This window comes from Schistocerca gregaria, chromosome 8 (genome assembly GCF_023897955.1).
Source record: "Schistocerca gregaria isolate iqSchGreg1 chromosome 8, iqSchGreg1.2, whole genome shotgun sequence".
Classification (NCBI taxonomy): domain Eukaryota; kingdom Metazoa; phylum Arthropoda; class Insecta; order Orthoptera; family Acrididae; genus Schistocerca; species Schistocerca gregaria.
In genome coordinates this window covers 203,767,457-203,911,635 of record NC_064927.1, presented here as the reverse complement: position 1 = coordinate 203,911,635, position 144,179 = coordinate 203,767,457, and the positions used below count along the sequence as shown (strand labels likewise).

Genomic DNA, 144,179 nt, shown 5'->3' with positions numbered 1-144,179 from the left:
CGCCATGTTTTTTAATTGTGTGTGTACTATGTTACTTGTCTGATTCCTGTGTCTTTTATTAACATGGCCAACCCCTTTTGTTTTCTGTTTTAACTTTCCGCATTTTTTCGCCATTTTACACTTTAAGTTCCCGTTTTATCGCCTGTTTTTCTCGTTTCGTTTCTTCTTCCGTTTTTAAAAAAGTCTGTAGGCTGTAGAGCAGCGTGCTAGGCTGCTGCCAGCCCGCCCCCTTCGGGGGGAATTGAAAATCAATGAAAGAAAAAAATCTCACTTTTTAGTAAAACTGTAAGGTCATTCGTACTTGATCACTGTACCTATTCAACAGCAGAATATTTAGAACGTCTGAAATACAAACTTAAAGAAGAAAGGGCAAAATATCTTACTGCAAGTAGTGCAAGCTGTCGTGTAGAATAAGCCAGTCGAACAGACTCACTCCTCAAAAGGAGCGCATTTATACAGTCCTGGAAATGGAAAAAAGAACACATTGACACCGGTGTGTCAGACCCACCATACTTGCTCCGGACACTGCGAGAGGGCTGTACAAGCAATGATCACACGCACGGCACAGCGGACACACCAGGAACCGCGGTGTTGGCCGACGAATGGCGCTAGCTGCGCAGCATTTGTGCACCGCCGCCGTCAGTGTCAGCCAGTTTGCCGTGGCATACGGGTCTCCATCGCAGTCTTTAACACTGGTAGCATGCCGCGACAGCGTGGACGTGAACCGTATGTGCAGTTGACGGACTTTGAGCGAGGGCGTATAGTGGGCATGCGGGAGGCCGGGTGGACGTACCACCGAATTGCTCAACACCCACTAAAATTCGTCTCGTAGTTTTAGATATTAGCGTGTTTAAACAAAGAGATGGACATGACGGTTTTGAAAGTTTTATTGTACGTATAGATAGATACAGATATAGATAAACGTGTGTGCTCAAAATATAAGGCTTTTTATTTGTATTCGATATTTTTAGATGCAGAAGGTACGTGTCAAGTCGTCAAACAAATAACTAAACTAAAATAAAATAAAAGGAAAATGGAAATTGGTGGTAAGGTCTTTTGGGACAACACTACTAAGGTCATCGGTCCCTAAGCTTACGCACTACTTAATCTAACTTAGACTAACTTACGCTAAGGACAACACACACACACACCCATGCCCGAGGGAGGATTCGAACCTTCGAAGGGGAGAGCCAAATAAAAGGGAAGAAATAAAAAATAATTCCATCGGTGACACAATGTTGGATTAAAATTACGTAATCTAAAATCATCGTACAGGCACTTACTTTTAGAATGTTGAATAATTTTGCGTTAGAGTTTTTGTGTAAAACAGTATAACTGTATTTTGTATCTGTGTAAAATTTGTACAAGTGGATTTGTTCTCTTTCTGCAGTCAGTATTTCATAAATTCACCCCTTAATGTAACCTTTCTTTTCTAACCATGGATCACGTAGCGGAGACGTTGGTAATAGAAATCTTCATTTTATCTGGTCTGTATGTGTTCCAACTGTTCAATCACGCCGTCATCATTGGGGTAATGGCTGCAGTGCAGCGGCAGCTTCATCCGAGGTAACAGGAGGCAGTCACTGGGACCGCGTCAGGAGAACACATGGGAAGGTGTGCGAAAAAAGCGTCAGGTGTGACTGTACCCCGTGGAGCGGGAACATCTCCTCACACGGCTTCCCACGACGCCTTGTATTGACAGCCTCCCGTATCCTTGTCAGGAGATATCGTGAGTAAACTCCTGCTACAGGTTGCCCGTTATTACCATAAGCTGTTGCCACCTCATGACAGCAGCAGCAAAAAGTGCTCAACATCATCGTGCTCAGCGATGGTTGCGTCTTCGCCATTTCCGGCTCTGGCGAACCCGCCACACGGCACTACTCCTCCGTGATTAGCCGGCTAAGGAAGTCGTTTTGACTGGCCTGACACAACCTGGAACATTCCCGCTGCTGCCTCGACTTGGCTGGCTTCTTAAATTGGTGTGAGCAGTCGCGGAACCCAGAGGACATTAACCTAGGTAGTGTTCAAAATGTCGGGCAAAATGCTGAAAACTGATTGATTTTGACTCTTCCCCTATTGCCTCTGTTGTGATACGAAGGGCTTTGGACGCAGGTCCTCCTATTGTGGTTCTTCAGAGAAAGTGTCTGCCACGATCATAATTCACTTGTTTCACCACAATAGAAACGTCTGCGCCACCTAATCACGGGGCCACATGATGTGCATCGTAGCCGGAAGCTTGCACTAACTCGGCATGGGTAGTTTGCAGTGTTTTCCTCTTCATGTGCAGAAAACGGAATACAACACTGTAGGCTACTCAGTTTATCAATGATCCGCGTCAGTATCTATTGACTCCTCTACCAGCGTGCAGACATGTAGCTACAAATAAACAAAAGATTAATTATGCACCTAACTAAAAGTTCATGACTATTCCAGGTAACTCTTGCATCAATGATTCTCATAGCGATACTTCCGCATCTACATGATTCTACTGCAGTTCACGCTTAAGAGGGTGGTCCTTTCTGCAAATTTCAGAAAACTTTTTTTTTTTTTTTTTTGAGGCGTTAGATGTTCTCTGTGATCTATGGATGTATACTTTAGGGATCGCCTGTTCACTGGTCGCTGGTTGGTGGTTGGAAACCCCTACTGTTTCGTCAGAGGCCGATGGTGGCGGTGGTGGTGGTGGTTAGCGTTTAACGTCCCGTCGACAACGAGGTCATTAGAGACGGAGCGTAAGCTCGCTTTAGGGAAGGATTGGGAAGGAAATCACCGTGCCCTTTCAAAGGAACCATCCCGGCATTTGCCTGAAACGATTTAGGGAAATCACGGAAAACCTAAATCAGGATGGCCGGAGACGGTATTGAACCGTCCAGTGTGCTAACCACTGCGCCACCTCGCTCGGTTTCCAGAGGCCGAGGAGGAACCTGTGTAACGTCGTCAGATGCAATAAAACAATATTATATATTATTTCTTTTACTCCTCCGAATACATCTTTTCGCCGTGTCTTCGCGGCGGCCTGTGGCTTCGTAGACCGGAGTGGAATCTGCTGAATTGAGGCAGAGAGTCTCACGGCAGCCCCGAGAGCAGCCTGGTGACTCGGAGAGTGGCATATTGGCCGTCCGTTAGTTCGGACAGCGCTTCACGACGGCTTAGCTCTTACAGATGAGGCCATGACCACGGTGCGCGTGTGTCTGGCTCACACACAGTCTAAGAATACTCTGTCCCTCTCAGATCACTGTCGGGATTCTCCCATCAGATACAGTGATGTTTTGATTGCTGCTCCTAGCCCGCCTGTTCTGTAGGTCATCTGACTTCAATAATGCTGAAGTTTCTGAGCAGTTGGTGAGCTGATTTGGAAGTAGACTCTTGCAATACCCATCAGTGTTGGCTTCAGTACTGGATGCTGGTTCGCAGTCATGCTCAAATGGTTCAAATGGCTTAAGTACTATGAGACTTAACATCTGAGGTCATCAGTCCCCTAGACCTAGAACTACTTAAACCTAACTAACCTAAGGACATCACACCTGCGACCGTAACAGCCACGTGGTTCCGGAATAAAGCACCTAGAGCTGTTCGGCCACAGCGGCCGGCCGCATTCATGCATAGCTATGGATTGCTGTTCGTGACAACAGGTGGCAAGAGTAGTATGACCAATACTGTGACAACCTCACACAACGTCTTACACTATAATAATCAGAGAATCGAGAGCGAATAACGTGAATGCCATCGATCATACTGATAGAATGCCTCTAGTTAGCGGGGTGTAGTATTTATGGCGTCAAGGAGCGGATTTGCTATAGACATGATTTGTATAATAACCCAAAAGGTTTCGCTAATTACGAGTCGTCAGCAGTCTTCAGTTATGCTCTGTTGGCTAACCAATTTGTTTCAGTAACCTCCCTGCTTCATCAAATCCCTGTCAGGCGTTGTTGCATTGTACCGAGTGCTTCTTATATAATGTTACGATTGTAACGTAGACAGGTTGGTCTGCACTTGTCTGACCCTTTCCTGCTGAGCTCTCCTGAACTCACAAACAAAACTCTTGGTGACTGACTAACCGTATGGAAATGTTTACGCCTAGAGTATGGCTCGTGTTGATAATTCCATGTGCTTGAGGAATGCCAGCATATACTACCTTCATGAATACGGTTACTTCATCATAGCATTCATCCGCAGTTCACCAGGAACTCCGTTATCCGCTTTCAAGGCTATTTGTGAAGAAATACTGGGAAAAAAAATAGTCGACATCGCTGCCAATATGGCAGCATGTGATTTCAACGACGGCCTAGTACGCATTATAGAAATCATGAAGGTTCTTGAACTTGAGGTTGGTTCAGCCAACTTCTGCACAAAAGTGAACGAAAACCGTATCGAAGAAGGAGAGCGTCGGTGATAAAAGTTCCCAAAGAGATCCACAGGACCACCATGGCCACGAAGAAGCAGTACCTTATTTTGGATCTGGCCGGAATCTGGTCTAGGAATCGCAGGCTAGAGGTATGTTTAAGTCATCTACAAAAAAATGTAACCAAAACATTAAAAGCGTTTTTTCTCCAAATCGTATTTTTCAGGTTGTTAGGAAACATAACTTGAAAACGCTACATACGATTTTGATCACAGTTTGATGCCGTCATGCTAAATTGAATACACTATCAGCGTACATAGGCATCTTGCGATGTTCTCAAACCTCAGTGCACGCTTTTGTCACAACGTTTTGGGCGAAAAACGTGACACTTGTTTCAAGACGATACTGGTGTTCCTGTGTTATTCTGACTGCAAAGCGAAGTTCGTCCAAAGGAACAGGCACCACGGCGACCGCAGCCGTTATGCTTGTTTCAACACGTTCTGCTAGATCTGTAATATCGTTCAATTAGCCTATGACTGCCGATAAAAAATCTACTGAAAGTGACATATACATGACTATTTTGTTACAGAAATACTAGAAGGGCGTAGGGAATTCCGGCCGAAGACCGATATTCGGGCTGAAAGAGATCGTTGCACCTGGTGCGGCGGTTGCAGTGAGCGTCCGTTTTCTTAAAGACAAAAGCGTAAGGAATAAAACTATCAGATTTAGAATTAAGTTTTATTTTACTTGAAAAAAAAAATCATCTATTTCTCATGCGTTCAAACAGGGCCATCCCTTTACACGTTTGACAAAGGGTTCATACAACCACTTTCAAACTAGTTCTCTACGTCTCACGGCCGAATAGCATGCAGAGGAAACGAAAAACAAAACTACCTAGCGAGCTCTGATTCTATTTTATCACGAACGTTATTTCTCCCTGTCTAGGTGAGGGACAACCATAGGCGTCCGTTAGCAATGGCAAGAGGGGATATTTGCCCCCTCCGAAATCTGGTGTACAGACTTTCTATACATTACAGAATCCTGTCACATTTCTACATATGATTATATTTGATTATACTACGCCGTAGATCTAGCATTACCTAGTGTAACGGCGTGTATTGTGGCTTTAGCAATGATTAGAAAACTTGGGCTGCTTCTGCTGCCACGTTGGTCAACCGGAATTACGAGTATGCCTTTTCCTTTGTACAAGGCTGCAGCTTTCTTCCAATGTTGCGTTTAGACAACTAGGGCCCGGTGTCTGATAAATTTTGTGCGGTCTGTAGTGCTCCACGCAGTCCACTTAGCCGATACTCACTGTCCCCAATGGACAGCGATATTTGGCTACGCAGCTGAGGCCGTTGGCCCTGCAGCACAACGTGGAGGTGAGACTGCGAGGAAATATTTTGTCCGTTTTTGTATAAGACACGAGTTGGAAAGATTAGTGAAAGATAGAAGAGAGCTGTGAGATGTTAGCAAAGATGTGACTTAGTCCGGCAATAATTGTGAGTGTGAAGATTTGCAGAAGATTCCCAAAATAGTCCCCAGTATACTATCTGCCACTTTCTCGTACGGCCCTTGTAGAGCTGGAAAACAGGACCATACCAACACACTAGCCCGTGGAACCCGGCGCTCCTTTTATGCGGATCAAATTAACATTATTTATGTATGAGTAAAAATGTAGTTTATGCTGCTTTTTATGCGCTGAATTTACTTATATGGCGAGAGGAGGGAAGAGAGGGAGAGGGGTGTATACCCGCCAAACATGCGGCCCAGTTTCCACAAGCACACCCCCTCCTGCTGCTGCAATGGTTCACCGTTTATCTGTGGTCAAAAAGGACCCATCACGGCTTGCCGATACCACACTCTCTTTTACAATCGCAGAACAATCGTATCAGACTCGGAAAAGCCTGGTTTGCAATACTGTAAGTGTGTTCAATCGAAAAGAGGATACACCATTTTTTCCTCTAGAAGCGAGGGAAAAAATAGAGGGAGACACAGCTCATATCGCAGTAATAGAATTACGAATTCATCAGTTCAGTTTTCATGGCTGCACAGTAATAGCTTGGAAGCCGAGGGCCATCGTAGTTCAGACCTAGGTCGTACCAGCCAGTTTGAGGTTGCTAGGTGAAATGTCCCACATGCATCCCTTCGAATGCTGAACAGAGTTACACTTCAACCAAACAACACAAAAAATGTAACTTACTTTGAAAACCGGTTTTATTTAACTTTAATTATGCCAGTCCGCGTTTGAAAAATGGAAGGCATGAAAATAATGCAATCAGTCCATTAATAGAACAAGATGTGATGTTAAGTTGTGTAAGCAAATGAAATGTTACAGCCGTGTCAAGGATGAGTAAACGGTTTTAGAGTGTATATCCTGTTTCTCCACTTTGAAGAGTATCAGTCAGTGACATTTCGGCTGAATGCTTTTATTAATACCCAACACGATTTCCTCGAGTTTCCACTCTTTATTTGTATTTAAGCCTTTTAATTTTAAGAAAAAAATTAACATTATTGGTGTATAAAGAAAAATATCTTTTGTGGTGCGTTCGTCGAGCTGAATTTGCTATTATGGCGGATGTAATTTCATGTTCTTCAGTCGAAAGGTTGAATCTACATTCATTTTGGAAGTACAAGAAGTTTTACTTTATTTACATTAATGAAGTTTGCTTGCCTTGTATGTATCGGAGTAGTCTGCTTACAGAAAAGGTAATTTGAAACTCCCAGTCATTTGATATACAACACATTTAGTACGCTATGTATCAAATTTAATTCATAAATTCACCGAATCTGTTATATCCAAAGCAGCAGTCCTGCCCCTCTCGGATAAATTTCTGCAGACGCCAATGGAGTTAACGAAATATTCAGACATTCCAAGGAGAAAGTTGGTGACTGTAATTTCATAAAATAATCTCGCATGAATGAAAAAACGCCTTTTTTAAAATTATTGTCATCCAAACATGAGTATCATATGTGCGACTCTTTCTCATATTTCTTGTACACGTATCTTACAATAGGCTAAATGCTGGCGCAGTGAACTTACGAAAACAGACCACGACAAAAAATAAGTTGATGAAATACACCAAGGAGGCAATGTTACTTTAGAGGAGGTACAAGAAGCATTAAAGCCGATGAGGAAGAGAAAAGTAACAGGACTCGATAATATTAATGCATCACTTAACAAATGTGAAGGATTAATGCTAGAAGTGAAGCTGTTACATTTATCAAATTAAAAAGGAACTAGAAATTCTTGTGAAAACTGCAGAGAAATAAGTCCGAGGACTGGCTAGAAACTATATCTACAAATAATTAATAACAGACTGAAATGAGTAACTAACGCCCTCTTACTCTTGGAGCAAAATTGTTTTAGAAAAAGACGATCACGCAATCACAATATTACAATAGTCCGGCAGATAATTGAAAAAGAGACGATAACGGAATCTGGAGACTAATATTGCATTTTTGGATTATGAGGCAGCCCTCATAGATCGAATAACCATTCGATGTGGACTATAATCGAAAGACAGAGTTATCCAAAACACTTTTTACCAGTGATAAAATGCTTGTATGCGAATGGAAATTTTGATTAATACAGGTGAAGAGAGAACAGGACCAACAGCAATTAACAGAGGGCGGCGTCTCTCACACACTTTATTAAATTTATATATTGACAACAATGTTAGACAATGGAAGTAATACGTTAAGCCAGAAATAAAATTAATTCCGAGAAACACAAATTCAAATACTGTACTCTTTACCGACACAAAAAATTTTTACCAAAGAATGACTATAATTTGCTCTACATCGCTTGTAGTTAATAGGCAAACTCGTACTAAGATAATGATCAATGGAAAATCAGTTGAACAGGTTACAGCTATTAGAATACCATATAAGCTTTGAATAAGATAATGAATCTCAAGTAAGTTACATAAGTTTCAAATGATGTGTGGTACTAAACATAGAACATTAGCCAATAAAACCGGGAGAGGCACAAAAAAGAATACATAAAGCAATGGCTACATCTAAGCTTATATACGAATTAAGATCTGGACAATGACTAAGAATGACCTAAGAAAGAGAGTTAACTGAAATGATTATTTTTAAGGAAAGTTGAAGGATATCATGTAAGAGATAAAATAAAGAATTCGGAAATAAGGAGATATTTAAATATGATTTCTATGAATGAAAGAACAGAATACGGAATAACAACAATGAAGACACAAGTTGAAAGAATGGGTGCAGAAAGAGTAATCAAACATTTGACAAACTCTAGAACTAAAGAAAAGAGATACAGGAAGACTAAGGAAAAAACAGCTTTTGTTAAGACACTCTGCAGCGTGTAACCTACCGAGGTCTTAGTAGCGGATGCAATGCTGTCACCGCTCCTGAAGCAGTAACAGCGACGTAAACGAAGCGTCTGCCAGCAGACTACTTGTCTTACTCGTCGGCATAGCGGGTTGCGTCATTAGTGAATTAAGGGGTTCATTTGCAGAAGGCACTGTGCTGATCGACAAAAGTCATGGGATGGCTCCTAACATCCTGTCGGGACTCCTTTTAACCGGCATAGTTCAGCAACCCGACGTGGCGTAGACTTAACGAGTCGTTGAAAGTCCGCTGCAGAAATATTGAGCCATGCTACCTCATAACTACGACAGTGTTGCCGATGCAGGATATTATGCACGAAGTGACCTCTTGATTTTTTATTTGTTTATTCGTATGGCTGGGGTCCCCCGTCCGGCAGACCGTTCGCGGGATGCCGGTCTTTCAATTTGACGCCACTTCGGCGACCTGCAGTCGATGAGGATGACAGGATGATGATGAGGACAGCACAACACCCAGTCCCTGGGCGGAGAAAATTCCCCGATCCAGCCGGGAATCAAACCCGGGACCGGAGGATTGACAGTCCGTCACGCTGACCATTCAGCTACCGGTGGCGGACAACCTCTTAATGATATCCCATAAACGTTAGGTGGGATTTATGTCGGGAAATCTGGGTGGCCAAATTATTCGCTAGATTTGTCCAGAATGTTCTTCCAACCTATCGCGAACAACTGTAGCCTAGTGACATGACATCGTCAACATGAAGTTCCTGAATGGTAGCAAATAGTAGCCGAATATAGTCATTATCAGTCAATGATCGATTCAGTTGTACCAGACGACCCAGTCCATTCCATTCAAACACAGCTCACACCATTATGGAGCCACTTACCAGCTTGCCTTGTTGAAAGCTACAGTCCATGGTTTGGTGGAGTCTGCTCTACACTGAAACAAGGACTCATCTCACCAGGCAACGATATTCGAGTCGTCTAGGATCCAACCAATATGGCGACGAGCCTAGGAGAGGCGCTGCAGAAGATGTCGTCCTGTTAACAAAGGCGCGCGCGTCCGTCGTCTGTTGCCACAGTCCATTAACGCCATAATTAGCCGCAGTGCCCCGACGGATACGTTAGTCGTACGTCTCACATTGACTTCTGCGGTTGTTTCACTCAGTGTTGCTTGTCTCTCAGCAGTGACAACACAACGCAAACGCCGCTGCTCTCGGTCGTCAAGAGAAATCCGTCGGCTACTGAGAACTCCGTGGTGAGAGGTAAAGCCTGAAATTTGGTATTCTCGGCACTCTCTTGACATTATGGATCTCGCAATATTGAATTCCGTCACGATTTCCGAAATGGAATGTCACATGCGTCTACCTCCTACTACCACTCCGCTTTCAAAGTGTGTCAATTACGTCCCGCGGCCATAACCTTTTCTCGTGAATCACACCATTACAAATGACAGCTCCGCCAATGCACTGTCTTTCTGCACCACGTGTACGAGATACTACCGCCATCTGTATACAGGACGTTCAAAAATTACAGTTACAAACTTGTAGGTCTTACACAAGGGTGCGAGAACATAATATTTTGAATAGGAACTCATATCCTGAAAAGTACTGTTTCTGCTCCACGATGGTTTCAATTAAGATATATAACGCTTCCATGTCTGTTGAGGGATAGAGAGAAGTCTCAGAGTTGTTGGTCCTGGTATGTAGTAGGGTGGACAGGATGACGTGTACTACGTTAAACCGTCACCTGATTTCCCTTAATGTCTTGCAAAGTTTAATTTACGAGATTCTTCAAGAGGCCTTGCCGTTGGTGGGGAGGCTTGCGTACCACGGCGATACAGATAGCCGTACCGTAGGTGCAACCACAACGGAAGGGTATCTGTTGAGAGGCCAGGCAAACGTGATGTCCCTGAAGAGGGGCAGCAGCCTTTTCAGTAGTTACAAGGGCAACCGTGTGGATGATTGACTGATCTGGCCCTGTAACACTAAACAAAACGGCCTTTCTGTGCTGGTACTGCGAACGGTTGAAAGCAAGGGGAAACTAGAGCCGTAATTTTTCCCAAGGGCATGCAGCTTTACTGAATGATTAAATGACGATGGCGTCCTCCTGAGTTAAAATATTGAGAAGGGAAAATAGCCCCCATTGGGATCTCCGGGCGGGGTCTACTCAAGAGGACTTCGTTATCAGGAGAAAGATAACTGGCGTTCTACGGATCGGAGAGTGGAATATCAGATCCCTTAATCGGGCAGGTAGGTTAGAAAATTTTAAAAAGGGAAATGGGTAGGTTAGAGTTAGATATAGTGGGAATTAAAGAAGTTCGGTGGCAGGAGAAACAAGACTTCTGGTCAGGTGAATACAGGGTTATAAATACAAAATCAAATAGGGGTAATGCAGGAGTAGGTTTAATAATGAATAAAAAAATAGGAGTGCGAGTAAGCTACTACAAACAGCATAGTGAACGCATTATTGTGGCCAAGATAGACACGAAGCCCACGCCTACTATAGCAGTACAAGTTTATATGCCAACTAGCTCTGCAGGTGACCAAGAAATTGAAGAATAATGAGATAAATTATTCAGATAGTGAAGGGAGACGAAAATTTAATAGTCATGGGTTACTGGAATTCGACAGTAGGAGAAGGAAGAGAATGAAACGTATTAGGTAAATATGGATTGGGGGTAAGAAATGAAAGAGGAAGGCGCCTGCTAGAATTTTGCACAGAGCATAACTTAATCATAGCTAACACTTGGTTCAAGAATCATAAAAGAAGGTTTATGCATGGAAGAAGACTGGAGATACTTTCAGGTTTCAAATAGATTATATAATGGTAAGACAGAGATTTAGGAACCAGGTTTTCAATAGGAAGATTTCCAGGGGCAGATGTGGACTCTGACCATAATCTATTGCTTATGAACTGTGGATTAAAACTGAAGAAACTGCAAAAAGGCGGGAATGGGACCTGGATAAACTGCCTAGGATCAAGTAGGTAAATAGACGAGGGATAGTAGAAATCCTTGGGTGACAGAAGTTATATTGAATTTAATTGATGAAAGGAGAAAATATAAAAATGCAGTAAATGAAGCAGGCAAAAAGGAATACAAAAGTCTCGAAAATGAGATCGACAGGAACTGCAAAATGGCTAAGCAGAGATGGCTAGAGGACAAATGTTAGGATGCAGAGGCGTATATCACTAGGGGTAAGATAGATACTGCCTACAGGAAAATTAAAGAGACCTTTAGAGAAAAGACAACCACTTTCATGAATATCAAGAGCTCAGATGGAACCCAGTTCTAAGCAAAGAAGGGAAAGCAGAAAGGTGGAAAGAGTATATAGAGGGCCTATACAAGGGCGATGTCCTTGAGGACAACATTATAGGAATGGAAGAGAATGTAGATGAAGATCAAATAGGAGATATGATACTGCGAAAAGAATTTGACAGAGCACTGAAAGACCTGAGTCGAAACAAGGCCCCGGGAGTAGACAACATTCCATTAGAACTACTGACAGCCTTGGGAGAGCCAGTCCTGACAAAACTCTACCATCTGGCGAGCAAAATGTATGAGACAGTCGAAATACACTCAGACTTCAAGAAGAATATAATAATTCCAATCCCAAAGAAAGCAGGTGTTGACCCATGTAAAAATTACTGAACTATCAGTTTAATAAGTCACGGCTGAAAAATACTAAGGCGAATTCTTTACAGACGAACGGAAAAAACTGGTAGAAACCGACCTCAGGGATACCGTAGAAGTATTGGAACACGTAAGGCAATACTGACCCTACGACTTATCTTAGAAGCTAGAGCAGGCAAACCTACGTTTCTAGAATTTGTAGACTTAGAGGAAGCTTTTGACGATGTTGACTGGAATACACTCTTTCAAATTCTGAAGGTGGCAGGGGTAAAATATAGGGAGTGAATGGCTATTTACAATTTGTACAGAAAGGAGATGGCATTTATAAGAGTCGAGGGACATGAAAGGGAAGGATAATGGAATGTAGTCAAATTAAATCGGATGATGCTGAGGGAATTAGATTAGGGAATGAGACACTTAAAGTAGTAAACGAGTTTTGCTATTTGGGGAACAAAATAACTGATGATGGTCGAAGTAGGGAGGATATAAAATGTAGACTGGCAATGGCAAGGAAAGCGTTTCTGAAGAAGCGAAATTTATTAACATCGAGTATAGATTTAAGTGTCAGGAATTCGTTTCTGAGAGTATTTGTATGGAGTGTAGCTACGTATGGAAGTGAAACATGGACGATAAATAGTTCGGACAAGAAGAGAATAAAAGCTTTCGTAATTTGGTGCTACGGAAGGATGCTGAAGATTAGATGTGTACATCACATAACTAATGTGGAGGTATTGCATGGAATTGGGGAGAAGAGAAGTTTGTGGCACAATTTCACTAGAAGAAGGGATCGGTTAGTAGTACATGTTCTGAGTCATCAAGGGATCACCAATTTAGTATTGGAAGGCAGCGTGGAGGGTAAAAATCGTAGAGAGAGACCAAGAGATGAATACACTAACCAGATTCAGAAAGATGTAGGTTGCAGTAGGTACTGGGAGCTGAAGAAGCTTGCACAGGATAGAGCAGTATGGAGAGCTGCATCAAACCAGTCTCAGGACAGAAGACCACAACAACAACCACGTTCTGAAAAGTACCGTTTCTGCTCCACGATGGTTTCAATTCAGATATGTAACGCGTACATGTCTGCAGAGGGATAGAGAAAAGTTTCAGAGTTGCTGGTCCTGGTATGTAGTAGGGTAGACAGGATGACGTGTACTACGTTAAACCGTCACCTGATTTGTCTTGCAAAGTTTAATTTACTAGACTCTTCAAGAGAGAGAGGAAGTTCTTCTGGCACGAGTTCTGACCGCTGCACTAGAAGAGACATCAGGTGAAATGGAGAGGGTGTACCAGAACATGCTCTATAGGTACAATGTGTGTAACAACGTTGGTGGTCGCCACATCGAGCTGCTGTTGTAATGCATCAATATCGTTCTCCACTTACTGTATGCTGGATTCTTTTTTGTTTTGGAATAATGTAAACATGTAATACTTAAGTGTTAATACAACCAAATATGTTTAAGTGATAAATGGATATTTCGTATGTTTCCTTTCTAATTGTTACAAAACATTTGTATTGCGTCATGCCTATTCCTCAAGCAGAATTGGATGAGTTAATCATCCGAACTGAATTCGTCGTCCAACGGGAATGGTAGTTTTCCGTACATGGATTCTTGCAGTTCCCTCTGCAAGTCATACAAGACTGTATCGGGAACTTCCAAATACCCCACATGTGCATATCCCTGTCCAGTGACTGTTTGTAACCTCAACGCTAAAAAATATATTCAGTAGGCGTGAGGAAGTTGGATCTTGTTTCAATTCAGACTTAGCGTCAAAGATGCAAGCGTGAAGGTTAATAATAACAGTATAAACTAATACGAGGGCTATTCGAAAAGTAAGGAACGATGGACGTGAAATGGAAACCACAGTGAAAATCAAAACTGTTTTATTTCCAACAGTTAGCTACAACTTCCAGCTACTTATCTCCATAGTCGCAGATCCAACTTCCCAATCCCTCGTTATAGAAGGCAGCCGCCAGTGCTTTCCGTCTATTCTCTACACTGGCCTACAGCGCGGTGTCTGTGTCAAAATGTTGTCTTCATAGCCAGTGCTTCATGTGAGCAGAGATGAATCTCAGAGGGAGACAATTACGGGCTGTATTGTGGGTAATCAAACATTTCCAACTGAAAACGATGCAAGAGTATCTTCATTGCCCCTGCAGAATGCGGCTCAGAATTGTCTTGAAGAAGAAAACGCACCACAGTTGTGTAATGTTGGCTGCGTAGCTTCAGGCGAAATTTCTCAACAGGCCGTCGAACTTGGTGGGAGACACTATTGTTCTAGGTATCTTTATGTTCTTCGTGTGTGCTCAGAACTAAAGAGAACGACATAACGCAATCGGCGGGCATACTAGAGACACTGTCCAACACACCTATGCAAAACTTTATCAGATTTTCACTGTGATTTCCACTTCGCGACCGATAGTTCCTTACTTTCATAGTAACCCTCGTAAATACTACACAACGCCTTTTAGGAAGTATCTCGTCTTTCTTAAGTTGTCCGTCCACGTGTACAGCACACTTAGTTGTTAGTCTATAACGACACCTAAGCTCTTGACAGGGGGTGCATGATATCAGTTTCAAATTATGTTCGAGGGTGGTCACAACGCAACTCACGATCCCCTTGTGGCACTTACCTCAACTTCGTAGACTTGTTCAAGCTGCACACGAGCAACCTATATATCATCTTTACAGACTGTACACTTTCAACGCCCACATGATATGCAGGTAGTTCCAAAAGCTGTCAACATCGTTCGCTCAGATGCGATACATTGCGACAGCTAGATCTCTCCTAGAAGAATTATACAGTGACGAGCTTCCTGGTGTCTGATATATGTTGGCACGGTTAAGTGAGAAGTCTATCAGTAGGGAATGAATGTTCTAGATATTTTTGCTGTCTATCAGAAGTAACCAGACAATTTCTGCAAGAAAAAGGAAACTTTTCCCCCCGACTTGTTACACACGGCTTTTATTATAGATATTATTCGAACCTGCTCGTTTAGCTTGACACATAACATGGTAGCTTGAGAGACTGGTAGGTGAGCCAGACCTGGATCGAATCCACTCGGCGGGTTAACGGCCGTGACTGGTACACCAGCCAACCTGAGAGCGGTTTTTAGGCCGACACCCACGCTCGTTTCGGCAAAATCTCGGTTGGTACATAAATAATGCCTCAAAGAATACGACACACACATAGCTTACAAACGATCACGCACAAAAAGACATTTACGCGATCCACAGCTAAGGGGCGCATTTGACTTGTCCCCCTTAGGTTGTCTCGAAGGCTGCGGCGTCAGATAGAGCATCGTGCCATAAAATTAAATAAAATAAAAACTTATCAAATCCTGAAAAGGCAGGCATCATACTACACTGACGGGCAAAAAATCGCAGCACCAAGGAGGAGTTCGCGACGTAAACGAAAGTTGGTACGTGTGTTTCTACTTCCGAGGGATGATTTCCATTCAAATATCGCGCCAGTCGCATAAGAGAGGCACTAGAAGCGCCACTATGAATATACAAATAAGTTTTACTTTAAATGTGCTCTGTAACGATCGTGCGCGTTACATTAAGATTGGACTTGATGAGTTGGTGTTAGTCAAGAATGCATTCAAGGCGACAAAGACGCTATAATCAGCACATCGCTGACTCTGAAAAAGGGTCGTGTAGTAGGACCACAAGAAGCTGGATGTCACTTCCAGGATATTGCTGGAAGACTTGGCAAGAATGTTGCCACTGTATATGATAGTGTGGCAGCGGTAGTCACGAGAATGCACAGTCACAACAAGACTGGGCTCCAGACGGACACGTGGTACTACTGAGAGGGAAGACCATCGTGTTCGGTGTATATCTCTGGCGCGTCGCACTGCATCTGCGGAAGCAATCCGAGCAACAGCTGGCACCACGGTGACTCAGCGAACAGTTACAAATCGGTTACTTCAAGGACAGCTCCGAGCCAGGCGACATTCCACCCAGCTACACCTCCTGCGACTTCAACGGTATGAAGCTATTGTAAATTGGACGGCAAATTGAAGACCATCGTATATTCTGGTGAAACCTGGTTCTAGCTCGGAGCCAGTAACGGACTTGAGTTCTTTAGGACGCCAGTTGAGGATCCACAACGAACTTTATCTGCATGCTAGACACTCTTGACCCACACCTGGCGTTATGGTCTGGATCCGATTTCGTATGACCATAGTAGTATTCTCGTGGTTATCCCACGCACCCTGCCTGCAAAGTTGTACTTCAGTATGTTGAAATGTATGATGAGATAAAAGAAATTATTCAGATAGTGAAGGGAGACGAAAATGTAATAGTCATAGGTGACTGGCATTCGATGGTAGGAAGAGAAGGAAACGTAGTAGGTGATTATGGAATGGGGGTAAGAAACGATAGAGAAAGCCGCCTGGAAGAATTTTGCACAGAGCATAAATTAATAATAGGTAACACTTGGTTCAAGAATCATGGAAGAAGGTTGTATGCATGGAAGAGGTCTGGAGACACTGGCAGGTTTCAGATAGAATATATAATAGTAAGACAGATATTTAGGAACCAGGTTTTAAATTGTAAGACATTTCCAGGGGCAGATGTGATCTCTGACCACAACCTATTGGCTATTAACTGTAGATTAAAATTTAAGAAACTGCAAAAAGGTGGGAATTTAAGGAGATGGGGCCTGGATAACCTGAAAGAGCCAGAGGTTGTCAAGAATTTCAGGGAGAGCATAAGGGAACGATTGACAGGAATGGGGGACACAAATACAGTAGAAGAAGAATGGGTAGCTTTGAGAGATGAAATAGTGAAGACAGCATAGGAGCAAGTTGGTAAAAAGACGAGGGTTAGTAGAAGGTCTTGGGTAACAGAAGAGATACTGAATTTAATTGATGAAAGGAGAAAATATAAAAATGCAGTAAATGAAGCAGGCTAAAGGAATACAAACGTCTCAAAAATGAGATCGACAGGAAGTGCAAAATGGCGAAACAGGGACGGTTAGAGGACAAATGTAAGGATGTAGAGGCGTATATCATTAGGGGTATGATAGATACTGCCTACAGGAAAATTAAAGAGACCTTTGGAGAAAAGAGAACCACTTGCATGAATATCAAGAGCTTTGGTGGAAACCCAGTTCTAAGCAAAGAAGGGAAAGCAGAAAGGTGGAAGGAGTATATAGAGGGTCTACACAAGGACGATGTGCTTGAGGACAATATTATAGAAATGGAAGAGGATGTAGATGAAGATGAAATGGGAGATATGATATTGTGTGAAGAGTTTGACAGAGCACTGAAAGACCTGAGTCGAAACAAGCCCCCGGGAGTAGCCAGCCCTCAGAAAACTCTTCCATCTGGCGAGCAAGATTTATGAGGCAGGCGAAATACCCTCAGACTTTAAGAAGAATATAATAATACAATCCCAAAGAAAGCAGATGTTGACATATGTGAAAATTACCGAACTATCAGTTTAATAAGTCACGGCTGAAAAATACTGACGAGGATTCTTTACAGACGAATGGAAAACCTGTTAGAATCCGACCTCGGGGAAGATCAGTTTGGATTCCATAGAAATGTTGGAACACGTGTGGCAATACTGACCCTACGACTTATCTTAGAAGGTAGATTAAGGAAACGTAAACGTACATTTCTAACATTTGTAGACTTACAGAAAGCTTTTGATAATGTTCACTGAAATACCCTCTTTCAAATTCAAATATGTATCGAGTGTAGCCATGTATGGAAGTGAAACATGGACGATAAATAGATTGGACAAGAAGACAATAGAAGCTTTCGAAATGTGGTGCTACAGAAGAATGCTGAAGATTAGATGGGTAGATCACATAACTAATGAGGAGATATTGAATAGAATTGGGGAGGAGAGGAGTTTATGGCACAACTTGACTAGAAGAAGGGATCGGTTGGTAGTACATGTTCTGAGGCATCAAGGGATCACCAATTTAGTATTGGAGGGCAGCGTGGAGGGTAAAAATCGTAGAGGGAGACCAAGAGATGAATACACTAAGCAGATTCAGAAGGATGTAGGTTGCAGTAGGTACTGGGAGCTGAAGAAGCTTGCACAAGATAGAGCAGTATGGAGAGCTGCATCAAAGCAGTCTCTGGACTGGAGACCACAACAACAACAACAACATGGTGATTTGACCTGTTGAGCTGCAGTTCATGAAGAGCATCCAGGGGGTGTTTCCGAACAAGGTAACGCTCGCTCACATATTGCTGTTGTAACCCACCGTGCACTACAGTGTGTCGACACGTTGTTTTGGCCTGCTCTATCCAATCGAGCACACATGGGATATCATCGAACAACAAACAGTATTAACTGTCCCGGTTTTTACCAGCCAAATGCAACTGACACTGAAGTCCATCCCACCAACTGACATACGGTATTAGTACAACGCAATGCATGCACGTTTGCACGCTTGCATTAAACGTTTTGGCAGCTACACCGGTTACTAATGTACCACCATTTCACATTTGAAATGGCTTATCTCGCCTTACATTAACCTGTGATCTTGCAATGTTAATCACTTAAGTACGCTAATGAGCCAAAGAATTATGATCAAATGGCTACCAAGGGCTGTTGCATAACGATTTGAGTCACGGATCCAGTTATATGGCTCCTTCCGTGTTTAGCGATTTTACGACTATGACTTGTGGAGCCTAAAGATGGCATCAATGTAATGCCGAAACTGGTAGCACATAAGAAGTTTACAAAATAAACGTCTACAATACATACGGGAGTTGGTAAATTATTGCATCAAGAAATACATGCCAGCCGTTGTCCTATGGTCCATAATGGATGAACGAAGATACTTAAAATCATGTAGTACCATGATTCTGCGTGCCATTGATTCGACAAGTGCATGAAAGGCCTCCAGAGGTTTGCGGCACCAGATACCTGCGCACAAGTCATGCACTTCCAATAATTTACGGGCGGTTGGTTTTTGGACGCCGAGCTGACCCTCGATACCGTCCTAGTTTGGTCTCATTCAGATAAGCCGAATCTGATGGCCAAGACATCATCGTGAGTTCACTATCATGCTCCTCAACCATTCCAGCAAGATCCTGGTCTTACTTGTGACCCGAACAGTTGTCCTGCTGGAAGATGTCATCGCCGTTGAGGAAGGCACCAAACAAAAGGGGTTACAGGTGGCCCCTAATAATGTTCACGTAATCCACAGCTGTCATGATGCCTTTGATTGATACCGCAGTTCCCATGGAAACCCATGTGAATGTTCCCCATAACATAATGTAATTCCTACCCGACTGCGCCCGTGGTGCGGTGCATGTTTCAAGCAGCCGTTCTCCTGGATGACGGCTTATCTGGACACGACTATCGACCTAGTTTAACAATATACGGGATTCATCCGACCAGACGACACGATCCGCAGTCCAATCTCGATTATCTTGTGCCCACACCACATTTAACGATGTTATTGGGTCAGCATGAAAACCCGCACGGGTCTCTCCTGCAGAACAACATGTTCAACACTGTGAGGTGTACGGTGTGCTCCAAAACACTGGCGCCCGCGCCAGCACTGTACCCTGTCGAGAGATCTACCATAGATCGCCGGCTATCCTGCTTTAGAGGGCGGGCAAGTAACCGATCCCTATGTTACGCGGTGAGGTATGGACGGCCAACTTCTTGTCGCCTCCTATTGGTTTCAGCATCTTTCAACCACTTTCCATAGTTGCTCACGACGATAGCGCGCGAACAACCGACCAGCTTCTCCGTTTCCGAGATACTCGCTCCCAGACGATAGGCCTCAACAATGTGGCTTTTGTCAAAGTTGTTGAAGTCGGCGAATTTCAGCTTTCGCGCCACTTATCGTCTCTAGAATGATTCCCCATTCGTCTCCTCTCCGCCCACATACTTCTCTTACCGCTTCACGTGCACTCAGCGCCAACACGCAGCGTACAACATCGTGGTGGGCAGTGGTCATAATATTTCAGCTCATCAATGTATGTTACCTAGACAACTGTATTCCCAAATTTTTGTTACTCTACATTAATTGGAAGCGGTTATTATGAAAAGGTCTTAAGCCCATGAAACATGACTTTGAGATATTCAAAGAAATCTGTTTTATGTTTCAATGGTAGAAGATACGAAGTACTTCGATTTTTATACTCTGGTATATCTGTAAACTATTAAATCACATTTTCAGATCATCAATTTTTATTTTCACATTCTTCAAATCAATTTTTTTAATCTTGGACTCATGACCTTTTTGAACCAAATTAAAATAATTAGTAGTAAAACTATAGAATTTTGAGAATTTATTAATAAACACAAATTACAAGTATTATTTTAACATAATCATCATTACATATAATCATTGTTGAAACATTTTCTGTAGGTTTCATACGTTTTCATCTTCTTCAGCTGTTATAGGTCGAGTGAATAAATCAACATAAAGGTTGTTGTGCTCTTCTGGGATGTACTGTTCCAGATTTTGTATATCGTTTATCTTAACTTTGTTTATTGGACATTTCACTCCGTGTGCTAAGGTTGTTGGGAGTCTGATATTTGTTAGCGGTTTTAAAAGTCTGAAGTGAATGATCGGGCTACTAATACCCTGTGTTATAACTGTCATATCAGACATATTGTACTGTGAAACACTGACGTTGACTTTCATTGAACTGTTTTTTTTTCATTGTTTCTAAACTCTGGGAATTGCATTTAAAAAGATCTGGCCACCAGTCCATATAGTTCTTAAGAATGTTGTTATCGTCAAGGTTGTTGACAATGGATGAGTTCCTTTTATTGGCAGAATGAAGAATAAGTTCAATACGTTCCTTCACAGTGTAAAGCCTATCAGTTTGTCATAGCTTTCTTCTTATACCCCCAAACACACTATCACAAGGTAGGAAAGAGTGCCGCCGGATAGGAAAGCTTTGAAAAACTTTTTCAAACATACCAGTTGCAGTAATATTTTATCCTTTGTAGTTAAAGTACGCTTCCCCTCGTCATCTAGCCTTCTTCATTGCGATGTGTTTGTATTTATCATAATGCATTATGCCTTTCGTCTTGTTATGGGTATTACCTTCTTCATTTGAGTACATGCTCTCTTTTTTGATTAAATTTCCACTACTAATGAAAGATTAGACAACAACCACACAAGATTTGTCTTAGAATGTGGTGCCAACAATAGATCATGAAATCGGTACTGGTAAAATTTCATTGTTGTTAATGTAAGGACATAAACCTGGACTCATGACATTTTCATGCCAACTAAAAATTTTGGCTTTAAAGGCAGAAACTCATGACGCTCTCAACACAGATACATGCATCTACAGATAGAGAATGCAAATGTACTGAAATCTGAATTTGTGGAAAATTGGACTAATGACCTTTTCATAATAACTAATTCTTATTACTTTTTGATGTTTCAGTTTTTTTCCGTCAGGTTATATATAAAAAGGGCGAGACGAACCAGTGACCCTTTCGGTGTAGGTGCACAAAGAAATCCGAACTCCTTTGGGAATCAGCGATCCCTGCAGATGGTGCGGGTAACGGGCAGGGGAACTACGTCAATAGCGCGTGGATAAGATGCACTTTTAGGTCGGTCAAGGGCTGTGTCCGGATGGCCAAGGCGGTCAAGGCGATTGTCCGCGATGAATGAAAAAAATCCTGGTTCGAGTCCCGGTCCGGCACAAATTCTCAACTTTCACCACTGATTTATACCAGTGCCCAAATAATGTCCTTATTCCTTTGACTGACAAAATTTTTCTTTTGTTCTGGAATGAATTTAGTTTTATAACCACTGTGAATTTAAATATTTTGTAGAATACTGGCATGTATTTCTCCAGTTTCACAAGTTTCTGTTGCGAGTTCACATTACTTCCTTGTACTTTTCAGACCTGGATGACAGCGAATGTACGATGGTCAACAGTTTTATTACACACCTACCTGGTAACATACAGTACTTTCTCTCGTCCTGTGGCGATGTTGCGCTGTTTCATGGGATCCTCTGCTGGCGTAAGGCCATTCCACCACCGGCCACAACCCACGCAGCTGCAACCATCGCTCATTAAACTCGCTCCATTGCGTCACAGATATGCAAAGAGGGTCTGATAACTAATAAAGAGGGAAGGAGGAGGGATGAGAGGGAAATCGACAGATAAACACCTTTCTGTCCGTGGGGTGTTTCCCAAATCACTCCGACACAACTCTGGACCTATTGGTTGACTTTTCGTCTCTTTAAAAAAGAACAATGTTTTGCTATGTAAAATGGTGGGAATGTACGAAATTTTCAAGAAAATAGATGGAAATTATAGGGGTAGAAGTGTGATATACAATATGCACAAGAACCAAGATGGAAAAATAAGACAGGAAGACCAAGAACCAACTGCACTGATTAGAAAGGTTGTAAGATAAGGATGCAGTCTTTTTCCACTAAGTACAGATTGGGCGCTATTTATACTTCGAAGAGCCGACCACTGTGGTCGACCGGTCCTAGGCGCTTCAGTCCGGAACCACGCTGCTGCTACGGTCACAGGTTCGAATCCTGCCTCGGGCATGGGTGTGATGTCCTTAGGTTAGTTAGGTTTAAGTAGTTCTAAGTCTAGGGGACTGATGACCTCAGATGTTAAGTCCCATAGTGCTTAGAGCCATTTGAATTTGTACTTCGAAAAATCAATGACGGAAATGAAGCGAAGGTTCAGGAGTGGGATTAAAATTTAAGGTGGAAGGATATAAATGATAAGATTCGCTCATGACATTGCTGCTCGAAAAATCTACAATTGACCTGACCATAGAGTTTAAATATGACAGCTGCAACCATCACACAAATTCCCCTAATACAGGGAACCCACTGTAGTCGGTATAGACATACAAACTAACACGCCAGTTTCTAAAACATGTTACGAGACGTTGAATAAAACTCCAGTCAATAAGGGCTACTACAATAAAGAGTTGCAGACAATCAAACAAATTACTGTTGAAAATGTGTCTGAAACAAATATGATAAACAAAGTGAAACACAAAATTAAAACAAAACAGAAAGACACCCTCGCACAACAACAAACGACAAATAGATCAACACCGACATAAAACATGCACATGAAACATAAACACAGAGAACACAAACACACAAAACGTGCCTGATAAAAATACACAGCAGCAAACAAATGGCACATGCTCACCTGCAGCTCTCAGGATAGACAACATATTCAAAAAACAAGGACTGAAAGTAGCCTACCCTACAGAACAGACAACTCTATACAAAAGAAACTGATGACAACCAGCACAGAAACAAACAAACACAACATATTATTTTGCAATCTATCAACTAAATTTATATGGGACAGACTGTAGAAATTTCAGCACGGGATATATTGAACACAGAAGGGCATGTGAGAGTAAAAGCGGTCATTCTATATTTATAGAGCTCCTTATGTATATGAATCACAGACTAACAGACACAAACACCGACGTGAAAATTCTTAAATGCAGCAACAGCCATTCACCAAAAGTTATAATAAAAGAAAATTACCATAGGCCCATAGAAGAACCACAGTAAAAGGAAAAGAAATAATGAAAGAATACACAGAACTGTGCAATGAAACTCTCGTCTACGCTCTACCAGAACTACGAGAAAATCCAAGCAAGTTCCACACACACACATACACACACACACACACACACACACACACACACACACACACACACACACACACATACAAACATACAGAGTACTAGCCAAATTACAAAACCCATTCACAAATAGCAGTTCTACACAATAGTACTTTCGGAAAATGTTTCTTTAACCTAACAAATGGTAGTTCATGAATATAACAACAAATCAAAATTTATAGCAGAATGTATGATAATTACATAATCTAAATTAGTCAAATGATAGTTTCATTTAGATCTAAAAATTTAATAAATACATATAATAACTTTAAAATATCCTGATTAATTGCAGATGACAGACTCGGGCACAATGCCACGAGCTAATGTCAGACAGTCAAACAGACAGCAATTTGTTATATTAAGGTATATGTTCTCTCAATGATGTTATAAATGTAAATACCCTAATATCACAGTTGTAAACATTATTATGCAAAGTTTCTTTACATGTGTCTGACAGAAAATAAATTAACACGCTGACATAGGTGAAACTTCACCGAAACACATTTCACGATCATATACAAGAAACATCAATATAAGCAGTAGTAATATTCACGTATGAAAGCAGAGATAAAGAAGTAATTATCTAACCTTCGTCCTGCATCCTACATTCTCAAAGAGTTTTGAGAAGATAGCGTATAATAGAATACTTAACTGTCTTTCTTGTAATAACCTTTTTCACAACATCTAATTTTGGCTTCTGTAAATGATTCTTTGTGCAGATAGCAATATACGATTTTGCAAAATCACTTTCTGTGACCATGCCAAAATTCTACTAGGGTGACTAAAACACTTAACTAAATTCATCCATCTTGAACGAATGAAGTCCTGTCTCAACGGCAGAAAACAGAAAGCCACTTTAACAAATGATGCCACAGTAACAAAAGATTAATACTGTTTTTCCGCAATGTTTAATACTTGAACATCTGTTGTTCTTCATTTATATCTGTGACTTGCCAAAGAGACTGAATCGGTCTTCTGAAATAGTGATATTTCCGGGTGCTCCCAGTTATTGTTCAAATGGTTCAGATGGCTCTGTGCACTATGGGACTTAACATCTTAGGTCATCAGTCCCCTAGAACTTAGAACTACTTAAACCTAACTAACCTAAGGACAGCACACAACACCCAGCCATCACGAGGCAGAGAAAATCCCTGACCCCGCCGGGAATCGAACCCGGGAACCCGGGCGTGGGAAGCGAGAATGCTACTGCACGACCACGAGATGCGGGCATCCCAGTTATTGATTAAAAACTAATATTTTAATATTCTAAGCCAATAAAAATGACTTACAGGTACCAGAAATAGAGATCAGTGGACACATTATAAATGAAGCTGCGTGAGTAAAATTATTGTGCATCCAGAAGGACAATAAGCTAAAGATGCATGAGCACAAGGTTAAGTTAGTTAAAACACTTTGTAGTGCCCCTTTCCCGTTTAGATATCTCACTCCTTGTGTTGCTCTGAAGAGTGAATTGCTTGTATAGAACCTGTTTTAGATATTTTCACCCCATACTGTTGTATGGTATAATCTTCTGACAGCTAAGTCAAAAGAGAGGCGTGAAACAAAAATATTGTGTAAAATTTACAACCGAAAGTCTTTTCAAAGACCTCGGTGTTTTTAACTCACATTTGATTACACTTACTCCCGAATGATGTGTGTGGTTTATAATAAGTGAATTTAGGATGAACTACAAAATTCACAGCCTTACTTTGGGTGCAAGTTCCAGTAATGACGTAAACTCCAGTTAAAATCTACTTCAAAGTTCTAGTGTTATTCTCATGGTTACATATTGAACTTTGTGTATCTGAATTTATAAGGACTGTTGCTTAAGCGTTACAAAACAAAGCGTCAAATAGAAAAATTCCGACATTTGTCACATTTTGTTCACTTTGTATTTACTACAGAGGTGGAAGTAGCAGATGCAGCTCAAAAACATTTATACCATGTATGAAGAAACCGCTATCGACAAAATCAAGGAGGTACTCGATAACAGGCAAACGTGATGCACTGCGACCATTTAATCTTCGTGCGATATTTGCATTCAATGGGCTAGTTTCAAGAGTTAAGTATGCATGTTCTAATTTAAACTAACAAAATATCAAAGAAGTGGCAACATCCGCATTTTACTTTCAATGTCATCAATTCACTCATCAATAATTCATATAAAGTATCGTTACTTGTGACGAATAATTGTACCTTTAAGTCAACTCCATAACAATAAATTAATGGCTGAGAACAAACAAAAACATGAAGCAAAAAAAAAGCGTGTGTTCACAGTAGATATTATTTTGCGTCTGTGATACAAAGAAGATATTGTGTACTACGAACTATTCCCCAGCCCTCTGTCCATCCCATCTGTCATATGTTGCCAACAACTGAGACACTTTGCGGTCGTAGTATAAGAAAACCGACCTAGAAGGCTGCATCCTACTTACTACTGCACGATGACGACCACCAGCACATTGATTGTATCAGAAACGAACCTACCTAACAGCACGGTTTAGAGCTCATCCCTAACAACAATTCTCCTAATCTTACGCTATAAAATATTCACCTTTTTCGCTCGTTATCGAACGACCATCAAGAATTTCCCTTATGGAAGAAAATGCATACCATGCTTGGGTTGACAACGACTTTAACTCCAGACCAGTAGATTTCTATGAGTGTGAAATCAAGAAACTACCTAGTCAATGTCGGGCAATTATTAGATAATATTATTTTGGTAGTGATTAATTTGCCTCTTGTTTTTATCTGATGTTCAATAAACGAACAAAAATCGCTGTTAAACATGCATCGTTCTAAAATACACTCCTGGAAATGGAAAAAAGAACACATTGACACCGGTGTGTCAGACCCACCATACTTGCTCCGGACACTGCGAGAGGGCTGTACAAGCAATGATCACACGCACGGCACAGCGGACACACTAGGAACCGCGGTGTTGGCCGTCGAATGGCGCAAGCTGCGCAGCATTTGTGCACCGCCACCGTCAGTGTCAGCCAGTTTGCCGTGGCATACGGAGCTCCATCGCAGTCTTTAAGACTGGTAGCATTCCGCGACAGCGTGGACGTGAACCGTATGTGCAGTTGACGGACTTTGAGCGAGGGCGTATAGTGGGCATGCGGGAGGCCGGGTGGATGTACCACCGAATTGCTCAACACGTGGGGCGTGAGGTCTCCACAGTACATCGATGTTGTCGCCAGTGGTCGGCGGAAGGTGCACGTGCCCGTCGACCTGGGACCGGACCGCAGCGACGCACGGATGCACGCCAAGACCGTAGGATCCTACGCAGTGCCGTAGGGGACCGCACCGCCACTTCCCAGCAAATTAGGGACACTGTTGCTCCTGGGGTATCGGCGAGGACCATTCGCAACCGTCTCCATGAAGCTGGGCTACGGTCCCGCACGCCGTTAGGCCGTCTTCCGCTCACACCCCAACATCGTGCAGCCCGCCTCCAGTGGTGTCGCGACAGGCGTGAATGGAGGGACGAATGGAGCGATCTCCTACACTGGCCGTACACCTCTAGTGATCGTCGAGGGGACACTGAATAGTGCACGGAACATCCAAACCGTCATCGAACCCATCGTTCTACCATTCCTAGACCGGCAAGGGAACTTGCTGTTCCAACAGTACAATGCAGGTCCGCATATATCCCGTGCCACCCAACGTGCTCTAGAAGGTTAAGTCAACTACCCTGGCCAGGAAGATCTCCAGATCTGTCCCCCATTGAGCATGTTTGGAACTGGATGAAGTGTCGTCTCACGCGGTCTGCACGTCCAGCATGAACGCTGGTCCAACTGAGGCGCCAGGTGGAAATGGCATGGCAAGCCGTTCCACAGGACTACATCCAGCATCTCTACGATCGTCTCCATGGGAGAATAGCAGCCTGCATTGCTGCGAAAGGTGGATATACACTGCACTAGTGCCGACATTGTGCATGCTCTGTTGCCTGTGTCTATGTGCCTGTGGTTCTGTCAGTGTGATCATGTGATGTATCTGACCCCAGGAATGTGTCAATAAAGTTTCCCCTTCCTGGGACAATGAATTCAAGGTGTTCTTATTTCAATTTCCAGGAGTGTAGATTAAATACAATTTTTCATTATAAACTTATTAAAAATTCTCGTAATAGTAGCCTGATGAAGAAAATTCATTACATTAAAATATTACACAATTCTGAAACCATTATGGTCTGTCTCCAACTAACGTTCTGTATCGTATATAGAATTGCACTACTACGACACCGGCGGAGAAAGTAGACGCGTAAAGAATCTTAACTGACAAATTATTCAATGGCACACGTTAATCACTCAAATCTTGTATTTGCATAAAACTAAAGTGTATCGGCACTAGGAGAAAAGTGCCAGCATTAACAACGCTGCAATTCTGTAACTTCATTTTTTTTTTTTTACAGCTTCAGATCGATGGGATTGTGAATGGAGGTTATGATAAAAGCTACGAGGGAGAAGATTTCTTAGTTTTCTTGCTGATTTTCTGACTGATAACTTGTAGCTCAGACAGAGACTGGATAAAAAGTTGCCAGTATCTGTAGATATTGAGATTGGAACTGGCAGCTAAAGCAGCTTCCACTTGACAAAAAGAGCTCATCACCAGAGCCAGAGCGCCAGGGCTGCTTGTATTACTCGTAGTGACTGATAACACAGATAATTAACTTTGTAAGTGTGAGATTAGTGAAATGGCCTTCCGGACTCAAAATTAGAAATTTATTAATCCGATATTGCAGCTTAAGTGAAAATCACTCAGAATATTTTAGGGAAAGGACAAGAAAATTTAGCAGGATAATTCTGTGCCACTCCACAAAGTAACTCGTCTACAACAGAATTGCCAAACATTTTGCAATGTTGGCAAGTTTCAGTTACAGTAGTGGCTTGAAGAACGTGTGTCTCCAGCTGGCATCTTTTTTAAGTGTGCTGACACATTACGAGCATTTTAAAGATCTGGTGCAGACAATTGCGGAGTTGAGCAAAGGTGAAGATCTGACAGGCATAAGTTCAATTCCCATTTCTGTAACAAGAATTAGGAGATCGTTGTTATTAATAACACTCGGAGGCACTGACTGCTACCAATATTCTTATGCATAATACCGAGTAAACGCCCCTGAACAACTGACAAAATTCTGTCGGGTGATATTGGATTCTCTCTGTTGAACAGAACTCTGCAAACCCTGGCAGTTAGTAGTTTCACTCCTGGAAGATGATGGCAGAGACAGCCATTAGCTTAAGAAATTTGATTAACATGGTACGGCTTAAAAATCGAGAATATTTTATTCATGTTTACGTATGATGAACATCGGGATAAGCACGTAAACGACATTATCTTCTTCGAACAGTGAAACGTGAAGGAAGTTTTTTGATGTTTTATTTGATAATATCGAGATTCTTCGTGGGTAGTGGGGTACACTTAGTGAAAAAATAACTGTTAAAATTTATAGAACTATTTTACGTGACCAATACATGTTGCAGGTACGTTTATCATCCTGGATTAGTAAACGTCAAGGCAATAACAACCCCAGTTATACAGCAGGAAATGTTCTTGATTGTTTTCTGAGCATCGGAAAGTCATAACGTGTCTTCTCTGTCCTATACATAATCGAAAGATGTGAATATTGGAAAAAAACAAGTAATACCCCCTCACCTTCTTCCAGTGTTCCCCAGTGAAATCGAAATGTTATTTTTCATGAGATGCCATATAATCTGTTCAGAGTTCATGTTTTTATGTTTATGTATCATTGAAGATTATGTCTGTTTCAGATGCCGGGCATGAGTAACGTCAGCTGAGTGTTCATATTATTTTGCCCAATTCATACAGATACACAAAGGAAGACTGCAGTGAGTGTTAATTTAATACTTTATTGTCCACTTGGTACATAATAACTGCCAAATACATATTTTGTAGCAAAACAGTGTGGATAAGAAGCAGAGTGAGTGGGACACGTTAGCGGCGGCGTCTGTGATGCAGAGTGCGAGGCGGGCGCGCCGCTCAGTTGGCGGGGCAGCTGAGGGAGGCACAGCAGCGCGGGTACTTGGCGTTGCGGTTGCCCTCCTCGATGCGGCAGCCCTTCTTCGGGGTCACAGGGTCGCACCTGCAACACGCGCGCAGCGCACTCAGTGCTGGCTGCTAAACAGCAACAAGTGCCGGCTAGTACTAACGTGTCAGTTACCACCTTGATTAGATTAAGGCCAGCAAAGGCAATCAAAAATAGGCTGTGATATGCTGCAACTTTACAATCTTATATTTCACGTAATGTTGTGTTTTATATATTTTTGCCACAGTTATCACTATATTGCACTGCTTAGCAAAAAAGAGAAGAAACGGTCAGATGCCAGTCTTACTTCGTACACATACAAACAATCTGTAGGCATATAAATCATAAGATGGTGGTGGTGGTAGTAAGTTCCTATGGGACCAAACTGATGGAGTCGTCGGTGCCTAGGCTTGCACACTACTTACTCTAACTTAAAGTAACTTACGATAAGGACAACACACACACCCACGCCCAAGGGAGGACTCGAACCTCCGAAGGGGGAAGCTGCGCGCGCCGTGGCAAGACGCCTCAGACTGCGCGGCTACCCCACACGGCTAAATCATTATTTAATTTTCATTATAATTCAGATATAGATATTTTTTCACAGAAATATCACGTCCGACCTTTCTCTTTGAATGTGTGGAGCGGGTATAGGTGGTGGAAAAGAAGAATTCGATTGTACTGGTGGGTATGAATGGGATAACAAGATTCCTCTGTGAAGAAAGAGCACAATTTTCAACGCAAATGGTGTGCTATTTCTTCACATCGGCATTCTTCAGAAACAGTTGCCGAAAATTGTGAACAAAACTGTGATGACAAGACTGCTCTTTGCGGTCGGCAGAGACGTGTGAGGGGAAATGCTGACGCAAACGGCGCTCGACTTCACAGACAGAAACTGCAACGTTTACCTTAAGCACGCAGTTTTGACACTACAACTGCTAGGTATTGGAGGTCTGCAGGAGTGAAAAAACAGAGAAGTTGACATGAAGTGTTCGAGACAAGTCCGATATGTGACGAAACCTAACAAAGGATCCATCGGACACCTTTTATTGTGCCAGTTATATGCAGTTACCATTGTTAGCAAAGTGGTTATCCGCAGGCGTGAACGTGCATAGTTTTCCTTTCAATTCTTACTCTGAGGGGAATAAGCAGGTTGCTAGCATGTTGATGTACAGAATATCTAATAATAAATCAATACTTAAATATCCAGTTCTAAAACTGGCAGTATATTTACAATGCGCGGACGACATTTCTATAGACCAGTGCGTCGATATTTCATACGTCGACATACATACATATCGATACACACTTCAATATACCAGCAGTCGGTAATGTCATATTTCAAATATCGATATGTCGGATTCCCAATGTTTTTAAAAATATCAACAGTCTTAGTGTCTAGTGTCGTTACGAGGTCTGGAAAGGTACGTAAGGGGGCGTGCATACTGGCGGATGTTTAGTGAACACTCTCAAGGACACTCAGATCCGACGTACTCGTGTAAGACGGCATTATCAGCACCTAACTGAGTTTAATAGGGGTCTCATTGTGGGTCTCCATCTGGACAGGTCGTCGAATCATGCAGTGTCCAGATTTTGAGGCATTCGGATCTGACAGCGGCCTGATGTTGGACTGCATGGGAACTTGAGAGCAGGCATAATCGTCCTCAAGTTTCCAGTCGACAATGTCTGGACACCACAGGGTAAGAGCGCCGTATGGAGCACCAAGCACGTACTAACCACTTCACATCTGGGCCTGCCATCCGAAAACAAATAACGGACTCCCTATAACACCGTGTGTCACTAAACACTATGTGTCATGAAGCACATGGGTCGAAGTATTTTAGAACATGTTTTTCGCTCGCGTATCATGTCATTTCTGGAAACCCAGAATCTACTCTGTAGGAATCAACATGGATTCCGGAAGCAGCGATCGTGTGAGACCCAAATCGCTTTATTTGTTAATGAGACCCATAAAATATTAGATACAGGCTCCCAGGTAGATGCCATTTTCCTTGACTTCCGGAAGGCGTTCGATACAGTTCCGCACTGTCGCCTGATAATGTAAGAGCCTACGGAATATCAGACCAGTTGTGTGGCTGGATTGAAGAGTTTTTAGCAAACAGAACACAGCATGTTGTTATCAATGGAGAGACGTCTACAGACGTTAAAGTAACCTCTGGCGTGCCACAGGGGTGTTATGGGACCATTGCTTTTCACAATATATACAAATGACCTAGTAGATAGTGTCAGAAGTTCCAAGCGGCTTTTCGCGGATGATGCTGTACTGTACAGAGAAGTTGCAACATTAGACAATTGCAGCGAAATGCAGGAAGATCTGCAGCGGATAGGCACTTGTTACAGGGAGTGGCAACTGACCCTTAACATAGACAAATGTAATGTATTGCGAATACATAGAAGGTTCCTTTATTGTATGATCATATGATAGCGAAACAACCGCTGGTAGCAGTTACTTCTGTAAAATATCTGGGAGTATGCGTACGGGACGATTTAAAGTGGAATGATCATATAAAATTAATTGTTGGTAAGGAGGGTACCAGGTTGAGATTCACTGGGGGAGTCCTTAGTAAATGTAGTTCACCAACACAGGAGGTGGCTTACAAAACACTTGTTCGACCTATACTCGAGTATTGCTCATCAGTGTGGGATACGTACCAGGTCGGGTTGACGGAGGAGATAGAGAAGATCCAAAGAAGAGCGGCTCGTTTCGTCACAGGGTTATTTAGCAACCGATATAGCATCACGGAGATGTTTAGCAAACTCAATGGCAGACTCTTCAAGAGAGGCACTCTGCATCGCGGTGTAGTTTGCTGTCCCGGTTTCGAGAGGGTGCGTTTCTGGGTGAGGTATCGAATATATTGCTTCCCCCTACTTATACCTCCCGATCAGATCACGAATGTAAAATTAGAGAGATTCGAGCGCGCACGGAGGCTTTCCGGCAATCGTTCTTCCCGCGAACCATACGCGACTCGAACGCGAAATGGAGGTAATGACAGTGGCACGTAAAGTGCTCTCCGCCACACACCGTTGGATGGCTTGCGGAGTATAAATGTAGATGTAGATGTAGATGTAGAATTACCATCACATACATAGACTGGCGTAAAACCACAACACACACGGCTGTTTTTGGAGTGGCGTCGTGACTGATGGATAAGGAGATGAACAGCGGCGCATTGTGTTCAGTGATGAATCGTGGATCTGCACTACCCGGGATAACCATCGTCAGCGAGTTGCAACAGTTGGAAGCCTACTGGGGCGATCTCGAGAGAGGCAACATTCTTCCAATGTTTTTGAGAGACAATGCGATGTTACTCCAGATGTCATGGTGTGGAGAGCCATCGGGTATGACCTCAGGTGACGGCTGGTAATGAGTGAAGGAACTCTGCTCTACAACACTACCCTCGGTATGTTGGCAATGCGAATGTAGACGAGATGTGGCTCAAATTCAAAGATATAGTAGCAACAGCAATTGAGATATTCATACCTCATAAATTGGTAAGAGATGGAACGGATCTCCCGTGGTACACAAAAAAGGTCCGAACGCTGTTGCAGAGGCAACGGAAAAAGCATGCGAAGTTCAGAAGAACGCGAAATCCCGAAGATGGGCTAAAATTTACAGACGCGCGAAATTTGGCACGTACTTCGATGCGAGATGCCTTTAATAGGTTCCACAACGAAACATTGTCTCGAAATTTGGTAGAAAATCCGAAGAAATTCTGGTCGTATGTAAAGTACACAAGCGGCAAGACGCAGTCAATACCTTCGCTGCGCAGTGCCGATGGTACTGTTATCGACGACTGTGCCGCTAAAGCGGAGTTATTGAACGCAGTTTTCCGAAATTCCTTCACCAGGGAAGACGAATGGAATATTCCAGAATTTGAAACACGAACATCTGCAAGCATGAGTTTCTTAGAAGTAGATACCTTAGGGGTTGCGAAGCAACTCAAATCGCTTGATACGGGCAAGTCTTCAGGACCAGATTGTATACCGATTAGGTTCCTTTCAGATTACGCTGATACTATAGCTCCCTACTTAGCACTCATATACAACCGCTCGCTCACCGATAGATCTGTACCTACAGATTGGAAAATTGCGCAGGTCGCACCAGTGTTCAAGAAGGGTAGTAGGAGTAATCCATTTAACTACAGACCTATATCATTGACGTCGGTTTGCAGTAGGGTTTTGGAGCATATACTGTATTCAAACATTATGAATCACCTCGAAGGGAACGATCTATTGACACGTAATCAGCATGGCTTCAGAAAACATCGCTCTTGTGCAACGCAGCTAGCTCTTTATTCGCACGAAGTAATGGCCGCTATCGACAGGGGATCTCAAGTTGATTCCGTATTTCTAGATTTCCGGAAAGCTTTTGACACCGTTCCTCACAAGCGACTTCTAATCAAACTGCGGAGCTATGGGGTATCGTCTCAGTTGTGCGACTGGATTCGTGATTTCCTGTCAGGAATGTCGCAGTTCGTAGTAATAGACGGCAAATCATCCAGTAAAACTGAAGTGATATCAGGTGTTCCCGAGGGAAGCGTCCTGGGACCTCTGCTGTTCCTGATCTATATAAATGACCTGGGTGACAATCTGAGCAGTTCTCTTAGATTGTTCGCAGATGATGCTGTAATTTACCGTCTAGTAAGGTCATCCGAAGACCAGTATCAGTTGCAAAGCGATTTAGAAAAGATTGCTGTATGGTGTGTCAGGTGGCAGTTGACGCTAAATAACGAAAAGTGTGAGGTGATCCACATGAGTTCCAAAAGGAATCCGTTGAAATTCGATTACTCGATAAATAGTACAATTCTCAAGGCTGTCAATTCAACTAAGTACCTGGGTGTTAAAATTACGAACAACTTCAGTTGGAAGGACCACATAGATAATATTGTCGGGAAGGTGAGCCAAAGGTTGCGTTTCATTGGCAGGACACTTAGAAGATGCAACAAGTCCACTAAAGAGACAGCTTACACTACACTCGTTCGTCCTCTGTTAGAATATTGCTGCGCGGTGTGGGATCCTTACCAGGTGGGATTCACGGAGAACATCGAAAGGGTGCAAAAAAGGGCAGCTCGTTTTGTATTATCACGTTATAGGGGAGAGAGTGTGGCAGATATGATACACGAGTTGGGATGGAAGTCATTACAGCATAGACGTTTTTCGTGGCGGCGAGACCTTTTTACGAAATTTCAGTCACCAACTTTCTCTTCCGAATGCGAAAATATTTTGTTGAGCCCAACCTACATAGGTAGGAATGATCATGAAAATAAAATAAGAGAAATCAGAGTTCGAACAGAAAGGTTTAGGTGTTCGTTTTTCCCGCTCGCTGTTCGGGAGTGGAATAGTAGAGAGATGGTATGATTGTGGTTCGATGAACCCTCTGCCAAGCACTTAAATGTGAATTGCAGAGTAGTCATGTAGATGTAGATGTAGACCACAGGCATCTTACCTCCTCATATCCTCTCGTGTTACCATCATGCGACAGTATCGTGGATACACTTTTTAAGAGAACAATACTCGTGCAAATACAGCACATGTCTCTGGGAACTGTCTGCGTGATGTATGTTCCAAGTGAGGTTTTAAGGGATGTGAAAGATCCACCATGGTTTAATAGCCATATTAGAAAAGCGCTACGTAAACAAAGACCACTTCATCTCAGATTCAAGAGAAGTAAAAACCTAGCTGACAGACAAAAGGTGACCAAAGTGAAAAAGAGCGTAAGGAGAGCAGTGAGAGAAGTATTCAATGATTTTGAAAGCAAGACGTTGTCAACCCACCTGAATAAGAAGATAACAGCGGAGGCCGAAATACTGAATTCAGTCTTTCGAAGGCGTTACACCGCGGAAGATCCTAACAGTGCCCTTCCTTTCCATCGTCGTACGAACGTCGAAATGGCAGACATTGAGATAACCGTTCGCGGAATTGAGAAGCAGCTACAATAGCTTAGTAGTGGAAAGGCGTCAGGACTAGATGAGATACTTACAAGATTCTATAAAGATTATGCGAAGAACTTGCTCTCCTTCTAGCAAAAGTTTATCATAGATCGCCTGAGCAACGAAAGGTACCTAACGACTGGAAAAAAGGGCAGGTTATTCCCGTTTCTAAGGAAGACCGTAAGACAGATCCATACAATTATAGACCTATATCGTTGACGTTAATCTGCTGTAGAATTATGGAACTTGTTTTATGCTCAAGAATTATGACGTTCTTGGAAAATAAACAGCTCCTCTATAAAAATCAACATGGATTCCGCAAACAGAGATCCTGCGAAACTCAGCTCACTCTGTTCCTCCGCGAGATCCACAGCACAGTGGACAACGGCGCTCAGGTTGATGCCGTGTTGCTTGATTTCAGTAAGGCATCAGACACCGTTCCGCATTGCCGTTTAATAAAAAAACCGAGCTTAAGGAGTATCGGAGCAGACCTGCTATTGGATTCAAGACTTTCTTGGAGATAGGACTCGACGTCGACAGATGTAAAGGTAATACACGGAGTACCACAGGGAAGTGTGATAGGACCGTTGCTGTTTACAGTATAAATAAATGATCTAGTAGAAAGCGACGGATTCTCTTTAAGGCTATTAGAATGATACAGTTGTCTGTACCAAAGCAGCAACACCAGAAGATAGTAAGAATTAGCAGAACGACCTGCATGTAGGCTCTGCCAGTTGACCCTGAACCTAAATAAATGTAGCATATTGCGCATACATAGGAAAAGAAATCCACTACTGTGATGCTACACTATTGATGACAAACAGCTGGAGACAGTGTCTGCCGTAAAATATCTAGGCATAACTATCCAGAGCGACCTTAAGTCGAATGAGCACGTAAAGCAGATAGTGGGAAATGCAGACATCAGACTCAGATTCATCGGAAGAATCTTAAGGAAATGTAACTTATCCACGAAAGAGATGGCTTATAAGGCGCTTGTTCGGCCAATTCTTCAGTATTGTTCATATGTCTGGGATCCCTATCAGGTACGACTGATAGAGGAGATAGAGAGGATCCAACGAATGACGGCGTGTTTCGTTACGGGATCGTTTAGGTGACTCGAGAACGTTACGGAGATGATCTCACATACATCTCGCGTACTGACCACGAGAAGATAATTCGAGAAATTAGAGCCAGTACAGAAGCTTATCGACAATCATTCTTCCCACGCACTACTCGTGAGTGGAACAGGGTTGGAGGGATCAGATAGTGGTACCGAAAGTACCCTCTGCCATACACCATTAGGTGGCTTACGGAGTATGATCTAGACATAGATGTATATCAGAATGAGATTTTTCACTCTGCAGCGGAGTGTGCTCTGATATGAAACTTCCTGGCAGATTAAAACTGTATGCTGGACCGAGACTCGAACTCGGGACCTTTGTCTTTCGTGGGCAAGTGCTCTAATAACTGAGCTCTCCAAGCACGACTCACTCCCTATTCTCACAGCTTTACTTCTGCCAATACCTCGTCTCCTACCTTTCAAACTTGGCAGAAGCTCTCCTGCGAACCTTTCAGAACTAGCAGTCCTGAAAGAAACGATATTGCACTTGCCCGCGAAAGGCAAAGGCCCCGAGTTTGAGGCTCGGTGCGGCACACAGTTTTATTCTGCCAGGAAGTTTTATAGATGTAGATGTTTATATACGCCCATGGCCAGCAAGATCTGCAGATCTGTCCCCAAAAGAACATGTGTGGGTTCCTTCTCAAAAGTCGACTCAGTCCCAGTGTCATTACCTGGGATATGAAGGAACACTTTATAACACTACTTGCCTCAGACAGAATACAACCCTTCCCAGTCGAATCAGTAGGTGCATCCAGGTCAGAGGGGTTTAACGTCATACTGAAAACTGAGCTCGTATTGCCAAGTTATTTGCTTCTGGGTGCTTCACTTTTGTTTAAAAAGCAGTTTATATCTAAAAAGCCCAACAAGTTTTCGCAGTTATTATGCCTTGTATATTTCTTGTGTTTTTAATTACTAACCTCTTTTTGTACTTTTTTGACTGCTGGAAATTGCTACACACTATTACGGTTTGCACCTGAGTGCAGTCCAGTAAGGCGTGATCTGTGTCTAAATGGTTCAAATGGCTCTGAGCACTATGGGACTTAACATCTTAGGTCATCAGTTCCTTAGAGCTTAGAACTACTTAAACCTAACTAACCTAAGGACATCACATACAGCCATGCCCGAGGCAGGATTCGAACCTGCAACCGTAGCAGTCCCGCGGTTCCGGATTGCAGCGCCTAGAACCGCACGGCCACCGCAGCCGGCGATCTGTGTCTAATAGTGAAGGGGACAATGATGTCTGTATACACTGCTGAGTCCTTCAGCGTTCTTTCAGGGGTCATTTCAAGCTTCAGGAGCACATTGTAACCTTACGGCACTATGCGCCGTAACCGCCGAAAGTTGTCCACCGCATTGGAGTACACTACAGCGGCGTTATTCTAGCTTTAAGCCACTGTCGTGAGGCACAAAACATTAAAAGTTCTTTCTCGCCTGCGGTCAATAACACTAGCTGACAATCGCTGCCTACAAATTATGGCTATTGGACAACCTGAGGAGAATGCAGCTGATCTGATTGCCTTTTTAGAGGCAACTGGCTGAGCTATGTCTACACTGATAGTATGTAAGCGCCTCTACACTATCAATTGTGCCTTAAAGGTGTCCATTACAAACAAAAGTACGAAACCTCTAGAACTGTAGTGAGCGAAGAAGGTGAGCGAGGGAAACGTGCAGTGGAAAGTGAACTAATGGTGTCGGGTTATCTCCATTGACGAGTGCAGAGTTTGTGTGGCACCTGATGAGTGCCGTGGAAGAGCGTGAAGGTGGCCAGGTATCAATGCATGTATTTCGCATACAGTCTCAAAGATTCAGCTATGAGGTGCATCAGTTTTGGGACGGTATCGTGTACGGATGTCGGAATCGGTATCACGTTGTGATGTATTCATCTTTCAAGACGATAATCCATGAAGGCATTGCACCCAATTCGTAATCATCTTCCTTCGGGAGGTAAGAATCAACTGAATGGAGTAATCTGGTGCATCTGTTGACGATAGCCTGGTTAAGCACGCTTGGGACCAAGTTGAAAATTGCAGTGCATCGTCGCAGCAACCCTCTTCATGCACAGCATGAACTCAGAAGAGCCGTCCTCTGAGACTGGGACAGGCTTGAACATCAACGTCCCTCCCACCCTGTGGATAGCATGTCAAGGAGAATCCAAGCTTATTACTATGCATGGGGTTGAGCAACAAGGTATTGTATGCTACCCAGCAGCAAGCGAGGGCTGTGCAGAAAGTAAGTTGCGACTGATCGCGAAATGGAAACCGCAGTGAAAATCAGAAATGTTTTACTTGTAACAGTTAGTTACACCTTCCAACTACTTCTCTTCGTAGCCACCGTTCTGACTTAGACATTTTTCGTAGCGTTGTACCAACTTTCCAATACTCTCATCATAGAAGGAAGCCGCCGTTGCTTTCCACCAATTCTCTACGCTGGCCTACAGCTCGTTGTCTATGCCAAAATGTTGTCTTCACAGCCAGCGGCTCAGGTGAGCAGAGATGAATCTCTGAGGGAGACAATTACGGGCTGTATTGTGGGTAACCAAACACTTCCAATTGAAACGATACAGGAACATCTTCATTGCCCCTGCAGAATGAGGCTGAGAACTGTCTTGAAGAAGGAACAGCACGACAGTTATGTAATGTTGGCTGCATAGCTTCAGGCGAAATTTCTCACCAGGTACTCGTACTTGTTGGGAGACACTATTTTCTATACAGCTTTACGCACTCACTGTGAGCTCAGAAATGAGAAGAGCGACGTGATGCTATCTAGGGTAATATTAGAGACACTGTCCAACACATCTGTGCAAAGCTTTATCTGATTTTCGTAGTCGTTTTCATTTCGCGACAGACCGGTACTTACTTTCTGAACACCCCTCGTATTTTGATTCCACAGCTGAACACTTTTCAACAGATTATCTTTCTTTTCCTCTTCGTCTTCTTCTTCTTCTTCTTCTTCTTCTATATAAGACATCTGAGGACCACCACATTCAATTATTGTGTTTGGGGTGGGTTTAGATGTTCGTCCAGTAGCTTCACGTTCTTTGGTAGTGTTTGTCTTGCCTCTCCTAGGTCCATAAGGCACCTGTCTTTTTTCTTAGTGGTTTTCTTTGGGACCTCACTTGCTTCATTCTCCTGCAATGCGCCTCGTCTTTTAAGTCTCTTTATGTAGCTCGCAATTCCTGCAGATCTATCATTTACGCCAGTCATGGTGACTTAATCATCTTCTTTCATCAGTAATCGAGAAGCTGACTGGTCAGCCTGTTGCGATGCATCATGTAGACATGTTCCTAAACACGTCCGTGATATTTTCAGAGTACTTCTAGAGTTTCTGTTTGGTATTTTTATACCCGTTAGTTTCTTCGACTGGTTTCCGAATCTTCCTCATTATCTTACTCTGCTGCATTTTCTCCTGAAGTTTCTTTGTGAGAACCTACCTTTTGAGTACTAGGCACTCTGCAGCATATACGGCTCCTGAGGGACGTTGATGTTCAAGCCTGTCCAAGTCTCCGAGGACGGCCCTTCTGAGTTCATGCTGTGCATGAAGAGGGTTGCTGCGACGATGCACTGCAATTTTCAACTTGGTCCCAAGCGTGCTTAACCAGGCTATCGTCAACAGATACACCAGATTACTACATTCGGTTGATTCTTACCTCCCGAAGGAAGATGATCAGAACTGAGAGCAATGTCTTCATACATTATCGTCTTGACAGGTGAATACATCACAGCTTGATGGCGATTCCAATATCCGGCCCAAAACTAGCTCACCTCATAGCTGAATCTTTGAGACTGTGTGCGAAAGACATGCATTGGAACCTGGCCTCCAACACGCTCTCCCATGGCACTCACCAGGTGCCACACAAACGCTGCACTCGTCAATGAAGATAACCCATTCGTGCTATCATTACACCATCAATGGAAAATAATACACGTTGTTCGAGATCATTCTAGCAGTGGGTTCATGTCTCCATCTGGTAACTGCTGTAGTCTACCAGTCGACAGGTCCTTCCACTGAAGCCTCTCTAGTGGCTGATGGTGGCAAGTAACCACTATAAAATTAACTGTCGTTTCCTGTACATTAATTAATTTCATTGTCCTCTAAAGCCATTGTGAGCTTTCTTAGTGTCTACTGTGTCATGAAGTTCAGTAAATTTATCTTTGTGTGTTTCAGATATAACTAAATCTTCCTTGAGACATTTGAATCTCATCTTAATCTACGATAATGATGGACGCTGAAGAACTGAATTGAAAGCTGTGCCACGGCCAGAATTTGAACCCACGTCTCCTTGTTTAATAGGCAGGAATGTTAGCCACTACACCACCACAGCACTGTCGCTACGTTGCTGCATGGATTACTCAAGTCCAATGCCCTCCGCAACACAAACTTCATATATTCTCCTTTTCTTCCCATTGTTAGACCATCACTATTGCCAAGGCTCTCTGCATTGGAATAGCATCCCAGCGTTAGATCTTATAATGAGTTTTTCCTTGAGACATTTGAGTTTCACCTTTATCTATGACAACGATGTAAACCGAAGAAATGAATTTGTGCCACAGCCTGGACTTGAACCCATGTCTCCTTACTTACTAGGCAGGACTGATATTGCTATTCCAATTCCAGGGAGCTTCGGCGCTAGTGCTAATCTAAGATGGGGAAAATAAGCAGCAGATATAAATTAAAGTATGTGCTGGGGAGGGCATTGGACTTGGGTATTCCGTGTAGTAATCTTATCCCTAGTGCTGCTGTGGTGCAATGGCTAGCATTCTTGCCTAGCAAAGATGGAAACGTAGGTTCAAGTCATGGCGATGGCACAAATTTTAATTCATTTCTTCAGTTTCCATCATTACTTCAGTTATGTTACTATCAACGACTGACTTCCGTCAGACCATCTAGCACTCAGGAGCAGGACGTTCACAACTTTGTGTAGGCCTTTTCTGTGTCTTAGACAAATGTGAGCAGTAGGGATCACTAACGATTTGCCGACCGCTGTGGTCGAGCTGTTCTAGGCGCTTCAGTCCGGAACCACGCAGCTGCTACAGTCGCAGATTCGAATCCTGCCTCGGGCATGGATGTGTGTTCTGCCCTTAGGTTAGTTAGGTTTAAGTAGTTCTTAGTTCTAGGGGACTGATGACCTCAGATGTTAAGTCCCATAGTGCTCAGAGCCATTTGAACTATTAAGTGTTGATCAACAAACTTTTAATTTTTAATTACTCTCGAACTTATAGAAAAATTTCCTGAGCTCTGCGACCTGTTCGAGAGTTTACCATTGTTTATGTCATGTGTCTAATTCACTGCTTGTTACAGGCTAACTGACTAGCTTCCTGTCTAGTTTTGTCGAATACACCTTTGACGAATAACTAACGGCTTGTTGCTGAATTACCACTTCCAAGGCACACCCCAACTATAGTTAGTTAAGCGTCTGTTCGAGTAATCCCAAATAGCCCAACACCTCCGAGAATAATATTTCTGTGGAGTCTTGTTGCCGCCACGGCAGATCTCACTAAGTTAAGTCTCTGAGGATGCCGTCGCTGCAGCACGACGCGACACCACCATTACTGCACCACGCACATAGTGGTTACACTCGTCTGGTGTGAGACGTTCAATTGGAGGGGGGGGGGGGTCCACCGGGGGCCGAACCGCACAATAACCCTGGGTTCGGTGTGGGGCGGCGGAGGGGTGAAGTGGACTGCGGTAGTCGTCGTATGGTTGTGAACCACTGTGGCTGCTGTGGGGACGGAGCCTCTCCGTCGTTTCTAGGTCCCCGGTTAACATACAATACAATGCCACCATCTGATGATGTCGAACGGTTATTTCGATGAAATATGGAGATTTGCACAATATCACGCAGCGTGAAAGGTATTTTCATCCTTACTTTTATGGTAACTACATTGACGCAGAAAAAATCGCAACACCAAGAAGACATTGTGTGACATAAAATAAAGATGATAGGCGTGTTTCTACATCTCAAAGATGATGTATAATGAAATTTTGCGCCTGTCGCACAGGAGTGGAGCTATTAGTAGGTTTGCTTTACGGTCGTGTACGTTAGTTACCTTTGAGATTCCGCGTGGTGAGCTGATTTTAGTCAAGAATGCCTTTAAAACTACGAAGACGCTATTATCAATACCTCACTGAGTCTGAACGAGGTCTTGGCTACGAGAATCTGATTGTTCCTTCTGCTATACTGAAGAAAGACTTGGCAGGAATGTAGCCACTGTACTGACTGATGGCAGCACTCATCACCAGAATGTACGGTCGCACGAAGATTGGGCTCCAAACGGCACGTGATGCTGCCGAGTAGGCATACCATCGTGTTCGGTGTATGGTTCTGACGGTTCGTAATGTATCAGCAGCAGCTATTTGAGTAGCATTTGGCACCATAGTGTGATTTTGCAGCGTACATTCCACTGACCCCAAAGCACTTCAGTGGCGCCAAGCAAGAGCTCACTGGAGGGCAGGATGGAGGCCTACAGTATTATCTGATGGAAGCTGGTTCTGCGTCGTGCCAGTGACGGCCGTGTCTTGGTTAGAAGGAGGCCACTGGGGGGTCTGCAAACAACCTGTCTGCTTGCTGGACACACTAGGCTGCATCTGGACATGATTTGGGGTGCTATGTCAGATACAGCAGGAGTTCTCTCATGGTTATCCAGTATAAACTGACTTCAAAATTGTACGTCAATCTGGTGATTCGACCTCATGTGCTGCCATTAATGAACAGCAATCCAGACGGTGTTTTCCAACAGGATAATGCTCGCCCATATGCCGCTTTTGTAACCCAACAAGCTGTACAGAGTGTCGACATGTCTTGGCCTGCTCGATCACCAGCTCTGTCTCCAATGGAGCACATATGGGACAACATCGGACGACAGCTCCAGCGTCATCAACAAACAGCGTCTCTGGTTTGAGCGACCTAAAGGCATGGAACTGCCTCCCACAAACTGACATCCGGCACCTGTAGAACAAAATGCGTGCACGGCTGCATGCTTGCTGTCAACATTTTGACGGTTACACGATTGTTAATGCAGCAGTATTTCATATTTGCTATAGCTTATCTCGAGCTTACATTAACCTATGATCTAGCAAAATTTATCAGATAAATATGGTACCTAGACAAGTGTATTCTAGAAGTTTTATTTCTCTTCATTAATTATTGTTTAGTGTTGCCATTTTTGCGTCAATTTATTTTTTATACATATTCTGACTTGTGTATGTGTAAACGTTTGTGTATGACGAAAAAAATCGAGCTTAAGTATAGATTAAAATGTGTGTGAAATCTTACGGGACTTAACTGTTAAGGTCATCAGTCCCTAAGCTTACACACTACTTAACCTAAATTATCCTAAGGACAAACACACACACCCATGCCCGAGGGAGGACTCGAACCTCCGCCGGGATCAGTCGCACAGTCAATGACTGCAGCGCCTCAGACCGCTTGGCTAATCCCGCGCGGCTAAGTATAGATTTAACATCGTAGTTTGTGAGCATACAGTCATGTCACTGACCGCCACCCATAAAAACCGTTAAAAAATAGCTAGTGTGACGATGTAATCGGTGTGTGTGCGCGTGCGGGCACGCACGTGTGTGTGTGTGTGTGTGTGTGTGTTTTTTGTTTGTTTTGATTTATGGACGCTCAACCCCGGGGTTATCAGCTTCTGTGCTCGCGAGCGGAGGCATTAACGGTCAGTGCTACACGAACAATAAAATCGCTTCGAAACAGTCGCAATCGTGCTGACTGAAGTCATACTGACATATCACATAAGTGATCCGTCTGGAATAGGTACATAAGCACTTACATAAATACTTTTTAATATGTTACAGAGGGATCACGCTACTTAATTTCAGATATAAAATACCCTCTAATATACTATTCGACAGAATACTCCCGACCATACAGAGGGAGACGGGGCCGTACTAATACGGATTCCTTCCTGGGAAGTCAACTATAGGTCAAATATTCACCTTAACACAAATCCTGAAAGAAAAAAAAACGAATACGGAGTTTGCACGCATCACCTCTTTATACATTTCAAAGCATCTTATGATAGACTAAATAGAGAGCAGTTATATCAAGCTCTAGATGAACTGAGAATCTCTAGAAAGTTGGTAAGGCTGGTGAGAATAACAATGAGCGAAACACAAGGTAGCGTGAGAATAGGAGGAATGATGTCCAATACATTGAGTATTAAAAATGGAGTGCGACAAGGGATGCATTGGCATGCCTTCTCTTTAATGCCACCCTGGAGAAGGTGATGAGAAACACAAACCTTCTGAACAGAGCAACGATCTTCTATAAATCAGTGCAGATACTGGCCTACGCAGATGACATAGATACAATAGCAAGAACCCAAAAAGCAATGGAAGAGACATTTACAGGAACAGGGCAGTTGGAACATGGGGTTAATTACTAATGAACAAAAAACAAAATATATGGCAACTGGAAAAGCACATAGAGAAAATATGCCAAATGCAATAACAATGGAAAAATATACATTTGAGAGAGTTGAACATTTCAAGTACTTGGGCTCGACAGTTACACATCTAAATGATACCTCCTATGAAATTAAGCAGAGATTAATACTGGCCAACAGAGCCTATTTTGCCCTAACAAGACTTCTATCCTCAAGGCTCCTGACTCGAACCACGAAATTAACTATGTATAAATCACTTATACGACCAGTGCTTACATATGCCTCTGAAGTTTGGACATTGACAACTAAAGATATTGAAATACTGGATGCATTTGAAAAAAAGGTACTTAGACGAATTATCGGCCCAATCTGTGAAAGAGGAAGATGGAGGAGGAGATACAACCATGAGTTGTATACCATATACAAATACCAACCCATCAGAAGGATAGTTAAATCATCCAGACTGAAGTGGGCGGGACACGTGGCTCGCATGAATGATACAGCAGTACCAAAAAGAATATTACAAGGAAAGCCAGGAGGGCAGAGAGGACTTGGTCGAACAAGAGCTAGATGGGAAGATGGAGTAATCGAAGATCTTAGGAAGACGGGCTATAGAAACTGGAGAGTATTGGCAAAGGACCGAGAGAGATGGAAGGAAATTGTACAAGAGGCCAAGGCTCATCAAGAGCTGTAGAGCCAAGAAAGAGGAAGAAGATGTCTGTCGTGTCTTGGGGATTAATCATCCGCGTCGCGGAGGTTTTCGGTAGACGTTAACACATAGTATGTGCCTTAAGTGTGGAATATCAAGGCAAAGGAAACTGTATGTAAAATGAGAACGTTTCACAAGTGGCTGAATATTCGCTTAACCATCGTGGTCTTCTCGTGGAGACCACATCCACTCGAGCTGCGACCGTTATGCGCTCCCTCGGGAGAAGAACTTGCGTGTTGCATAACTAACGTGAACTGTGTGTATCAGAACAAAAAGTAGTTGCACATGTGATTTCTGCTTTAAGTAGAGCAGTTTTACCACAGTTTTCTGTGTACGATTTCACAGTGTGTCATTTCCCCAGCCCTGTAGACGTTCATTACTTATAGGAACGCACGCTGTTGGTGGAACGGGATGTACCACGGCTTATCAGGTATATGGATAATCACAGGCAACGGTCAACAGCAGTCATCGTCGTAGCGTGAGTTCTCCCGTAATTATGCTAAATGGCTCTGAGCACTAAGAACATGTGAGGTCATCAGTCCCCAAGACCGTAGAACTACTTACACCAAACTAACCTAAGGACATCATGCACATCCCCCGGCAGGATTCGAACCTGCAACCGTAGCGGTCGCGCGGATCCGGACTGAAGCGCCTAGAGCCGCTCGGCCACAACAGCCGGCCGTAATTATGCCCGTTGCTGCACGCCTCTGGTCGTTATTGGACGGGCTTCGGCGCCCACACTTACCCTTTGCCCTTGATGATGTACTTGCCCTTGGTCTTGCCCTGGGCGCAGGTGAACTGCGAGCACGGCTCGCGGATGCGGTGCCACGTCTGGCCCACGGCGTAGCCCTCGTTGCGGCGTGCGTCGTAGCACTTGCCAGGGTGCTCTGTGGGACAGAACATCGTCACAACCACGTCACATTTAATAGATCACAACATCATCCATCCATCCATCCATCCATCCATCGCTAGTAGCTCTACGAGGGCTATTCGGAATGTACGAGGGTCGGTCAAAAAGTAATGCCTCCCATTTTTTTTCTACTTAAAAAAATTAAGTTAAGTGAAAAATTTGAATTTGGCGCCATTCCTCAAACCTTCTTCTGCTATCCACTGCAGTAGTAACTTTCTGTGTCAACAGGTGGCAGCACAGCAGAAGTTTGTAAGATGGCCGACATCGATGTTCGTTTGAGACAGCGTTGTGTGATTGAATTCTTGAATGCAGAAGGTGAAACGCCCATACGCATTCATGAAAGACTGAAGAAGGTGTATGGTGTTGTGACAGTGGATGTCAGCACTGTTAGACGATGGGTTCGTCGTTGTAAGGAAGCTGAAGGGCAAACACCGTTGACTGACGAAAAGCGGAGCGGCAGGCCGGTGAGTGCAGTGACTCCACACAACATTCAGCAAGTTGATGACATCATTCGTGGTGACCGTCGGGTGACTGCAGATGAAGTGTGTCGCATTATTTCTCTTAGTAAAGGCAGTGTGATCACGATTATTAAACAATTGGGGTACTCAAAAGTTTGTGCACGGTGGGTTCCAAGAATGTTAACCGATCAGAATAAAGAGGCAAGGAAAACAATAGCCTCCCAACACTTGCAGCGCTTCCGTTTGGAGGGAGATGAGTTTCTGAAAAAAATTGTGACCGGGGACGAAACATGGGTGCATTTTTTTGAACCCGAATCAAAGAGGCAGTCAATGGAGTGGCGCCACACAACCTCGCCGAGGAAGAAAAAATTCAAAACTGTGCGATCGGCAAGGAAAGTAATGGCAACAGTTTTCTGGGATACAGAGGGTGTGATTCTGGTTGATTTTTTGGAGCAGGGATGCACAATGCAAGACCACACACCAGTCGTCACACCTCTGACGAGATTGTCAAAATTGGATGGGAAGTTTTGCCTTATCCCCCATACAGCCCTGACCTGGCACCATCAGACTTCCATCTGTTCGGGCCACTAAAAGAAGCTCATCGTGGGATTCATTTTGAAGATGAGGAGGCCGTCAAAACATCCGTGCGTCAATGGCTTAGGAAGCAGAGCTGCGATTTGTACCGTGGTGGGATACATGCCCTTGTTCAAAGATGGACCAAAACTGTAGAGATGGGCGGAGATTACATTGAAAAATGACAAAATGGTCCTCAATGTTGTGGTTTTCAACCTATGTAATTGCATTTAAATTTCCTGACAATTAAACGTAGAAAAAAAAATAGGAGGCATTACTTTTTGACTGACCCTCGTATGTTCCGATCGGTCGCGAAATGGAAACCACTAAAAATCCGATGAAGCTTTGCACAGCTGTGCTGGGCAGTGTCTCCAGTATGTCCGTCGATCGCGTCACGATGCTCTTTTAAGTTATGAGAGCACAGTCAGCACGTAAAGATGCCTAAGGAGTTGCGTTTCCCGCCAAGTATGTGGGCATGGTGAGAGACATCGCCTGATGGCATGCAGCCCATACAACACAAATGCCATGAGATTCCTTCTTCGCGACAGTTTTCGGTGGAACTGTGCAGGGCAATGAAGATGCTCCTGTACCGTTTGAATGAGAAGCCACAACATGGCCCGTAACTGGCTGGCCCTGAGCTTCATCTCTGTTGCCATGAACTGCTGGCTTTGAAGCCAACATTTTGGCACACTCAACGCCATGGAGATCAGCGTAGAGTATTGGCGGAAAGTGCAGGTGGCTGCCTTCTATGATGAGAGTATTGGAAAGTTGGCACAACGCTGCGACAGATCTCTAAGTCGCAGGTAGCTGTAATGCGTGGCTAACAGTTGCAAATAAAACAGTTTTTTTTTTCATAGTGGTTCCATTTCGCGACCGATCGTAACTTACTTTCCGAATAGCACTCTTGTCAAAACTGCAACCACACAATGGAAGCATGTACATTATCCCTCTATAGGGTGTAACAAAAAGGTATGACGAAACTTTCAGGAAATAATCATCTTTGGGTTGAAACTCTTTTACCAAAACATATGTTTTTGGATGGGGTCCTCCTTTAGCAAAACACAATTTTGCTTTTCATCCCATACTTGTTTCACTGCAGTTGCAGCATCTTCAGTGGGCTTTTATTTTTATGGCTGTCAAAGACAACTAATGTTCTTCACTGTTTGTATACATGTAAATATTAGTTTTTAAATCGTGATTACAGATGTTTGAAGAAACACATAAAATTATGATTTCCTATCTTTTTACCACATGCTGTGGTTTTTCTGATGCATTATGTTTCTACAATGACTGTTTTGTTTCACATTTTGTCATCTGCAACCACATAAACCTTAAAATAGACGAATTGTTGAAGCCAAAATTACGATTTGAAAATTGTTATGGCTATGCCCGAAATTAATTAATTCTGTGTGGAAAGTTGTATGTATGTGTGTATGTGTCTATTTACATTATGTTTCACTTATGTTTCCTTTTTTCCTCATCTTCTTCATTGTGAAGCACTATATATTGAGCTGTTAACTGTCACTGTTTCACTGTTTACGAGCTGTAAAACCAAACATGGCGGACGGTGGAACATTTGAAGGTATAAAAACAAGATGGTTGATAGTGAAACAGTTGAAGGTGTTTCTGGCGGTTGTTCTGAATCTTTCAGAGGCGTCCTCTGCATCGTCTGTGTGTGTGTATGAGACAGAGAGAGAGGGAGAGAGGGGGGGAGGGAGTGGGTAGGTTTGAGGATTTTTCATTATTATTATTACTTTTCTTTGTGTGTGTGTGTGTGTGTGTGTGTGTGTGTGTGTGTGTGTGTGTGTGTGCGCGCAAAGGGGGAGAGAGAGAGAGAGAGAGAGAGAGAGAGAGAGAGAGAGTGAGAGAGAAAGAGAGAGAATGAGAGGAGTGACAGAGAGAGAGAGAGAGAGTGACAGTATGTTTGAGTATTTTTTCTTTTGTTTGGGTAGGGGGGGGGGGGGAGTGGGGGGTGGAGGGCGTCGTTCCTCAGACATGTGTACCAATAATAAATAGTAATGGTGTCGTGTCTGCCTGTTTGAACTCGCTTCTCCAAAACTACTAGGAGGATTCTTGCAGGTGACTTCAGCATAGTTTAGGACACCATACACGCTCGTCAAAGTCGGATCCCAGAAAAAATATATCGTTTTACAAAAACCGCCTTGTCCGTCTGTCTGTTTGAACACGCTAATCTCCAAAACTAATAGACGAATTTTCATGGTGTTTTCGGACGTAATTTGAGCATAACTTGGGGTACCGTATAGAGTTTATTTCATGAAAATCGGGTAACGAAAGAAAAGATATCGCAATTTAAAGTTTTATCGAAACTAAATCTGTTACGTTTTCACAATTAACCCGCTGAACCGATTTCGACAAGATTTGATGTGGAGATAGCTTGAACCCTGAAGAAGATCACAGGCTGCTTTAGAAAGTGTGTGGTACAAGATGCTTATCGATTTGAAGAATATGACGCGATTTAGTAAAAATACTTAGAGACAATGAGGTGCACCGATCAGCGGATAGCAGCGATTAGTTTGTTAACGTCAATACATTCTGCTCTAGAGAAGTGTGGTGAACGCTACATTCTACCCAGTTGAACACTGAACTAACTACAATCGGCCACTAATCAAGTTTCGCATTGTTGTCGCTGTGAAGTATGAAAGTGCTCTTCAGACAAATTCCCTCTTATTTCTTCAAGTCTTTGAACCTACTTAAGTAACGTTTGCACATGAATTTTTAATGAGTTAGTTGTACAGATGTGTCGGTAATGTTTTCAACATCATTTGAGTTCAAGGTTTACGTTTTTAAATTATCTTATTGTAATGTTAAATTATGAAATTATGTAGTATACATGTTGGATAGCACCGGTCAAGTGAGTGATCGGCACAACCTCTCACAGACTTAAATACTAATGCGTTGATCTTTTATATCTGTGTTACTTTTAGCTATAGTAGATTGCAAGAAAGTGTATTCTCTTTCAGATGCCTAGGACTTGGAAAAGGACTGCTGCCAGGGGAGAACGGACTGAGTAAAAGCTGCAGCAGGTGTTGTTATTTATCAATTAAGGGCTTTCCATAAGAGCCCCAAGTAAATAATTTAACATTCCATTCACAACACTGCGTGAAAGGAAATTTAAATGAATTTCAGGAGGTCCACTTCTTGGTCAAAAAGTAGCTTCTACTCAAGAGCAGGAGACAGCTTTGGAAGAACGAATAAAACTGATGGACAATACTTTCTGTGGACTAACTTCATATGCTGCGGGAAATAATGAGCATAACAATTTTTCCAAAGTTTCCTGCTTGGCTGGTTTTATTCTCAAAAGGAATCCCTTAAGTGTCCGAATACTGTCTTACACTCTTTAACCGGCAGGAAGTAAAATATTTGTTGATAATTTGGGAGCTGTGATGACAAAACTTGCTTTCACACTGGGTCGTATTTTTAACATGGACGAGACAGGAGTGACAACTGTCCTAGAACCTGGAAAAGTGATTAGCACTAGAAGAAAAGAAGAGTTGCCTCAATGGTTAGATGGGAGCGAGGGAAAATGATAACCGTGATTTTTTGCATGAATGCTGGAGGGGACTAAATTCTGCCTATGTTTACATTCCCTAGAAAAAGAACGTCCCCACATTTGCGACAGGATGGCCCAACATCTGTTTTTTTGGTTGTTCCCCTATTGGTTGGTCAAACGAACCTTTAGTCGTTACTCTGCTTATGCACTTCATTCACCACTCAAAGGCTAGCGCGGACAATAAAGTGCTTTTGGTTCTGGACAACCATAGTACCCATGCCACCTCCCAGTCATATGATTTGCCTTGTGAGAACGGTATAATTATGTCCTCATCCCACCACACCCGTCTCTTTTGCTTCATTCGCTGGGCGTACGATTGTATGCACCTTTGAAATCTGCCTTTCGACGTGAATGTGATATCAGATCCTGTATGATACTGCTGGAGCGTTTAACACAGCGTATTCCAGATAAGTCACTATTAGAAATGCTGTTCCTGGGTTCAAACAAACAGGTATTTTTCCTATGAAGCCAGATACAGCCACAGATGAAGATTACTTACCAGCTGAAACCATCCTGTAACATGATGAAATTCCAGAAATAGCCGTAAGTGAGTGACGAGCCAGTGAGCACATCACCTACGAGCAAAACGAAGTCAAGTGACTCGGCGCATTCAGGATCCTGTTTGGCAAGTAAGCCAGCCAAATCACTGCCCAGTGGCCAGTTGGCACTAATGACACAGCCAAAAGAAATTCTTGATATCACTTCTCAATAAAAACGTAGATCTATCTTCAGCAGGTCAAAACAAAGCAAAGAAGCCAGAGGAAAACACAAACAACATTCAGAAATTTTGATTGCAAGCTCTCAAAAGAAAAAAAAACTAGAGTGCAAACTGTTAAACACGAAATCCCCTGAGGAAAGTAGGCCGAAACAGACAAAGAAAGAAACCAAGAAACGCAACCATAATTCAAAGTTTGGTTCCCAAGTAACAAATATTAAGAAATGTGGTTCGTTTGCAGGGAATTTGAGCAAAATGGCAAAGAGTGGTACAGGTGTACAAGCAGTGGGCTTTGGAACCGTGCTCTTTGCAGTAAAGCGGAACTACTTGGGATTGGGATCAGTCGCAATTACTTTCAATAATTCTTTTTGAGGACAAAGACAGCAAGGTTACTGCAGAAGTCTTCTAATGTCTTGAACAAAGTGTGGTCAATGAACTTTAACTTAAGCGGAGACACTTCAATTTATTGTGCCAAAAGACATTTTCCTTAAAACTGTAATAGAGATAGTATACTTTCCCGCTTGTTACCTGAGTGGAGTCACAAATGGACTATATGATTATCAAGTTAAATGTAATAGACGATGGTACCCAAAGAATGAATTGCTATCACTCCAGGGGGTAAAATACCACTTTTCCGATTTGTTCAAAACTTCAATATGATTTCAAATTTAGCTACCCTGTATGTCGGGCATTTTATGTAATTAGGTAAGTGATCAATGATTTTGGTTGTAGCACTGTGCACCAATACCTCAGAAAATGTCTTTTTTGGTACAAAGGAATGAATGGCTTCCTTACACCTGTTTTTTCTGTATTGCGGACCTCGTTGACCACCATTTTTACATTATTGGAGGTCTTCTTTGCCGGCTAGACTCTCATAATAGAGTTCCTTGACTGTCTTCTGATTTATCCAGAACTGTTCTTGCTCCTTTGTGTATATGCCATCTGTAGTACTTGATGTCTTCCCATTTTAATCTGATCTTCCATATGTCTTTCGTAACATTTCAGAATCATCTGTCTGGAACTTTAGATCTCTGACTCAGAATTTGAAAGATTTATTTTGCAAGAACTTATCTCATTCATTGCATAAAAGTCTGGGTGTAATTTAAGTTTCAGTTTTCTAATATATTTCATGAGTCGATCCTTTTCCTGGTAAGGTTATTTTATGTCTCTTAGCCTATACTAACCATCAAGACTTTGGACGCTTTTGTTTGCGAAGAGCGTACTGTTCAAGCCTCTGTGCTTCTCTTAACCTTGCCTTTCATAAAATTGTAAGAATTTCACTTGGCTACAAATACTCTATTACCGTGATAATGTTGTTTTCAGAGTTTAACTTGCTAATAGGGGACTTCCTCGTATAGATATCATTCGCCCTATGAAAATCAGTAGTTATCGTGTCTCGTACCGAGCGAGGTGGCGCAGTGGTAGGACACTGGACTCGCAATCGGGAGGACGACGGTTCAATCCCGCATCCGGCCATCCTGATTTAGTTTTTCCGTGATTTCCCTAGATCACTCCAGGCAAATGCCGGGATGGTTCCTTTGAAAGGGCACGGCCAACTTCCTTCCCCATCCTTCCCTCACCCGGGCTTGCGCTCCGTCTCTAATGACCTCGATGTCGACGGGACGTTAAACACTAATCTCCTCCTCCTCCTCCGTGTCTCGTGTAGTGTTGGCTTTACTTTTAGTAGTTACTAACTGAAAGATCCTCTCCAGATATTTAAAGCTGTAAAGTATTTCAGTGTTATCTCTTTCCAACACTCGTAAATATAAAAGTAGCTGTCCCCTGAGTCTTTTGAACCTTAGACAGCTATCACCACCACCTTACTAATGAGTTAGAAAGTATCTGAACTAAGTTGATTGCGAAGCCACACAAGCTTTTTCTTGCGATTTAATTCTCTTTAATTTGTACGTTCAAAACCCTTGGAGATTTTGCCTAATCGGCCGACATACTGAATTTATCAACGATAGCGTACCTTTTTATGTGTAGACCTTAGCAGGTTGTATGTGTGTTTATAGAGCATTTAAAACCGTGGCTTTACAGTGTGATTACATGAAGATGTCATAAACTTTCAGGGACGATAGAGAAAAATAAATGTATCAGTCTGTGGAAGAGCCCTGGTCCGCAAACGACTGATCTGAAGTTACAAGCGAAAGTCGTTCTTTTGATCTGACAGTGGGCCTCTTCTACTTCAGGTTCTTTGCTTTCTAATTATGGGAGTAAGTAGTATGGACCAAGACAAAAAAGTCTTGTAAACAAGGGACAAAAAACGCATACCTTAAGATAATAAACTGATAGCCAAGATCGCAGGAATTCTTTTTATTCCATGATTACCGGTTTCGGCGAAACTAAAGCCGCCATCATCGGATCTTAGGACACATACAGGTTTGCCTTGATGTTGTAGCTTGTAGTTTATTGTTTTACAAGATTCTAGATCGCCCCCACATGAGCACAATGTGCTTCCTACAGCATCCTTAAGAGCTTAGTCACTATTTCGGAAGAAGAGAAGGCTTCACAACAGCTAACATAAACAAGTACTCATAGTATTGGCGGTATGCCTCCTAGAGTCCGTGTTTACTGGACGGTTTTTCTTGTTTCGGTGCACACTGCCTCCTGCCAAAACTGGAGAGCCTGCAGTAGAAGAAGTCTACTGTCAGAGGTATCAGAATGAGTTTCGCTTATAGTTTTCAACTCTGTCGCTTCCGAACCAGGGCCCCTTACCTCTGATGGATACATTTACCCCTCCCTATCATCCCTAAAAATACGTAACGTCAAGGAATCACCCTGTTTGTAGGAGGCCACTCAGTAATTTTTAAAGACATAATCTCCTACCTCTGTTTGTACTGTAATTGGTTAAGCCTTTTGTTACCTTCAACGAAAGTTAATTCTGTATTAATTCTGAAGGTGGCAGGGGTAAAATACAGGGAGCTAAAGGCTATTTACAATTTGTACAGAAACCAGATGGCTGTTATAAGAGTCGAGGGACATGTAAGGGAAGCAGTGCTTGGGAAGGGTTGTAACCTCTCCCCTCATTTTATTCAATCTGTATATAGAACAAGTAAAGAAAACAAAAGAAAAATTCGGAGTAGGTATTAAAATCCATGAAGAAGAAATAAAACCTTTAGGGTCGCCGATGACACTGTAATTCTGTCAGAGACAGCAAAGAACCTGGAAGAGCAGCTGAACGGAATGAATAGTGTCTTGAAAGGAGGATATAAGATGAACACCAACAAAAGCAAAACGAGAATAATGGAACGTAGTCGAATTAAGTCGGATGATGCTGGGAAATTAGATTAGGAAATGAGACGCTTAAAGTAGTAAAGGAGTTGTGCTATTTGGGAAGCAAAATAACTGATGATGGTCGAAGTAGAGAGGATATAAAATGTAGACTGGCAATGGCAAGGAAAGCGTTTCTGAAATAGAGAAATTTGTTACCAGAATGAGATTTTCACTCTGCAGCGGAGTGTGCGCTGATATGAAACTTCCTGGCAGATTAAAACTGTGTGCCAGAGCGAGACTCGAGCTCGGGACCTTTGCCTTTCGCGGGCAAGTGCTCTACCAACTGAGCTACCCAAGCACGACTCACGCCCCTCACAGCTTTACTTCTGCTAGTATCTCGTCTCCTACTTTCCAGACTTTACAGAAGCTCTCCTGCGAAACTTGCAGAACTAGCACTCCTGAAATAAAGGACATTGCGGAGACATGGCTTAGCCACAGCCTGGGGGATGTTTCCAGAATGAGTTTTTCACTCTGCAGCGGAGAGTGATATGAAATTTGCTGGCAGACTTTTTCAAGAGTGCTACTTCTGCAAGGTTCGCAGGAGAGCTTCTGTAAAGTTTGGAAGGTAGGAGATACTGGCAGAAGTAAAGCTGTTAGGACGGGACGTGAGTCGTGCTTGGGTAGCTCTGATGGTAGAGCACTTGCCCGCGAAAGACAAAGGTCCCGAGTTCGAGTCTCGGTCCGGCACACAGTTTTAATATACCAGGAAGTTTGAGAAATTTGTAATATTGAGTATAGATTTAAGTGTCAGGAAGTCGTTTCTGAAAGTATTTGTATGGAGTCTAGCCATCTATGGAAGTGAAACATGGATGATAAATAGTTTGGAGAAGAAGAGAATAGAAGCTTTCGAAGTGTGGTGCTACAGAAGAATGCTGAAGATTAGATGGGTAGATCACACAACTAATGAGGAGGTATTGAATAGGATTGGGGAGAAGAGAAGTTAGTGGCACAACTGGTCTATAAGAAGGGATCGGTTGGTAGGACATGTGTTGAGGCATCAAGGGATCACCAATTTAGTATTGGAGGGCAGCGTGGAGGGTAAAAATCGTAGAGGGAGACCAAGACATGAATACAGTAAGCAGATTTAGAAGGATGTAGGTTGCAGTAGGTACTGGGAGATGAAGAAGTTTCCACATGATAGAGTAGCATGGAGAGCTGCATAAAACCAGTCTCAGGTCTGAAGACCACAAGAACAAAAACAATGTGTATTAAATGGGACGTCGTTTATAAATATGACAAACAATAATGCACGTTGGATTAAACCTTGTTGTGCGTAGCACAAGGTTCTGATTTATTTTTATTTAAGCTTGGCATGAGACAAATATTAGCTGTCCCATTAATTCCAGAAAATGATTATTTAATAAGAAAATCCAGTGATTTCTTCGATCAAATATCTTGAATTAGTCACCAGCAAAAACCTTTTTCACATGTATTGAAGTTCTTTGGTGAGGAACGAAGGAAGGTTAAGATAAAACAACCCTTCGACGAGGAAATCATTAGAGATGGAATACAATCTCAGACTGGAGAAGGCTGACGAAGGAAAGCAACCCCATTCTTTCCAGGGGAACCATCCCAACATTCGCTTCATGCTTAGGTGAAAACTAAACCTGCAAGCTCCTCTCGTATGCGAGTCCGAGTTTCGCACTATCGCTTGCTACAAAAAGTGCGTGCTTATGGTCTATCAAATGACAAATGCGGTTGGATAGAAAGTTTACTAACAGACAGGGAGCAGTATGTCGTTCTGAACGGGGTAACTTCAACAGAAACAAGAGTAACTTCAGGTGTGCCCCAGGGCAGCGTAATAGGTGCTCTGCTTTTTACGTTTTACATAAAACGATCTGGTTGATCTATTTGCCGATGACGCTGTAGTCTACAGGAAAGTAGTATCACACGAAAGTTGTGAACAAATCAATGAGGATTTCCAGAAAATAAATGGGTGGTGTAATGACTGGCAGTTTTCTCTCAATATTAGTAAGTGGAACCTACTGCGTATAACAAGGCGAAAATCCCCATTAATGTATAAGTACAAAATAAATGATCAGTCTTTGTAAGTGGTAACATCAGTTAATATTCGAAATGATCTCAGATGGAATGATCAGATTACACAAGCACCGGGTAAGGCGAACCTTAGATTGCATTTTATTGGTAGAATCCTTAAGCGATGCAGTCCTTCAACAAAGGAAATAGCTTACAATACGTTAGTTCGTCCAGTTTTAGAGTATTGTTCGTCTGTATGGGACCTTTACCAGTTGGGTCTGATTCAAGAGATTGAGAAGGTCCAAAGAAGAGCGGCAATATTCGTGACTGGTACATTTAGTCATTGCGAGAGCGTTACAAATCTCAAAGAAAGTTTGAAGTGGGACACACTTGAAGATAGATGACGCGCTAAACAGAATGGGCTGCTCATTAAATTCCGAAATCCAATCTTCACCGAGGATGTACAGCATATATTATTACCACCATCACGTAATGATCATCATTCAAAGATAAGGGAAATAAGAGTTCGTACTGAGGCGTTCAGACAGTCGTTTTCCAACGCGCGATCCGCGAGTGGAAGGTGGCAAGGGGGGAAGGGGGGGATATGTGTTTGCCGCGAATTGTGCCCTCCGCCACAAGCCGGATGGTAGCTAGCGGAGTATACAGGGTGAGTCACCTCACATTACCGCTGGATATATTTCGTAAACCACATCAAATACTGACTAATCGATTCCACAGACCGAACGTGAGGAGAGGGGTTAGTGTAATTGGTTAATACAAACCATAAAAAATGCATGGAAGTATGTTTTTAACACAAACCTACGTTTTTTTAAAAAAATGGAACCCCGTTAGTTTTGTTAGCACATCTGAACATATAAACAAATACGTAATCAGTGCCGTTTGTTGCATTGTAAAATGTTAATTACATCCGGAGATATTGTAACCTAGAGTTGACGCTTGAGTACCGCTCCTCCGCTGTTCGATCGTGTGTATCGGAGAGCACCGAATTACATAGGGATGGACCTTAGGTACAGAGGAGACTGGAACAGCACATTACGTCCACATGCTAACACCGTTTCATTGGTCTTTCTCACTGACGCACATGTACATTACCATGAGGGGTGAGGTACACGTTCGACGGGCGTTTCATAGGACGTGGAGGACGCATAAATTGGCCAGCCCGTTCTCCTGTTCTTACACCGCTGGCCTTCTTTCTGTGGCGTACGTTAAAGGAGAATGTGTGCCGTGATGTGCCTACAACCCCAGAGGATATGAAACAAAGTATTGTGGCAGCCTGCGGCAACATTACACCAGATGTACTGCGGCGTGTACGACAATCATTACACCAGAGATTGCAATTGTGTGCATCAAATGATGGCCACCACATTGAACAGCTATTGGCCTGACATGTCGGGACACACTCTACTCCACTCCGTAATTGAAAACGGGAACCACGTGTGTACGTGTACCTCACCCCTCATAGTAATGTACATGTGCGTCTGTGAAAAAGACCAATAAAATGGTGTTAGCATGTGGACGTAATGTGCTGTTCCAGTCTCTTCTGTACCTAAGGTCCATCACCGTTCCCTTTGGATCCATACGTAATTCGGTGCTCTCCGATACACACGATCGAAAAGCGGAGGAATGGTACTCAAGCGTCAACTTTAGGTTACAATATCTCCGGATGTAATTAACATTTACAATGCAACAAACGGCACTGATTACGTATTTGTTTATACGTTCAGATGTGCTAATAAAACTAACGGGGTTCGATTTAAAAAAAAAACGTAGGTTTGTGTTAAAAAACATATTTCCGTGCATTTTTTATTGTTTGTATTAACAAATTACACTAGCCCCTCTCCTCACGTTCGGTCTGTGGAATCGATTCGTCAGTATTTTATGTGGTTTACGAAATATATCCAGCGGCAACGTTAGGCGACTCACCCTGTATATGTAGATGTAGAGTCCAGTGCATTTAGCATTGCGCCACCTCTCTCCATCGACACCTTTTCAGAAGGGACAAGTGTCTGTTTTTGTGAATTTAAAGAACCGCACCGATGCATTTCAACCTGTACGGAACATGATGCCACCACTATTCGTAGGGGGGCCAGTACAGGCATAACGTTAGCGATTGCCTGTGTGCAGCGACAACTACGGGATGCTGGAAGCAGCGGAGTGAGGCGGATGTGACGGTGGTACTCACTGGGGTTCTCGTTGACCTCCTCCTCGCGCTCCCAGGCGCACACGGCAGTCACCAACAGGGCGGCGGCCAGCAGTCCGTACATCGGCTTCATGGCTCTGTAACACACACACAGCTGCTTAGTGTCACATTAGAGAATTCAGGCACTGAGCCACGTGTATGGTAACAGAGGGCTCATTTCAGTTCCAGACCCGCTACGTTACGAAACCGCTTCACTTCTCACACTACAACACAAAAAATGGTTCAAATGGCTCTGAGCACTATGGGACTTAACATCTGTGGTCATCAGTCCCGTAGAACATACAACTACTTAAACCTAACTAACATAAGGACATCACACACATCCATGCCCGAGGCAGGATTCGAACCTGCGACCGTAGCAGTCGCGCGGTTCCGGACTGAGCGCCTAGAACCGCTAGACCACCGCGGCCGGCTGATTTATTTCTTTGTTATGTATTACACTACTGGCCATTAAAATTGCTACACCAAGAAGAAATGCAGATGATAAACGGGTATTCATTGGAGAAATATATTATACTAGAACTGACATGTGATTACATTTTCACGCAGTTTGGGTGCATAGATCCTGAGAAATCAGTACCCAGAACAACCACCTCTGGTCGTAATAACGGCCTCGATACGCCTGGGCATTGAGTCAAACAGAGCTTGGATGGAGTGAACAGGTACAGCAGCACATGCAGCTTCAACACGATACCACAGTTCGTCACAAGTAGTGACTGCCGTATTTTCTCGAGTCAGTTGTTCGGCCACCATTGACCAGACGTTTTCAATTGGTGAGAGATCTGGAGAATGTGCTGGCCAGGGCAGCAGTCTAACGTTTTCTGTACAGGAATTGCGGTCGTGCATTATCCTGCTGAAATGTAGGGTTTCGCAGGGATCGAATGAACGGTAGGGCCACGGCTCGTTACACATCTGAAATGTAACGTCCACTGTTCAAAGTGCTGTCAATGCGAACAAGAGGTGACCGAGACGTGTAACGAATGGCACCCCATACCATCAAGCCGGGTGATACACCAGTATGGCGATGACGAATACAAGCTTCCAATGTGCGTTCACCGCGATGTCGCCAAACACTGATGCGACCATCATGATGCTGTAAACAGAACCTGGACTCATGCGAAAAAATGACGTTTTGCCATTCGTGCACCCAGGTTCGTCGCTGAGTACACCATCGCAGGCGCTCCTGTCTATGATGCAACGTCAAGGGTAACCGCAGCCATGGTCTCCGAGCTGATAGTCCATGCTGCTGCAAACGTCGTCGAAATGTTCGTGCAGATGGTCGTTGTCTTGCAAACGTCCCCATCTGTTGACTCAGGGATCGAGGCGTGGCTGCACGATCCGTTACAGCCATGCGGATAAGATGCCTGTCATCTCGACTGCTAGTGATACGAGGCCGTTGAGATCCAGCAATGCGTTCCGTATTACCCCTTGAACCCACCGATTCCATATTCTGCTAACAGTCATTGGATCTCGACCAACGCGAGCAGCAATATCGCGATACGATAAACTGCAATCGCGATAGGCTACAATCCGACCTTTATCAAAGTCGGAAACGTGTTGGTACGAATTTCTCCTCCTTACACGAGGCATCGCAACAACATTTCACCAGGCAACGCCGGTCAACTGCTGTTTGTGTATGAGAAATCGGTTGGAAACATTCCTCATGTCAGCACGTTGTAGGTGTCGCCACCGGCGCCAACCTTGCGTGAATGCTCTGAAAAGCTAATCATTTGCACATCACAGCATCTTCTTCCTATCGGTTAAATTTCGAGTCTGTAGTACGTCATCTTCGTGGTGTAGCAATTTTAATGGCCAGTAATGTATAACTGTCTGAGGACATCGAAAAATTTCAAAGAAGGGCAGTTCGTTTTCTATTATCGCCAAATAGGGGAGAGTGTGGAAGAAAAGTGGGGTCGCAACCATAAAGCAAACGAGTTTTTTTATATATTTGAGTGGTGTATGTTCTGTCGGAGATGTTCTCACGTTTATTACTATTATTATTTTCAGCCATAATGGTTATGTTTGTGCACCGTGACTGTGTGGGATAATTATTTATTTCAAGTTTCTGCTACCAGTCACTTTTTATTTTATGCTTAATCCAACAAGACGCGGCATCCTCTCATTGGAGTATCAATATTCGTCGCTACCTACACGACAAACATCGGCACCGTTAAATTGAGCGTACTGGTGAAGATGAGGCTCTGTTTCCTTTGTCCCACAGATCGCCTGACCTAAGACCTTATGACTGTTTTGTTTGGGAGAGGAGGGGAAGGGTTGTACGATAAGGACGGTGTTTACGTATCCCCACTGCCAAAATATTGGAACAGGTCAGAGAAGGTAACAGGATGTACAGCATAAGGTATGGAAGCAACAAGACTATTGGTTCGACGTGTGTCGTGTGACTCATAGAACATTCGTAGAGTGGACAATGTAAACATGATGAGTTTACGGTTCTATTCCTTCATCAATCAGATTGTATAATATGCAGCTTCGAAAACGAATGAATCATTTATAGTAGCCCTGTACTACACTAATACGAACGTTAGTGGCTTGTGACTTACAAATTTAATGTACTTGTCCAAATCGAGCACCACCAGCATCGCAGCAGTTGTCAGAGGCTCTACTGCGACTGGTATACGAGTCATTTCACTTCTTCATGTTTCGCCATCATATTGTAGTTACTTTTCGATGGTACACTGCTACTGTTAGGATTCTCTACAGGCTTCACTCCGGCGTCGCTCGATGAAGAGAATATATTGGAATCTCGGTCGCTTCTCTTCGTCCTACACAGCGTTCTGGTGATGGACGCTGTAGTGTCGCTGCTACTTTAGAGATGCACTATCCTTTCGGAAGTAAAGTTCCCCATTCGCAATGAGCGCTCAAATGGGAACCAGTAGGTGACGTAGCGTGTCCATACACCTGGCACACTGCGAGTAGGTGCCCCGAAACCGTTATATAGCAAAATATGCTTGGTGGGACGGGGGTGAGAAAATTGTTAGCGCCACATCCTCATTCGGTCCAATTCGCCGCCCATCGCCAACGGCTGCGGGGTTTGAGGCCGACTCTCGTGACATCATTCCCAGCAGCCAGCCCGCTGGCCCATCGCCGGTGTGTGTCGACACAGAGAGGCAGCCAAGGCCGCTCGCTCGGCGCGGGCAGCTTCGGCAAGTTCCCTTTCGCGTGACGCACACCTTAAAGCCGTCGGAAAAAGACCGTGCAATCAAGCGTTGAGCGAGCCGAGTTGCTGACGTCATAGCGTATAAGAAGCACGATGGCGAATCTTTCGCCGGCCGGAGAGGCCGAGTGGTTCTAGGTGCTACAGTCTGGAACCGTGCGACCGCTACGGTCGCAGGTTCGAATCCTGCCTCGGGCATCGATGCGTGTGATGTCCTTGGGTTAGTTAGGTTTAAGTAGTTCTAAGTTCTAGGGGACTGATGAACTCAGAAGTTAAGTCCCATAGTGCTCAGAGCCAGAGCGGATCTTTCCGAAAGTGAAGAGCAATATCTAGCATGACAGATGTTCTAGATGTGTGCATTGACCAATGAGGTGGAAGAACGCCACCTGTCACATGACGACATCTCTTCAGTGCAGAATCACGAGACGCCGTATTAGCACTCGGTTGAAACCCAGAGGCATATATGCGCGTCAGCAAGTTGAGGATCTCTCGAAATTTTATGAATTGTTGTAATAAAATGAGGGGAAACGTCACATTGGTGACTAAATAATGATTGTACACTGAAGAGCCAAAGAACCTTGTACACCTACCTATTATCGTGTAGGACCCCCGCGGCTTGAACGACATGACAAGGACTCGACTAATGCCTCAAGTAGTGCTGGAGGGAACTGATACCATCAATCCTGCAGAGCTGTCGGTAAATCCGTAAGAGTACGAGGGGGTGGAGATCTCTTCTGAACAGCACATTGCAAGGCATCCCAGATGTGTTCAATAATGTTCATGTCTGGGGAGTTTGGTGGCCAGTGGAAGTTTTTAAACTCAGAAGAGTGTTCCTGGACCCATTCTGTAGCAATTCTGGACGTGTGGGGTGTCGCATTGCCCTGCTGGAATTGCCCAAGTCCGTCGGAATGCACAATGGACATGAATGGATGCTTACGTTCGTGTCACCTATCAGAGTCGTATCTAGGCGCATCAGGGATCTCATGTCACTCCAACTGCACACACCCCACACCATTACATAGCCTCCACCATCTTGAACAATCCCCTGCTAACATGCAGGGTCCATGGATTCATGACGTTGTCTCCGTACACTTACACGTCCATCCGCTCTATACAATTTGAAACGAGACTCGTCCGACTAGGCAACATGTTTCAGTCATCAACAGTCCAATGTCAGTGTTGCCGTGCCCATGACGGGCCCAGGTGAGGCGTAAAGTTTTGTGTCGTGCAGTCATCAAGAGTTCACGAGTGGGCCGTCGGCTCCGAAAGCCCATATCGATGATGTTTCGTTGAATGATTCCCGCACGTTGACACTTGTTGATGGCTCAGCATTGAAATCTGCAGCAATTTGCGGAAGGGCTGCACTTCTGTCACATTGAAGGGTTCTCTTCAGTCATCATTTGTCCTGTTTTTGCAGGATGCTATTTTGGCGGCAGCGATGTAAGGCTCTGGAGATTTGATGTTTTATCGAATTCTTTATATTCACGGTACACTCGTGAAATGGTCGTATGGGAAAGTCCCCACTTCATCGCTACCTCTGAAATGCTGTGTCCCACCGCTCAAAATTCGCTTAAATCTTGATAACCTGCCATTGTAGCACCAGTAAGCGATCCAACAACAGCTCCAGACACTTGTATTATATAGGCGTTGCCGACCTCAGCGCCATATTCTGGCTGTTTACATATCTCTGTATTGGAATACACATGCCATTACCAGTTTCTTTAGCGATTCAGTGTAGCTTGCGTATTATGAAAGTATGCCGTTTCAAGGCAATGGAATTCTGAGGATCCATAAGAAATGCAATGTTCTTAGTACAATTTGTTATAATTAAATGTCAATTAACAACATATTTACGGTTAAAGCTTTCAGGAGACGTTAACATGGGAAGTATGATCGATGACACCCATGGTCGGCTTAGTAGAGAATTGTTGCTGGTCTGCGTCACACTGGACCCAAAGCTTTTTTTAAACTAACTTCGTGTTTTCTAGTCGTTTCTGATAGTTTCTTATTAGTTTAATAAAAGTGTATTCTATAGTATTCGATGATATGTAAGTATGAGTGGGCTCTTTTTGAGGAGTGGATTTATTCGATTTGCCGAACCTACAAGACAGATTGCAGTATTTGCAGCAATGTATTGTTTCTTTCGTGTTTAAACTTTTTCATTTTAAAGATTTTGCTTCTGAATAGGAACAATGATCGAGTAAGAATGACCTTAGGATGTTACTAAAAAGTGAGAATGACGAAATAATTTTTTATCTGGTAGAGAACTAAATTTGTATCGCACTATTTGTAAAGGAACTTTCCGTAAGTCGGTGTCCTTATTGTCTGGATATAATATGTTCCTTTTTGGGTTATAACATGTCCGTGGATATTATAGTTTTCATTTATGTATACTTCAGAAAGAACAACATGACTATCATATGGACAATGGACAAACGTGCGCTTTGACAGAGCTAACATAGGAATTTTACGCCCGTACATTTAGTAGACTCTGTGATGGGTGAGCCAGAAACAGCCGACAACTGCCACTGGAGTACGCTTCCATCGGTTGTACCACGTATCGTACGCACGAGTCGCATCGTTTCTGACGATGGAAACTCCCCGTCACAACCCCCTCAGATTTAGTGGTAAGATGGCCCAATTGGACAGCCCGTCAAAAACTCGACACAGATCAAGCATCAAAATAGGAAGGAGGTGTACTGCACTGAAAAAAGAGCAAAATACACTCCGGGAAATGGAAAAAAGAACACATTGACACCGGTGTGTCAGACCCACCGTACTTGCTCCGGACACTGCGAGAGGGCTGTACAAGCAATGATCACACGCACGGCACAGCGGACACACCAGGAACCGCGGTGTTGGCCTCGAATGGCGCTAGCTGCGCAGCATTTGTGCACCGCCGCCGACAGTGTCAGCCAGTTTGCCGCGGCATACGGAGCTCCATCGCAGTCTTTAACACTGGTAGCATGCCGCGACAGCGTGGACGTGAACCGTATGTGCAGTTGACGGACTTTGAGCGAGGGCGTATAGTGGGCATGCGGGAGGCCGGGTGGACGTATTGCTCAACACGTGGGGCGTGAGGTCTCCACAGTACATCGATGTTGTCGCCAGTGGTCGGCGGAAGGTGCACGTGCCCGTCGACCTGGGACCGGACCGCAGCGACGCACGGATGCACGCCAAGACCGTAGGATCTTACGCAGTGCCGTAGGGGACCGCACCGCCACTTCCCAGCAAATTAGGGACACTATTGCTCCTGGGGTATCGGCGAGGACCATTCGCAACCGTCTCCATGAAGCTGAGCTACGGTCCCGCACACCGTTAGGCCGTCTTCCGCTCACGCCCCAACATCGTGCAGCCCGCCTCCAGTGGTGTGGCGACAGGCGTGAATGGAGGGACGAATGGAGACGTGTCGTCTTCAGCGATGAGAGTCGCTTCTGCCTTGGTGCCAATGATGGTCGTATGCGTGTTTGGCGCCGTGCAGGTGAGCGCCACAATCAGGACTGCATACGACCGAGGCACACAGGGCCAACACCCGGCATCATGGTGTGGGGAGCGATCTCCTACACTGGCCGTACACCTCTGGTGATCGTCGAGGGGACACTAAATAGTGCACGGTACATCCAAACCGTCATCGAACCCATCGTTCTACCATTCCTAGACCGGCAAGGGAACTTGCTATTCCAACAGGACAATGCACGTCCGCATGTATCCCGTGCCACCCAACGTGCTCTAGAAGGTGTAAGTCAACTACCCTGGCCAGCAAGATCTCCGGATCTGTCCCCCATTGAGCATGTTTGGGACTGGAAAAGCGTCGTCTCACGCGGTCTGCACGTCCAGCACGAACGGTGGTCCAACTGAGGCGCCAGGTGGAAATGGCATGGCAAGCCGTTCCACAGGACTACATCCAGCATCTCTACGATCGTCTCCATGGGAGAATAGCAGCCTGCATTGCTGCGAAAGGTGGATATACACTGTACTAGTGCCGACATTGTGCATGCTCTGTTGCCTGTGTCTATGTGCCTGTGGTTCTGTCAGTGTGATCATGTGATGTATCTGACCCCAGGAATGTGTCAATAAAGTTTCCCCTTCCTGGGACAATGAATTCACGGTGTTCTTATTTCAATTTCCAGGAGTGTAGATACAGTGAACCGGTCCAAGAACAAGAAGTGCAATATAGAGGAACCGAGCAGCGAAATGGTGTTGTGGTTAAGTGGTTACCACCTATAATGACAGTTGATTGTGCACAACTACTCTATTAGCAGCCGATAGAAAGTTGCTTTCGAATGGAAACCGCAAACGTTTGATGACAAGGCGACAAATGAACCGAATCCTCCACCGGAATACGCGTCTGGTGTATCATACACAGCATTAGTACGTGTATCACATGATATGAATCTCTTATCGACGCGCCTAATTTGTACGACTGGTAAGTCAGTGAGATATGCCTCCTTGCCCGGTATCGATCGTATGAACGTGAATGTGATCTTTCCCAAGGATACAATGAAAACATACTAGTTTCTCACATAAGCAGCAACCTTCAACGCAACAGTTTCACAATCACACAGTTCTCTCTGTGCCCTGTCAAACCATGTGTTTTTAAGGTTTTTGAAGTTGCGTTCCGTTTTGGAAGTCAGACTTCGATGTTGTATCTCGCTTGCTCTCACTATTCATCACGCTTACATACGACGGTAACGTATTATTACCACATGATTCATATTCTACTAGGTAGTCCATTGATCGTGACCAGGCCAAATATCTCACGAAACAAGCGTCAAACGAAAAAACTACAAAGAACGATACTTGTCGAGCTTGAAGGAGGAAACCAGATGGCGATGTGGTTGGCCCGCTAGATAGCGTTGCCATAGGTCAAACGGATATCAACTGCGTTTTTTAAAATAGTAACCCCCATTTTTACTACATATTCGTGTAATACGTAAAGAAATATGAATGTTTTAGTTGGACCACTTTTTTCGCTTTGTGATGGATGGCGCTGTAATAGTCACAAACATATGGCTCACTTTTTGACAAACAGTTTGTAACAGGTAGGTTTCTTAAATTAAAATGCAGAACGTAGGTATGTTTGAACATTTTATTTCAGTTGTTACAATGTGTTACATGTACCTTTATGAACTTATTATTTCTGAGAACGCATGCTGTTACAGCGTGATTACCTATAAATACAACATTAACGCAATAAATGCTCATAATGGTGTCCGTCAACCTCAATCCATTTGGCATTACGTGTAACGACATTCCTGTCAACAGCGAGTAGTTCGCCTTCTGTAATGTTCGCACATGCATTGACAATGCGCTGACGCTTGATGTCAGACGTTGTCGGTGGATCACGATAGTAAATGTCCTTCACCTTTCCCCCACAGAAAGAAATCCGGGGACGTCAGATCCGCTGAACGTGCAGGCCAGGTATGGTGCTTCGACGATCAATTCACCTGTCATGAAATATGCTATTTAATACCGCTTCAACCGCATGCGAGCTATGTACCGGACATCCATCATGTTGGAAGTACATCGCCATTCTGTCATGCAGTGAAACTTCTTGTGGTAACATCGGTAGAACACTACGTAGGAAATCACCATACATTGCACCATTTAGATTTCCATCGATAAAATGGGGCCATTTATCCTTCCTCCCATAATGCCGCACCATACATTAACCCGCCAAGGTCGCTGATGTTCCACTTGTCGCAGCCATCGTGGATATTATGCCGGTATACGTTACCACTGTTGGTGAATGACGCTTCGTCGCTAAATAGAACGCTTGCAAAAAAATCTGTCACCCTCCCGTAATTTCTCTTGTGCCCAGTGGCAGAATTGTACACGACGTTCAGAGTCGTCGCCATGCAATTCCTCGTGCATAGAAATATGTGTACGGGTGCAATAGATGTTGATGTAGCATTCTCAACACCGACGATTTTCAGATTCCCGATTCTCACGCAATTTGTCTGCTACTGATGTGCTGATTAGCCGCGACAGCGGCTAAAACACCTATTTGGGCGTCATCATTTGTTGTAGGTCGTGGTTGACGTTTCACATGTGGCTGAACACTTCCTATTTCCGTAAATAACGTAACTATCCGGCGAACGGTCCGGACACTTGGGTGATGTCGTCCAGGATACCGAGCAGCATACATAGCACACGCTCGTTGGGCATTTTGATCACAAAAGCTATACATCAACACGATATCGACCTTTTCCGCAATTGGTAAACGGTCCATTTTAACACGGGTAATGTATCCCGAACCAAATACCGTCCGCACTGGTGGCATGTTACGTGATACCATGTTTTTATACGTTTGTGACAATTACAGTGCCATCTATCACAAAGCGAAAAAAGTGGTCCAACTAAGACATTCATATTTCTTTACGTACTACACGAATAATGTAATAAAAAATGGGGGTTCCTATTGAAAAAAACGCAGTTGATATCCGTTTGACATATCGCAGCGCCATCTAGCAGGCCAACCATAGTGCCATCTGGTATCCCCCTTCAAGCTAGACTAGTTTCGTTCTTTGTAGTTTTTTCGTTTGATGCTTATTTCGTGAGATATTTGGCCCGGTCACTTATCAATGGACCACTCTGTATAACCAGCGTGTAGTATGACAACTGCTAAGACTACAGAGAACGAACGAACATTTCAATGACCGGACGGCCAGTTCATAAGGACGCGAAAGAAGAAGGCTCTAGCGTGTTTTGAACATCTCTTGTCCGCTTGGCAAGCCAACATTAGAGCCACTTACACACGACGCCGTTGCTGTTTCAGCTTGCTCGTTATTGCACTTCTTGAACTTGGACCGTTCACTGTTTCTATTTTGCTTTTTTTTCACAGTTCAGCACACATTCTTCCTGTTTTCATGCTTCATATGTGTTCAGTTTTTGACGGGCTATCCTATAGGGCCATCTTACCACTAAATATGAGATGGTTGTGATGGGATGTTTCTCTTGTGAGTGTCTAGCAGCACGTTGAGCCAGGCACGCTCAACGTTGTCGTTCGAAAGCTCGCTCCGTGAGTCGACTCACTAGAATGCGTTTGCGTTCCTTCGGCGAGTCGATAAATTCAACTGGAAGGCTACCAGGTCGTCATATCAACGTTCTGCACTCACAGTGAAAGGAAGACCAGGAATAAACGTCACCTCCACAATGATATCATTATAAATGGAACACGGGCTCAGATAGGGCCAGTATGAGGAAGGAAACAGGTCTTTCCATTTCAGAAAAACCACCCCGGCCTCTATCTTAATCAATTTAGGGAGACGACGGAAAACCTAAATCATGATTTCAACCCTGCTCTTTCTGAATGTGAATCTAGCGTCATAATCACTGCGCCAGCTGCTTACTGGAATGATTCCTGCAGCTTCGACCACAGCACCATAAATTTGGTTATTCACATAAAAACTGCTACTCGAAATCTCGTGTACGTCTGAACAATGCGATAAGCGGAAGAAGATTCATTATCCTAGCCTTTTTCTGTATGTGAAGACTCGTCTTAGCAATTACTGTTGGGATTTTGATACAGCTTTCACTAGTCGAGAGACCGACCCATTATGAAGGTTTCTGTGCTACGATAGCGTGTTGAAAAGTAATGCCTCCAAATTTTTATAAGAAAACTTTTAAAGCTTTCCAAATAAAACAAACGTTATTTACATTCTGGATCTTTATTCCTCACTTCTACATACCTATTTCTCAAAATAGTCAACCTGGCGACGAACACAATATACCCGTCACTGTACAATGTTTGACTCTGTTGACGGAGCCACAATCTAACCTCTGCTTGCAATTCTTCATCACTATCAAAGTGAAGTCCTAGAGCGCGTTCATTAAATTTTTGGGAACATATCCAAATCCGATGTTGCCAAGTCGAGACAGCATGGAGGATGACCAATGATGACAGTGAATTCAAGGCCTCGGATCGCAGCAGATGTCACAGCGATCGTGTGTCGTCTGGCTCTGTCATGCAGAAGGAGAGCGTGCTCAGTGTGTAGACGAACTCTTCGAATTCAAAACTCGATTACAGTGCACTGTTTCTCACTCACCGACGTAGTTGCGTTACCCAGCGCCATGTTACACGCTACAATTCGGAGCTCTCTAGCGGCAGGCGGTTGGAACTTGTGTCAGCGAAGCACGAAAATCGACCGAGTACTATGCGCTCCGGCCGGAGTGGCCGTGCGGTTCTAGGCGCTACAGTCTGGAGCCGAGCGACCGCTACGATCGCAGGTTCGAATCCTGCCTCGGGCACGGATATCTGTGATGTCCTTAGGTTAGTTAGGTTTAATTAGTTCTATGTTGTAGGCGACTGATGACCTCAGAAGTTGAGTCGCATAGTGCTCAGAGCCATTTTACTATGCACGACATTTAATACCGCAACCGATAATGAGAACAAAACAAAAAATCCGCAGACAATACTTTTCAGAACGCCCTCGTAATTTTTTAGTGTATATTACTGTATATTAACACCGATTCTAGAGTGGCGACGAGCATTGGTAGTTTCTGGTGAGTTTAACTTACATCTATGCATAAACTGCTCAAGAGACCGGGCATCCAACGAAGGAGAGCACCTTTTGTTGGCGTACGAAACTCCTATTCGCTTTTGATTAGCGTACGAAGTGATTTCTGGTTATCTGTCCGCCCCGATAGCTGAGTGATGCTGGCACGGTACCTCACCGTGTTCAGTCAGAGAGCTGGTTGGCCTCTGTAATAAAAAAACTGAGTGAAAGGATCAACAACGAACTTGAAAGGATGTCATGTGACGTTCGCAAAGACCAAACAACGATCAACAACGAACAATATGCTAAATGATAAAAAAAAGTGGTCAGCGCGACGGATTGCCGTTCTAAGGGCCCGGGTTCGATTCCTGCCTGGGTCGGAGATTTTCTCCACTCAGGGACTGGGTATTGTGTTGCCTTTATCAACGTTTGATCCCCATCCGGCTCACACGGCGCCCAGTGTGGAGTTGAATGTAATAAGACTTGCACAAAGGCGGCCGGACCTGCCCCGTAAGGGGTCTCCCGGCCAATGACACCATTGCTTATCCAAATTTACTCAAAAAGTTTCTGCAAAAATAATATCATCTGTCCTCCAAAGGTTTTCACTCAGGTTCCATGAGTATCTATGTTACACAGTCTAATAAGCATAAAACAGCAACAGATTTTAGAGGACGATGCAGTCATTTACCGTCTAGTTAAGTTGTTAGAAGATCAAAACGCATTACGAAATTATATAGATGGGTTCCAGCTTGGAGAGAACTGAGACAATCCTTAACAATAAAAAGTGTGCCGTCTTCCATATGGGTACTAAAAAAATTCTGTTAAGTTTCCGTTACGTGATACATCACACAAATTTAAAAGTAATTGATTCAACTAAATATCTGGGGATACGGTTTAAATTGCATTCATCACAAAGAAAACGTTATGAGTAAACCAAAGACTGCTTTTTTCTGGAAAAATACTTAGAAGAAGCAACATTTATCACTCTTCTGAAGTATTTCTGTGCGGTACCTGATCCTTGTCAGACAGGACTGAAGAAGAACGAAATATTCACTCTGCAGCGGAGTGTGAGTTGATATGAAACCTCCTGGCATATTAAAAAACTTTGTGCTGGACCGAGACTCGAACTCGGGACCTTTGCCTTTCAAGGACAAGTGCTCTACCAACATTTTTTATGAATCTTACCTTCCCGGCGCCCAAAGGATGGGGGTGGAGGAAAAGTGGGCAGGAGTCGCAACCGGAAGCCTGCCCACTCGCTCCCTCCGCCCAGGAACCAAGACTGTCTTCGCTTGCGGGAAGGATCCTGCATCCGTAAAGAGCAGTAGGTGAATAGGTATATGATGATGAGTCGTACTAGCAATCAGGGCCAACATCTGTCGCATCATGAATCAGGCATGTCTCGCCGATCTGCATACCCGGTGCTGCTCGTCCGTGTCCAAAACATCACAGGCAACACACAGCGGTGTGCCTGCGAGATGAAACCGTGAAGGCGTGACCTGTACACTCGCTTCCCACTGACAGTGAGGTACCATGCAGATAAGGAGCGCACACCGATCGTCAAACGGCACGCCAGTCTACGTCGGGATGCTTCCCCTCACCCACATTCGGTGACCTGTGCTATTGAAGAAAGCCATAGATCGCCTTCGTGGATGTCACGCGCATTGGCAGTATCGCAGTACGGACTTAACTCAGTTCAAGCAAAAGCAGCGAAAGTACAAGAAGGACCGCGAGACGTTTGAAAGCTGGATAGATGCTGAGAGGTGTGGTGCAAGGGCCTGCAGCAATAGGCTAGTAAGGCACCACAGCGCCATGTGAGAGCTGACAAAAAGGGCTATTGCTCTGTCACGTACAGGCCTAAGCCGCCCTTGCACAGCGGGAGAGTAAGGGTCTCGTGCCTTATCCCGAACAGAAGGACGTGGCCACATATGGACCCAATGCCACTACCATGCGGCGGGCCAATGGACGGCGGGAACTGACTGAGCTACCCGACTCGCAACCCCTGCTCACAGTTTTACTTCCGCCGGTACCTCGTCTCCTACCTTCCCAACTTCACAGAAGAGTCGTCCTTGGGTAGCTTAATCGGCAGAAGACTTGCCCCTAAAAGGCAAAGGTTCCGAGTTCAGAGTTTTAATCAGCCAGGAAGTTTCATATCATCGCACAGTCTGCTGCAGAGTGAATATTTTGTTCTGTAATGACTAACCCCTGTCGCCTCAATATCCTTTCTCCAAGCAGTGCTCGTCCTGCGAGTTTCCCAGGAAACTTCTTTGAAGCTTGGAAGGTAGGCGATGAGGAACTGGCGGTCGTAAAGCTCTGAGGTCGCGTCGTCGGTCGCTCTTGAGTAGCTCGCTCGATAGAGTACTTGCTCGCGAAAGGCAAAGGTCTAGGCCCGGCACACAGTTCTAATCTGACTAGAAGTTTCAGGATCGACGAAGGCTACGAAGTTTTTCGCGACGGATTCTCGGTCCTAAATTTTCGATGACTGCCTACAGAATTTCCGTGATATGATAGTGAAGTAAGCGAGAAAATGAAATGCGGTCCTTTACATAAGATAGTGGGAGCCAAGCCAGTGCACGATTGTCATAGTTAGCCCCTGACTGTAATACTGAAGGCAATCATTAACAGCCTGGGATTACGCGAATCTGACGTGGCTTGTTTCCGAGAACTGTTTACCCAAGGATTAACGGAGGAAGTCGAGAAAGTTCAAAAAAGAATAGGTCGTTTTGCATGATGATTTTTACAAGTTGTCCTTGGTGGCAATCATTAAAAAAAGGAGCTTTTAGTTGCAGAGAGATGTTTTCAAGAAATTTCAATCCCCATCTTCCTCCTCCGAATACCAAGAAATGTCGACTCCCATCTGTATAAGTAGAAGTGACCACCGTGATTAAACAAGAGAAATCAGAGCTCTCACGGAAATATTTAGATGTTCATTTTTTCCAGGTAGTAATCGGAGTGGTACGGCAGACAAGTAGCCTAACAGTGGTTTTATGTAAACTCAGCCAAACATTTAGGTATGAATTACAGAGATAATGTAGACACAGAAGAGCCCACTTATAGTGTGTTAATAATACTTAAGACAGCAGCAGCGACATCGTAGAATACGATAATGTTGTTGAGCCCGTACAACACAGACGGCCTACTCTGTATGTGAAACTGCGACCACAGCAAACCAAGCCGAGGTCATATGGCTGGCGGGCTCAATGTAGTTAACGCAGGTTGGGAAGTGTCACGTTTAAGGCGAAGTCAAGTAGCGGGACAATGAGAGTATCGTGTTCGTAACGAAATAAGAGCGGCGTGTGGTATGCTGTGCGTGGGCAGGAGGCGCCTACGCGCCAGCCTGCGGGTCATTACGTCGCGTGTTGTGGGATCGGAGCCGTGCTCACGGCCAGCACGCAGCCACGTTTCGCATTCGCCGGCGGAGGTCGTGGGGAAGTCTAGAACAGATTGGCTCTGATTGCCGCAGCGCCGGCTGTCCAATTTTCTAATGGACGTCAATGGACGGTGCCGGCTACTGTTACGGAGGTTGCGGAATTAGCCTTAAAGAGTTACGTGTGTGCTGCAGCTACGCAGTGAGCATTTGTGGAGCTTGCTCAGTCTCTCACGCGAATACAGTGGAATGACGACGTGATGGAACTGGATTTTACTGCTCGACTTCGCTCCACCAGCCACGGCCGGACTTTATACAATGAAGAGCCAAAGAAACTGGTACACTTGCCTAATATAGTGTAGGGCCCCTGCGAGCAAGGAGAAGTGCCGCAACACGACGTGGCATGGACTCGACTAATATCTGAAGAAGTTTTGGAGGGAACTGACACCATGAATCCTGCAGGGCTGTCCATAAATCCGTAAGAGTACGAGGTGGTGAAGTGTCTTCTGAACAATACGTTGCAAGGCATCCCAGATATGCTCAATAATGTTCACATCTGGGGAGTTTGGTGACCATCAGAAGTGTTTAAACTCAGAACAGTGTTCCTGCAGCCACTCTGTAGCAATTATTGATGTGTGGGGTGTCGCATTGTCCTGCTGCAATTGGCCAAGGCCGTCAGAATGCACAGTGGACACGAATGGAGGAAAGTGAACAGACAGGATGTACATGTCACCTGTCAGAGTCGTATCTAGACGTATCATTCCAACCGCACACGCTCCACACCCATCACAGAGCCTCCACCAGCTTCAACAGTCACCTACTGACGAGCAGGATCCGTGGATTCATGAGGTTGTCTCAATACTCGTACCCGCCCATCCGCTCTATACAGCCGGCTGGAGTGGCCGAGCGGTTCTAGGCGCTTCTGTCTGGAACGGCGCGACCGCTAAGGTGCAGGTTCGAATCCTGCCTCGGGCATGGATGCGTGTGATGTCCTTAGGTTAGTTAGGTTTAAGTGGTTCTAAGTTCTAAGGGACTGATGACCTCAGCTCTTAAGTCCCATAGTGGTCACAGCCATTTGAACCATTTTTTCCGCTCTATACAATTTGAGAGGCAACATGTTCCAAAAATGGTTCAAATGGCTCTGAGCACTATGGAGGTCATCAGTCCCCCATAACGTAGAACCGCTTAAACCCAACTAACCTAAGGACATGATACACATCCATGCACGAGGCAGGATTTGAGCCTGCGACCGTAGTGGTCGCGCGGTTCCAGACTGAAGCGCATAGTACCGCTCGGCCACAGTGGCCGGCAACATGTTTCCAATCATCAACAGTCCAATGTCGGTGCTGACGGGCCCAGGCAAGGCGTAAAGTATTGTGTCGTGCAGTCATCAAGGGTACACGAGTGGGCCTTCGGCTACGAAAGCCTATTTAGATGATGTTTCGTTGAATGGTTCGTACTTGACACATGTTGATGGTGCAAGCGTTGAAATCTGCAGCAATTTGCGGAAGGGTTGCACTTCTGTCACGTTGAACGATTCTCTTCAGTCGTCGTTGGTCCCGTTCTTGCAGGATCTTTTCCCCGTCGCAGCGATGTCGGCGATTTGACGTTTTACCGGGTTCCTGATATTCACGGTACACTTGTGAAATTGTCGTACGGGCAAATCCCCACATGATTGCAACGTCGGAGACGCTGTGACCTATCGCTCGTTCAGACTCACTTAAATCTTGATAATCTGCCATTGTAGCAGCAGTAAGCAATCTAACAACTGCGCCAGACACTTCTTGTCTTATACAGACGTTGCCGACCGCAGCGCCATGCTCTGCCCGTTTACAGATCTCGGTATTTGAATACGCATGCCTATACCAGTTTCTTTGGCGCTTTAGTGTGATATGTAGTGATAGACGACAGCTTCGGAAATTCCCGTTTCGAACTTCTAAGACTTGTAGAAGGGAGTGAGTACATAATATCTTGAATAGGAACCCATGTGCGGAAACAAACGTTATCCGTCTCACGACGGTTTCAATTCAGGTGATTAACTCACCAACTTTTGCTGAAGGAAGGAGAAAAGTCTCAGAGTTCCTTGTCCTGGTATGTAACTGGATACACAGGAGGTCGTAAGCAAAGTTTAATTTACGAGACTCCTGTAGAGACAGAGAAAGATCTGTTGGCACAAGTTGTAGCCGCTGCACTAGAAATTGACAAGACACCAGGTCGGGTGGAAAGTGTGTACCACAACATGTTTCGTAGGTACAATGTCTGTAACAACACTGTGGCCCCCACATCGAGCCGCTGTTGTAATGCATCAGTACTGCTCTGTGTGGACAGTATGCTGGGTTCTGTTTTGTTTTGGAAAACTTTAAACACGTAATTCTTAGGTGTTCATACAAACAAATGTGCTTAAGTGATAAATAGACGTTTCGTTATGTTTCCTTTAGAGTTGTTACCCAATAATTGTACTGCGTCACGCCGAATTCAGGTCCTCAAGCAGAAACGGATGAGTTAGTGATCTGAATTGAAATCGTCGTAGAACAGAAACGGTACGTTTCCGGACTTGGGTTCCTATTCAGAATATTATGTAGTCACTCCATTCCACAAGTCGTAGAAGTTTGTAACAGGAATTTCCGAACACCCTGTATGCCAACCTTCCAAGTGAATCAGTCCGTCTATTAGTGAAAAGGGTAACAAAATCCCTGCAGCAGTTCCTGAGATTAGTCTTCACATACAGAAAAATGTGACGGTGGACTTTATATCATGTAAGGGTTCTGGTCAAACTTCGCTGCTCTTGCAGTTGTAGCGACTGTTTTTACAGTTTTCCCCGCCAGACATCGCCTCCTCACTAGCTGACCAGCTCGTAACCCCCATCATTGCCATGTGATGTCACTCCAAACGCCAGTTATATATGGAACACAGTACAATACGCATATTACACACTCACTCATTATGACTATAAACAGTAAATTATGCAGTGTGTAACGTGTGCAGGTATTTCTATTTGTGACTCTGGATCTTGTAGTGAATAGCATTACATCAGTATTTTTGTCATTTACAGTCTACTAATTACAGCCATTACAAGTCGTATGTGTTTAGTTCGGTTAATACCTACATTACACATGGTGAGACCAAGCTATTACTGTTTATTTTCTCCTGGTTAGGAGATCAGGTGGTGAAATGCCGGCGCGTGGACACAAGACGGTTAGTCTATACCGCTACACTCTGTATAAAGAAACCCTCCTTGTGAATCAGTCTGCTTGTGAACACCTATCAAAACCCCTACAAATTCCTGAAATTTGCCACAACATAATGACAGAAAAAAGCGGTGGCAGGCTTTAGTTTGTAATGCACACTGCAATTCTTCCTCTTCCTCTGTCATATTACGAGAAACGTGTTTAAATTTATTAAGTAGACTCGTATTTTTATATTCTTACGCCCTAGAATCCGTTTATTCCCACCGGTATTAACCTCCGTACCATCGTTTAGGTATTGTTTCTATTATCTTCGCCGCTGGTGAGCGAGATGGAAGCAGCATCATTCCAGGATGAAATTACGCGACTTTCAGGGCTGGTAGAGAAGATTAAAAGTATTAATTTGAGGAAGGGGCCATCATCTGGAAACGACAAATGTTATAAACGAAAATCGTGCTGTTGTCTCTGACACTGGACCTCTTCTACTGCAAGATCTTTTCTTTCCATATTTTGAAAGGAGCTAGTTTGGAACAAAACAAGATAAAAATTGTCTAGTCAACATGGGCTCTAAAATGCAAATCTTAAGAGCACATCTTCTGTAGAAGAAATGTGTTTAACGTTAGCAAAGATGAACAACTGCTCGTCGCTCTTCAGGTATACACTTTAGAACATTTGTTCTTGCTTTGGCCCAAACTACCACCTCTAGCAATATGGAAAGCGAAGAGCCGGCAGTAAAAGAGGTTCACTGAACGATTTTTGCTTAAAACGTTCGACTAGGTTGCTTCGGACCGCGGTCCCTTATGTCAAATTGATACACTTCCCCTTCTGCATCATTCATGGAAGTTTTTAAGATTATCACACTGTAAGGGGTGTACTCTAATTACACTGATTAAATTTTTGAGATTGTTCAGAAGTATTTTCTGCGTATTTTGTGATGAGAAATGCGTGGTTTCCACTGGCTCGTTACAGAGCGGTAGTGTACCGTACTGTCCATGGATAGGCAGAAAGACCAATTCTTGTATGACTACACGATTGCCCAATCATCACTGAAAGTATCTAGGGGAATCCGTACGGAGCTATTTAAAGTGGGACGAGCACACTAAATATTCCCAGATGAGTAGACGCCAGACTGAGGTTGATTGGAAGAATGCTCAGGACGTGTAGTCCACCCACATAAGAGGCAGCTTTCAAAACATTAGTTCGACCAATACTTGAATACTGCTTATCAGTCTGAGGTCCTTACCAGACAGGATTGAGATAGGAAACAGAGAAGATCCAAAGAAGAGCAGCGCATTTCGTTACAGGTTCATTCATTAGGCGAGAAAGTGTCTTGGAGATGCTCAGCTAACTATAGTGGCAGACACTGCAAGAGAGAGAATCTACATCGCGAAGTGGTCTACTGTTTAAGTACCAAGAGTGTTCGTTCCCAGAAGAGTCAACCAATATATTGCTTCCACCTTCGTGTATCCCACGAAAAGACCATGAATGTAAAATTAGAGAGATTCAAGCTCACACGGACTGTTACCAGCGATCTTTCTTTCGGCGAAACATTTGCAAGTGGAATAGGAAAGCGAGTAAGTGACAGTGGTACACAAAGTACCCTCCACCACACACTACCAGAGGGCTGCGGAATTTACAGGATGTTCGAAAGTTCCTGTTACAAACTTCTAGCACTTTTAATTGGAATCCGTTTCCGTGCTGCAACCACCTAATTATTGACCGTATTTAAAATTTTGAAACGCCAGGATAAGAATGGGACACTGAGAAGTAGTAGGCAAGTTTTGCTGTTTGAACAGAAAAATAATTGAGTATAAGCGAAGTAATGAGGATATAAAATACACGTTGGCAGCAGAAATGAAAACTTATAGAAAAACATATAAATTTGTTATAGTCGAATGTAAATTTAAGTATTTGGAAGTCTTTCCTGGTGGTATGTGTCTGCAGTGTAGTCTGATATGGAAGTGAAACGTGGAGTGCAATTGATATTGGCAAGAAAATAATAGAAGTTTTAAAGATGCTATGCTACAGTAGAATGGCGAAGATTTGACGTTTTTTCGAAAACGGTTGAGAAGTGCATCGTCCTACAGCACTGTTCGTCACAGCTAAGTGTGTACTGGAATCGCGCGAATGATGAGCAAAATCGGCGACTCCGTTGTTCCCCGGTGACGTCCTTTCTGCCTGTCTGCAGGCGCCGTTTGACCTCTGCGAGGCGATGACCCCGGGCGGCTAGGCTGGAGGCTCGGCAGACACCGGCGGTCCGTGATAAGATGGCTGACCTCTAGGGCCAGCGGCGCCCGGAATCTCTAAGCAGGGGGCAGGCTGTGCCCCGCCTGTCTTGTTAAGAAGCTTCGCGAAGCGTCTGATGGAGCCGGCCCGTGTTGGCGTTCCGTAATTGCCGTGGCTGAGGCTACGAGACACGGAGCGCCAGATTGAATAGGACAATGATGATATTTATTTAACACTCTGAGTGCTACTCACATTCTGAAATCTGCTATCCCCAAAGGCCAGCCTGTAATGTCTGCTCCATTCGACGCCGGACATTTTCACTACAGAAACGTGGAACACTATGTGTCCTTATACGAATTTAAGATAACTTTTTTCTTTTATTTCTTTTTACTTTTTATTTTTGTAAATCTGCTAGCGAACCCATCAAGGTTCTGTACAGCTATGTCTCATTCACATTTTCTACACAAGGACCGCTGTGTGAGTTATACCATAAAAATGGCTTCCCCCAGGAGGAAGCTCAGTGTGTTAGTGTGGCTAGCTGAGAGCGCCACCGATTTCTGCGAAGCGGAGGTTTCTCTCCCATTATGGAAAGAAAGCACCTGATGTCAAGCTAATCAAAAAATGGATGGAAACTTTGTTAGCAACGGTGTCGGTCCAGAAACGGACAAGCAGCGGCAGACCATGTTTCAGTGGAGACTGTGCAGGGACTTTAAAGTGCTCTCACAAGGTCGCCACAGATAACGATTGGACAAGGTTCGCGGGAACTTGAAGTGCCAAAGAGTTCAGTGCGTAAAGTATTTCGCAAACGTAGAAACCACCACTAGGAGCCAACCAAACAAACTGCAGTAACAGCATTCTTATTTCTATATCTTTTCTTCTTTTGTGCTTTATTTGCCACCACATATTTTCATTTGTTTTGGTGCTGAAATATATTTTGCACACTTTTGCTCATACAGGGTGAGTCAGGAGGAAAGGTAAATGCTTTGAGGATCGATAGTATTGGTGACTCTGAACAAAAAACTTCACATGACCATATATGGCCTTTTCTTAACCTTATCCGGCACACAGCTGTTTGAAACTCACGGGCGTCAGTCGCATGCCCTTCTCCATCATTCGCTTGCGTATACAACCAAAGCGACATTAGGCCACATACTGTTGTGTTTACTGACCATAGGTCATGTTTCTGAAACCACACGTGGTCTTACACATACGCATTGACTTAGTGGGTCCACTGCTTCAGCCAGTAGGGTTCCGATACGTCTTTACGGCAACCGACTTGTGCACCAGTTGGCCTGATGCTACACCAGTTACAGACATATCGACTGAAAGAACAGTAAAGACTTTTCCTACTCCATGTAACTTCTCTCTCGTATTTTACAAGTATGTTCTGAAGTAAAGGACAGTACAAATGAACTCGCACCAGTGACACAGCAATTGTCTACAATAGCTACAAATTGCACTACAGTTGGCGGAGTTTTTGAACACCTTTTGTGAGGAAATGTTCAGAATTAAACAAAACATTAGATCACAATTTTCCATTTACTATCATATGCATTTGTTCTGTTCCTTATCGTTCTCATTAGTTTCCTTGGAAACTGTTACGATCTGGACATATGTTCATAAGACTGCTTTTGTCCAGGATCACTATTATCCATCAAAGCATGTGCCTTTCTTTCTGACTTACGCTGTATTTTTGGCCTTTCGTTAGTAGTTGCACCCAGATTGCGATGCATATTCTACAGCCAGCTATGTTCGCTTTTCCTAATCACTAGTCAAGTAAAGCAGAACACATCCTAACAAGCGTGAGGAGGTGTTTTTCTTGGTTATGGGATAGTACTTTTGGCGTCGTTGTAGCACCGATGTTACAGAGATATGCTGTCTTGCTGTTCTGCAACTCAATCGCAGATTGTTCGTAGCATTGTGGTGGTTGTTGAATGGGTAACGTTGGTAAGATGCAAAAAGGGTGAGACAAGTGAACACTGAAAGTGGAGAGGTGTCTGGAGTTCGACGTGGTGGCATTACTTACAATTATTTAATTTCACAGAATTACTCCTGGTGCACAAATAACTTTGGAAAACTTTGTTTATGTTCACCAGTTGCACAGCACTACACTCAGTTCACCATAGGGAGAAACTCCCACTGCTGTCCAGGATATTAACAAACCAGAGTGTGTGACTTTAGCTTATGGTGAAAGACTTTGCGTTAGAGCAGAGATTTTCTTTGGTCATCACTAGTATTTGCAAAAATAGTACATTGATCTTGCTGTTGTTGCCGAATCTTACCATTGTGTCCTTTCACCCTGAATGTTAATCCCACTCGTGAACTTTTCTTTATTTTCGACAATGCTTCTTGGCAGTACAAGTAGTACAGAAGGGGAGAAAGACTGCAGCGAACTTTACAGCGCATGTCATCATTCCTCAATACCCTACTAACGCATTTCTTACACACTGATTCCTTCTGTCGAGCCCCAAACTTCAGCATACTCTTCATCATTACTAAATTATGACCTGAGTCTATATCTGCTCCTGCGTACACTTTTCAATCCAATATCTGATTTCGAAACCTCTGCCTCACTAAGAAGTAATCCAGCTGATATATTCTCCTGTCACGAGGTTATCTCCAAGTGTACCTTCTCCGCTTGTGATTCTTGAACAGTATATCTACTAATACTAATAAGGGAAAAATATCAGTGGTCCTAATATAGCTCCTTCAGGGACACCTCATGCTCCAATGCGTCTCTTGCATTCACGATTCATTGTTGGCGCTCTGTGATCTATGATTCAAACAAATTCTTGGTGCCGACAGCACTTCCAGCGCATGGAATTAACTACAACAGCATAATTTAACTATCATCATAACAGGAAAGAGTCAACAAGAGTCATAAAGCAGTATAAGACACCGCAGTAATGTACCGCAGGTGCACAGAACTCTGGAACAGCCCGCACCGCCCAGTGGAATATGATGCTAATGGACACAATGAGCCTAAGTACCTGCTAGGTTAGCAAGTTGGCGGGCCCAGGCTACCGTTGCTATATACTTCTGGGAAGCATGTCGAAGGAAACATGCTAAGTGCCAAAGAATCAATGGGACTGACTTACCTGCCCTTTTGTTTCTCATTTTTTCTCTTAAATAATGATGCGGGCGGGGACTACTCAAGAGGATGTCGTTATCAGGAGAAAGATGAGGAGGTACTGAATAGAATTAGGGAGGAGTTAGTGGCACAACTTGACTAGAAGAAGGGATCGGTTGGTAGGACATATTCTGAGGCATCAAGGGATCACCAGTTTAGTATTGGAGGGCAGCGTGGAGGGTAAAAATCGGAGAAGGATGTAGGTTGCAGTGGGTACTGGGAGATGAAGAAGCTTGCACAGGATAAAGTAGCATGGAGAGCTGCATCAGACCAATCTCAGGACTGAAGACCACAACAGCAACAAACTAACTTTTCTACAGGAGCGTGTATACAAAGTAAATGGCATAATACTATATACATAAGTAGGTCTACTTTGCGTCTTCAGATCGATACCACAATGCCAGGTCTTGTAGCCGATAACATCTCAACCAGCGAATGATTCGAGTCCAGGTAGGGAAGCGTTCCCATAACGAACGATGGCTAGGGTAAACCAACCACATCTGAATTTCCGGTAGAGACATCGAAAGTTCATCTGAGGTCATCAGTCCCCTCGACTTAGAACTAAAACCTAACTAACCTAAGGACATCACACTCATCCAAGCCGAGGCAGGATTCGAACCTGCGACTGCAGCAGCAGGCGGTTCCGGACTGAAGCGCCTAGAACCGCTCGGCCACAACGGCCGGCTCGCGGGTGGAGCGCGGGGAGTACGGCTGTTGGAAAACCCGAGTTTGAGCTCGAATTGGAGCTCGAATTTTTCTTGTCTTTACGGTATTTTCACGAAATAAGTTTAGGAGGAAGCAATGTACTGGTTGTCCCTTCTAGGAAAGTACGCTCTCGGATTCGCTACGCTTCTCTTCCAACGCCTGCCACTGGATTTGAGTGAGCAACTCAACGCTTCTGTGCTGACTACACGAACCTGTGACGGAACATGCTGAACGTCTTTGCATCTTCTCTATTTCTTCTTGCGGTTCTAAGGGACCTAGAATTGACCGAGGGTTTTATAAGTTACTTTCTTCGTAGCTGGACTATAATTTCTGAGGTCTGTATCGATGAATCTCAGTGTAGCACCGGTCCTAGCAGCGATTAGCTTCGTTGATCTGTTCCATTTTAAATCGCTTAGTGCGCATGCTCCTGGATATTTTAAAGTGGCGACTGCTTTCAATGACTGTTGGGTAGTTGCCTAATAATACATAACGAGTCTTTACTCGCGTTTACGAGCAATATGTTTCATTTTATATATGCTGAGCGCCAACTGCAATCTATGCACCAAGCGTCGACTCTTTGCACGTCATCGTTATCTAGCAGGTGATTTATACACAACGATATCATGGAGAAACAGGTCTATAAATAAAACGGGTTAGCTTTATATATCGATATATGGTCTCTATAACTCTTCATGCCGGCCGCGGTGGTCTCGCGGTTCTAGGCGCGCAGTCCGGAAGCGTGCGACTGCTACGGTCGCAGGTTCGAATCCTGCCTCGGGCATGGATGTGTGTGATGTCCTTAGGTTAGTTAGGTTTAAGTAGTTCTAAGTTCTAGGGGACTAATGACCACAGCAGTTGAGTCCCATAGTGCTCAGAGCCATTTGAACCATTTTTTTTAACTCTTCACATGATTAATATTTTCTGAGGCCAGTTCTGGGCGAGCTACTGTTCTTTCTACTTGAAATGGTAACAAGGCTGCATTAAATCCTCCCTCATAAACCCCTGAACAAGGCAGCCTTAAAACCACCGTCCGACTGTAGAACCAGCATTGTCCCTGTACTTGCTCATCCCTATGATTTTTTAGAGCCAAGGACGTTCACATCATCTGTTACTTTTAACCTGAGTGGATATCACGGCCCCAGATACCAGTTTGCTGTTCTGTTTGCTGTATACCCCTTTCCAATGCCTCGTTGCCTGTGATAACATTACGAGGCGATGCAATCCAAGTAATTTTTATTGAATGCTCCACTGCCCATCAAAGTGACAGATACATGACACCATTTTCCGACGTAGTCACCAAGTCTCTGCAAAGAACGGTCAGTACGTTCTACCAACCACTCAGTCCCTCGATGACAGTAATCCGCTAGTTGGTGACTGAGCCATTATAGACCCGCTGTGTGAACGTCCTCATCGTTTGAAAATCTACGACTGATGCAGATGATTCCGTTGCTCGGACACTGTCGTCTGTGGCCCATGCCGGTGGTCATCCCTCCCGATCAGCGTCACCTACCTCGGTGCGCCTTTCGTCCAATTTTTGGTACTGTTTCACTAAGGCTGTAAGCTAAATTGCATTTGATCCACATACTGCCAGAATTTGATGCTGGATCTGTGTGCAGTTTAGACGTTTGGTTCACAGGAATCGTAGCATTCCGCGTACTTCGGGATACGTTTCATTTCACTCTCACACTGCGATGCACCTGTTTCTCGTGCCACGCCATAATATGTCTGCAGGAAACGCGGAACATGTACTCTCTTCTGACAATGCGGCACTCTTGTTGTGCAACGGTCTGAGCATCGGACAACACGTTGAACTTACTTGTTGAAGTCCTATCATACATATTGTGAACACTCCTTGGGGTATGCCGGAAGTTACTTTTATGTCTGAAGATTTCCCTTCTTTAAGGCTACGCTGTGATCTGTTTTCCAGAACCTCTTCAGTCACAAAGTTGGTCTGATGTTCTACTTGCTCGTACTTTGTTCACTATCTGACTCTGGGAAACAGTATTATTGCCTTTGAAAGTCAAGGAACACGGTATCAACCCAAGTGCCGGTACCTTCTGCTCACTTGGTCTTGTGGCCAACAGAGCGAAGTGCGTTCGCAGACCGTTGTTTGCGGAAACCATACTGATTCCCAGATAAGTGATTTTTTGGGGTCCTTAAAGGCCATACATAATATGAGAACATAAGTCGTGTTCCAGATAGGTGCCAGAGATGTTAGCTTATAGTTCTGTGTATCTGTTCTATGGCCTTTATAAAACTAGGAATGACATGCACAATTTTGCAATCACTTCGAACTCTTCATTACTTCAGCGACTTACAGTGACGGCTACTAGAGGACGTGCAATTACTTTTTCATAATCAGAATATAATCGTAAACATGTTCCATCAGGACTAGTTGCCAAAATAATTTCAGCAGACTATCTCGCCACCAGTTACTTAGATAACTATCGTTTGGCGCATCTCAGTATAACTTCCCTCAACTAAATGCTATTCCGAAAAGGAATTTAGTTTTTCGGCATTCTCTGTCATCTTTCGTCTCAATGTTACTATGCTGACAGATTATGGTCGGCACAGACGTCTTTGATCCGTTTACTAATTCCAATTAATATCAAAACCTCCTAAGGTTTTCTGGTGTTGTACGTTTTTCCAGAGTGGGTATTATACAGAGTGTTTCAGAAGTGATAGTCAATAATTCACACATGGGAAGTACAGGCCAAAAGTAGCTGAAAGGCTCCAATAAACACATGCCCACAAATCAACTGTTGTCGAGGTACATTTTCTGTCGCGGCACATCAGTGTCAGGGAACATATGAAATTTCTAAACGTCAAAGTATGTGTTGGAAATATTGTCCATGCGTCTGAATGCAACATTGAAAGCTGTGAATCCTCTCAGGCAGTCCTGGGGAATTCTGTAAATGCTGGAAGTCTGCTTCAATCCGCAAGCTTAATTCCACAAGAGAGTTGACCTTGGTAGCGTAGACCAGGCTTTTGACATGACCCAACACAAAGAAACCCATGGGATTTAAATCCGGAGACTTTGGAGGCGATGGCACAGGCCCTCCTACGCCTATCCAATGTCGACCATACGTCCGAGTTAGAAGCTGGTTGGTCGGTTGGTTGTTTGGGGAAGGAGACCAGACAGCGTGGTCATCGGTCTCATCGGATGCCATCCCGGCATTTCCCTGGAGTGATTTAGGGAAATCACGGAAAACCTAAATCAGGATGGCCGGACGCGGGATTGAAACGTCGTCCTCCCGAATGTTAGAAGCTGGTGCACTCGTAAATGAAAATGTGCTGGAGCACCGTCATGCATTAACGACATGTTCAAGCGTTAGTTCAGTGGGGCATCATCATGTGCATCTAGAAGTGCAGCCCGCAGAAACAGCATGTATTGTTGTCCGGTTAGTCTCTGTGGTAGGAAGTGTGGTCCAGTCATGCGATCTCCGAGCAGTCCTGCCCAGAAGTTCAACGAATGACGGTGCAGATGTGATACATGTATTAAGACTGACATCGGCACAAACGTGACAGTTATGACAGTTAAAAATACTGTCATATGTAAATCCAGCCTCACCCGTGAACAGAATACTGTTTACAAACAGGGGTTCAGGGTACACTGTTGCTGCAATCTTCGGCGGAAATTCTCTCTAGGAGGGAAGTCGGCAGTGTTGAGGGCTTACACCCGATGGAGATACAGTATTTGCCGATGTAAAATCCGCCAAACACTGCTGTGACGCAGGATACGCACTTGGGAAGCTACCCTCCTCGTTCAAGTATTCGGATTTTCGTGTACAACGAGTAACTCCCTTTCCTCAACATCGGATTTTATGGATCTAGATCGACCTGCTCGTATATGGTGTACGAAACGGCCCTGGTTTCTCTAAGGTGCTGATGTAACCGGCTAAATATGCGCCTGCCGGACTGCCTGTAGATAAGAAAAGGTTCTTCATGCAATCGTGCAGCCTCAAGGGCAGTGCAATTTGCTTTGTCATGTATGAAGTGCATGTCAGTGTACTTTTCATTGGTCTAGCCTCTGCTCATGGTGCCTTCACGCTCTTAACTGACGGTAAGGGCCGTTTCGGCACAGTTCACGGAGGAGAAAAGGGAAGTAGTTGCGCATGCGTAAACAAACCTTGAGATACCAACGTAAATACTGCGATATCCAGGAACGTTTACATTTGGCTCCCAACGAATTAATATGATACCTCGGCAAGGTTGATTTGCGGACTGCCGGCCGGAGTGGCCGAGCGGTTCTAGGCGCAACAGTCTGGAACCGCGCGACCTCTACGGTCGCAGGTTCGAATCCTGCCTCGGGCATGGATGTGTGTGGTGTCTCTCGGTTAATTAGGTTTAAGTAGTTCTAAGTTCTAGGGGACTGATAACCTCAGAAGTTAAGTCCCATAGTGCCATTTTGATTTGCGGACTCATGATCAGTGGAGCTCTTTAGCTACTTTCGACCTGCACCATCCACGTGCGAATTATTGACCATCATTTCTGAAAATATTTCCGTCAGAAGGCCATACAGTACAAAATCGGTATGCCAATCAGAAAAGGTCACCGTGATCATTGAGGAATGGTCCAACCAAAGCACCAGGTTGAAGATACTCGTATGATAAAACACAATGTCTTACTGAGTGAAGAAGTCCGTAAGTGCTTTCTCCACATTTTCATTCGACTGGAATCATCAACCCTCGAGACATTTTTTTTTTAAGGGCAGAAGGGATGGTCGTCGCAGACAGAGAGATCAGAACTAAAGGGCGGGTGCTCGAGTCTCTCTCACTGTATGAGGCTGGCCTCCCAGACCGACCAACACTCTGCGTCGTACGGCGGCCAGCACGGAACTTTTCGGACTAATCCACAACGGAGGTTTTCGGCAGACAAGCTGCCCCTTGCAAATCCTTCATTCTCCGAAAGATGTCTACCAATGAAACTTCCTGGCAGATTAAAACTGTGTGCCGGACCGAGTCTCGAACTCGGGACCTTTGCCTTTCGCGGGCAAGTGCTCTACAAACTGAGCTACCCAAGCACGACTTACGACCTGGGGCATGAGTCGTGCTTGGGTAGCTCAGTTCGTAGAGCACTTGCACGCAAAAGGCAAAGGTCCCGAGTTCGAGTCTCGGTCCGGCACTCAGTTTTAATCTGCCAGGAAGTGTCATATCAGCGCACACTTCGCTGCATAGTGAAAATCTCATTCTGGGTGTCTCCCAGTGTTTGTCTTGCGGCGGCCAAGAGAAGAATAACAGCACGTTGGTCCTGTTTGGACGCACTTCATGATCACGTCGTCATAGTTGATGTTTCTGCATTTACCACACGCATGTTGGAAAGACATGTACACTAACCACTTCAGTACAAGTCGGTGCTTATTTACCCGCGACTCAGACGCACTACGTTGCATATACGCTGCAGCGATGCCCTCAAACGGAAACTATTAGATCGCGCCATATACCATACTGCAGCTTTATGGAATTGCGGAGCAAAAGAGGAAAACTCTTGCAGGTGGTGCTGAGAGTTACAACAGAGAGAGCCGCTGTAACGAGGTGCGTTCCGAGAAAGGGGCGTCGAGGTCACGGCCGGGAGCTTTGTTAGCAGCGGCGCGTGGGACGGCGTAGGTTTCCTCGAAACAGCGGCGTGCGTGGGCGAAAGGTTGCGCGTGGCCGGTCGTTACAGTGCCTGACAGTGGTGATTTGTAGCAGGTGCGTTAGCTGCTAGACAAGAAACACTGTGCACACCTATAGTTTCTGAGAACAGTTTCCTTTTTTCAATAATGCGATTTCCTGGCAGCAATAACCATTCACACGCAGTAGCTATCAAAACTAACAAATAACAGCACTCTGATGTAGTAGTGAAAGCTATCATCTCCCTCTCCACGTGCACAGCAAAATACCTAATCTACATCTACATCTACATCCATACTCCGCAAGCCACCTGACGGTGTGTGGCGGGGGGTACCTTGAGTACCTCTATCGGTACTCCCTTCTATTCCAGTCTCGTATTGTTCGTGGAGAGAAGGATTGTCGATATGCTTCTGTGTGGGCTCTAATCTCTCTGATTTTATCCTCATGGTCTATTCGAGAGATATACACTCCTGGAAATTGAAATAAGAACACCGTGAATTCATTGTCCCAGGAAGGGGAAACTTTATTGACACATTCCTGGGGTCAGATACATCACATGATCACACTTACAGAACCACAGGCACATAGACACAGGCAACAGAGCATGCACAATGTCGGCACTAGTACAGTGTATATCCACCTTTCGCAGCAATGCAGGCTGCTATTCTCCCATGGAGACGATCGTAGAGATGCTGGATGTAGTCCTGTGGAACGGCTTGCCATGCCATTTCCACCTGGTGCCTCAGTTGGACCAGCGTTCGTGCTGGACGTGCAGACCGCGTGAGACGACGCTTCATCCAGTCCCAAACATGCTCAATGGGGACAGATCCGGAGATCTTGCTGGCCAGGGTAGTTGACTTACACCTTCTAGAGCATGTTGGGTGGCACGGGATACATGCGGACGTGCATTGTCCTGTTGGAACAGCAAGTTCCCTTGCCGTTCTAGGAATGGTAGAACGAAGTGTTCGATGACGGTTTGGATGTACCGTGCACTATTCAGTGTCCCCTCGACGATCACCAGAGGTGTACGGCCAGTGTAGGAGATCGCTCCCCACACCATGATGCCGAGTGTTGGCCCTGTGTGCCTCGGTCGTATGCAGTCCTGATTGTGGCGCTCACCTGCACGGCGCCAAACACGCATACGACCATCATTGGCACCAAGGCAGAAGCAACTCTCATCGCTGAAGACGACACGTCTCCATTCGTCCCACCATTCACGCCTGTCGCGACACCACTGGAGGCGGGCTGCACGATGTTGGGGCATGAGCGGAAGACGGCCTAACGGTGTGCGGGACCGTAGCCCAGCTTCATGGAGACGGTTGCGAATGGTCCTCTCCGATATCCCAGGAGCAACAGTGTCCCTAATTTGCTGGGAAGTGGCGGGGCGGTCCCCTACGGCACTGCGTAGGATCCTACGGTCTTGGCGTGCATCCGTGCGTCGCTGCGGTCCGGTCCCAGGTCGACGGGCACGTGCACCTTCCGCCGACCACTGGCGACAACATCGATGTACTGTGGAGACCTCACGCCCCACGTGTTGAGCAATTCGGCGGTACGTCCACCCGGCTTCCCGCATGCCCACTATACGCCCTCGCTCAAAGTCCGTCAACTGCACATACGGTTCACGTCCACGCTGTCGCGGCATGCTACCAGTGTTAAAGACTGCGATGGAGCTCCGTATGCCACGGCAAACTGGCTGACACTGACGGCGGCGGTGCACAAATGCTGCGCAGCTAGCGCCATTCGACGGCCAACACCGCGGTTCCTGGTGTGTCCGCTGTGCCGTGCGTGTGATCATTGCTTGTACAGCCCTCTCGCAGTGTCCGGAGCAAGTATGGTGGGTCTGACACACCGGTGTCAATGTGTTCTTTTTTCCATTTCCAGGAGTGTATATAGGAGGGAGCAATATACTGCTTGACTCTTCGGTGAAGGTATGTTCTCGAAACTTCAACAAAAGCCCGTACCGAGCTACTGAGAGTCTCTCCTGCAGAGTCTTCTACTGGAGTTTATCTATCATCTCCGTAACGCTTTCGCGATTACTAAATGATCCTGTAACGAAGCGCCCTGCTCTCCGTTGGATCTTCTCTATCTCTTCTATCAACTCTATCTGGTACGGATACCACACTGCTGAGCAGTATTCAAGCAGTGAATGAACAAGCGTACTGTAACCTACTTCCTTTGTTTTCGGATTGCATTTCCTTAGGATTCTTCCAATGATTTTCAGACTGGCATCTGCTTTACCAACGATCAACTTTATATGATCATTCCATTTTAAATCACTCCTAATGCGTACTCCCAGATAATTTATGGAATTAACTGCTTCCGGTTGCTGACCTGCTATATTGTAGCTAAATGACAAGGGATCTATCTTTCTATGTATTCGCAGTACATTACACTTGTCTACATTGAGATTCAGTTGCCATTCCCTGCACCATGCGTCAATTCGCTGCAGATCCTCCTGCATTTCAGCACAATTTTCCAATGTTACAACCTCTCGGTGTACCACAGTATCATCCGCAAAAAGCCTCAGTGAACTTCCGACGTTATCCACAAGGTCATTTATGTATATCTTGAATAGCAACGGTCCTACGGCACACCCCTACGGCAGACCTGAAATCACTCTTACTTCGGAAGACTTCTCTCCATTGAGAATGACATGCTGCGTTCTGTTATCTAGAAACTCTTCAATCCAGTCACACAATTGGTCTGATAGTCCATATGCTCTTACTTTGTTAATTAAACGACTGTGGGGAACTGTATCGAACGCCTTGCGGAAGTCAAGAAACACGGCATCTACCTGAGAACCCGTGTCTATGGCCCCCTGAGTCTCGAGGACGAATAGCGCGAGCTGGGTTTCACACGACCGTCTTTTTCGAAACCCATGCTGATTGTTACAGAGTAGATTTCTAGTCTCCAGAAAAGTCATTATACTCAAACATAATACTTGTTCCAAAATTCTACAACTGATCGACGTCAGAGATATAGGTCTATAGTTCTGCACATCTGTTCGACGTCCCTTCTTGAAAACGGGGATGACTTGTTCCCTTTTCCAATCCTTTGGAACGCTAATGATGGTAATAGAGGAGATACGCGGTCCAGTCACATTAATGTGACCACCGCCTAAGTTCGACGTCAGCGTGCAGTAACCACAACAGATAGCATCACTAACCAAAGATGGTGGTCTCGCGGTTCTAGGCGCGCAGTCCGGAACCGTGCGACTGCTACGTTCGCAGGTTCGAATCCTGCCTCGGGCATGGATGTGTGTGATGTCCTTAGGTTAGTTATGTTTCAGTACTTCTAAGTTCTAGGGGACTAATGACCACAGCAGTTGAGTCCCATAGTGCTCAGAGCCATTTGAACCAATAGGCGTGCAACTGTTGAGCAACTGAGTGCCTAGATCAATCTTGCGACTACAAATAGTGTCTCCTCAATGATCGTTTGGCGAATGTTACTGGTATGGGCCTCCGTAGTAGGAAACTTTGTCGCGGGCCGAAGTGGCCGTGCGGTTCTAGGCGCTGCAGTCTGGAACAGCGAGACCGCTACGGTCGCAGGTTCGAATCCTACCTCGGGAATGGATGTGTGTGATGTCCTTAGGTTGGTTAGATTTAACTAGTTCTAAGTTCTAGGGGACTAATGACCTCAGAAGTTGAGTCCAATAGTGCTCAGAGCCATTTGAACCATTTGAACCAATGTTCCATCATCTTTCGGGCGTGCACTCGGGACAGCGACAATTCTTCTTGCGATATTTCGGCTAGAAACCTCCCAGCCATCTTCAAGCCGAGTCGGAGACTGAGTTCATAGCTCGCTCTTTACCTGACGAACCTGTCCTGGTTCGTTGTGGATGCAGGCTAAGCACTTAGTGCTACTCCTGCTAGTACTTTGGGTTAGAGATTTTTTTGGCCTGTCTTTTTGGTCTGTCCATGCTGGACGCTCCTGGCGGCCTGTGTGTGTTTCTGTGTGTTACTCACGTAACAGATCAGGTCAGCGTGTAGTTGGCCTGTGGTGTATTTGTTGGCCCAGGTCCTTTATGAGCCGGTTATGCGAGGTTTCGGCCTTCGCTTAGAACAGCCTGGCTGACTGTTGGAACCTATTTTTGAGGAGCGGAATGCCTGTTTGCTCGTGTAGTCGAGCCGTATAGTACCGCCTAGGGAGGCGCAGAGCGAGCTTCAGTGCTCGATTCTGCACCCTCTGTTCATAGCGTTTGCGCGTGCCTATTTATACGGAGAGTCACGTGATACAAAGCTGCTGGGGATTGAAAGCGCATGCGTCAAAGATATCAAAGTCGCCAATACTACGCAAGTCATAGATAAGATGTATATAGCAAAGATAAACATATAAGCGCAGAGTGCAAACAAAATAGTGCTGCTGCGAATCCACAGTGCTTGTAAATAAATAATTAATCTTTAAAAGTGGTAACATCTCTCGGAAGTGAAAATGCAGAAATTCTTTCCGAACGAAGGTGTGAAATAAGCGATTTTCAAGCATTGTCAAGATGAAATCCTTCGTCACGGTTTAGCAGGTTGTCGGCTAGTTGTATTTCTACAGCTTCCTTAACAACTGAGTCGCAGAAAGATGAAGCAGTAGTTAAAATCTTAACATCTTTATAATCCATGGCGTGGCCAGTAGAAATGCAATGTTCGGCAACTGCTGATTTGTTGGTCTGAAGAAGACGTGTGTACCGCTGGTGTTCGACGCATCGTTCCTGTACAGTACGCGTGGTTTGCCCTATGTAACGTTTGCCACAATGCTTGGAAACCGCTTATTGCACACCTTCGTTCGGAAAGAATTTCTGCATCTTCACTTCCGAGAGATGTTACCACTTTTAAAGATTAATTATTTATTTACAAGCACTATGGATTCGCAGCAGCACTATTTTGTTTGCACTCTGCGCTTATATGTGTATCTTTGCTATATACATCTTATCTATGACTTGCGCAGTAGTGGTGACTTTGATATCTTTGACGCATGCGCTTTCAATCCCCAGCAGCTTTGTATCACGTGACTCTCCGTATAAATAGGCACGCGCAAACGCTATGAACTCAGTCTCCGACTCGCCTTGAAGATGGCTGGGAGGTTTCTAGCCGAAATATCGCAAGAAGAATTGTCGCTTTCCCGAGTACACGCCCGAAAGATGATGTATGTCCGACTGGAAAACTTCAAGAATCACATGTGAACCAACTTTGTCATGGAGCCATACTGACTGCTCTTCATCGGCTGGAATTCTGGCGCCAGTATCGCATCTGGACGTCCACTGCTACTGAGTGGTAACAGGTGACTGTTTCAGATGCCAGATGGCGTGTACGGCGTGAAACGTCTGAAAGGAAACACACTGCAACAGTAGTCGGAAAGGTCCAGGCCAGAAGAGCGAGCGATGTGTTTTCGTGGCATTCCCTGGGTGATTTCGTCATTCTGGAAGACACTATGGATCAACATCAGTATGGAACTATGCTTGGGTACCATGTACACCCCTATATGCAGTTTTGGTTTTCTCAGCATGGTGGCTCCTACCAACAGGACACTGCAATGATTGGTTCGAAGAGCGCCAGGTTGAGTTTATCGTACACACTTGGCTACCAACTCTAGGTCGTCTCACAGATTTTCGATCGGCCTCTTCGCTCCGTGGTCACTCAACCGAGAAGTCTAGCGCAGCTGGCCACAACTGGAGTCGACGTGGCTCCACATGCCTGTCGCTACCTTCCAGAATTTCACTGACTTTCTTCCTGTACGTATTGCAGCTGTCTGCATTGGAAAAGGTTGTTAAACAGGCTTTTAACAGGTGGTCACATTAATCTGAATGGACGATGTAGTTATCAGGTAACGATACTTTCTTGTATACAACAGCTTCTTCAGTGGACAATGAGAATGTGTTGTTGATAAATCGTGCACGTTTATTGATAACGTTACTGCTTCTCTTATGCTTCTTTCGATCACACTGAATATTACTTACGTTACTGTAGGACACTCACGACAGGATATCAATGATAAGATTCGATGATGACATCGCTGTCTATAGTAAAATAGAAGGAGAATTACAGGTCGTGTTGAATGGAATAGTCTAATGAGCACACACCATGGGTTCAGAGTACGCTGAAGGAAAACAAATGAAGACTACCAGAAATGAGATTAGCGACATCCTCAACATCAAAATTGGGTACCACGAAATAGACGAAGTGAAAGACTTCTGGTAAGTTCTAAAATTCAGAATTTAATCTTTCGGCTTTCTAGCTCATCATTGTCCGCGAACTGATTGTCTTATTTCAGCCATTATGCATAGTCTCTCTTACGGATGCAAGAGTTTCTGTTACGTATTCTACAAATGTAAAAATAACTACGGAGTACCACAGAGGTGTGTTATTGTACCATTACTTTTCGCGATATATATAGGTGACCAAGTGGATTTCATTAGGTTTTTCGTAGATGATGATGTTCTGTCGAATCAGAGCTACCCGTGGTCTAAGGATAGCGTCTTTGACAATAAATCAAAGCGTCGTGGGTCCTTAGTTCGAACCTCGTCACTGCGTGCATTTTGAATAAAAACCATAAGCAACAGCGGCCGAAGACTTCTGGCATAAGTCACCTCATTCTTCCAACGCCCTTGTCAAAGAGAGCTGAGGAGAGGACACAGGTTCAGGGCACTCTCCCCCCTTGGGGTGGGAAAGTCCCACTAAAAGGCGAACGAATCAGCAATGATGAAACGCACGAGAATACAGAAGGCAATGGAAATCACGGCTCTAAAGACACAATGTGTATCCAAGGGCATGTGACCTGTGATTTAAAAAGTGTCATAATGATCTCTTCATAGGCAAAAAAACTCCGGACTAGAACTCCTTTCGGATCTCCGGGAAGGGACTGCCAAGGGAGAGGTGACCATTAGAAAAAGAGAGAATAATCAACGGAGGGACAAGGCTCTACGTACTGGGAAGTGGAATGTCATAGGTTTGAACGGGTAGGGAAGCTAGAAAACCTGAAAAGGGAAATTATAAGGCTTAATCTAGATTTATTGGGTATCAGTGAACTGAAATCGAAATAAGGATTTCTGGTCAGTTGAATAAGTGCAGTGACAGGGTTGTTCTCATTAGGATCGACAGCTAACAAACGCCGACAACAATAGTTCAGGAATACATGCCGATGTCGAAAGCAGAATATGAAGAGATAGAGAAAGTATATGAGGATATTGAATGGGTAGTTCAGTACGTAAAGGGGGATGAAGATATAGTAGTCTTGGGGGACTGGAATGCGGACGCACAGGAAGGAGTAAAAGAAAGGGTTGGTAGTACGAATAAGAGGAGAATGAGTTCTGCAATACATTTTAGTTAGTAACAGCTAATACTCTGTTTAAGATTCACAAGAGGAGGGGATATATTCGGTAAAGGCTGGGAGGTACAGGAACATTCCAGTCACATTGCATCAAGGTCAGGAACAGATTCAGAGATCAGATATTGAATTGTAAGACATACCCATGAACAGATATAAGCTCAGATCACAATTAAATAATGTTGAAGAGTAGGCTGACGTTGAAGAGATTAGTCAGGAAGAATCAATGCGCAAAGAGAGGCGATACAAAAATATTAAGGAATAAAGAAAACGCTTGTAGTATTCTTAGTCTATATGTACTGCAATAATGATCAGTTCAGTAGGGCGTTCAGTTAAAGGGGAATGGACATCTCTAAAAAGGACACTCACAGAAGTTGGGAAGAAAAACATAGGTACAATAAAGGTAACTGCGAAGAAACCAAGAGTAGCAGGAGAAATACTTCATTTGATCGACGAAAGAAGGCTATACAAAAATGTTCACAGAAATTCAGGAGTACGGAAGTACAAGTCACTTCGGAGTGAGATAAATAGGAAGTGCGGGAACTTAAGGCGAAATGGCTGTATGAAAAACGTGAAGAAATCTAAAGAGAAATGATTGTCGGAAGGACTGATCAGCACGCAAAGTCAAAACAACCTTTGGTAAAATTAAAAGCAAGGTCGGTAACGTTAAGAGTACAATGGAAATTCTACTGTCAAATGCAAAGGAGAGAGTGGATAGGCGGAAAGAGTACAATGAAGGCCTCTAGAAGGAGAATGACTTATTTGATGACGCGATAGAAGAAGAAGCAGGAGTCGATATGGAAGACAGAGTGGATCCAGTATTAGAAACAGAATTTAGTAGAGTGTTGTAATCCTTAAGATCAAATAAGGGAGTTGGGACAGCGTGCCGGAGATCCAGAAGGAATAGATAGTATTCCTCAGGAATTTCTAAAATCATTAGAGGAAGTGGCAATGAAACGACTATTCACGTTGATGTGCAGAATGCATGAGGCTGGTGATATATCATCAGAGTTCTGGAAAAACATCACACAATTCAGAAGATAGCAAGAGCCTAGAGAGTGCGCGAATTATCGCATAATCAGCGTAACAGTTCATGCATCCACGTTTATGATAAGAGGAATGGAAAAGAAATTTGAGGACATGTTTGGTGACGGTCAGTTTGGCTTCAGGACAGGTAAAGGCACCAGAGAAGCATTGGTACTTTGAGGTTGATAGTGGGAGCAAGACTGAAGAAAAATCAAGACACGGGATAAGATTTGGGAACCTGAAAAAAGAGTTCCACAGTGTAATATGGTAAAAAATGTTCGAAATACTGATAAAAACAGGGGTAAGTTACAGGAACAGACGTGTAATAACCAATACGTACAAGAACCGAGAGGGAACAACAAGAATGGAAGACGAAGAATAAAGTGCTCGGATTAAAAAGGGTATAAGACAGGGGTGTACTCTTTCGCCACTAATGTTCAATCTGTGCATCGAATAAGCAATGACGGAAATGAAATAAAGGTTCAAGAGTGGGATTAAAATTCAACGTGAAAGGATATCAATGTTAAGATTCGCTGATGACATTACTATCCTCAGTGAAAGTGAAGGGGAAGGAAGGACTGGAGGGAGGGAGATTGGGTTCAACGTCCCGTCGACATCGAGGTCATTAGAGATAGAGCACAAGGTCGCATTGTATCAGAGAAGGAAATCGGCCGTGCCCTTTCAGAGGCATCATTCCAACATTTTCCTGGAGTGGTTTAGGGAAATACGAAAACATAGTTGAAGGACGGACGCGGGTTTCTACCGTTGTGCTCCTGAATGCGAGGCTAGTGTGCTAACCGCTGCGCCACCTGACTCGGTAAAGTGAAGGAGACTTACAGGATCTGTTGAATGGAATGAACAGTGTAAGGAGTACAGAATATGGTTTGAAAGTAAATCGAAGAAAGATGAAACTAATGAGAAGTAGCAGAAATGAACACCGAGAAACTTAATACCAGAATAGGGGATCACGAAGTAGGGGAAATTAAGGAACTCTCATATCTAGGGCGCAAAATAATCGATGACGAACGGAGCAAGGAAGATATGAAACACGGACTAGTACTGAAAATAGGAATTCCTGGTCAAGAGAGGTCTACTAATATCGAACATATGACTTAATTTAAGGAAGAAATTTGTGAAAATGTACGTTTGAGGCACAGCATTGTGTGGTAGCGAAACATGGATAGTAGGGAAAACCGGAACAGAAGGGGATTGAAGCATTTGTGGGCAATGTTACAGGCGAATGGTAAAATTAGGTGGACTGATGAGGTAAGGAATCAGGAGGTTATCCGCAGAATCGGCGAGGAAACAAATATACAGAAAACACTGACAAGAAGAAAGGACAGGATGGCACAGCATCTGTTACAACATCAGAGAGTAACTTCCATAGCACTAGACAGACGGAGTGGCCGAGCGGTTCTAGGCGCTACAGTATGGAACAGCGCGACCGCTACGGTCGAAGGTCGAATCCTGCCTCGGGCATGGATGTGTGTGATGTCCTTACGTTAGTTAGGTTTAAGTAGTTCTAAGTTCTGCAGAGAAAGACAGAGTCTGGAATACATCCAGCGAATAATTACGGATATAGGTTGCAGAAGAGTCCTCAGGTAATGTAGTCCATCTACAAAGAAGGTATCTAACAAATGCGTCGTTCAACGAATACTTCCATGCTTCTTGTCAGTCTGTCATGCCTACCAAAATGATTGATAGAAGAAGTGCAGAAGGTCCAATGGAGAGCAGCGAGTTTCGTCACAGGTTTATTCAGTAAGCGAGAAAGCGTCATCGAGAGGCTCAAAAACGACAGCGGCTGACGCCGCAAGAGAGATGATCTGTATTCACGGTGTGGTTTGCTGTTAAAATTCCGAGAGCGCGTGTTCCTAGAAGAATCAGCATATGTGTTGCTTCCTCCTGCGTATGTCTAGCGAAAAGGCCGAGGAGGTAAAGTTAGAGGTATTCTAACTCACACCAAGGCTTACCAGCAATCATTCTTTCCGCGAACTTTTGGCGATGGGAACAGAAAAGGGCGGAGCCTCACTGATACTCAAAGTACCCTCCGCTGCACACCACAAGGTGGCTTGCTGACAGCCCTGTCGCATTCGTACGCCACCCAGTCGAAGAGCTACAATCTTTGAGTACAAGTTCGAAATAAAAAAAAGCGAATTCAGAAAAAGAAGTTCTGGGCACATCCCTTCATTGCTGATCGTGGCATTAACGTGTTATTTGATACGTTTTAGAACTATTTAAGAAATAACAGTGTTAACTTTTTGTGGTGTGCGTACTGTAAGACCTTCGGTACACACACCATCAGATTATTTGACTTGTCGCTCTAACGAAGTAGGCGAGTGTCAGAAATATGTCTCGTGGTCTTATCGTGGCGTGTTTATCTTCTGCCGTTAGGTCAGATGATAGAAATGCCACTTGCACGCTTAGAGTATCAGACTGACGGTGACCAACTTTAAACAGAACTTGATTAATTTTCACACACATTTATTACAATAATAACAATCATAAACCTTACTTAACTTGATTCTGGATGCTATTTACAATTGACAATCTGAAGTTCCTTTGGTCTTGGTACGTCAATCTAATTCTCACATATCTCTGATACTTGACAAAGTGTCTATACATTTCTCTTCAAGGCTGTGTACAGGAATATGATAATCTTATTAGGCGCAGACTGAAACTGGACTACAGACTAATGCAGACAGACTAATCAGAGGTCTGTACACTCGTTCTAATACATCGCGCGTTCAGGTATCACTGCGCGAGTGTGATCCGCGAGGGTAATGGTTTTACGTTAGCAGCAATCTCACTGGCTGCGTTACATACACTCCTGGAAATTGAAATAAGAACACCGTGAATTCATTGACCCAAGAAGGGGAAACTTTATTGACACATTCCTGGGGTCAGATACATCACATGATCACACTGACAGAACCACAGGCACATAGACACAGGCAACAGAGCATGCACAATGTCGGCACTAGTGCAGTGTATATCCACCTTTCGCAGCAATGCAGGCTGCTATTCTCCCATGGAGATGATCGTAGAGATGCTGGATGTAGTCCTGTGGAACGGCTTGCCATGCCATTTCCACCTGGCACCTCAGTTCGACCAGCGTTCGTGCTGGACGTGCAGACCGCGTGAGATGACGCTTCATCCAGTCCCAAACATGCTGAATGGAGGACATATTTGGAGATCTTGCTGGCCAGGGCAGTTGACTTACACCTTCTAGAGCACGTTGGGTGGCACGGGATACATACGGACGTGCATTGTCCTGTTGGAACAGCAAGTTCCCTTGCCGGTCTAGGAATGGTAGAACGTTGGGTTCGATGACGGTTTGGATGTACCATGCACTATTCAGTGTCCCCTCGACAATCACCAGAGGTGTACGGCCAGTGTAGGAGATCGCTCCCCACACCATGATGCCGGGTGTTGGCCCTGTGTGCCTCGGTCGTATGCAGTCCTGATTATGGCGCTCACCTGCACGGCGCCAAACACGCATACGACCATCATTGGCACCAAGGCAGAAGCGACTCTCATCGCTGAAGACAACACGTCTCCATTCGTCCCTCCATTCACGCTTGTCGCGACACCACTGGAGGCGGGCTGTACGATGTTGGCGCATGAGCGGAAGACGGCCTAACGGTGTGCGGGACCGTAGCCCAGCTTCATGGAGACGGTTGCGAATGGTCCTCGCCGATACCCCAGGAGCAACAGTGTCCCTAATTCGCTGGGAAGTGGCGGTGCGGTCCCCTACGGCACTGCGTAGGATCCTACGGTCTTGGCGTGCATCCGTGCGTCGCTGCGGTCCGGTCCCAGGTCGACGGGCACGTGCACCTTCCGCCGACCACTGGCGACAACATCGATGTACTGTGGAGACCTGACGCCCCACGTGTTGAGGAATTCGGCGGTACGTCCACCCGGCCTCCCGCATGCCCACTATACGCTCAAAGTCCGTCAACTGCACATACGGTTCACGTCCACGCTGTAGCGGCATGCTACCAGTGTTAAAGACTGCGATGGAGCTCCGTATGCCACGGCAAACTGGCTGACACTGACGGCGGCGGTGCACAAATGCTGCGCAGCTAGCGCCATTCGACGGCCAACATCGCGGTTCCTGGTGTGTCCGCTGTGCCGTGCGTGTGATCATTGCTTGTACAGCCCTCTCGCAGTGTCCGGAGCAAGTATGGTGGGTCTGACACACCGGTGTCAATGTGTTCTTTTTTCCATTTCCAGGAGTGTATTAATACGCGGATCAGCGGAAGCAGACTTTGGTCCGTCTCTAAGACGACGCCATCTCGTAGTGCGGAGACGGACTAGCGCTGCGCCTGCGCTGTTGTGCTTAGCGGGGCGCACTCTATTGCGAAAGTTGTGTATGGGCTGACTACGCGGAACTATGTACGCAACACTTTTCCATTATCTTGCGAATATCGTTCCGTTCATTTGACGAGTTAGTGGCGATCTCCCGAGATTATCTGACGAAAAAGGTCATGTTTAGGGAAAGTAATCTCATCAGAGGAAAAGATTTTCGTGATCTGTGTATTCGGTAGATAATTATTTATTGTCTGAACTGATATTTACAGTTTCTGTAACTGTAAAGTACACATAGAAGAGCTCAGTTTTTCTTTGAGATGTATGTTATCATAAACTGAAATTAAGTTTACAAATATTTCAGAAAAGAAGTTGAAAACCAGTCTCCTTCCCTTGGATAGTTTTTTTCTTCAAATAATTCTAGCGTGTGTGATGTATCTGGTCCATTAGCATCATTTGATGCAATAGGAGATGTAGCTGTGCTATTTCGGTCTGGAAGTAGGTTTCGAGGAAAACTTTCACATAGCATGGATAGTAAACGGTCTTTGTGTATGGTGTTTAGCTCTTGTGGTTGGACTCGGGCATCAGGAACATGCTGTGAGCCAACTGAGGATCGATAATTTGCACGATCTCCAGCCGGCCAGAGTCCAGAACATGCGTTACTGGAAGTAATTTGAACGTGATTGTTATGTGGAGAGGTTTATGCTTCGAACTAAACTTCATTTATCAGCCTCGTAATTCTCAACACTTTTATTCCAGTTCACGTTTTTAATAGATCTGAGATGCAGCGTCCAAAATTACTGAGCTCTTCTGAATCTCGCAGGTAAATGATTCCATGTCAAAACTTTACATAGCGCTCATGTGGGCGGATAAAACTAGGTGCGGGTGAGCAGCAGGTAGCATTTGGCATCGCTGCTGGCATCCTGGTTCGGGAACGGCCATAAGCTGCCGCGCGCTATGGGACGCTCAACTGCGCGGTCATCAGCGCCCATACAAAATCACAATTTTTTCATAGTCCAATTTTTTTCAAAGCCAAATCTAGCCACTGTCCCGAATGGCGAGGATGATGATGAAATTATGAGGACAACACAAACACCCAGTCCCCGGCAGAGAAAACCCCGACACGCCCGGAAATCGAACTCGCGACCCCGTAATCCAGAGACCTCTAGACCACGAGCTGCGTTCGCCAGGTTGGCAGCTCTGCCAGCAGAAACTCGCGGCCCCCGCCCTGTCGGCAGAGCCGCCACACTCAGGTTGATGCCAGGTGCGAGAGGTTCCACTGCGTCCCATGCTTCTGTCTGGCGTCTCTAGCATGCCTGCCCCATTGCGGTAGGGCCCTGAGGGAAGAGGTAGATATGGTTCAGCACATTCCCGTATGTAACAAATGGTTCAAATGGCTCTGAGCACTATGGAACTTAACATCTAGGGTCATTAGTCCCCTAGAACTTAGAACTACTTAAACCTAACTAACCTAAAGACATCACACAACACCCAGTCATCACGAGGCAGAAAAATCCCTGACCCCGCCGCGAATCGAACCCGGGAACCCGGGCTGCGGACCCGTATGTAACAGTTACTGTTTCCATAATAATTGCAAATCGTACATTTAAGCTGTGGTAGGCTGCTACTTCGTTTTACACTGAAGAGCCAAAGAAACTGGTACCCCTGCCTAATATCGTGTAGGGCCCCCGCGAGCACGCAGAACCACTGCAACACGACTAACGACTGAAGTAGCGCTGGAGGGAACTGATACCATCAACCCTGCAGGGCTGTCCATAAATCCGTAAGAGTACGAGGGGGTGAATATCTCTTCCTCACAGCACGTTGCAATACATCCCAGATATCCTCAATAATGTTCATGTCTGGGGCATCTGGTGACCAGCGGAAGTGTTTAAACTCAGAAGAGTGTTCCTGGATCCACTCTGAAGCAATTCAGGATCTGGGGGGCGTCGCATTGTCCTGGTGGAATTGCCCAAGTGAGTCAGAATGCACAACTGAATGAATGGATACAGGTGATCAGGCAGGATGCTTAAGTACGTGTCACCTATCAGAGTCGTGTCTAGACGTATCAGGGGTCCCACATCACTTCAACTGCACGTCATTACAGAGCCTGCACCAGCTTGAACAGTCACCTGCTAACATGCAGGGTGCATGGATTCATGAGGTTGTAAACGTCCATCCGCTCTATACAATTTGAAACGAGACTCGTGCAACCAGGAAACATGTTTCTACATCTACATCCATACTCCGCAAGCCACCTGACGGTGTGTGGCGGAGGGAACCCTGAGTACCTCTATCGGTTCTCCCTTCTATTCCAGTCTGGTATTGTTCGTCGAAAGAAGGATTGTCGGTATGCTTCTGTGTGGGCTCTCTGATTTTATCCTCACAGTCTCTTCGCGAGGTATACATAGGAGGGAGCAATATACTGCTTGACTCTTCGGTGAAGGTATGTTCTCGAAACTTTAACAAAAGCCCGTACCGAGCTACTAAGCGTCTCTCCTGCAGAGTCTTCCACTGGAGTTTATCTATCATCTCCGTAACGCTTTCGGGATTACTGAAGTATCCCGTAACGAAGCGCGCTGCTCTCCGTTGGATCTTCTATCAACCCTATCTGGTACGGATCCCACACTGCTGAGCAGTGTTCAAGCAGTGGGCGAACAAGCGTACTGTAACCTACTTCCTTTGTTTACGGATTGCATTTCCAGTCGTCAATAGTCCAATGCCGGTGTTGACGGGACCAGGCGAGGCGTAAAGCTTTGTGTTGTGCAGTCTCAAGGGTACACGAGTGGGCATTCGGTTCCGAAAGCCCATATCGATTATGTTTACGTGAATGGTTAGCTCGCTGATACATGTTGATAATCTAGGATTGAAACCTTCAGTAATTACCGAAAGGGCTACACTTCCGTCACATTGAACGATTTGTCTTCGAGTGTCCCGTTCTCGCAGGATTTATTTCGGACCGCAGCTATGTTGGAGATTTGATGTTTTACTGGATGCCTGATATTCACGGTACATTCGTGAAATTGTCGTACCGGAAAATTCCCTCTTCATCGCCACCTCGAAGATGCTGTGTCCCATCGCTTGTGCGGTGGCGATAAGATCACGTTCAAACTCACTTAAATTTTGATAACTTGCCATTGAAGCACCAGTGAACGATCCAAAATTTGCGCCAGGTCGTATTCCGCCTGTTTACGTATCACTGTATTTGAATTCGCATGGCTGTCTCAGTTTCTTTGGAGCTTCAGCGTATCACCTCACTTGCAGTTGCTCTGCGTTTTACGGCTATGAACAAAGTGTTCTGAGTTGTCTTCTGAATTGGTTATTAGAGACTGTATCAGTTCGATAACACACAAATAATTTTCCAGCACTTGCCTTTAGTGACCGTCATACGTTTAATAACATCATTAAGATCTGCGCCCAGAGAAGCAGCATTCGGAAGAATGCAGTATTCTTGGAAAATTACATTGCATTCGGCACTAACAGGAACATTAAACTTGCAAGAGAATATACCTAAAGTGCCAGAAATATATTTTCACTCTACAGCGGAGTGTGAGCTGATATGAAACTTCCTGACAGATTAAAACGGTGTGCCGGACCGAGACTCGAATTCGGGACCTTTGTCTTCCGCGGGAAAAGGCTCTACCATCTGAACTACCCAAGCACGACTCACGACCCGTCCTCACAGGAGACGCGGTACTGGCAGATTTGAAGCTGTGGGGACCGGTCGTGAGTCGTGCTTGGGTAGCTCAGATGGTAGAGCACTTGCCCGCCAAAGGCAAACGTCCCGAGTTCAAGTCTCTGTCCGGTACACAGTTTTCTCACACATAAAACTTCGCATTCAGTCAAGTATCGAGGTAGTAGTGTGGCATATGAAACAGTGCTGAAATAAGAGAATCAATGGCCCTGAATACCGTAGATGGAGACGTGAAATGTGCGGGTGCTGTTTATCTTTCCCCTAGCGTAATGTACAGTATTCGAACAATCCAGATGTTACTCCGGAAGCCACCGCAGTGCAAGGTAACGCGCATACGCAACGAAGGACTTCGCCATTTGTAGCAATTGCTTCGTCCTCAGGGCAGTCGGCTTTCTCCGTTCTGTGCTGTACCGATGTGACTCACGCACTTAAAACTGTAAGCTATCCACGGTTTCTTCTCATGCGCGATCTCTGCTGGCAACACACAGCAAGTAATCTCCTAACCGCATACAACTACCGCTTCTGAGATTACTTTTCTCGCCGACCGAAGTGGTCGAGCGGTTCTAGGCGCTACAGTCTGGACCCTCGCGACCGCTACGGTCGCAGGTTCGAACCCTGCCTCGGGAATGGATGTGTGTGATGTCCTTAGGTTAGTTAGGTTTAAGTAGTTTTAAGTTCTAGGGGACTGATGACCTCAGAAAAGTCCGATAGTGCTCAGAGCCATTTGAACCATTACTTTTCTCTGTAAGAATACGAGGGTCGGTCAAAAAGTAATGCCTCCCATTTTTTTCTACTTAAAAAAATTAAGTTAAGTGAAAAATCTGAATTTGGCGCCATTCCTCAAACCTTCTTCTGCAATCCACTGCAGTAGTAACTTTCTGTGTCAACAGGTGGCAGCACAGCAGAAGTTTGTAAGATGGCCGACATCGATGTTCGTTTGAGACAGCGTTGTGTGATTGAATTCTTGAATGCAGAAGGTGAAACGCCCATACGCATTCATGAAAGACTGAAGAAGGTGTATGGTGTTGTGACAGTGGATGTCAGCACTGTTAGACGATGGGTTCGTCGTTGTAAGGAAGCTGAAGGGCAAACACCGTTGACTGACGAAAAGCGGAGCGGCAGGCCGGTGAGTGCAGTGACTCCACACAACATTCAGCAAGTTGATGACATCATTCGTGGTGACCGTCGGGTGACTGCAGATGAAGTGTGTCGCATTATTTCTCTTAGTAAAGGCAGTGTGATCACGATTATTAAACAATTGGGGTACTCAAAAGTTTGTGCACGGTGGGTTCCAAGAATGTTAACCAATCAGAATAAAGAGGCAAGGAAAACAATAGCCCCCCAACACTTGCAGCGCTTCCGTTTGGAGGGAGATGAGTTTCTGAAAAAAATTGTGACCGGGGACGAAACATGGGTGCATTTTTTTGAACCCGAATCAAAGAGGCAGTCAATGGAGTGGCGTCACACAAGCTCGCCGAGGAAGAAAAAATTCAAAACTGTGCGATCGGCAGGGAAAGTTATGGCAACAGTTTTCTGGGATACAGAGGGTGTGATTCTGGTTGATTTTTTGGAGCAGGGATGCACAATAAATTCTGTTCAATACGTCACAACCCTCAAAAAACTTAAAGCACGTCTTCAGCGAGTTCGCCCAACAAAATCAATGGCAGATGTTCTTCTTTTGCATGACAATGCAAGACCACACACCAGTCGTCACACCTCTGACGAGATTGTCAAAATTGGATGGGAAGTTTTGCCTCATCCCCCATACAGCCCTGACCTGGCACCATCAGACTTCCATCTGTTCGAGCCACTAAAAGAAGCTCATCGTGGGATTCATTTTGAAGATGAGGAGGCCGTCAAAACATCCGTGCGTCAATGGCTTAGGAAGCAGAGCTGTGATTTTTACGGTGCTGGGATACATGCCCTTGTTCAAAGATGGACCAAAACTGTAGAGATGGGCGGAGATTACATTGAAAAATGACAAAATGATCCTCAATGTTGTGGTTTTCAACCTATGTAATTGCATTTAAATTTCCTGACAATTAAACGTAGAAAAAAAATAGGAGGCATTACTTTTTGACTGACCCTCGTACACTAAAGAGCTCATGGTCAAGGAAAATACAACGCTATTGGCTCTCAATAAGGCGACCTCTTTCTACTGTCAATTTAGTGTGACCTGTAGATCTGAGGTCTTCTGTGGAGTTCTGGTCGGCGCTTTGGACTAGCTGTTCTAACATATCTACAATAGGGAACATAAATTGCCCTTCCGTTACCGGAGAAACGTCCAATTCGGACTATTGTCAAGTATGCGAATGATACTATTGTCTAAAATGTCTTAAAGGGCGGAGTCTCACCGCGACCACTTATGATGTTCGAGGTTACAGGCTGGTTCAGCACGACGATGAGGGGTCCGGAACGGAGCTGCGACACAGAAGCAAGTCGCAAAGAAAGAAATATAAATGCAAAGAATCGTGCAGCTGTCGAACTGTTGTTTCCAGGAAAAAAACCATATATTTATCCACATTTGAAGTAATTCGTCAATCACACTCTGAGCCAAGGAAAAAAAAAAAGACTCACCACGAAGGAATTATCTGAATGCATCGGAAATCGGTAGATGTGACGTACACGTACAGACATATAACTGATTGCGGTTTCAGAAAAATTGGATGATTTATTCAAGAGAAAGTGCTTCACAAACTGAGCAAGTCAACAACGCGTTGGTCCACCTCTGGTACTTTCACAAGCAGTTATTCAGCTTGGCACTAATTAATAGAGTTGTAGGATGTACTGCTGAGGAATGTCATCCCAAGCTCTATCCAGTTGAGGCGTTAGACCGTCAAAATCCGTAGGGTCGTGACCATAATTCTCCAAAGGTTCTGAACTGAGGAAAGATCGGGCGACCTTTCAGGCCAAGGTAGGGTTTGGCAATCACCGAGACAAGCAGTAAAAACTCTCCCCGGGTGAGGGAGGGAATTATCTTTCTGAAATGTAAGCTGAGGTTGGCTTGCCATGAAAAGCAACAAGACGGGGCGTAGAATATCGTCGACGTACTGCTGTGCTGTAAGCGTGCAGCACCCCAGACGATATCTTTTAATTGTCGGGCCATATGGAGAGCGACAACCAGGTTGGTATCCCGTCGCTGTCTGGGGCGTTTCTAGAAACGTCTTCGTTGGTCATCGGAGCTCAGTTCGAAGCGGGGCTCACCACTGAAGACAATTTTACTCCAGTGAAAGAGATTCACAGCCGAAGACGTGTTTGGAGACATCGTGTAAAATGATGTGGTAGCAGTCTGACTAACGCCCACCGCACGGTCTCACAACCAGAAATGATGCCCTACAATTCCATTTCTTTACGTAGCAGCATCCCTTTGGTTGCCATCCACAGCGCCCTTGCAGCACAGGGACACGACGACAATATTTTACACCCCTTTTTGTTCCCTTTCATGGCAAGCGATCTTGGTCTTACATTTGAGCAAGATAATGATCATCAGCCCACGACGAGCGTTTCCATCCTTATCTGCGTGTTTGCCAAACCCTACCATTGCGCCCAGTCGAGAACGTTTGGTGCGTTATGAGCAGAGCCCTCCAACCACCTCGGGATTTTGACTATCTAACCTGCCAACTGGGTAGAATTTGGGGTGACATCCCTAGGGAGAGTATCAAAAAACTCTGACCATGATTGCCAAGTCAAAGAACTGCTTGCATAAGGGTCAGATGTGGTCCAACACGCTGTTGACTTGCTCAGTTTGTGAAACTCTCTCTCTTGAATTAGTCATCCAATTTTTCAGAAATTGTGGTCCTTTATTTGTCTGTATATGTACGACCAATTTCTGTCTAATTCGGGTAATTCTTTTGTGGGGAATATTTTTCCCACTAACACCGCCCAAAAAACAGTGAAAGGAATTTTTTTGTCGCTTACTTCATTTTCGCTGTTCATGCAGTACAGCATCAGGAACGACATTTAAACTTATTACTTCTATACTATTAACTCCACACTTTACAGTCACCATGCACGTAAACCTCTGAATGTAACTGCCAAATCATGTCGCTGTACGACACTTAGCTCAGGAGATATGAAGTCAGAAACGATGACATGGGTGACACATTAGCTTTTCGTAAAACGAAGCACGAGTTTCACAGACTGCACTTATCCATTGTTTGGCAACCAGAAGAGTACTTAATGACTACCAACAAACGTTAAACTCAATTTCAAATTTTAAAATTTTTATTAGTTTGTGGATGAACAATCCGAAACTAATAAAACCAGCATAATTAGAGCTTTGTGTCTTATACCATATAAGTTTTACGTGCTTGACGTTAAATATGCAATACTTAAACTTATTTGTAAAGCAAGCACACGTCTGAATCCGTTTTATAAATGAGAAGTTGAAATTTAAGGAATCAGGGGTGGGGTATTCCTGTGAACGGGGGTTGGAAGATTAATAGCGGCAATTATTTACTTACATAACAGACATATGTTTCAAAGTTTTACTGTCCTTCAGAACAGTCACCATCACTCTATATAATCCATTGCCACTGATGTGGAAGTCGTAGGATATAGCCTTAGCTGCGCCAGTTTGATTTACTGTTGGAATGGAGCGGTCTGTTGCCCGACGAATCCCTGTGACAGTTCTGAAGCGAATGCCACGAGGTGCTTCCTCTAATTTAGGAATCGAGTTGAAGTCACAAGGGCTATAGTCCAGGGAGTGGTACAGAACTTCCCAGTCCCATCGATCAACCAAATTAGTTACAACATGCGCCATATACGCCAAAGCAGAAAAAAAAATCCTGCAAAATGACAGCCTGGTCTTGCATGAAACACATCAACACATCTGTTTCTTTCACTAAGCTGTTCGCGGGCCGTGTTCCAAAAATGGACGACCCTTTCATGACAGAGTGGTTCGATCGATGGGGCTGGGAAGTGCTGCATCACCCACCACACTCCCCATACCACAGCCGTTGTGACTTCAGCTTGATTTCTAAACTGAAGGAAGCTTGGGGACTGTCACAGAGATTCGTCGGGCAACAGACCGCTCCACTCGAATGATCAAGACAACTGAGAATGTTATGTTTCCAACCAAAGTAGAAAAGTCGTCCATTCTGAATCCTATAAAGTCATTCAAATACCACACCTGCCAGTACAGAACATTTTCGTCATCAAACAGTCTCGACTTCTGATCCTAGACGCGTGCTTTCTGAACATCTACGACCACGGTCCGCAGACGATTAACTTCCCGTTTGTTTTGCTTACGACATACAGCAGAATCCACTGAAAATTATGCCTGCAAATCCTCCTTATTATTACCGGCAGGGATAAAGATTATTGTCGCTAAAAGCATGATTAAACTGATGTCGTAATTTCCTCTCCCTACCCCTTTAATGAATTCAGAGCGAGAAAGGTGGAGCTCCAAGTTGTTAAGTTTTGTTTCCTGTAATTAGCACTTGAGATATAATCCACGTTGGAGAAGCGGTTCCTTTTCATGGCAGAACATGCTCCCTCGTTGTATTCTACTTCATTTAAGAAGTTCGCTTGAACTACGATGTTTCACTTCCGACAGGAAAATGTGAAAGTTCTACGCATTTATGGAACTCGCTTATATCGGGGTGAATTTTCAGCTGCTCTAATTCCACAAGTCATTGATTCAGCTTTTTTCCGTATACGCACGGCCATACGACAACTACAGCAAGGCTGTACGCGTCACTCACTGGACAGTTTGCGAGTAACAAACCAATAAGGAAGCAAAATTTTCTGAGGTGAGTGGCTCGCTCTAATGAAGCCGAACCCCGCCAAAACCAGTTCTCTGCAGTCCAAACCGGTCGATCTTGACCCACCTCGCAGCCCTGTCTGGGATCCACCTCTGCGTTCTCGTGTTTTGCAATACAGCGCTGGGCTGAGCATAGCATCTAACCACAAAAGAGGTGGTGTACGCTAGCGTGGCAGTTTGAAGAAGAGTGTCCTAGGTGCATGATTACATACAACATGCAGCAAAGAGTGGTGCCAGACTTTCAGAACACATGTCACACTCACTAAGTAGAAAATGTTACATGTACATATGTTCAGAAAGCTTCCTTTGCAATTTATACAGTTTTCTCCATCTCCTCACAATACAGTTATCACGGGGAACTCAAATTCTTTGATACTATTTGATCGAGAGTATCCGAGCATCCCTATGTACACACATGAAAAAAAGGTTTTCCATCACCCCGGTTCCCAGAACTCCTGAAGATAGACGTTGACTGTGGATATTGTATCACAGACACAGTCCCTTTGACTGTTCAGGGATGACACTAAACCCGCCCAAAGATGTAAACAACCATGCAGGAGCAGCGCCCATTAGAAGGAGGGGGTCCGACAGCCGATCAGTTCCACTCATTCCACCAGGAAGGAGGAACATGACTCATGTTGTCTGTAGTTCAACCATATCTAGGCGGTCAGTATCACGGTTGGATCGCATCCGCATTGTTACTTTGTCCCACAAAGGGCTCTCAACAAGGGAAGTGTCCAGGTGTCTCACTGTGAAGCAAAGCGATGTTGTTCGGACATGGAGGATATACAGAGAGACAGGAAATGTCAATGACATGCCTCGCTCAGGCCGCTTGAGGACTACTACTGCAGTGGATGACCGCTACCTACGGATTATGGCTCGGACGAACCCTGCCAGCAACGCCACCATGTTGAATGATGCTTTTCGTGCAGCCACAGGGCGTCTTGTTACGTCTCAAACTGTGTGAAACAGGCTGTATGATGCGTAACATCATTCCCGAAGTCCATGCCGAGGTCCATCTTTTCAACCATGACACCATGCGGCGCGATACAGCTGGACCCAACAGCATGCCGAATGGACTGCTCAGGATTGGCATCACATTTTTGGGGTGGCATTATGTGGGACCGACGTACGCCTCTGGTGGTATTGGAAGCACTGTAACGGCTGTACAACACGTGAATGCCGTCCTCCGACCGATAGTGCAACCATATCGGCAGCATATTGGCGAGGCTTTCGTCTTCATGGACGAAAATTCGCGTCACCATCGTGGACATCTTGTAGATGACTTCCTTCAGGATAACGACGTCGCTCGACTAGAGTGATCAGCATGTTCTCCAGACATGAACCCTATCGAACATGCCTGGGATAGACTGAAAAGGGCTGTTTATGGACGACGAGACCCACCAACCACTCTGAGGGATATACACCGAATCGCCATTGAGGAGTAGGACAATCTGGACCAAAAGTGCCTTGATGAACTTGTGGATAGCATGTCACGACAAATACAGGCATGCATCAATGCAAGAGGACGTGCTACTGGGTATTAGAGGTATCGGTGTGTACAGAAATCTGGACCACCACCTCTGAAGGTCTCACTGTATGGTGGTACAACATGCAATGTGTGGTTTTCATGAGCAATAAAAAGGGCGGAAATGATGTTTATGTTGATCTATATACCAATTTTCTGTACAGGTTCCGGAACTCTCGGAACCGAGGTGATGCAAAACTTTTTTGATCTGTGTTACTACGGAACTGACCACTAGATGTCACGAGAGGTGGACATGCCTACGTAAAAAGTGGCAGAAAGTATTTTGCTCTCGGTAAAAGGGGAATCGGTAGATCAGCGGAGCTCGATGATTTCTAACGTGGACGTGTGACTCGATGACGATGTCAGCTGAGTAAAAGATCCACCAGGGACATTCCAACCCTACTGAAGCTGCCAAGGCCGGCTTGTGGTCGTGTGATTGTGGAACGGAAATGCGAAGGAACAATCAGAGCTAAACCGAGGCCAAGAAAATCTCATCTGCTCAAGGGCAGGGACCGTCGAGCATTGCAGAGGGTGACTGTAAAAATGATCGGATGGAATCAGCAGAAGGAATCGTGAGTTCCAAATCGCTATTAGCAGTGCAGCTAGCTCAGTGACTGTGCATAGAGAGTTAAAAAGCATGTGTACAATGGTGGAGCAGCTCCTCACAAGTCACTTGTTCCTGTAGTCAGTGCTACGTGACGCCCAGGGTAGTGTAAACAGCGACGCCATTAGACATTAGCTGACTGGAAACGAGGATCTGGAATAACGAAACACGTTATATCCTGTGGCAAGCCGATGGATGTGTGAGTTTCGTGAATGGCTGGGAAATGTCATCTGCCATCATCTGTAATGCTCCTAGTGAAGAACGCAGCAGGTGGTGTTTCTCGTGGTTGGGTTGTGCTCCCTGAGCCGTGCTTGGCTCGTGTTCGTGCAGTATCTCATTTGACATCCTGTTTCTACTGTACCACCACCTCATTACGTTAATTTCAATTACTGGTGTCACTGAGTTGCCGCCTTGCCTGCCCGTGAGCTGCAGCAGCGGCGCTTATCGATATAAGTCCTGCCGTATTATCTTCGCTGACTACTTTCAGTTCCCGGTTGTCGTGTGTTAGGAGTTAGTTCGGATCTGTCAGTAAGTTGGGAGGCGCTAGCAGTGCAGTTCGAACCTGGCAGTGTTTGACTTAGGACGCGGCAGAAGTTCAGTTGGCCTGCAGTGAGGTCCGGACAGCCATGACTCGCCCGACGGTTGCCGAAACATACTACTTGATTGCGGACCACCTTGGTTCGTCGTCGGTCGGTAGTCTTGGACGACGTGCATGTTGGCCGGCGATCGCTCATGGGTTGCCTGCGTGTGCAGACTCGTGATTCGTCCTTGTGATTGCACATCCGCCGCCGTTAGTGTTGCCTAGTCCTTCGTGCTAGTGTTCGTGAAACTGTGTGTAGCTTGTGATGTCGACTGCTCAGTTATTTTAGTGCTGTCTCCTTGGTGATGTGTGGTCGGTTGGCATAGAGTAGCGAGGAAATCTCCGTGGGGCGTAGTTTGGCCGGGCCCGCTGGCGGTCTCTACACAGTGTCGGAGTGTGTGGGGCTGTTCCCATTGTTGTTGGACACGAAAGTTGAGTTTGGATTTAATTTACCAGCAAGTCAGGACTGTTCACATTGTGCCGTCTGGTTCTCGTTGTTGGCTGTTGGAACATTTCCGCGAGCAACAACGTGTGTGTTCGAGTTGGCGAAGGTCCAGCCACCGACAAGTGGAGTCTAACTGTATTTGGTTATTTGCAATTGAAGTGCCCCAGCGGAATTTTCTGCCTTGTGGCCGTTAGAGTTCCGGTTACCTGCCCTGTCCGCTGACGCAAAATTCAAGCAGTGTCCTTTTCCTCGCTGTGCTGTAGCGGTCCATCACGTCTGTGTAGTTTTGACAGCTTATGCATACTTGGTTGTGGGTGGCTTCGCCTTTTACATTCTGGCTTTGGAGTTCCTTGTGTACTGGTTTAAAAATGGCTCTGAGCACTATGTGACTTAACATCTGAGGTCATCAGTCCCCTAGAACTTGGAACTACTTAAGCCTAACTAACCTAAGGACATCACACACATCCATGCCCGAGGCTGGATTCGAACCCGCGAGCGTAGCATGTCCCGGTCGGGTAGAAAGCAAGTCCTCTTGCCGGTGGGTCCGTTGACTGTCTCTTGGTTCGGTTGCCAGCGGATCGGATATAGTTGGGCCGACTACCTGTCTCCCCTACGCGAACGTTAATATTTCAAGTGCAGACCGACCCCCGGAAACGTCTGAGCGTCGCTACCTATTCTTATTGGTGTTTGATTGTGTATTTTAATGGCTCATAGCCGATGGTTTGAATTTGTACGCTTTTGGTTGAGTTTTACAAAATGGGCATTCAGCTGTTTTAAAATTGAAAGTTTCTTACTTGCCAAGTCTTGCATTGTTTGGGCCTTCAGCCTCATTTAAAAATTTTTTGTATAAAGCTATGGGCCTTCTGCCTTTTGAAAATTGATTGTAGTTGTATTTTTCAATCATGGGCTTTCAGCCGTCTTAAAATTAAAATTCCTTACTTGTTAAGTCTTAGATTGTTTGGGCCATCAGCCTTATTTAATTTTTTTTCTGGATGAAGCTTAGGGCATTCTGTCTTTTGAAAATTTATTGTAGTTGTGTTTTGAATCATGGGGCTTTAGCCGTTTTAAAATTAAAATTCCTTACTTGTCAAGTCTTGCATTGTTTGGGCCTTCATCCTCATTTGAAATAACGTTTAAGGATAAAACCTTGCGCTTTCTGCGTTCTGAAAATGTATCGTAGTTGCATGACAATGTATCCTATCATAAGCAGTATACACGAGGCTGTGGATAATAACATTCCTGAAATGGAACGTCTTTGGGTTGAGGCAGACCGTCCACTTCTCTCCAAAACCCAGTATCGTTACATCGCTACCTTCACTTGTTTTGACTCTTAATGGAGAATGGTCTGCCATTCTTCCACGTTCTAACCCCTCATTCAAAGTGTCCTCAGCAGAGCTGGAGCCATTATAAACGCGAATTATTGACACACCTCATATTAATGTTTACTAATATTTGACCGGGTACTTTCAATCAAATAGTGCATGAGATGCTCAAAATACTGCCATCACACAGATACCTGGACCTACACGCCATCCAATTCAATCCCGGATCCAATGATTTATCCCTGGAGTATTACGTATGATTTCACAGCATTCCATATTACGTGCATTAAGATCTTCTTCATCCTTTGTCAGGCTTGCACACACAAGAACTTTCAAACGATCCCACAAATAAAAGTTTGGTGGGTTTGAGCTCGAAAAACGTGGTGGTCCTGGAACAGGTACACCTGTTCTGTACGAGAAAAAGTTTCATGTTGTGTGCTCGTACATTCCCGTAATTAATGTAGTTTGCAGATCATCTCTATACGTTTTTCTTGAATAACTCTAACCTACGGCCTCCAACAAAAAAGTATCCCGGTACAGAACTTAACTACTCTAAATTTCCTACAGGAAGGAGTTATAGTTGGCGCGTAGCGAGCGAGAGAAAATGGAAATTCACGTGTGGTGTTTGAAGGCCAGATATAACACTGCAGGTTGCATGAAACATCGGTAGGTGCAGCTGTGTATCAACGCTGTCCCCGTAGAGAAACTGAAAAAGGCAACAAGATTAGAAGAAGTGAGACAGAATTGCCTCTCAACTGTTGTTTACTGTTCAGCTGAATGGCAAATTTCCAAGGTCATAAAAGGCGCTTAAGTCTGGTAATGTTTCTCGGAAAGATTCGAGAGAAATCACATGCCGACGATGCGATAATACCGTGAAACGGTTCAGGAAAATTGGAGAGGAAACTGCATCGGGTTGCACGCAGGTTACAGCTTGTTCTGCTATGGATTATGTTAGTACATTTAGCGATACTATACACAAGGGAATTGGTTAAATATTTTATGGATGCACACTTTGCTTCTTTCCGTACAAGGATAACGTCAAGTTGTAGACTGTGGAAGTAACTAGTTTCAAACCAGGAATACCCCACCCCTTATTCCTTAAATTTCGGCTTCTCATTTATAAAACGGATTCAGACGTCTGGGTACTTTACAAATAAGTTAAAGTTTTGCATATTTAACGTCAAGCACGTAAAACCTATATGGTGTAAGACACAAAGCGCTAATTATGTTGGTTTTATTATTTTCGGACTATTAACCCACAAACTAAAGAAAATTTTAAAATTTGAAATTGGGTTTAACGTTTATTGGTAGTCGTTAAGTGCTCTCGTCACCAAACAATGGATTAGTGTAGTCTATGTAACTCGTGCTTTGTTTTACGAAAATCTAGTTTGTCGCGCATGTCAACGTTTCTGACGTCATATCTCCTGGGCTAAGTGTCATACAGTGATATAATTTTGCAGTTAATTCAGTGGTTTACGTGCATACTGACTGCAAAGTGTGGAGTTAGTAGTATGGAAGTAATAAATTAAAATGTCGTTACTGATGCTGAAGTTCAACTGCATGAGCAGCGAAAATGACGTAAGCGACAAAAAATCTCCTTTCACAGTTTATTGGGTGGTGTTAGCGGGAAAAATTTTCGAAAAGTTTTGTGTAAAATTTGTAGGAAGTCGTAAGTGCTCTCTTCTGAAGTGCAACAAATTTCATAACGGAGTAAATGTCTTTTGAGGCTGTACGTACACGTGTATTTTTAACAGTTGTGTAATCAATATAACATTAATCGACACAGGTATGCTAGAGTAATTTCTGAAGATGTCGAAACTAAGATCAGAGGCACACACGGAGGAAACGTTGCTAAACTGTTATTTGAGAGGACTAATAATACCTTATTTTCAATTCAAGCTCTAATCATTATGCACTCCTATGAATTTTGAACATTCATTATACATATTTACATAAACCTGCGCTCTGTAGTTATTGATTAAGACATGATCTGCTTTCTATGATATCGAATTCTTTTTAAGTTGAATTATGTATTGGAAGCCAATCAATAATTTTTATGACTGTCTTATATATTGTTCCTTCTTAATCAAGCTCTGTTTGGCTGTATTCTACAGCCTGTATCGTCAGCAAAGAGAAATTTATCTGCTCTGATCGCGAAAGAAGAACAGGATCAGTCCCAAAATTAAACCTCACAGATCGCGAAAAGTAACTTATCTCCACCTCTCAAACACAACTGGAACGTTTCGCTGTTGTCAACAACTTTTTCAGTTGCTACGTCCATAATAAATAATGCGAAAAAGATACAGGAACGACTGCTGTAAGCAGACAACAGCTGGTAAAAGATCTTAGCTTTCAAAGTTAAACAGGTCTTATAGCGCGACACCGTCTACCATTAAACGTCTCATAATTCATTGTTAACTACTATTATTATTGTTATTATTACTTATTTTTTACTTGAGAATACGAAGAGTTTCTACCTGAGAAGGCAGCATGACATTGCAAAAAGTACGAAGTTAGCATAGACTCAAACAATGAATGATAGCAATAAGAAAGATAATATGAAACATTTGTCACACTGCATTCAGTCTTCAAGCTGACGCCACTTAGTGCACTTGCGTCTCAGTTTCGTCATTTATTTTTATTTCAGAATATATTCTAACGGATGACATACAATATTTTTGAGAGTTCTATTATTGTGTATTAATGGAAGATGCTGATTGTTGCACCATGTAAGCAAATTAACAGCACTTAACAAATGGAACCCAGGGAAAGATTACCTTTCGGGTAGTCTTGGGAACATAGTATTCGATCATGGTTGGGGCTGTAGGCGCTAATCAGGTACCGTATTTTACGGACTAAAAGACGCACCTTAGTTTTTAAGCGATTTTTTAAATACCGTTTTTACCATTTTAATTATTAGATTACAAAGCCATACTAAAAAAGTTCTTAGTTTATAAAATCGAACTGACCTCTAAAATCCTTGAAAATAGACGTCTTCTAGCTTTGGCCATTTTATATTCAGTCCTCTACTTCCACAGTTGGACTTCATCTTTTTCAGTTCTTATTTGCGCACCAATCGCGAATGATTTTTGTGTTGGTGGAGGGCCAAATGCTGCTCACGTGCTCTGTTTCTATGTTCTTCTGCATATGCTCTTATTTTCGATTTATAGCCCGCATCATATTAATACCATTTTTTTTTTCTATTAGGAAACAGGCTACTCACAAAAATATTGTACTTTTACCGATAACACAAATCACTTTCAATTCAAGTTCATGGCACCTCAGATTGCAATGACGCATCAGAGGCTACTTAGTGTTCTGGGTTTGTGTTGGCGCAGCGGGAGGGAGACAGTGTTAGCAACCTTGTGAATCCCCGCAGCCCATGTTTCGCCGCATCGGATCACTGCTGCTTCTCGATGAATCCAGTGTTGCCATATAGAGATTTCCCGCGGCATCGAATATATGGCCATTTTTAAGATCGGCGGGAATTTTAAATCAAACACTGAACATCATTATATTAATTTCGAGCAGCACCTGAATTTTGGAACCAATTTTTCAAGGAAAAGAGTGCGTCTTACACCCCGTAAAATACGGTAGTGAATTCATACTTTAATAATGGGAATGAAAGTGAACAGGAAATGCCATACCACAACTATAAAATAGAGGAGAGACCAGATCTCACTCGAAAATTCAAATTTAATGTTGAACTCGGAATTCTTTGTACTTAAATATTTTGCACTCAAATAGGTGGAAAAGAGAGTTGTACAGTTGGCCATCCGCTTATACTGCTTAACAAAAATGCCAGTTTAAACCTTCGAGTCCCAGCAACACGAAAGAAGGTAAACTATTAATATCATTCACGAAAATAACCTTATCATCATAGGTAGCAACGAATACAAGAAGAAAGAGGCAAAAAGTAAACAGTCAATTGTTTAAAGGCGGTAGTTTTACTTTGGGGTCACTAGGGCATACGGTTTTCAACCATCCATCATTTCGTGTGCTATATTTCAAAGTAAATTTGCATTTCTCAAAGACACAGTGCCATATCTCGGAACTTCGATGAAATGCTAATGCCTAAAACAACTTAGTCATAAACAAGCAAAAATTTTACATATTTGTTATCAAAACTGCTTAATGCCCCAGTCAAACCAGTAGCAGAAACTGAAATTTACGTCACAATAACTTCACAATGCACTACATTCGTAGAGTTATCCCAGTGCAGTAGTAGATGTATCTGTCTTGCAACAGCATCGGATATTTCATGTTAAAGGCACTGGTACTTAAAAACAAAATTAATGAAATGGTGGTTTCAGGCAGGAAATACTGGTACTCAAAAGGCTAAGAAGTTTTAAAAAATGTGTACCTTCTGATATTTAGAAAGGTACTGTTGATAATGACGAACGAGCGAGAAATGCGAGTTGAGAGAAACTGGTATTGGAATGTAAGGGCGTTTTCCTAGAAAGCAGGCGGTTCATCTCGACAGGAGTTGCAGGCTGCAAGCAGGCCGTTCTCTTCCAATGACGAGTGTAATTCATGTCGCACGCACGGTAAATGTCAACCTTTATATAATAGACTCACAACTCCTCCGAGCAGATGTGCTTTTAAGGGTCCAGCTACATAAATATCTTTTATTCCCCCCAAAATATCAATTTGCAACATACACTGTCGGAAAAAGAAATCGCACCATCAGAAAGAAGATATATATATATTTTTTTAATTAATAATTATAAATTGGTACGATTGCATCAGAAGTAATATAACGCGAAAGTATTTTCTAACATTCGAAATTTCGTCCTTCCCTCGACTCGGGACCACACAGAAATACTCATATTTTATACAAATTAATAAATAACTACTTGCTAAAGAAAGTATCATACTTCGATCCATCTAGGTACCCCACTAATTCGATCACACAATTTTATTAAAATCTGCTAGTCTTCGGGTGTCACAACAATATCCCATGTTACCATATTTTCAGTAATAGGTGCTGGTGTAGTACTGATAACTTCGCCTAGAAACATCGCATCCATCCGTAGCTCTTGGGATATCATATGCGAGGAGGTCAAGCTGTGTTACGAATGATGATTTTTTCCAAAATTCATGCTTGCCACCAACACACAACACACACACATTAGAGTGTGAACCCCAACTCCACCGAAAAAAAAAATCGGAGTTAGTTCAAGGACATTTTCCGAATATTTTAATGAAGAGACCTAAAGTCTCTGGTGGCCCGTTACAGACATATTCCATTTTGCTTGATTTGTTACCACCCGCCGGCCGGAGTGGCCGAGCGGTTCTAGGCACTACAGTCTGGAACCACACGACTGCTACGGTCGCAGGTTCGAATCCTGTGTCTGGCATGGATATGTGTGATGTCCTTAGGTTAGTTAGGTTTAAGTAGTTCTAAGTTATAGCGGACTGATGACCTCAGCATTTAAGTCTCATAGTGCTTAGAGCCATTTGAACCATTTTTTGTTGCCACCCATATATCTTTGAATGTGTATTGGACTGAAAATATCTGTGGAACGGTGCAAATGTAAACGCTGTGCGTCGTGTATCTTGTTTAGAAACAAGTTTTGTATGTTCCCTCATGGTATCTGCTGTTCACAACATTAATGCCCACTTTATTCTGCACCCACAAACTTACTTTCAGTACTGCTCGATTCTATCTATGGTTTGTTTTTCCTGCGGTGTTGGTTGTATGTAGGGTTGTAAAACCACCGTAAGTTGTTATAAACTACCACAAGTATGTGTATATAGCAGTTTTCCGCGTACCTTTGGTCATTTAAGGTCGGACCTGTGTTACCGGTGCATTAGGTGTGTTGCACACCTAACGTTTTGTTTATGGATGCAATCAGCGTCTTACGAGATTCTCCTGAAAACCAGAAGCGGTTACCAACTATAAATGAGTGACGATTTTTAAACGATCAGGTAACCTATGGAACATTTTCGTTCTACATAGATATCCTCCTGTCTTTTACTTAAAAGCAAACAGTATTCATAGCAAAATCGAAACTGTCAATGTTTAATTCACGTTGTACTCGAAAATCTTTGATTTGTAGCGTGAAACAGATGGATTTTGTAGTAAAAATAAAGAAAACAATACAGATTTGTCATACAGCGCTAAAAACGCAATTTCCTCAACAAAAAGATAAAATGAAGAATAGTAAAACAAAAATCTATCGAACAGCGCTTCAGTACTTCGTTGAACTTACATCAAACACGTTTCTGTTATTTATGAACAACTTTCGCGGCTATCAATAATAACAGAAAACTGTTGCCTTTGATCATGATGAACTTTCTATTGAATACAGAATAACAAAAGTAATTATATACATTTCTATGTTTGTGCGAGTACACTGTAATTGCATCTAAAGTACTTCATTTTGTCACGTAAAGGCGCAGAAGTGACGCAATTTACCAAGTTTTGTTACTTACAAACTTACTGTAAGGTATAGAATACACTTTGGATTACCGCTGAATGCTGTGCGGTCCTACTTACACTCAAAACAAACAAAGTATCTAAAAACAAAGTTCCTCTGTTACACATTCATTTACGTTTCTTTCCCTAGCAATGCTACCAGTGCTACTGGTAATCTTACCTTATACTACGTCATTTGTGTTGTGTACCGAAACTATCGAACCGTAGTTTTGGCAGAGCGTTATCTTTGATACACAGCAGTATTGATAATTTTGCTGATGGAGAGTTGGTCAACAAGAGTATTACTTCACAGAAAGAACTGCAACGGTGACAAAACTTCGCTGTGCTCAGCTGTTTCAGCAACGGCTACCACATTACAGTACTTTTCCATATGTGGATAGCCGTTTACAATAAACCGGTTCCTTCTTTGTTTTGGTGATTATATATTACAAACATATTCACTGTTGTCAATCTATTTTCATTGACACAAAGGTAATTAAGGGTAACAAAGTCGAAAAAATCGTGTATGCAACCCGTCACGTAAGAGCGTGATCGACACTACATGCAGATGGTAAAAGATATCGCGTTAGCTCTTACACACCTCAATAGAAGGAATCTTTCTCCTTCATGCAACGTCCGTAAAGCTTTAGTTCACTCTGAATTCTTGACAGAGATACGCAAGAATAGAGATGAGTGCAGCTTACGCTTCGCGTTTTGAGTCTGTATTTCTCTGTGACTACCCCCAAGGCCTGACGCGGCCGAATCGCTAAAGTGACTCCAAAAAGTGGTAAAAATGGTTATTAAACTTTATGTGAGAAACTCTTAACATTGCGTCAAGCGCAAGCAAAATTTATTGTGAAACAGTTGTCACCGCGAATGCGACGCATTTGGAGGTCTCTTCCACGTGAATACGCGGAAAACATGGTTTCAAGAATGACTCGGAGAAGCAAAGCAATTACCGACGCTGCAGGTAACTGCACGTATTATTAATCGTAATTGCTTTTTTCTGTTCTTAAATGGCGTATGTGTATGTTTTAGTTTGTTGTCAGATACTTTTTCCTAGTGATTAACCCAATCACGATCTTACTTAACAGACTGTAGACCATTACTCTTCAACGAGCCACCAGACACCACGGGTCCAACACACACAACAATTCCCAGAAAAAGTCCCTGAACAACCTCCGAAAGTTTTTCAGTGGTTCTCCCTGTAGTTACATTGAACGCTTGAGAGAAGTGCTGAAGAAAATCGGGAACCTCGTTGGTACTGACCTGTTTGAGTGTCACGAAAGCAGCAGGCGGAGAAGTGTGCAGTGCGTTCTGCGGCGGCAAGTGGCCAACTGTGCCTGTAGCCTCGCTCCCGTACATCTTAAAGCGACGGCCGCGCCGCCAAGCGGCGGAGGGGCGCAACTCTCAATTCTAGGCCGGGTCCACATATTGGGACCAACGCTGGCGCCAACGGTATCCGTCCAATGTGTGTATCAATGAAACGACCCCAGTGGCGTAGCAAATGGAGGAGGTGGGCGGTGGGGGGGGGGGGGGGGGGGAGGGAGTGTACAGTTCTCGCCGTGTTCCAGCTCAGTGAGGCTTCGGGGACAGGTATTTTAAATATATATTTTTAATATGGTCTGTCGAAGATACGACATTGCTTCTACAATGGCTGGAGTGCATTCAGGATTTTAAGCAAGAATTTTCGAACTTAATTTATACCCTTTGCAAGCCAATCTTTCAATCTCCACTCTTGCTGTGCCAAAGGTATCATATAATGTCACATTATATGTGTCTTTTTTGCTACTTTAGAAAATTTTTAGGGTTTTACTCAGTTTCTACTCATAGTAGATTTGATTTGCAGTAGGATATTGAAACAGACACTAAGTTCTCAAAAGTTTCAGGACACCTGGCTGAAAGTGACTAACAAATTCGTGGCGCCCTCCATCGGTATTGCTGGAATTCATTCAATATCGTGTTGGGCCACACTTAGCCTAAATGACAGCTTCCACTCTCGCACACATACTTTCAATCAGGTGCTGGAAGGTTTCTTGGGGAATGGCAGCCCATTCTTCAAGGAGTGCTACACTGAGGACGGGTATCGATGTCGGTCGGTGAGGCCTGGCATGAAGTCGACTTTCCAAAACATCTCAGTGGTGTTCTGTAGGATTCAGGTCAGTATTCTGTGCAGGTCGGTCAATTATAGGGACGTTATTATGTAAACAGTCGGCCACTGGCCGTGCACTATGAACAGCTGCTCGATCGTGTTGAAAGATGCAATCGCCATCCCCGAATTGCTCTTCAACAATGGGAAGCAAGAAGATGCTTAAAACGTCAATGTAGACCTGTGCTGTTATAGTGCCACGCAAAACAAGAAGGCGTGCAAGCCACACCATAACACCAACGCCTCCTAATTTTACTGTTGGCACCACACACACCGGCAGATGTCGCTCACTGGGGATTCGCCATACCCACATCCTGCCATCGGATCGCCACATTGTCTAACGTGGTTAGTCACTCCACAAAACTTTGTTTCACTGTTCAGTCGTCGAATGTTTACAATGTTTACACTTCTTACATCAAGCGAGGCGTCGTTTGGCATTTGCTGGTGTGATGTATAATGAGCAGCCGCTCGACCAGGAAATCCAAGTTTTCTCACCTCCCGGCTGTCATTGTACTTGCAGTGGATCCTGATGCAGTTTGGAATTCATGTGTGATGGTCTGCATAGATATCTGCCTATTACACATTACGACCCCCTTCAACTGTCGGCAGTCTCAGTCAGTCAACAGACGAGGTCGGCCTATGGGCTTTTGTGCTGTACGTGTCCCTCCACGTTTCCACTTCACCGTCACATCGGAAACAGTGGACCTAGGGATGTTTAGGAGTGTGGAAATCTCGCGTATAGACATATGACACAAGTGACACCCAATCACCTTACCATGTTTGAAGTCCGTGAGTTCCGCGGAGCGCCGTATTCTGCTCTCTCACGATGCCTAATAACTACTGAGGTCGCTGATATGGAGTACCTGTCAGTAGGCGGCAGCACAATGCACGTAATATGAAGAAGGTATGTTTTTGGGGATGTCCGGATACTTTTGACCGCATAGTGTATACTGTGCTCGAATATTATGAATCACCTCGAAGTAAACGATTTACTGACAAATAGCCAACACGGAGTCAGAAAAAATCGTTCTTATAAAATATAAATAGCTCTTTAGTCTCACGAAGTCCTATCGACATGGCAAGTCAAAATGATTTCAGATTTTTAGATTTCCAGAAGGTTGTGACACCGTTCGTCACAAGGGACTTCTAATTAAATTGTGAACCTATAGAGTGTCGTCGAGACTGTGAGACTGGATTCGTGATTTCCTATCAGAAAGGTCATATTTCGTAGTAACTGACGGAAAGTCATTGAGTAAAATAGAAGTAATGTCTAGCGTTCCCCAAGGAAGTGCTATAGGGTCTTAGTTGTTACTGATCTAAGTAAACGATTTAGAAGACAATCCTAGCAGCCTTCTTAAATTGTTTGCAGATGATGATGTCATTTGCCATCATGCAATATCATCAGGTGATCAAAACGAGTTGCAAAATGAATTAGACCAGATAGCTGTATGGTACAAAAGGTTGCAGTTGACGCTAAATTACGAAAAATGCGAAGTCATTCACACGAGCACTAAAAACTCTCCGCTAAATTTCAGTTACATGATCAATCACACTTACCTAAAGGCTGTAAACTCAACTGAATACTTAAGGATTCCGGTTACGAATAACTTAATTGCAACAATCACATAGATACTGTTGTGGAGGAAGCCAACGAAAAACTGCGATGTATTGGCAGAACACAGAAGGTGTAGAAAATCTGCTAAAGAGATAACATTACGCTTGTCCGCACTCTTCTGAAGTATTGCTGTGCTGTGTGGGATTCGCATCGGATAGAATTGAGGGACGACATCAAAAAAGTTCAAAGAAGGGCAGCTCGTTTTGCATTATCGCAAAATAAGAGAGAATGTGGCACGGATATGATACTCGGATTGGGGTGGCCGTCATTAAAAGAAAAGCGTTTTTCTTTACGGCAGGACCTTATTATGTAATTTCAGTTACCAACTTTATCCTCAGAGTGTGAAAATATTTTGTTGGTGACCACCTACACAGGGAGAAATGATCATCATACTAAAATAAGAGGAAGTAGAGCACAAAAAGATTTAAGTGTTCGTTTTCCCGAGCGCTGTTCGACAGTGGAACGGTAGAGAAGTAGCTTTAAGGTGGTTCAATGAAACCTCTGCCAAGCATTTAATTGTGAAGTGCAGAGTAATCCCATAGATGTAGACATTGGAAGATTCTTCTGAAAAACGTTGGACTTACAATTAAGAGAGTTTCAGATTCGCCGTGGTGTGCTCACTACGAAGCTTTTAACCTGTGTTTCAGTGATTTAAAAGGATTAGCGTTGCCGCTGCGTAGCTGTCCGAGTCTTTGGAAACTACACTTCTGGAAATGGAAAAAAAAAACACATTGACACCGGTGTGTCAGACCCACCATACTTCCTCCGGACACTGCGAGAGGGCTGTACAAGCAATGATCACACTCACGGCACAGCAGACACACCAGGAACCGCGGTGTTGGCCGTCGAATGGCGCTAGCTGCGCAGCATTTGTGCACCGCCGCCGCCAGTGTCAGCCAGTTTGCCGTGGCATACTGAGCTCCATCGCAGTCTTTAACACTGGTAGCATGCCGCGACAGCGTGAACGTGAACCGTATGTGCAGTTGACGGACTTTGAGCGAGGGCGTATAGTGGGCATGCGGGAGGCCGGGTGGACGTACCGCCGAATTGCTCAACACGTGGGGCGTGAGGTCTCCACAGTACATCGATGTTGTCGCCAGTGGTCGGCGGAAGGTGGACGTGCCCGTCGACCTGGGACCGGACCGCAGCGACGCACGGATGCACGCCACGACCGTAGGATCCTACGCAGTGGCGTAGGGGACCGCACCGCCACTTCCCAGCAAATTAGGGACACTGTTGCTCCTGGGGTATCGGCGAGGACCATTCGCAACCGTCTCCATGAAGCTGGGCTATGGTCCCACACACCGTTAGGCCGTCTTCCGCTCACGCCCCAACATCGTGCAGCCCGCCACCAGTGGTGTCGCGACAGGCGTGAATGGAGGGACGAATGGAGACGTGTCGTCTTCAGCGATGAGAGTCGCTTCTGCCTTGGTGCCAATGATGGTCGTATGCGTGTTTGGCGCCGTGCAGGTGAGCGCCACAATCAGGACTGCATACGACCGAGGCACACAGGGCCAACACCCGGCATCATGGTGTGGGGAGCTATCTCCTACACTGGCCGTACACCTCTGGTGATCGTCGAGGGGACACTGAATAGTGCACGGTACATCCAAACCGTCATCGAACCCATCGTTCTACCATTCCTAGACCGGCAAGGGAACTTGCTGTTCCAACAGGACAATGCACGTCCGCATGTATCCCGTGCCACCTAACGTGCTCTAGAAGGTGTAAGTCAACTACCCTGGCCAGCAAGATCTCCGGATCTGTCCCCCATTGAGCATGTTTGGGACTGGATGAAGCGTCGTCTCACGCAGTCTGCACGTCCAGCTCGAACGCTGGTCGAACTGAGGCGCCAGGTGGAAATGGCATGGCAAGCCGTTCCACAGGACTACATCCAACATCTCTACGATCGTCTCCATGGGAGAATAGCATCCTGCATTGCTGCGAAAGGTGGATATACACTGCACTAGTGCCGACATTGTGCATGCTCTGTTGCCTGTGTCTATGTGCCTGTGGTTCTGTCAGTGTGATCATGTGATGTATCTGACCCCAGGAATGTGTCAATAAAGTTTCCCCTTCCTGGGACAATGAATTCACGGTGTTCTTATTTCAATTGCCAGGAGTGTATAAAAATCATAGGAGCTGTTAAAATTCTACAGCCTGGATTGTGGATTTCTCGTTTTTATGTTTCTTGCATTTATGGAGCATTGTCTTACAAGAATTCCTTCACGTTCAAAAGTATTCAGAGGTTTTTTGGGGCAGCTCCAGATTGTGTGTTACTAAGATAAGAAGTCTAAAGTTTTTTTTTTTAAACCCAAGATAAATTGTTTTGTTGACGAAGCACTTCAAGTTTCGTAGGCTAGATGGGCACTCCCATGGAAAAACCTGGAAATATCAAGAATAAGAAAACGATTCCTACTGAGAAGGCTGCAGACGGAACGCTGATTTGCGCCAGTCACTAAGAAGGTCAGTGTCAGAGTACCTCGGTAGGTTTCTACGAGAAATCGATACTCATTGCAAAACCATGGAACTCATATCAGATACTTTTGCTATTTTAGAGTCTAAAAATCTGATTAAAACCTAGGAAACGTAACGTATCACGATTCTAAAAAGTGCAGTTGACGTTTATGAGGAGACCAGCTTAGCGCCCGCTACTTCGCTCGCGTAGATTTTATGGCCTGCAGAGATATTTATTATTTTTTAAATTTAATCGAATTTTTATGTTGTTCTCAAAATTGCAACACGTTCTAAGCTTACGCGTTAGTTAAGGCTATATACGTATGGTCTTTTCCGAATGTACTTCTGACCTAAAAGCGATTCTGGTAGCTGAGGTCCAAACATTTTGTTAAACACGTCAGTTACGTTCTTGTGGAGAAATTTCCATAGTAACTTTCATCCTCTAACAAATATTTACTTATATCTAACCGAGAAGTGAAGTAACAATTTTTGTAAATTTAGATTTAAAATTTTTTACCGTGACGAAATATTTTCTTTAAATTTTTCACCCACTGTTGCACTCTCTTAGGGGTTGAATTTGCAGAAACACTGAAACATGTATATTTTTTATTTCTAACTGAGAAGTCAAATACCGCTTCTCATTGTTGGAGCCTTAAAATCCTTTAGTAGTTTCATAGTAATTATTTATTTCCAAAGGAAACTTTCACTCATTATTGGTTGAATTTCCAAAAATGATAGAGTATTTTTTTTGTTTTCCAACTGAAAAATCAAATTCCAGTTTTCGTAGTTCTAGTTTTAGAACTACATTAATTGCAACATACTGAAGATAAGGTGGATAGATCACGTAACTAATGAGGAGGTATTGAATAGGATTGGGGAGAAGAGAAGTTTGTGGCACAACTTGACTAGAAGAAGGGATCGGTTGGTAGGACATGTTTTGAGGCATCAAGGGATCACAAATTTAGCATTGGAGGTCAGCGTGGAGGGTAAAAATCGTAGAGGGAGACCGAGAGATGAGTACACTAAGCAGATTCAGAAGGATGTAGGTTGCAGTAGGTACTGGGAGATGAAGCAGCTTGCACAGGATAGAGTAGCATGGAGAGCTGCATCAAACCAGTCTCAGGACTGATGACAACAACAACAACAACAACTTTCAAAAGGCCTTTCATCCCCTATTTCACCCCCTTAGGAGTGTAATTTAGGACAATCTCCTCTTAAACGATGCCAACAGTTTAGATTCAAGGCCTCTTCAAACTTCAGATTTCTATCGTTAGTGGTTTGGGCTGGGTAGTGATGAGTCTGACCCTATTTCACTCCCTTAGGAGCTGAATTTTCAAAAACATGGAATTACATATTTTTTCATCTCCAACCGAGAAGCCAAACACCAGTTTTCAAGGATGTAGCTTTAAAAAGGCTTACCCAATGAGATATTTTCATAAAACGTTTCACCCCCTATTTTACCCCGTTAGGGGTTGTATTTCCGAAAACAGTGATATGCGAATATTTTATTTGCGACAGAGAAGTCAAATACAAATTTTCATAGATTTCGCTTCAAAAATGGTTGCACAATGAAATTTTCATAAAAGCCGGTTCACGCCCATAAGAGTTAAATTTCAAAAACCAGCAAAACATGTATTATTTTTTCTGAGAAGCCAAATTCAATTTTTCATAGATTTAGTTTTAAAAATGTTTGCATAATAGAATATTTTCATAAGAAACCTCACCCCCTGTTCCACCCTCTTAGGTGTTCGGTTTCTAAAAACTCTGAAACACGTTTTTTTTTAATTTATAACCTAGAAGTAAAATACCAATGTTCATAGACATAGCTTTAATAGTACCTTAGTAGTTCTTTAATAATGATATATTTCCAAGAAAGCTTTCAACCACTATTTCAACCCCACCGGGTTAATTTCCAAAAATGCTGAATCACGTATTTCTTTATTTCTGACAGAGAAACCAGATACTAAATTTCGTAAGTCTGGCTTCAAAATTGCCTACATTGCGACATTTTTCAAAAAAACACTTCATCCCCTATTTTATCCCCTTAGAGTTAGAATTTCGAAAAATCCCTTCTTAATCGACACCTACAGCGTAAGAGCCATATCTCCTCCAAATTTCATGTTTCTGTCCTTAGTGATGATGAGTCACACCAGTCATTCAGAACACTACTTTTCATATATAGAGATTTCTGAAGCTGGTATCCTTGCAGATATTTCACGTCAGCCTGGATGCTTCCAAAGTTCCCAAAGAAGAGTCTCCTATTTGGACACCTTTAAGATTCCTGTAGTCTGTCTGAATATGAATTTTCGAAGTCTGTTCCAAACCTCATTCTGAAGTAGAGATTTTTCTTAACTTTGTGCGTTTCGACAGCGTTACTGAGAGGAGTTTCTCAAGGCTCAGATTTGTTAAGAATTACCTTAGGCCCACTATGAGTCAAGCACAACTCTCAAGTCTGGCCGTTTTGTCAATCGAAAATGGTGCAGATAAACGCATCGGTCTTGATGATACTATTTCCAAATTTGCTGCTGAAAAAGAAGGAAGAAATTCCAAGTTACATGTTGAAGTCACCTATCACTAAGAAGATGTTTGGATGTTTGTACTGCTTCATTAACAATCAATTAAATTGTATTACTTATACAAATGCATTTTATTTATATGTTTCTGTTCATAAAAACTGTTTACAAAATAATTAATAGAATACTTTACAAACTTAAGCACTTGTATCAAAATACTAGTTCTCCAAAAAAAATATTCGTTATGTTTTTGTATGTGTGCGTGTGTGCGTGTGTGTGTGGGGGGGGGGGGGGGGGGGGGGGGGGAGAGGGGACAATTTCAGAGTCCACACTGTGTGACAAACTGCCTAGCTACGCCACTGGTTCACCCCAACGTTGGTAGGACTTCTATGCTTGTTGGTGGTCCAACCTAACATTACAGGACGTCGGACAAGCATCAATGCGCCAACCACACATTGCTCCAACGTTGGTTGTTTTCCGTCTTTGCAGTTCCAAAACTGAGCTTGTTTGTTTGTTCATTCGTTGTCATCCGATTTGTTTCCAGGTTGAGTCTTTCGAAATGTCTCAGGAAGAGTGGAGCAATATTATTTACACTCAAAACCGCAAATACACAGGCTGCAATCTGTGCATCAGAGATATTTACGCTAGTTCTATAATGAATTCAACTGAATATTGGCTCCAATATGTGGGCGCTGTCCCATAAATATTGGTCAGTGCTAGTAGGAGAACAAGGCCGGCATCAGTGCAATTTGTTAGTGTGGGTTGCCTACATTAGAAGCAAGTATGAACTCAGAGCCAAACCTAATGTTCTCTTTTGAGTGAAATGTCAATAACCTATTGTTCTGCTAAGTGGATCATGACCCCCCTGGGGATATTACACCCTTTGATTAGCAGTTACTTAACCTATTGTCCCCTACCCCTGGCTGTCCCCCTCCTCTTCCCAACTCCTCAGGAAACCTCCAACCCCACCCCCTCCCCTCACTGTTTCAGGTTCAGGTACACGTGAAGACCGGAGTTATTCAAATAGCTCCCTCACATTCTTACCAGTTTGATTGACTACTTAACTAAATTGATCAATTAATTAATCCTTCCTCTCTAGCGGAGCCCCCAATCCCTCTTCCCCTCCCCCTCCCCTGCCTGGAAACTGGTGGCTCTATGGTGAAGAGGAAGGACCTCATGATAGTTAGATCAAGGATACATTGTTTACTTATAAAAAAATTGTTTGCTGGGGATGGATTCATCTAACTCATTATTCTCTGCTGTTTGGGAAGATACAGATCTTGTAAGAAGTAATTACATAGATTTCTTTTTTTCTTCATTCTGATTGTGCAAGGAATATGATCATGAAACACCCATCACACGTAATTACACGGTAAAAAATTTTTCGATAGCGAAGTAGTCACCGTCCGCTGTATGCCATCCACTGGACTGCACAGAAAGCCACCACACACCCTGCCAGGGGTCGGGGTGCACCAGCAGTAGCCTGAGAAGCGGCCATGCCACGCGCGGGTGTCCATTTGGGTCCATGCGACTGACACACCTGATGACACGCTAATCCTAGAACAAAAGCATCAGGTGCTGGCATCCCTTTCACACTTAGCGCCTGAAAAATTTCTGTCGAAACACCTGTTCTTTCTTTGTTCCCCTTGTGTCCTGCCAGGCTTGCACGCGCTGTTGGTCGCTGTCGTACCGAAACGCAGACAAAGCAGCGCTCACCTGGTAAACCCCTGTGGAATACCGAAGCACACCAGAATTCCGGCCTTCCAAGGTAAATACCTGTTCGGAAATGTATTCCGACTTGGGCACTACTCTGCCGTCTGGGCTGGAAAAAGGATCTCACACAAGAATTCGATTAGGCTACTGGCCATTAAAATTGCCACACCACGAAGATGACGTGCTACAGACGCGAAATTTAACCAACAGGAAGAAGATGCTGTGATATGCAAATGATTAGCTTTTCAGAGCATTCACACAAAGTTGGCGCCTGTGGCGCCACCTACAACGTGCTGACGTGAGGGAAGTTTCCAACCGATTTCTCATACACAAACAGCAGTTGACCGCCGTTGCCTGGTGAAACGTTGTTGTGATGCCTCGTGTACGGAGGAAAGACGCGATCCATCAAGATTCCGACTTTCATAAAGGTCGGATTGTAGCCTGTCGCGATTGCGGTTTATCGTATCGCGACATTGGTGCCCGCGTTTGTCGAGATCCAATGACAGCAGAATATCGAATCGATGCGTTCAGGAGGGTAATATGGAACACCGTGCTGGATCCCAACGGCCTCGTATCACTAGCAGTCGAGATGACAGGCATCTTATCCGCATGGCCGTAACGGATCGTGCAGCCACGTCTCGATCCCCTAGTCAACAGATGGGGACGTCTACAAGACAACAACCATCTGCACGAACAGTTTGACGACGTTGGCAGCAGCATGGACTATCAGCTCAGAGACCATGGCTGAGATTACCCTTGACGCTCCAACACAGACAGGAGCGCCTGCGATGGTATACTCAACGACGAAGCTGGGTGCACGAATGGCAAAACGTCTTTTTTTTTGTTTGATGAATCCAGTTTCTGTTTACAGCATCATGATGGTTGCATCCGTAGTTGGCGACATCGCGGTCAGCACACATTGGAAGCGTGTATTCGTCATCGCCATACTGGCGTATCTCCCGGCGTGATGGTATGGGGTGCCATTGGTTACACATCTCGTCACCTCTCGTTCGCATTGACGACACTTTGAACAGTGGACGTTACATTCCAGATGTGTTGCGACCCGTGGCTCTACCCTTCATTCGATCCCTGCGAAACCCTACATTTCAGCAGGATAATGCACGACAGCATGTTGCAGGCCCTGAACGGGCATTTGTGGATACTGCTGCCGTGGCCGGCACGTTCTCCAGATCTCTCACCAACTGAAAACGTCTGGTCAATGGCGGCCGAGCAACTGGCTCGTCACAATACGCCAGTCACTACTCTTGATGAACTGTGGTATCGTGTTGAAGCTGCATGGGCAGCTGTACCTGTACACGTTGTGGCGTCGCAACTAGTGCGAGCGCACAGTTTTCTATCAAATATTTACTGTGAAATGTAGACAGACTGTAAAGTAGCCATCAGATTAGCATATGTGCTGTAGCGGGCAGATTACCGGTGTCCGTTCGTCTGACGTCACGACCATATGGCATGTCTGTACCGTGAGAATGTAAGACCTGTGCGCTAACTAGCCGCGTGTATAACGTGGAACTTTCATCTTTAATAACTTCTAACTGAGGAACCTGAGGAAATTAAAAGATAATATACTAGTTTCTGTTATGAATAAAAATAAGTCATCCAAATTTGAGCTTTGAAACCTGCATATTTTGGAAATTAGAAAAATCTTACAGAAAACGCAAATTTCTACAATTTTCGAGTCTAAATAAATACCATTATGTATAGATCACCTTCAGTGACCATCCAACTATGAAACAAAATCACCTTCCGTGCTTTTGTATTTATTTTGAGAATTTTACTTTTAGAAATTCACCTATAACTTTGTTAAAACCATAAATGTTTTGAATTTTTGTGAACAGTTATTTTATATGAGTAGGTGAGAGTGAATGAGTGTGCCTGAGTGAATGAAAGAGGGACATTCGCCATTCTTTGCAAGTGTATAAAATCTAGGTTGGAACTCGCAAGTGTTCAGACGATGTAACCGTGGGAACAGAGTCGCCAGTGGTTCCCCATCTTAGTGAATGTCGGATGTCCAAGAGTGTATGGTATTGTACAAGCAGCCAGAACGTTCGCGAGTATTTAAATAATTTCTGGAAATAAAGTAAAGTCTAGTTTTCCTTTCGGTTTGTTAAATTATACAGTAAATTTTGTGTAACAAGAAATCATGACGTAAATGATTCAGAAGTCATGACTGGTGCGTGCTAGATTTTGGCGCGAGGCGCACCCAAAGAGTTAATTCTGATTGGCTGTGTGATGTGTGAGCCAATGAGATGCGAGGACGGTTAGCAGACTAGGAGAGTGAGTCGCGAGTGGATGAGGGGTCGCGAAGGAACTGTGATCGAGAAGAGACATGCTTGATGTGTCCTCGCGAATAATGTGTAAAATGAAGTCATAAAACGGCTTCATCGGTTCGGTACTGTGCGATTTGAGACTGGAAGAGTCCAGTAACGCGTAGTGTGAGTTTGAGCGAGTTGTGACTTTTCGTTCCGCGAAAGACGCGAGTAACTTTAATAATTAAAAGCGTGGCGGTACTTCGTAAACTTTTACTAAGTGCTTATGGCGAGCATTAACGTTAAAAAACGAACTATTATTGAACATCGACTGCAAACGTGTATGTTAGAAAATCGTCTGTGTTGCAGTTAAGTAAATTCCGTAACTTTGAAAGCTAATTCTGGCGGGGTTTGAGTGTGGATAGAATTGTGAACTGAACTTTCTTCAAACGTAGATTAGCGGGCTGATGATCAGGCTTAAAGACAATAAAGAGCTTAAATAGAATTACCAACTTCGCGTTCTCGTTTGAGTAAACAATTACTACCATTCCAATAACTCAATTTATTTAGGAAGATTGCTCATAGATGGTATTTCAGCAAACATGTATCGCGGCCTCCGGTGAGCGGCTATTAAATTGCAGTTTCTTCAACACTGCTTTTCTGCAATTTTTCCAGTAGCTGCTATCAGGAGAGGCGAGTGCAGCAACTACCTAAGAAACGAGGTAGGTGGATTTTCTTTCAGGGAAAGGAAACTGCGCGATAAGAGCCTGACCCGTCGCAAGTGGTGCATCGGCCGGGAAATAAAAATAGTAAATTCCAGTGAATTTCAAAAAAAGCAGTAGTGACAATTACCGGACAATACAGAAGTGCTCGCTATGTGTAGGAACTGTGTAGCGTACAAATTGATATCGCCACGTGAATAGGAAGGACAGTGAAAGTGTCCGTGAACTGTAATGTGTTGTACGGAACGGAAGAATTTTTCGGTGACTACGCGCCGATTGGAATAGCAGTCTACGACGGCGTCTGGCAGACGACGAGCTACGGAGACTACGCAGAGGCGACGACAGCAGTGGCAGTTGGCAGCGCTGATTCGAGCGGGGGCCCGGAAACTGGTACAGCATTGCAGTGTATGGTGAACGGACCCGCAGTTTCATCTAGCAGCAACGCAGCACGCCGAAGCACAAAGTTAAGTACAGTGCTTTTGAAAACTTTGTGTGTTTGTGGAGTCAAACTGAGAAAAATGGCTGAGTTTCAACCAAGTGACAAAAAGGCGGAACTAAGTTGTGATAGTGGGATGGAGACAGGGGAAAATGACCCCATGAATTTTAGTTTAGACGTGTCTCAACCCAATTTCAGTAGTAGTTTGACTGATTCATCCTATGTTAATTATAGTTTGGAGTCAGATCCAAATATGTCAGTGCCCAGTGAGTTACAGTTACCCATGCCGGTAGTTAATGTTAATAGGGACATTGTATCAGCAAATGAGGGGGCGAAGGATAATGTCGCCAGTATGCTGATGAATCTATTAACTAAGATGAACGTGTTGGATTCCAATATGTCAAGTAAGATGGATTCCAGTATGTCAAAAATGGATTCCAGTATATCAAAATTGGAAACTAATATGTCACAAATGGAAACTAATATGTCTAAATTAGGATCTGATTTAAGTAATGAGATGACTAAAATGGGCGCTGATTTAGATTCCAAAATATCCGATCTCAGAGACTGTTGGAAGCAAGATTTAGCAGTGCTCAGTAGTAAAGTAAATGTTGAAATACAGCAGGTTAAACTAGAATGTACAGAAAATATTGTTCAAGTGCAAAGTGAATTGACGACACGAATCGAACAGGTTACTGAGGATCAACAGCAATTTAAATCCCATGTTGATGCAGAATTAGATAAAGTATGTGAGCACATAAAAGTGGTAGAGAATTCCAATGAAATTAATCATGCCGCCTTAGAATGTAAAGTAAATGATACCAAAATTCGGTGTGAGAAACTTGGAGAGCAAGTTGTAAATAAGGTCAATAATTTAGAGACTCACATAAGCCATTTCAGTGAAAGTGTGAATGAGCAACTTTGTGGGCATGAATGCAGACTAACCAAAGTAGAACAGTGTGTTTCTAACCATAGTGGTAGTATAATTCCCAGTGGAATAATTGAATCTACCGAGGTTGCGTATGTTACCCACAGACAGTTTTTAAAATTTGACCCAAGTAAGAACATGCACCCCAGAGAATTTTGGAACGATTTTGAAGACGTTTTGCCGAAAGTATGGAGCGATAAACAAAAGATAGGCTTTATCACTTCAAATTTGATGGGAGAGGCCAGAGTATGGGGGAATTTAGCCTCTGAAAAATACGCGAAATTGTCAGAATTTAAATTAGCGTTCTTTGAGGAATACTGGGGAAAGAGAAAGCAGATGGATGTTCTTAATCGGTTCTGGTCGGGAGAGAAGTATGACCCCAAGAGAGAGGGCATCAAACGATTTGTTCAAAGGTGGGTAACAACTCTGTCCTACCTTAGTAATAAGTTAGAAACAGAACAGATCATATTAGGGGTAGAAAATAAGCTACCGTGGAACTGGAAAACTAAGATCATATCTGCGCCCCGAGATAACATTGACAAGTTCGTACAGTATTTAGAAAGGGTTGAATCCGTCCAAAAAGAAGAAGAAAACATGAGGAGGGAGCATCGCCCGCCTGCTAGGCAGAATGACAATCGCGCGGATGTAAACATTAATAGGATGGGTGTTCAGAGAGGCGGCGGATACCGTGGCAGTTCACGTGGTAGAGGAAGAACATATGTTAACAGGTTCAATGAACGCGAGCAGTATGACAGCGGCCGACAGATGTCAGGAGGTGAGGCGGTCAGCTGGAGGCATAGTGATGACGCACCGCGCTCGGAAAACCATTAATTGTCTACGAGTGTGCTGGCGATCGTAGGCAACAGCGTTCAAAGTTAAATCCGCTGGCAAAACCATTCATAAGAAAGCAGCCTGAACGACCACCTAACATAAATGTTGTTGCTACAAAATTTAGGGAGGATAACGTAAAACAGACAGAGATAGTAGCTTTAAGTCAAGTGGAGGTTAATGAACCAATTAACTGTAAGAATAATCATAAGAAGCCACTTATTGAAGAACTAAGTACTAGTTATAAGGGTAATAATCAGAAAGACATTATGCACAGTAAAACTAATGAAGAGCTGTCGGATAGGGGTGAGAACAGTAATAATGGCAGGGTTGTGACTGTGCTTGATAAGATAATTGATGTTGTAGATAGTTACGAAGAAGAGGATAGATTAGAGGAGGAGGTAGAGGTTAATGACGACGCCTTGGATAGGGTCGTAGAAAAGGAGGTTAATGAGAAAGAGGGGGAAACATTGGAAAAATGTTTTGACTTAGCAATAGTGGATAGGCTAATAGGAGCTGCCACTAGAATTGAGGGTGATAATAAGCATGAAATAAACCCTGTAAGTGTGAATGTGATTGCCACCCAAAAGACAGGCTTCGAAAGGAGAGAAATTGTGCAAGATTTATTGGAGGAAGCAGAACCCAAAATAAATAAAGAGTACTTAGGGCAACCGATAGTAGAGCTAAGAGTATTAAATGAACCAGTTAAATGTTTGATAGATACTGGATCGGAAGTCTGTGCAGTATCCCAGAACTTGGTAAATGAACTCCCTAACAGTAAACAGATTGTTAAGATGCCAGTAAGTGGCTTGAACATTGTAGTAGCAACCGGTAAGACTAAGAAGACAGTAAAACAGGAAGTGTTTCTACCCATAGCATTTAAGGAAGTAGAAATAAGACAGAACTTCTTAGTTATAAATGGACTGAGTGTAGACATATTGGTGGGGGCTGACTTTTTTAATAAATATGAAGGATGGGTGAATTTTTCTACCAATGATGTTATGGTAAAAATTAAGGGTAAACTAATTACTATACCTTTCATCGGTAAGCAGCTATGTGAGGATCCTGAGCAGAATGATTTTCCTATATGTATTTGTAAAACAGAGAAATTCTTGGAGGGCTATAATGAGTACGGTGGCAAAAAAGTAGAGGATCCGTCTGAGCTTGTGAGTGTCAGAAATAGGATCGAGGAGAAATTACTAGAATTAATTGATATTGATGAAGCAAGGAAAAACGATTTAAGACAAATACTAGTCAAACATGCCGAGGTTTTCTCAGATCAACCAGGGCTAGTAAAGGATTATGAGTGTTTTTTGACAGTGCAGAAAGACGCTCATTTCTTCAAAAAACCATTTGCAATCCCAGAAGTACATAAGGAGGCAGTACGTGACTTAATTCAAAATATGTTAGAGTGGGGAATTATTGAAAGGGCTGTTAGTGTGTACAATAACCCGCTAGTCATAGTTCCTAAGAAGGATGGCTCAATTAGACTAGTGTTGGATGCTCGAGCATTAAACAAAATAGTACTACCTGAGAGTGACCGTCCGGAGAATATTGAAGAACTGCTACAAAAGTTTAAAGGTGCTAAGTTCTTTACATCCATGGATGTGACCTGTGGATATTGGAACCTACCGTTAGCAAAGGAATCAAGAAAGTACACGGCATTCTTATTCGAAGGTAGATGTTATCAGTATAAGGTAGTGCCGTTTGGTTTAAATATAAGTGTATGTGCCTTTGTAAGAGCTATGTCGCAGGTATTAGGGGACCATCTACTAAGAAGAATTACAGTGTATGTAGACGACGTTTTGATATCGACACCAACGTGGGAGGAACACTGTATGTTATTGGATGAAGTATTGAGGGCCATAAAATTGGGGGGTATGAAATTGAAGCTAGACAAAACTGAATTTGTGAAGAAAGAAATTAAATTCTTGGGGCACATAGTGAGTGGCGATGGTATCATGCCGGATCCAGAAAAGATTAGAGCAATAAGGGATTATGCTGCACCTACAACACGTAAAGCATTAAAGGGGATGTTTGGTTTGTTTGGGTTTTATAGAAAATTTGTGTCTGGACAATTATTCAATGCACCGTGCCTGCGAGAACTCTTAAAGAAAAATGTAGTTTATAAATGGACTTCTGAGTGTCAGAAGGCGTTTGAAGAATTGAAAGAAGCTCTTATTAATAGTAAGATTTTGAACCATCCCGATTTTTCGAAATCATTTTGTCTGGGATCTGATGCTTGTGGTTACGGGTTAGGAGTTGAACTATTTCAGTTGGAAAAAGAAGGAGAAGAGGAAGTCCACAAGACCATAGCCTTTGCGAGCAGGTCATTGCAACAATCCGAGAAAAATTATAGTATATCTGAACTTGAAGCATTAGCTGTTATTTTCGGCCTGAAAAAATTTGAAAAGTACCTGTTAGGACATGAAATTTGGATCTACACAGACCATAGTGCCCTTACATATTTAGACTCATGTCAGCTAAAACATGCTAGATTAAGAAGGTGGTCCCTGTATTTACAGCAATTTAATTATAAGATGATATACATTAAGGGTTCCGAGAACATCGTGGCGGACGCCTTATCAAGAAGTGTGAAAGATACAGGACAAGAAGGGAAATCTTTAAGAAATACCGATAATAATGAAGTAATGTTGGCCATCATGCAGCTCCAGGACGATGGCTTAATTAAGCGCATTTGTAAGAACCTACGGAGGGAACAGAACCAGGATGACAACATTAAATTAGTAAAGAGTAGATTAGGTCATCCAGACTACCCAAAATTACTGGTCTACTATAAAGTGCATAAAGATGTCTTATTTAGGCGCAGGAAAGACAGTGAGGAGAATTGGAAAATATGTTTTCCGGAGCAACATGTAGATGCACTTATAGACTACGTACATTGTAAGTATGGGCATTATGGCGCTCGTAAATGTATAGCTAAGTTAAGTGAAGTGGTAATTTTTGATAATATGTGGAGAAGGGTGCAACAGCGATTAGAATCCTGTGATCGTTGCCAGAAAGTTAGGGCCAACAATAGAACTATCCAAGGACAGATGTATTCAGTAGAACCACAAAATCGGCTGGATTTAGTAGCTGTAGATTTATTTGGTCCACTACCAGTGTCTAGAGGGGGATGTGAATATGTGTTTGTGATGGTGGATGGGTTTACTAAGTACGTAAAATTTTACCCAATTAAGAAAGCCAACTCTAAAGTATTAGTGAATAAGTTGGAGAAGGACTATTTTGGGAAGATAGGAGTGCCAAAGGCAATATTGTCAGACAATGGGCCCCAGTTTATCTCTAAGAAATTTAGTGAATGTTTACAACAGAGAGGTATCGATCACATAAAAATCTCCGCGTACTTTCCTCAAGGGAACATGTGTGAGCGAATTATGAAGGAGTTAAACAGATTGTGTAGAACATATTGTCATAAAAAACACTCCGCTTGGGCCAATTATATTGAATACTTCGAAGAAGTAATAAACCATCTGAAGCATGAAGCCACAGGATATGCACCAGTAGAGCTAATGTGTGACATTAGGCCGAATAATATTTTATTCGACCTGGTCGAGTTTCCAAATCTCACAGACATAGCCATCGAAGAGAAGGAGAGACTGGCACGTATTAATATAAGAAAGAAGGCCCTGGAAAGAAAGAGAAGGCATGACGCAAGAGCTGATCCCACTAGTTTTCAGGTAGGGGATCTAGTGCTAGTGAAAACTAGGGAAAGATCTAAGAAACTTACGTCAGAAACAAAGAAGTTTACCGATGAGTACGTGGGCCCATTTAGAATCGTAGAGAAGCCTCACCCAAATGCTTATAGACTGGAGTTTGTGAAATCACATAAGGTGTTAGGGCTTAGGAACATTGTGGATTTGAAAAGATATGTTCAAAAGAGAGACGTGGCCAGGAGTGGGTAGATACCTCAGAGAGCTTTGCACTCTTTGCAGAGCTAAGTGCGTGACGAGCACTAGGTCTCGAGTCGTTTGACAATATTTCTTCCACTTTCTTTTCCGTATTGTCAACCTACCTCTTCTTTCATTCAGAACTAAAATTCTATCGTCTTTCCTTCTTCTCTATCGTAGTTTTTTAAGTGATAAAGTGTTTAAGTAATGAGTAGGAAAGAACCTCAGTGCAGTATAGGTTAAGCGTAAGGAATGAGTGTAAGAGAAAATCAAAAAGGATTAAGATACCTCAGATAAGTAATAAGTCTCAGTAAAGTAAATGTTTGGCCTAAGGTGTGAGTAATGCCCTTAGAAAGGTAAAATAACTAAGAAATGTAAGAGCCTCAGAAAATATGGTGACGAACATTGAAGCTGTTTGTTAAGTAACAGAACGATATGTTAAGACGTAGCATTAAGCTAATGTTTAGGAAAGGAAATGGAGCAGTACAGCAAAACTGTCTGTTCAATGAAGTCAGAGCCTCAGGAGGTGATTTAGTGGTAAAATGAGTAAAGGTACAGTGCAACAAGGTTGACTGTCAAAGGGGTAAAGGAAGTTAAGTTAAAGGGACAGTGCAGCAGGACTGACTGTCAAATGAAGAGAAATATGTGAGAAAAGGAGAAAGAATGAGCATAGTGTTAGGCTAGCTCGATATTAGGAAAAAGTGAGGCTACGAAGGTGAGTAAATAAAAAGCTTAATGTTGGTAACCAGAGGTGGCGTTTGTTGGTAAACAGAGGAGATGTTTGTAAACAAAAGGAAGTGAGGCTACGAATGTAAACAAAGCTGAGGCGACGTTGGTAACTCAGGAGGTGGATGTATGTTAGAAAGTATGGGTAACGAGGTTTCGCAGATTAGTAGGAAACGCTTTAACAAATACTAACCTGAGTGTGTGAAGTATGAGTATGAGAGTTGTAAATTAAACCCGAATGTGACTAGAGAAAACCTGATGTTGACAAGAAATTGAAGCAACTCCAGATATGTGAGATGAGGAAAGTACCCATGACATCGATTCCATTTTTGACCAGAGACACACAAAGCTCCCCAAGTTTGTCGTAGAGATTAGTATAAGGATTGTAGTGTTGATAAATGAATAAGTAAATATGTATTTTTCAGTGTTTAATTTATGATACAGGACTACAGGAGATTGCCTGGAGACAGAATTGTAATATTGATAATTTTGTGTATATTTTATATTGTTGTGTATTGTACAGGAACTGGAGAGTCACCAGTGCTGGCGGAGATTTATTATGTATTTGTGAACTATTTGTAGGAATTGTTTTTCTTAGTATTTCTTATGTAACCATAACTTGTTTGATTATGAGATGAAGAAGTAATTAAAGAGTAAATGTGCCACTTCGGTACTGCATTAGGAAAGTCAATTCACTTTTCACTTAAAAAAAAAAAAAAAAAAAAAAAATTGAAAATTGTACATACTGTAAAGTAAATTTTATCAAAAATATGAGACTTTAGAGTCAAGCAGATAGCGCCATTTATCGCTGCTGTAGGTTAAGACGTAGCAGTTAGAAAGGGAACTGAGGCCAGCTGATGTTTCAGGTGCGCCGAAGTAAACAGAGGTGGTAGCACGAGACTTGAAATGGACCTCCCAAGCAGGACCCGGTCGAACTACGAGTGCTATCAAAATCTTAAGTGTAAGTGGTAAAAAAGTGACGCTCACCATAGCGATAGTAGTGTTAGTGTGCGTGTGACGTACATCAAGATAGTATTTAGGTTTGTTTTCTCTTTCAGGAATTTGTAAATAGAATTTTGTAATCTGAAAAATTTTTTTTGAATGATGATAAAAGTGCATGTTTAGATATAAGATGTTTTGTAGGTCGTCAGCCCTAGGTATAAGT

At 43.9% G+C, this 144,179-nt stretch overlaps 1 protein-coding gene across 1 annotated transcript; it reads right to left on the bottom strand.

The window, feature by feature from the left end:
• Positions 1-29,775: 29,775 nt before the first annotated feature.
• Positions 29,776-124,156, bottom strand: LOC126284771 (U-scoloptoxin(16)-Er12a-like). Its single transcript, XM_049983932.1, has 4 exons — positions 124,022-124,156; positions 59,837-59,931; positions 46,899-47,040; positions 29,776-30,028 (listed from the first exon to the last, which is right to left on the bottom strand). Exons 2-4 carry the CDS (start codon positions 59,925-59,927, stop codon positions 29,926-29,928), a joined length of 336 nt encoding a protein of 111 aa, XP_049839889.1. The 5' UTR covers positions 59,928-59,931; positions 124,022-124,156; the 3' UTR covers positions 29,776-29,925.
• Positions 124,157-144,179: the final 20,023 nt, after the last annotated feature.

What these genes read in the sequence shown, in the direction of transcription:
- LOC126284771 (XM_049983932.1), bottom strand. Translation starts at nt 59,927, where the DNA reads ATGAAGCCGATGTACGGACTGCTGGCCGCCGCCCTGTTGGTGACTGCC. An exon ending in GGAGGTCAACGAGAACCCCA is followed by an intron (nt 47,041 to 59,836) that starts GTGAGTACCACC and finishes TCTGTCCCACAG; the next exon opens with AGCACCCTGGCAAGTGCTAC. An exon ending in TACATCATCAAGGGCAAAGG is followed by an intron (nt 30,029 to 46,898) that starts GTAAGTGTGGGC and finishes CGCGTGTTGCAG; the next exon opens with GTGCGACCCTGTGACCCCGA.